Source organism: Paroedura picta, chromosome 2, assembly GCF_049243985.1.
Source record: "Paroedura picta isolate Pp20150507F chromosome 2, Ppicta_v3.0, whole genome shotgun sequence".
Taxonomy (NCBI): Eukaryota; Metazoa; Chordata; class Lepidosauria; order Squamata; family Gekkonidae; genus Paroedura; species Paroedura picta.
In genome coordinates, this window is record NC_135370.1 from 48935704 (window position 1) to 49079882 (window position 144179).

Below are 144179 nucleotides of genomic sequence, written 5' to 3' on the forward strand. Positions count from 1 at the left end.
ACTCAGAGGTTACTCCCATTAGGTGCACAAATAGGGCTTGGCCCTATTTTCCATCCCCTCGTTTTCTTAAAGCAAGGACGATGAATCCATAGAGAAATATTTCATTTTTTTTCAGTTTGGATAAATCGTGAAGACTAGATGGCCTGTATTTATTTTATCTATTTTTATTTATTTTTCTATTTTGAAGAATTTGCTACTGCCACTCCTGTAGGGGGGGTATGATATTGGGGGGGGGGTCCACATAATCATATATGGTCATACATAAAAATTAACTCTCACATAATTGGGAAATCCTTCCAGGGCCTTCAAGAAACCCCGGGGTTTCATAAAACCCCTGTTGAGCAAGCCTGGATGGGAAGAACAGAACCACCAAGCTTCAGAATGGCTATAATCTGTGGTCACTTAGCTGCATTCAGCTTGGTGATCCACAAACTGCACATGCCTGGTCAATAGCAACCATTGCTATGAAACATCCTAGATGAGACAAAGTGTCTACTGTAAATGAACCTGGCAGACAAGAAGAAGATCAGTGTGCTTCTGGGAGGCAGCCCAATCCTTTAGGAGAGTAGGTGGGCAAGTAGCTTGGTTTGGGGCAATCCCAAATAAATTGCTTATTATTTTTGTTCAGTTTGGATAAATCGTGAAGGTTAGATCCAATAAATAATATACTACTTATAACCTTAGCTTTAGTGCACTGATGTTACATATTGATACAATGTGCAAATAATGATTTACAAAAAACTCTTTGCTTTCATTTTACAAATGGATGGAATTCCCCGGTCCACAATTAGCTATTAGAATCATAGGGTTTTTCTGCTCGGTAAATGGGTTGCTGGGGTTTTGAGGGGGTTTTAGTGGGGTTTTTCACTAGGTAATATCCCCCTTTTAAGGGTTTTTTTCACTAGGTAATATCTGTAACCTACCACGAGCCATCTTTCAGGAATGCTGGGCTAAAAATTGAAATGTAAATAAAATAGAAAAATAAATAAAAATAGATAAAATAAATACAGGCCATCTAGTCCCAACCCCCTGCTCAATGCAGGATCAGCCTAAAGCAGGGGTAGTCAAACTGTGGCCCTCCAGATGTCCATGGACTATAATTCCCATGAGCCCCTGCCAGCGAATGGATAGTCCATGGAATTGTAGTCCATGCTAAAGCATCCAGGAAAAGTATCTGTCCAGCCACTGCTTAAAGACTGCCAGTGAGGGGGAGCTCACCCCCTCCTCAGGCAGCCGATTCCACTGCTGAGCTACTCTGGCTGTGAAATGTTTTACTTTGCAACTCTCAAGGACCCCTTAAACTGGATGCAGATGTTTACTATTTTTCTAACATTTTAGGTTCAGTATTTTAGGTTCATATCGCCCTGTGAGGCTGACCTACAGTGCCTGACCAAAGGCTATTCAAAGAGCTTTAATGGTTGGAGATAAGCAAGCCCTCAGTGAGATGGTAAACTCGCCCCACCATTCTCAAATAAAGACACCACACACAATAAAAGGATTAATCTGGGATTCATTTATTAAACTGATCTGGGCCTTATTAATAGCCAGCCCTCAGTGTGGGCACTTTACCAACTGGGCTGCCAGAGGCATGCCAGCTTTAATGGCCAACCCCTGCCTTGTTCCAAATGCAGTAAGACCTTAATCCTCCAGTTGCTTCTCATAGCCTGCATCCCAGGCTATGCCAAGAGGATTTGTAACTCTACCACCCTCCCACACGCTGGCAGACACTAATGTTCAAGCTGGTGAAGCCACAGCCCTTCCTGAGGCCCACTTATTGGTATGCCATGAGAGGATGGTTGGAGAAGCATGCTTCCCTATCTGAATTGTAATAGTGATGGCAAAGCTTGAATATGCTGAGAGAGCAGAACACCAGGCTGCTTAAAGAATCAAATACTTTTATATATGAAGAGAAACAGCTGTGGAGAGAGAGGGAGAGAAAGAGAGAGAGAGAGACCTAACCAGCTAGCTGTTGTCTGCATTCATTCTTTTTTTTAAAAAACTGCTGTTATGGAGGCAAGCAGGGAGGAAATGTGCCGGAAACAGGATTGGGGCAGGCACCCACTGCTCCATGGCCCCCTGCCACCCCCTCAGTTAAAATGAGAGTACTTACCTCTCTAGACTACCATGTGCAACAAGCCCCATCCAGCAAGGATTTTTATGACCGGGGTCCCTTCCCTTTCCACCCCTTCCAGGCCCATCATTGGCCAAAATCATCATCTGTTGTTGTTGTTGTTGTTGTTGTTGTTGTTGTTATTTCAATTTATTGCCCGCCTCCCCCCAAAGGCTCGAGGCGGGTTACAACATTCGGATAAAACCCTCAAATACAAACCCCTTAAAACTGACATAAAATCAACAATGCAGTACAATCAACCCCCTAAAACAAAGATGCTGTGGCAAAAAAACTCCTCCCAGTCCTAAAAATCTCCCAATACTATCTTCTAGAGGTGTGCACAGAGGGTGCATGAAGAATTCGCCACTCCTGTAGGGAGGGGCATGATATTGGAGGGGGGTCCACATAATAATATATGGTTATACATAAAAATTAACTCTCACACAATTGGGAAATCCTTTGAGGGCCTTCAAAAAACCCCGGGGTTTCATAAAACCCCTGTTGAGCAAGCCTGGACGAGAAGAACAGAACCACCAAGCTTCAGAATGGCTATAATCTGTGGTCAGTTAGCTGCATTCAGCTTGGTGATCCACAAAGTGCACATGCCTGGTCAATAGCAACCATTGCTATGAAACATCCTAGATGAGACAAAGTGTCTACTGTAAATGAACCTGGCAGACAAGAAGAAGATCAGTGTGCTTCTGGGAGGCAGCCCAATCCTTTAGGAGAGTAGGTGGGCAAGTAGCTTGGTTTGGGGCAATCCCAAATAAATTGCTTATTATGAATGCTTTTGTCAAACCTGACTGTTGAGCATTCAGAAAAGGTGACATTAGTAAGGAAGCTTAACCATTGGAAAGACCTGTCTTCTCAACTGAGTGTCAAAATGTAAACTTTGGTGCCACAATTATCCATTCTCTGCTCTCTCTTGGATTCAGAACTCATTAAAATGGGCATGCTAATAATATGACATCTGTGTAGCTCCAGATGGTGCAACAGAAAATCTGCAACAGCAGCTGCATGTGTAAACCCTACCAACCAGAATGTTCATCCACTTTGCTATGATTCCCTGGGCAGGATAGAATATTATAGCACTCACAGAATACGCCCCCCACCCGAACCCATGGACCTAAAAGTAGACCAAGACTGGAATTACTACCAACAGAAGTAAGAAGTTCAAGGTCTGTGAGAACACTGAAATATCAGCATAGGCACCGAGTGCATAAAGAATAGCTCCACAATGTCTTCTGTAAAAGAGACTCTTGTGTCTCTTGAATCTAACAACCCAGAAGGTTGTGATGATAAAATGGAGGAGGGGGAATACCATTGCAGAAGTAGAAGGAGAGCTGATTTTTATAGCCTGATTTTCTCTACCTTAAGTAGTCAAAGTGACTTACAATCTCCCTCAATGACCCATTATGCACGTACTGTGCGTAATTGCCAGCACTGGGCCTTTTAGCCCACCTAGCCCTGACCTACGGTGTCCCTGTAGGGACACCGCATGCCCCTGCGGGCTCTGCGGAGTCATGGAGCCAGCAGGAGCATCCCCCTGCCCCTGCCAAACCGTGTGGATGGGGCTCTGTCCCCCACTCCCTCCGGCCCCTCCCCACCTCCCCCCAGCTACTGCCACTTACCCTGCTGGTCCTGGTGCAAAGCAAGTGTGCGTGCGCTACGCCAGGGCAGCCCCACACGCCTTGCCCCCGTGTGTTCACGGGGAACGGCGGGGCATCCTGCCCCACTGCAATGGCACAGCGGCAGCATGGAATAACTGCTGCCGTGCATAAAGGGTCACTGTCTCATCCCACAATAGGAATATTGTGAGGCAGGTGAGGCTAGGAGAATTCTGAGAGAAATGAACTGGCCCAAGGTCACCCAAGCAGGTTTTGTGTGGAGGAGTGGGGAATCAAACCTGATTCTCCAGATTAGAGGCCTCCAATCTTAACCACTACACCGCACTGGTGTAGCATAGTGTATATAACTGTTGAGTAGTATCCTGAGAACCCAGGCTTCTATCATTCCCACATCTGCCATGTTAAGTTCAAGGGGTGTCTTTGGGCCTGCCATTAGTTTACGAGGTGACCTTGGGCAGTCTGACCAACTCCATAGGATGGTTGTTGCAAGGAAAAGGAAGAGGAGAGAATGACATTCTAAACCTCTTTGAGTCTCTACTGTGAGGATCCTGCATGGAGCAAGGGCTGTGTGGCCTGTGTGGCCCCTTGCAACTCTATGGTTTTATGAGTTTATAAAAAAGCAGGCTCTGAATAAAATAAATACAAAATACAAAAATGCAGTCTATAAATAAGCAGTGCTTAAAATGGTTAAACTTTTGCCTTAAGGAAATGCATGTTATAAATGATTTAAACCAGACTTTCTCAACCAGGGCCTTGTGAAAATCTGGGGTTTCTTAATGGCCCTGGAAGAGTTTCCCAAATGGGTGGAAGTTAATTTTTATATATTTTTAAAAACCGTTAAACATTTATCTGGTGATATGACCATATATGGCTATGTTGATCTGCCCACACCCTGGATGGGCCTGGAGGTTATGGGAAGGAGATGTACACATGTACACAGCCAGGCTTCCCAACCATATTCAGCACCATCACACTACTACTGGGGTTTTTTGAAGACTTTCAGGGGTTTCTCAACAACAAAAAAAAGCTTGGGAAAATCTGCCTTAAACAGATGTTATTTCCTGTGACCAAGTCCACTAGAATGTGTGGTTTCAGATAGTGCTCAGAAGACCCAATAACTTGAAGGAGGACTTGGATGAAGACCTACATTTACTGCAAAGTTCCATTGATGGAAGAAAGGCAAGATGTAAATGGCCTAGTTCACTAAAAAGTAAGAATGGAGGGCATGATCCCTAAATTGTCTGCCTGGTGACAGGCAATGCAGCCCTAACAAGAGTTATACCTTTCTAAGCCCATTGATTTCAACTCCGTTTAGGAGTGTACTGTAGCTCTTTCAACAGATTTAAGATTCTCTACATAGTTTGACTTTGTTTTCTTATTTTATAACCTTATGGTTATTGTTCCAGAATTTGAGAGCTTCAGGATTTAATAACAAGCAGAGGTCCCAGGGCTACTATGACATATTTGTCTCTAGTTATTGGTTTTGCATTTCCAATCTGTTCTGTTGAGTCATTTGTGATAATGAAAGATAATAGCTGCCCACATCATCCATCCTGGAACCAATTACCAGATGTCTTTTTTTCTGATAATGATGATAATAGTAGATAATAATCCAGGAACAGTTGTATATCCTCTAGGTGAAACTGTATCTGCTGTATTAACAGGCTTTCTGTCTTCCATGAGTAATTCCACCTGTTTTCATTGAAGTTTCTGAAAAATAGAAGCTACAGCCAAAACCAATATTGCTTCATTTCCCTAACATCACCTTTTTTATTTACTAAGAGTTCAGAAAGAGATGAATAATTTCTTAGGTAAATCCATGAATTGTGCAGAATTTTGCCTTGCATATTACATATATCTGGGAAAGCAGTGACATAACAAAATTTTCAAAGGACTGCACAGTCTAGATGCATTTCCCCCCAAGGTTACAAGGTTTATATATATATATATATATATATATATATATATATATATATATATATATATATATATATATATATATATATATATATATATATATATCTTTGAGAGTCAGTTTGATGTAGTGGTTAAGAGTGGAGGCTTCTAACTGGCTTTGATTCCTCACTTCTGCTTCACATGCAGCCAGCTGGGTGATCTTGGGCCAGTCACAGTTCTCTCAGAGCTTTCACGGCCTCATCTACCTCCACAGAAAGGTTAGGTGATTGTAAGCCACTTTGAGACTTCTTCTAGTGGGAGAAAGTGGGATACAAAAAAAAATCAGGTCTTCTTCATTAATGATTGAAAAAATCTTTGTTTTTTATTGGCGTTTAAGAGAAATAAACCAGGGCAGATTACATCAAACCATCACCAGCCACTCAATTACTAGTCAGAGGAGTGGGACTCCAGTTTTCCATGCATTCAGAGTCTTGTGCCAGAGAACCTGGAACACAGATTGTTATAACAGGCAAAAAAAAAAAAAAAAAAAGCCTAGTAGGGATTGGAAAAGGATGTGGGTAGAGTTGCCAACCTCAAGACAGGGCCTAGAGCTCTCCCCAAATTACAACTGATCTCCAGTCTACAGAGATCCACAGGGGAGAAATGGCTGATTTAGAGAGTGGACTCTACAACATTGTATCTCACTGAGATTCCTTCGCTCCCCAAGCTCCATCTTCCCCAGACTCTACCTCTACATCTCCAATCTAGAGTCGGCATCCTAACCATGGGGAGAAAGATGGGGAATAGGGTTGCCAGGCCTGCAGGAGACCAGAACAGTGCTATCATGGCTGTGACATGACCAAGGTCACCCAGCTGGCTGCATGTGGAGGAGTATGGAATCAAACCCAGCTCACCAGATTAGAAGCCGCTGCTCTTAACCACTACACTATGCTGACTGGGTGCATCTGTAAATCCTTGGTGTACCCTTTAAATGCCTTTTGCTCCTGCCTTCTCAGACAGTGCCTGAAAAGGCAGGGGGAGAAAGCACACCAAGGTGCTGATCTGTCATGATCAGCTGCTTGGTGGGCCCTTTAAATGCTTCCCCCCACCTTCTCAGGGAACAGAGACATTGAGCAGAGACACTTGCTGAGAAGATGGGGGAGGCATTTAAAACAACTGATCATGACAGATCAGCTGCTTGGTGTACACTCTCTTCACCCCTACCCTTCCTTTAAACTGGCTGAATTGTGGCCAAATTGCTGAATCTCAATTTGGATATCGCTGATTCGGCTGGTTTAAAGTACAAGGACAATTCCCTACCAGAAGGAATTGGGAGATTTCTAGACAGAACTGACACCACCTCCTGGTTTTCCTCCAGAAGTGGCACCACACCATCACTGAAAGTTTTTTTACAAAATTCTCCCACTACCCTCTGAGGTGCCTGCAGCCAACACCACTGGAAATGTGAGATTTCCAGACACCAGCAGGCATATATATGGCTGCCTTAGCTGGACTGTGAAAATCCAAACACTCCGACCCACACAGTAGCTATCGAGGCTTTGATGTTGGTTGTTCCTGGCCCTAGGGAAGCATGCCTGGCCTAGACCAGGGCCAGGGCCTTTTCGGTCCTGGCCCCTGCCTGGTGGAATGAGCTCCCGGGAGAGCTGCGGGCCCTGCGGGATCTTCCATCGTTCCGCAGGGCCTGTAAAACGGAGCTCTTCCGCCAGGTTTATGGTTGAGGCCAAGGCTGACACCTTTGCCCCCCCCCCCGGATTCGGGATTTGGGATTGGGATCTAGAACTAGGAACCATCAATATCCCCTCTCCACCTGCCAGTAGTGGGAGGGGGGAAGTTGATTAGCCGATCTTGCCATCTTAGTTAGTTAGTAAGTTAGTTAGCTAATAATGTCAAAACTGTAATTGTTGTTTTAATGGACTTTTAATGGGGTTTTAAGATGTTGTAACCCACCACGAGCCACAAGGGAGTAGCGGGGAATAAATCGAATAATAATAATAATAATAATAATAATAATAATAATAATAATAATAATAATAATAATAATAATAATGTGGTATTCCCCCCAACTATGCTGCAAAGCAGGTCTGGGTAAAATTATTAAAATAAAAAAGCTGGGGGAACCCTGGGAGGTTCACAAATACACCATGATGCTGTGGGGAAGCAGAAAAACTTTGTTTCCCAATGGTATCAAACCCAGGAGAAATAATCTATGGGGAAATGTCCAAAGAAAGGGAGAGAAGCTTTTGTGGGGGAGAGATAGAGAAGAGGGGATTGGTGGAAAATAGAAAGGGTAGCAGACTGGCAGCAGTAAAGCCCGCGTGAGGATTTAGAGTGCTGGGGTGTAAATAACCAATAGATTGAAGTCAAAATTCAAGATTGCAAAACAAAGTTTCTGTCTCTACAGTCTTAAAGGTACATTTCTGGTAATAAGCCCCAGTGAATTCATTTCTGTTTAGGATTGTTCCCCATCCTTATTGATTATTCCTAGTTCACAGAAATTATCACAGTTTAAATAGTAAGGGTATTTAAAATAAGATCTGTCATACTGATCACTTGTTTGAAGAAACCATTTGGGAAATATGGCCTCTTTTTTGTTTTTAAAAATAACCTATAAGCTAAATTTTAAAAAACCTTCTTAAGTTGAAGCAAAGCTGACACGCCTTGTTCTACATGATACTGTAGCCATGGGACAAAAAGGCCCAATCAGCTGTTGAACCTGCACTAGTCTGTGGCTAAACACATAACCACCTAAGCCTGGTTAAAACCAGCCATCAATGTCCAGTTATTATTTGCCATCCCAATTCCCCTACTTTACACACCCCATTAAATCCCTCACTGCTCTTTAGCCTCATGTCAAGGTGATGTCTGGAACCAGCCAGTGATAGTGTAAAGGTTGCTCACGCCAGGGTGCCTTCAGCACTTGTCTCCAGTGCTTGGTTGTACAGACACACTACCAAGCAATGCTCTCATTATGGTCCTTAAATGCACTATAATGATTTCGAATTGCTGCACTTAAGCTGCTATTCTGATCCTAGTTACTAATTCATGAGGCTAAAGGACTCCCTTGTGCATAGCTAATGGTAGGATTTATATCCTAAATGTTTATCTGCATATCATATCCAAAAAAAGTGCACAGCATATGGGTTATTTTATTAAAGGTTCACAGATCCACTCGTTGCCTCAGTCAAGGGGGGGGGGGGGCTCCAAAGGGATTGCTTCATTATGTCGACTAAGCAAGTGACTCTGTTCCATGACCTTATCCCTGCTCCCTTCCATCCTCTCGGCATTACATCCTTTGTATTTATCAATCAAGATCCCGAGTTTCTTCCCTCGCCCTTTTCCCAGTGGCCTTGTTGTTGAGTTGCCCCGACATGGAACTAGACACTGGCATGCTGTTTGCATATCTCTGTGGCAAAGGCGAAGCCAACCCTGGAGCATCCAGGCTTTGTATGAGCATGCACATTTCCTAATATCTCCCACACACATTTCAGTCAACAATGGGAGCTTTCTTGAGCCAACTTTATAGAGTTGAGTACAGAAATTTACAGAACAGATAGACTTTTTCTTCAATGAATGGAATGTCATCAATTCATTGTCATAAAAGCACGCCCGTCTAGGAACATCTCCATTGGAAAAAAAATGGAGAAACAAAACGTACAAAATTTCCACTGTGATGTGGAAATTTCCACAGGAGGCCTGGGTTTTAATTCCTACTCAGATATCATTGGCTAGTTGTTATCTTTTTGCTTTATCTATTTTTGAAATTCTTCTGAGAAAAAGGGAGGGGGAGAGTTAAACATCACAAACTGTTTTGTTCAGATTTTATCATTGCAAAACCTATCAAGGGTTGGACCAACCTGCTGGGGGAAAAGTCAGGAAGAGGTCCCTTTTGACCACCAACAAGGCTATAATGGAAATCATGGGACATCGACAAAAGCCATGTGGAAAAGCAGCGGCAGTGCTGTGATAAAAAGGGAAATTGTCAAGATGGAGTTTAAAAATTGCCTGGATACAACCCAGAGCTTATAGCTCAAGAAAGCTTTTTCCTAGGAACACTGTTCTGCATTGTAAAACTTTGATTTGTTTTCCCTTCCCGGAAGTGAACTAACTAGAAACAATGGCTCTACTAACATATTCCCAAGGACTAATAGATTCTCAAATTTTTTCTCAAAAATTATACTTATCCACACATTACCAAGGTGTTTGAAGAGGATTACAATGGTGTCTTCTTGGGTCAAAGCAGAGTTGAATTAAGACATGCTGAAGCCCTAGACTATTTAAGTTATTTAATTTAAAAAACATTTATTTAATGTCTCTAAATATAATTTAAAAAATTAATTTAGCTAGTACACAAATCCAGCTCTGTGAGTCAAAGTAATGGGGGGGGGGGTCCCCAATTCTTTAACTTCAGGATGCCAGAATGTGCAAAATAAAAACTTTGTAATCAGCCTGGCTTGCAAGTTAATCATTGTGCAATTATATTATTTAACTTCTAATATTACATCTTTGTTTCTGTTGCCCAAGCATCTATCATCTATTAACAGTACTGGGTTTTGACTCTGCTGGTGGCCATGGTCATGAGAGAGGGGAACCCATAGCCCCACAATGATTCTATTATTACAAAACTAACCTTTGTGTTTAACTAGGGTTAGTTCGCAAAACCAGCATTCAGTTCACAGAAGATCATTCAACTCCTGGTTTGCTTCAATATATGCAGGTTTCATTGCTATTACTCTTTCTCTTGCTTCCCATGGATACATTCAGCTGATATTTCAATCATTGGGCCTTAAAATGGTATAACTCTGTTTAGGATTTTGCTATAACTGTGGTTAATAAACCAACTTCAAACCATGGTTTTGGATCCTGGTCTTAAGTTTCCTAACCTACCACAATTAGTGGAGAAGCTCACATTCACACTAGCATGCTAAGAATAGTTTAATTTTTCTGTATGATGTCCAAAGTGAACCATGGTCATTGTCATCACATTGAGTCTAGCATACGGTCTTCCCTAGCCCGTCAGTTCGCATCTAGAGGTACATATTCTAATTTTAGTGTCCTGTCCAATCCTGCATGTAGGATGGAAGGATCCGGACCATAATGTACTCCGATGGGAATTTAATGTACAATGCTTTTTTCTTTCTTTTTCTTTTCGAAAGGATATACAAGTCTGCCCAAAGCAGGTTCACTGGGATGGTGGTACAGAAATTAAATAAATAAAGATTGTATATAATTTTATATAATGTCATATAATCTTATATAATTATCCTCCTTCTAATTAGAGATAAAATATGTACCTTGATAATGCTCCATTTAAATTATATTTTCAAATGTTTACTGATTGGCTATTATTATGGGAAAACATGAGCTACCAGGTACAAACCTTTTGACAGAAGCCGTCCATCAGAAATAATGATCCTTTTAAGTCTCATGAATAAATAATGATGCCAGTCTTCTTCTATTTTACATAAAATACACATTGGTTTGCATTACATCCACAACAATATGCTTATTAAACATAATGATTTGATAATGAGCCATGGTGCATTTGATATCCATACTGTTTTGCAGTGGTGTTTGACTCTTCAAATTAAAAGATTATATTCCTGTGTTGAGTACTCTTTTTTTCACTGGTTCCCATATGAATTTCATGTTGCGTGTAATTGTGCATAAATGTCCAGTAACATTAGCCTTATTATAACAGCAAACAGTGATAGTGTTAGAAATGGCAAATGATCTAGGTCATTTTGGGTTTTACAATGACAGAGCCTTGTTATGCTGTAAGAGACTTAAATCATCTACTAATGGTTGGGTAGTTTCCTTGTGTGAAAGTCCTTGCTCATTATTAAATTGGCTACTCAGTACAACACAGAGTGATCTTAAAGCAGGAAATCTGTCTGCAGTCCAATATCATCAATTGCAATGATCCAAGACTATTTCCATACAAGTGCAAACCTCCGCTTAGACTTTATTAAATAATCAAAGTCTGTAAAAGTTTCTGAACAATGTTTGCCTCCCTAGAAGTAGATCTGAATTTAGTGCCCTGTGACCCCATGTTTTCAAAACCCACTTTCCCCATAATTTCCCTCCCTCCCTCCCCATCAGATCTGAACTTGCCGTTTTTCAGTGAGGAATTCCCAGTTTCAGATTTTGATTCCTGCTGCCCTTTTGTGTCATTAGTGTCACATATTCACCCCACCTTCCACCCTCTTGCCCACCTCAAGTTGTCTCCTAAGTCCTCCAGATGTTCAGCAAACGCTGGCAGGGAGTCATGGGAATTGTAGTCCACAGGTTGACTACCCCTGCCCTAAGTGATCCACTAATTTTAAAAAGCATAACATTGATTGCACGATGACATGATTTTTAAAATTATAATGTAACAATGTTATAATGCTGGGACAAAACAGGCAGTGAGATTTCATTACTTCTCTGGGCAATGACCCATCCATGAACATTTTTTCTTTTGCTGACAAAGTATATGATGACATAGTCATGCAACCTCTTTTCAGAGGACATGAGGAACACATGGCAAGGGTCGGATCTTAATTCAGGGGAAAAAAATCCTCCCAAATAAATGATCTTCTGCAGAAGGGGTGCTGCAAAGGCAGAGTATCGGCAGGGGATTTGATGGGAAATGGTGGCAACACTGAGGAGCAGGAAAAGTCAAAGTCTTCTGCAAACTATGAAACTCCAGCATGAGGAGAGCCTTGTTGACTACATTCACAAATTCAGAAATATCATTCCATTAGAGTTAAAGGATAGGTGCATGTGCTTCATATAAGGCATGGTGTGTGGTATGCTCAGCAAAATTCCCATAAGAATTTCTTTCCAAATTCAGTTTAACTTTATTCAGGAAGAAAAAAAAAATCATCATCCAAAGCTGGCCCACCAAGAAATTTATAATCATTATCTTCAACATTATACTCTTTTATCCAGTTAGAGTGGCAATATTTTATCACACTGAAGCAATACTCTCCCAGGTCCTAGGCATTTCCTTATATTGAAGCTGGTTCTTTATTTTGTTGCATTCTTTCCACAGGTGTATTTAATCTTTTCAAGGTCTCTTGACTAAATCCTCTGAATTTTAATGAGATCTCGCACTTCAGAAGAATTTTCCTTCCTTGTTGTTTTGAATAAAAATTCAGATTATGTCACTGCTGAATGCACAAGCCCTCTTTCAAGGACACTATTGAATTCTTTTAATATTTCTAGTGTATACTGTGATCCAAAGGACAGGCACTGTGGAACCTGCCTCACAATAATAAAATAACTTTGTGCTAATGCTGCTAATTATAGAAAGGGATGGCAAATCTCAGCCAGATTGTGACAACTCATAGAACAGATTTTCCCAACCAGGGCTTCGTCAAACCCTGGGGTTTCTTGAGGGCCCTGGAAGGGTTTCCAAAATGGGAGTTAATTAATTTTATATTTCTTTAATGTGTTAAACATTTGTTGGGTTATTGACCATCTGTGATCATGTCAACCCACTCCGTTCCAAAATGGTCAATGATGGGACTGGAGGGCATGTACACAGCTATGCTTCCCAACCATATTCTGCACAATCGCACCACTTCTGGGTTTTCTCAAAGCCTGAAGAATGTTTCAGGGGTTTCTCAATGGTAAAAAGTTGAGGAAGGCTGCCATAGACGTTTCAGGGCAAGAGACAAAGAGGTTTGCAACTGCCTGCCTCTACATAGCAGCCCTGGATTTCCTTGGCAGTCTCTCATCTACGTATAATCTGGGCCAACCCTGCTTAACTTCCATGATCTGATAAGATTGGGCTAGCCTCAGCCATGCAGATCAGGGAAGTATCCTTTCGGTATATGTAAATTGTATTTCCTGAGGAAGCTCCCACAAGAAGGGTCAGTGAGAGTCCCAACTGTTTTCTTTCCCGGTGCAGACGTCTACACCAGGGGTAGTCAACCTGTGGTCCTCCAGATGTTCATGGACTACAATTCCCATGAGCCCCTGCCAGCAAATGCTGGCAGGGGCTCATGAGAATTGTAGTCCATGAACATCTGGAGGACCACAGGTTGACTACCCCTGGTCTACACTTCATCCTACTGTGCCTAAGAGTCTCCAAACATTCAAGGGCAGCTTTCTAGAAGGTGCAAATGCTTGCCCCATGAAGGAAGGAGAAAAATATCTAGAATGTGATTAGAGTTCACAGCTGATTGGATTCAGTAAAGCCATAATCGCCCACCCCCAAAGCCATGAATTCTTCTCCACAATAAAAACATAAAAAATAGACCCACTGAATCACTCTGAAGTAGGCTGACCATATGTACCCTTCTGAAGGAGACACTACTGTTTTTTTACATTTACCAAAGTTTGTGGGAGTTAATTAATTTTTATATGTATTCTTAAAATTTATTACAAATGGGTATGACATATATGATCATGTTGACCCACCCGCCTCCCAAAATGGCCAATGATGGGCCTGGAGGGGGTGGGAAGGGGAGAAGCCCTGGGTGGGTGTGTACACAGCCATCCTTCCCAACCATATTCTACACAATTGTGCCACTTTGGGGGTTTCTCAATGCTTAAAAAATGTTTCAGGGGCTTCTCAATGGTCAAAAAGTTGAGAAAACATGGCTTAGTTAGATAGTATTTGCCAAGCAATCTTATTTAACTTCCATGCCATGAAAACTTTCAGCTGCCCATTATTAAGCCTCTATTAAAGAGACAGGACATTTTTCTCCAGGCCTGTTGGCTACTTGGCCTGGCAGCAACCACAAACCCTTACATGCAATTAAATTATATTTAAAGGAATGACAGAGCAAAATGTTGTACTTGATCATCACTTGTTCGTATCTGGATACATCCTTTACTTCTCTGCATCTCTCTACTTTGATTCACCAATCTCATCTAGAAATAGGCTTCTAATCTGTTTATTCACCTTATTCATTCACTTCTCCCAAATGTTCCGTTTGATTTGGCTATAATTTGTGCAATGCTTTGCTTAGAAAACACTTGATAAAATGCAGTTCAGCTCCATTGCACTGATGTTGCCCGCTGTAATAGATTATGCATGTACTTATATATGTACATATTAAGAGAATGGATAGCAGAGTTTAAAGTGAATGTACTGAGGAGTACTGCTTTGTTTCCTGGTACTGCTTTGTTATCAGAAATGATACAGAACTAAACAGCATGTAATATCAGCTACTATTTGTAAAAGTCAATTGGTTTTTACGTTCGGGTTGTTGCTATTGAATCCACCATGGTTATGTTGCATCTGTTATATAGTCATTGATCACATGCATGCTTGTGTACACAGACATTACCAGAATGGCCACGGGATTCATAGGGCAGTGGGAGGGAGAAAGTGGCACTGCAATTGCAGTGGCTTTATTTACAGGTGAAATCCAGAAGTGATGTCACATTCATCCTGCAATGCTCTAGAAAATGTACAAATCTCTATGGCCTTTATGCAAAGCCACGGTGACATCATTTACGGGTGGGGCAGGCAGGAGGGAGGAGGGAGTCCAGGTGTGTGTCTGAGTGAGGAGGAAGGGACCAGGGAGGAGGTCAGGTAAGCAAGAAGCATGGGTGGTGAGAGCATGGGGGGGGGAGGAAAGGGGGAGGAGAGAGACTGATTGTGTGTGTGTGTGAGAGAGAGAGAGAGAGAGAGAGCAGGAGGGGAGATCAAGGAGCCCCTGAGCAGGTATGTGTTCCGCATACCTTGTGAGAGTCAGGCTGTCACTAATTTTTTTATACCCCCTTTTTCTCCTCAATGAGACCAAAAGCCACTTACAATATCATACCTCCCTTTTATCTTCACAACAACTCTGCGAGGTAGATTAGATTGAGAAAGAGTAATGGCCCAGTGTCACCCAGTTAGCTTCCCTAGCACATTCGTGATTCAAACATGCATTCTCTCAGATCCTGCTCTAATTACACTGCACAGTTATTTACAGCTTAAAGGACAGCATTGAATCAGAGAAATATGGCTTAGAGGGTATGTGAAAGTCTCTTCTGAACGATTTCCCCCCAAAATTCTTGGATCCCAAAGATGAACGGACCTCATATGGAACTAAATGAATTAGGAAAGTCCAGGGGAAATAATTCAGGAACATGAGGAAGACAAAGAGCAAAGGAACAGGAAGTGGTTCAACAGAAGCACAGAGATAGTCCAGGAGAACTCAGATGACACAAGCAGATGAGTTTAATAAACATTTTTGTGTCTGACTCCCACTAATTGCTACCTTACTTGAAACATAGCAAGTGGCAGACCTGAGCTGAGGGCTTTCCTTTTACGCATTGGTCAACACGATTGTTTCCAAATTCTAAGGAACGTGGCTTGTTGGCTCCTCCTTTTACTGCCCTGCACATCCATAAGCAAAACCAAAACAACAGCTACACTTGAAGGAATGAAAGGTTTTGTGCAGGCTCTGGAAAACAGATTTGCACTATTTGAGCTCCGGGACATACAAATTCCTTTCAGCTTTTACAATGTAGTTTTCTCAAAGTAAATATCTCTTGGTATAGAATCACTATTTCCCTCACAAAATCCCCTCTACATATTCCGAGCCAAAAGAGAACCACAGTTCTGTACAATGTGTTATAGAGGGAAAACATTCTGTTTCTCTAAGCATTAGGAAGATTCACTGGGGCTATTTACCTATTTACAGACTTATTCTTTCTGTAATGCAACATTCAGTGCCTAGCATAACGTCAGTACTAAATTATTATTAACCATAGATCTTTTTTCTTTAATGTACAAGAGAAGTCTAGGTTCTGATGCTTAAGAAAAGAGCTTCAGGCAGAGGCAGAGGGGATGATATGTAAATGCGGAAGTGTGCGGGAAATACACAGCAGTGTGACATATTTGAGGCCCACTCCAGGAGAAAAAGAGCCTCTTGTGGCGCAGAGTGGTAAGGCAGCCGTCTGAAAGCTTTGCCCATGAGGCTGGGAGTTCAATCCCAGCAGCCGGCTCAAGGTTGACTCAGCCTTCCATCCTCCCGAGGTCGGTAAAATGAGTACCCAGCTTGCTGGGGGGTAAACGGTCATGACTGGGGAAGGCACTGGCAAACCACCCCGTATTGAGTCTGCCATGAAAACGCTGGAGGGCGTCACCCCAAGGGTCAGACATGACTCGGTGCTTGCACAGGGGATACCTTTACCTTTTACCAGGAGAAAAAAATAACACAGTGTATGCCAATTAAAATATATATGAACCAATGTGGTATTGTGGCTACAGTGTTGGACTAGGAGGTCTGAATCTCCACTGTGCCATGGACATTTGCTGAGTGAACCTCCCCCTAACTTACTGTACACAGTAACAAGGGTGATTGTGGCATTATGTCTTGAGGTGAACTGAGCTAAATGCTACGGAGGGGAAGGGCAATAGAGATTTTTAGCAGAAGTTATATATTTACTATCAAGTCTAGTTTAGCTTTTTCTTGTCAACATCACTAAAATTTTGAAAAAGGCCTTGCCTTACGGGGTGCCAGTATGGTGTAGTAGTCCAGAGAAGTGGCCTCTCATCTGGAGAACCAAGTTTGACTTCCCACTCCTTCACATGCAGCCATCTGGGTCACCATGGGTCAGTGGCAGTTCTCTTGGAGCTGTCTTAGCCTCGCCTCACAGAGTGTCTATTGCAGGGGTAGTCAAATTGCGGCCCTCCAGATGTCCATGGACTACAATTCCCAGGATCCCTTGCCAGCATTCGCCAGCAAATGCTGGCAAGGGCTCCTGGGAATTGTAGTCCATGGACATCTGGAGGGCCGCAGTTTGACTACCCCTGGTCTATTGTGAGGAGGAGGAGAAGGGTAGGCGATTGTAAGCCACTTTGAGACTCCTTCAGGTAGTAATAATTGGGGAACGAAAAACCAGCTCTTCTTCTTGTGGTTGGTGTTTATGGAAGTGTGGATCCAAAGGCAAAGCCAATTTTGAAAGGTTAGAATTTGGAAAAAAACATAGAAAAGGTTTCTCCCAAAGAGGTCCTATTGGGTGCATAGAATTGATAATTCTGCCTATCAGTTCTGTTCGCAAGAATCAGTGTCACAAGCAGTCAGGGCCATTTTTCAAGGATGACAAATCCCTGCCTCCTCAAGGTTAAACAGTACAATTGGTTTAACCATTTTATAATAGTTTCCTCACTTCCCCCTTTGTGCACCCAGGAGTTTTCTTCATTTCTTGGGTTATTCACTAGGAACAAGCTGGGTGGCACATGAAAAATGACTATACCACTTTACACTACAGGGATTTCTAAAAGAATGAAAGCCCACTGCTGAGAAATATTTTCCCTTCCCTTTTGTATAAAAATTTGTTACTTAACAGCAACTTTGATTGACCAAAGCCAGCAGTCAATAAAATCAAACCTATTAGATACTGGAGGCTGGAAGAGACGGATAATAATTTCTCGGATCCGGTTTTCCAAAAGGACTCTCAAGGGTATGGCCATCTGATTTGCCGATATCCAGTGTGGCGCATCTTCCTCCTTAACAAAAGCTGAAAGGAGAAATTGTCTCCTATTAGCTGGGAACAAAATCCTGAAATGGTTTTCTGGCAGACTTTTCAAATACATGACTATGACAAGCTATTATTTTTTGTGGAGAAGGATATGACTACTTTTTATAGTTGGTATATATAATATATAGCCAGCTGCAAACCTATAAAACCTCTCCATTTTTCATGAGATGATAAATCAGAACATAGATATAGATGTGTTTCCCAGTCCTGAATAATTTTTTTCCTTTAATCCTTTTTGGTTGTTATAATCAACTGTATGTAAGAAGGAATAGCACATTGTACCATCTTGTGTGTACATGTAGGTTTGGTATATTGCAATCATGAAACCCAGGGTTTTGCAGGTACTCATTCATGTTCACTGAAGCTAGAAAATATGCATGTTCACACAAAATAGGGTCTGCATTTATCAAGAAAATTGCACTGTGCATGATCTTCCCATATAGGCAGTTGATTATACTGAGTGAAAGGGGATTTTGTCATGCTCAAAACAGAAAGAAAACAGGGAAGGGAAAGACAATATGACAAAGATGAATTGCCTACACGCTCCAAGACAGGACTGTAATTGAAAGGATGGGAAATTGTTGTTCATTTATTTACAGTATTTCTACTGCACCCATCTATGCACCCAGTGTAACCAAAGGTGCAGTGTATGTTGCTTGGCACTTCCTTTCCCTAAGCCTTAGGAAGGAAGTATTCTTGCTGATGAGGGGAAGCAAAGCATTTTTACCTATGTCTACAGGACGTATTTCTGCTTCCAGTTACTTTATGGCTAAATGGATCCTATCCTTGTTCCATCCAAACATATAGCCCCAAGGATGGATGAGAAGAGGAAGTCCCTTCAAGGTCGGAGCAAGATGACAGAGGGTACCACAAAGGCTCTGCACAGGGAGGCAAAGTATTTCATCAGTCAATCTCATGTCTTCTTTCAGTAACTTTGAATCCAGGCTGGGCCCACAGAAGGAGATATAATACCACTTTCTGCTCCACTTGCCCCAGAGGTACATCGAATGGCAATTAGATGGCATGTGAAAGGAATGGTGCAATTATTGTAAGTTAAATTATGCCCCCTATTCTTCAGTAGAGTTGTTTGTTCACTACAACTGTAAGTAGGTTGGTTATGATTAGGATTGGGCACTTCGGTGTCCAAAGCGGGCGTTCACACCCAAAGCAGCCAGCGCTGCACCGCAGGGAGGGGGGAGGAGAGGCGTGGGCATCGGCGCACCAGCAGATGCGCACACACAGGGACAGAACCCTAGTTATGAGGACTGTTTTAACTCTAATTTTGGATGGACTCAGTTTTGACCACAATATTTGGACAGGCTTTTCTTTATAAACAAACAAACAAACAAACAAATAACATATATGTTATAGCTTATAGTTAATACTTTAATACATAAATAAAAATGCTTTGTAGAGGTGAAAAAGCACACTGTGATTCTCCTTCATGATTTCACACTGTCAGGGATGAGCCAAAATAGATGTGCCAAAGCAATCCTTTATATATACCTATAGTGCTAAATCTGACATTATTTTATCTTGGATACAGTGACTCCTCCATTTCACTTAGAATTGCCAAGCTGAGCAAGAGGGCTGGGGGCAGAGACTTGAGTGGGGAGTCACCACCATCTGGTAGTGATGGCAAGTATCTCTAGACTGTTTCCACACTGGAGTCTTCGCGCTGGGATGCAGACTGGAGTTTGATCCAGGGCAGGTTTGCCCTGCCTCTTTCTACTCCCACACAGGGGAGCATTTGGCCTGGTGCACCTTGTCTGTCCCAGATTTGTGCTCCCACATGAGAGCCAGAGCCAGGGCAGCAAAGTTCCCAGTGCAGAAATGGTCTAATAGGTATCATTGGAGCCTGGGGCTTCCAGTTATTCCTGGAGCTACCTACTGTCAGAGTTTTCCCCAGAAATGACCTAGCAGTGGACACAACACTCACATGTTTAAAATATCCCCGCCACTCAAAGTGGCAGTAGACAACTGGAGCATGGGAGGGGATACCCGGGCAGATGATATGGTAGCCAGGTGCTTTGTCAGCTCCCCACCCTCCCCATCACACCATCCCATAGTTATGACTGAAGTGATTTTAGTTCTGCAGGACGTTGCCAGGCAATATTCACCAATCAGTGTGCTGGGTTATGCGCTGCTGATACAGAGGAAGCCTGTGGTGAAAGAATAGGAATTCCCCTCCCATCTCCTTTAGTGATTTTCACCAACATCTTCCTGGCACAATACAAAAAGACACGTATCTTCATACTTATTGCTCAGTGCTTAGTTGTCAGGGAGATAAGACAAGGAATGTAACAAATTATTTGTTACTACAGCAAGGGATATCAGAACTCTGCTTTAAAGCAATTTTTGTTATTTTGTTAGGTGCGAAGTCGTGTCTGACCCATCGCGACCCTATGGACAATGATCCTCCAGGCCTTCCTGTCCTCTACCATTCCCCGGAGTCCATTTAAGTTTGCAATTACAGTTGCTTTACTGAGCTGACCAAGTTTTTCTGTCAAAGAATGGTTATATTGAAAACTCTTCCTTAAACCCAAGAATCTCAGCCTATTGAAATAGGGTTAGCTTGTCTCTTGGGATATTTTCCTCAGCCGTCTCACAAGTCTCTAACCTACTATTTTTCATATATGACATAGGCTATCTACTCTATTCCTGGCTCTTTATCAGCCCTAGGTACCTACACCAGGGTTTCTCAACCAGGGTTTTGTTAAACCCTGAGGTTTCTTGATGGCCCTGGAAGGGCTTCCTGAATGGATGGGAGATAATTTTATATATATATATATATTTAAACATTTCTTAAATGTGTATCAGGTGATATGACCATATATGATCATGTTGGCACCACAAATGGCCAATGATGGGCCTAGAGGAAGTGGGAAGGAGAGGGGCCCAGGGAAGCACAGTTATGCTTCCCAACAATATTCTACACAATCGTGCCACTTCTGGGGTGTCTTGAAGCCTGACAAATGTTTCATGGGTATCTCAATGGTTAAAAAGTTGAAAAAAGCTGACCTGTACTATAGTTGTCTGAGTTCTTTTCCTTTACTGGGTGTAGCCTAACAACTGTTCTCCTGGTAGTTTTCCTTGTGTCTCTGTTGCTTCCCCCCTTCTGAAGCAATGACAAACTTTATTTCTCAGGACTCAGGGTAGACCTTTCCATGCTTGGATGGGGATGGATTGAGCATAGTTATAGGTTCTCTTTTAATTACTCCCATCTTCCGCAATTGGTAAGGTATCTATCCATTAATCTTTAATCTCGACATTTTTATTCCTTTGACAATGTTTCATCCAGAGTTGAACCCAAATTAAAGGTAACTTTATGAATGTAGTTTATTAATCCTATAAGGCCCTTATGGTAAACATCTTCATTATGCTGTGTACTAATCCATTATGCTGCGTACTCTGACTTTCTCCTTATATACGTGGCCAGGTAATTTTCGTTTCGTTGTCTGATGAAGAGTGCTGGGCGTGCAACTTGGATAATACTTTGTTGGTCTTAAAGATGCCTTTGGACTCAAAATTTGTTCTGAGACTTTTCCCCAAGCTAACTTCCCCCTCCCCCTGAGATTCTCTCATTGGCTGACGCCGCTGGTGTCTGCCTACTCTGCCACTGTAGGCTGGGATTTGCTGGGATGCCTGGAGGGCGGAACTAGAGGCCATCTGTCACAAATGGGAACCTTGATTTCACTTTGCACTCCTCGATAGGACTTGTTAAGTAGGAGAAAGGACAGGTCCTCTTTTTATTTCTTGGATATCTTTTTTCCCCCTTTCCAGACTGTTCCCCTTTCCTTTCTGCTTGACCACTGAATATTTTCCTTGAAATCTTACATCCTACGGTAGATAAGAAACTGGCTTTCCCTTTAAGCTGGCTCTGGCATTTCAAGCAAATCTAATCAAAGGCCTTGCTGTTCACTGCCAGTCACTGCACAGATCTGAACAGGAAAAACAAGGGACTTCAGAGCAGGGCTTCCCAATCAATCACATTCCCTGGGCTGTGCAAGGCAGAGTCAACAACAAAAGCCTATTACAAAACAAAATCATTTGTTTCATGTTCCTGTTCAGAATCTCCTGGTATGAGCTATCTCAAAGTCGTCTTTCTACTTTTCTTTTTTGACATGATTGGAAGGCTGGGCTTGACTGATAAAAGCACCAGAGATTTTGAGTCACTGGATTAGATACAAATGATTAAAAAGTGATCATTCAGTTTGCAGTCATTTTGCCCATGATATTTTGAGATTCTACACAGTGTGTACGTTCAACCATAAATATTTATAGCAATTGTCCACATTTCCAAATGTGTTTAGAGGAAAGCTGGAGACATTTAAGTTAAAAACGGACTGTCTTTCTATCATACACAAACACTAGGGCCTTTTTGCTCTTCTGAAGGATCCTTTTCTGCATTCAAGTGCAATTTGAAGTGAAACAATGGCTAATTTCCCTTCTATTTCACTATTTTCAGGCCAATTCATTATTTACTGTTTTATTAATTTCTTGCTGTTGTTTTTGAGCTGGCCAGTTCACTCCTGGCAATCATAAATAAATAGTGAATTTGAAGTTCCTTAAGAGGAAAGGGGAAGGAAGATCAAAGATCAAGTACTGCTTTTTCTTTTGTAGTCAGCCAAAATCACTAGCTAGAATTTTAAATCTATTATTACTCCAATTGTACAATTCTTTTTCTTCTGTTGCAGCTACTTTATTTAATTTTTTATTTATTTTATTTTATTTTATTTCTATACTGCCCTTCCATATGGCTCAGGGCAGTTTACATACAACATCATAGGGGGATACATGGAACAAGTCAACATACAACAATAACAACCCAACAGTGGTTCTAAACAACAACTCCAGTGATCCCACCAATAACAATATAACAAGCTAAACCCCTTAGAGAGGTCAGGCTGCTTCAGGCCATGGAGGGGATGTCAGAGATGGGGGGTCGATCTGTGGTCGGTCTCAGGTAAATGCCTGGTGGAAGAGCTCCCTTTTGCAGTCCCTGTGGGAGTTCGGGCAGGGCCCTGACCTCTTCAGGGAGCTCGTTCCACCAGGTGGGGACCCGGATGGAAAAAGCTCTGGACCTCGTTGAGGACCGACGTGCTTGTTTGGGGCCAGCTGGCAGTGGCGGAGCGTAATGCTCTTTTGGGGGTATAGGCGGAGAGACGGTCTCTCAGGTACACTGGGCCCAGACCACGTATGGCCTTAAAGGTAAGAACCAAAACCTTAAGCCTGATGTGGAATTCAATTTGGAGCCAGTTGAGTTGTTGAAGTATAGGCCGGATATGAGATCTCCACGGTGTGTTGGTGAGAATCCTGGCCGCTGCGTTCTGCACCAATTGCAGTCTTCCTACCCAAGAGTAAGGGTAGGCCTGCATAGAGCGAGTTGCAGAAGTCCAGTCTAGAGGTGACCGTCGCGTGGATCACTGTGGCTAGGTGTTCTGGTGCCAAGTAGGGCACTAGTAGTTTGGCTTGGCGTAGGTAATAGAAGGCCAGCCGCACTACTCTTGTGACCTGTGCCTCCATGTTACTTCTTGTTACTGTTATTAGATATATAGACCGCCCTTCTCTGCAAGCAGACTCATAACCAAAATTAAAAACATCCCACAATTAACACTCCTAACCCAAAACCCTCCCCACCCACACACCCACCCATTCAACCCCTCCTCATGGATTTAACGCTTATCTTCCTCTACTTTCATTAGCCTTTTATACCATAAACCTGACCATTTGAGCAATATTAAATGTATAGATGAGGAGCATTGATTCGGCATCTTTCTTACCAGAATGGCACAGGTTCCCATATTCAGGCTCTACCATATTTCCTCAGTGTTGTAAGATGAATGTATAATATTCATAGAAATACAAACCAAATTGCCATCCCCCCACCCCCTGTGAATTTAGTGAGAGGATAAGGTTACCTATATGAAACTTCCCCCATCCAGTTAAATTCTCAATTTCAGCCTTTAAAATCAAGTTTATTACCATCAGTTTTTAAAATATATTGTATCTCCATTGAGTTTTAATTGAATAAAAAGGAGTTGACCCTTGTTTGGCTTTTTCCAGTGCAGAATGTACTGGATCAGACAATTAAGAAGTTGCTAATCTTTAGAAATGTGTGAATCTCTGTAATTCCATATTCTGTTTCAGCAGGTTGGCAATGACACTCGAAAACAGATTTTGTCAGGCTGGTCAGTATAAGCAAGAGTGCAGTGAGCGGGAACTGGTGCCATAACAAGGTAACCTGTTACACGAAAAATGGACGATTCCAAATTAGTGACAAAGAGAAAAAGAATCTATCCAGTGGCTTAAGTCTCTTATATTATTTATTCACTTCGACTCTGCCAGACTCTGCCAGAACGGTCTCTAGATTGTTTTCCGTTTTCAGTCTTTCATCAGTGGCAGTGAGTCCTACATAGACAAATGTCCTTATTAGTATAACAAATAGTAATAATCATCAGAAATGTACAAAAATATATCCATACCCCCACAAAAATGAGTTAAACATATTCACAAAGAGTGCTATGTATAACATGAAAGTAACTGTTAAAGCAGGTCGTATAATGCCAAAAGCCTCCACATTCATATCTTACCGTCCTTGTTAATGTTTTTAGATAAACGCTTCTGTATCCTGGAGATTCAAGGCTGTGAGCTCTTGATCTCAAATTGTGTGCTTCAGCTGTGTTCATTTATAACAAGGTAACCTATCATTAGGCAGCTACAGGAAGATTAAGAGTTTATAGGACAGATCCTGTGCAAACTAAAAACAACAAACTCCACAGCATCTCTCTGGATGACTCTCTTCTACCTGCCCTCCAAGTTAGTGAAGACTGGATTTCCAGGATCCAAATTATGCCCCCCACCCACCCACCCAAGAGGGTGACCCAGTCTTCTATTGTTTCCAATGGACTAAAGTCAAACCAGAGAATCTCTCAGTTCCAATTGAATGTGGGGGCAATTTTGAAAGCCCAGCAGAACCAATGCCACCGTGGCACTGCAAACCCATCTGGAGTAAGGTAAAGGATAGTCCTTACTTCAAACACTTTAACTTCTAAATGTTGTAACCATATTTTACCATTATATTGTTAATTTCATCGTAGCTACATATTCTATTTTACACATTTAATCATTTTACATGTTAACTATAACCCTTAATATATCAGAATCTAAAAATAAATCTATTATATATCTCAAAATACAAAAGAAATGCAAATATACAAAAATCCAATTCTTTATACATTATATTCAAATTGTATTCTCAGTCTGCTTTTACATTGCAATATATTTGCTAAATATTTATATGCCGTTTTAAATTGCTTCTGATTATAATTTTCTCCTACTTTCATAATAAATACTCCATCTTTCTTCAGATTTTGAAATCAATCCATTTTTCAGATATGTTAATTTTGCCCCATTTTTCTAAAGTTGGACAGATGCCAAATTTCCATTTTTCTCTGCATATGATTCTAGCTGATGTCATCCTATATTCAAATCTTTCCCCCAAAATATCTGGTGACTTGTCAGGCCAAATTCCTAGTAACATATTCTTGACTTCCATAGGAAATTTGAATTTGAATTCATTTTGCATTTTCCATGTATTTCCTTCCAATATATTTTTACCTTTTTACAAGTCCACCACATGCAATAACAGGTTTTTCTTGCCATTTCAAAATGTTCCTTTGTAGATTTTATCTAATTTCTCAATGTCCTTTAGAGCAGGGGTAGTCAACCTGTGGTCCTCCAGATTTCCATGGGCTACAATTCCCATGTAGCTTCAGGGTCTCATGGGAATTGTAGTCCATGGACATCTGGAGGACCACAGGTTGACTACCCCTGCTTTAGAGTAATGTACTATCTGAAGTACATTTTATAACAATTTTCTCTTGACATCTGGCTGGCTGTGAACTTTTTTTCTCCATAACTGGTCCCATTGGTGCATAGGTATTGGCTCTCTAAAGTTCTGCTTCAGTTTAAACATAAATTTATTCACTTGTTCTTCATCTGCTTCAAACGGAAGCAATAACTTATGTATCCATTGTAATAAATGATCTTTTTGATTTATGATCAATCATTCAAACTCAGTCTTGTATCTTAGAATTCCTGTATTAATTATTTAATCTTAAAACTGATATTATTGCAACCACTGAATATTAATTCCTTAATCTCTAATATCTTGCTAAGATTTAGATTTCCCCAAGCTTTAAGCATATTACAATAGGTTAAAAAAATTATTTTTGTACCTTGTATTCTTATGACCAACTTCTGTTGGGGATATAAGCAGGGAGATTTGAGGACTCAATACATTTGAACATGAAAACCATGTTTTCAATGATCCCTCTCAAATTGTGTGACTTTTTTCTTGTGTTGGTTGATTTTTTAATTTATAATTATGTAGATCTTCATTTAGGTCTGCTGATTTGTCTTATAATTTTTCTATGCAGACAATTGTAAAAAATGACACTCTGGTAGATAATATCCAGAATCTTCCTGTTAAGGCTGTTTGTCACATCTACGATCTTTTTTTCTTTTCATTTTTTTGCTGTGTCCCACTGGAACCAAAGCCTTAATTGCTTCTGGCAAAACAGGAAAAACACTCCCACTGAACAGAAGAAAAGAGGATGAAGGACACGTAATTGCCAATCCACAAAGAATCCAATCCACAATATGTGCAGTAATGCAAAACTATCTGAGAGGTAAGAATACAGATATTCAGATGCTTCCCTACCTCCAAACTGGGGCTCTCCTAAGTCCAATTAATATATTGCTAATGGCTGATCTTTCTTGAATGCAATAACAACATTAGACACAGTTCGGAAGTTTATCTCTGCAGCATCACAAATCTCCAAATAGCCTATCAATCTTATGCATTCTGCAGTCCAGCCATAAACAAAATTATAAACTTCCAGAAATTGTCTTACTAGAGAAGTCAAATGTTGCTGGGAGTCTGCTAAGTTTCCAAAATAAATTATTATCCCAAGGCAAATATTTAGAAGTCATTCAAAAGATTGCAGATTTATATTAAAAAAGAAGAAAAAGGAGGAAGGAAAAAGAAAGAAAAATGTGGAATTGGCTTTACTGGAAAAAGCCCTCTTATTCTCAGGGGACTTCGGTGTTATCAGAATTCAAGTCAAGTGGATCCACCTATCAATTGGAACTCCCCTGTAGTGGAGATTTGGGGATGCAGAAGTGAATTTTCTCTATCCTAGTGTTAATACTCCTTAGCAAGTTAAGTCTGAAGCTATTAAAATGATCCCATTCAGGTCACCATTCCCCCAAATCCCCTGCTGAAGCAATCTTCATGGATAAAACCAATGCTGAACCCATCCCATATTTCAAGCTCAGTGTCAAAGTTTAGTGCTTGTTGGAACATAGATGTTCTTATGGAATGCTGAGAGCCTCTTGTGGTGCAGAGTGGTAAGCAGCAGACGTGCTGTCTGAAGCTGTGTCCATGAGGCTGGGAGTTAGAACCCAGCAGCCGACTCAAGGTTGACTCAGCCTTCCATCCTTCCAAGGTCGGTAAAATGAGGACCCTGCTAGCTGCTGGGGGGTAAAACGGTAATGATTGGGGAAGGCACTGGGAAGGCCACCTCATATTGAGTCTGCCATGAAAACGCTGCGGGCTGCGGCCCTTTACTTCATCCCCCCCCCCCCCGGCCCTTTACAACACACTTTGAGTGTCATTGTCTCCCATCACTTCCAGATGGGACTATCTCGTTGCAGAGAAACAAGCTCAGGGTTCCCATTGATTTGTCATTGTCATGAGTTAAAATTTCCATGAAAATAAAATGTTCCTTATGTTCATTGTTGTGGCGTGTCTGTATCTTATTTTGAAGGGATGTTTAAACATTACCATAGTGATCAGAAAGCGTTAGGGCAGTGGTTGAGAGTAGAGGAGTAAACTACCCCCCCCACACCGGGCCTCACTAAAAGGCGTTGAGTGGTCCCTGGTGAGTGGTCCCCGGCGTTGAGTGGTCCCCAGTGATAAAAAGGTTGGGGACCACTGCTGTAGAGCATTACCCCAAGGGTCAGACATGACCCAGTGCTTGCACAGGGGATACCTTTACCTTTACATGGAATGCTTGGGCTCCCTAGTAATATTTATTAATTCGTAGAGGACAAAGTGTATTATCTTGCAAGGTCATGCAGAAGAGAGCAAGATAGTGTAAAATATTGAAGTGACATCAAGGCTAAAGCTGCATTGACTCAAAGATGTGGCACAGCAAGCTGAACTGGGATTAACTGTATTGATTCTGACCCTGAAAGAATCAAAGGATTTTCCTTCCCAATCAGTCTGATGGTTAATACACCATTAAACATTTAAGGTCATGATACAAAGAGACCCATGTATAAAACTGCTCACTAATCCTTCCAACCTATTAGAATAAAAATCAATTTTGATAGGAAAAAATCAATTTTCCATTGCACAGGGCATGTTGGAAAGAGAAAGCAGTCTTGTGCTGTTTTATTTTGTTATGTCACAAAACAAGGCAACTGCCTCATGGCATTTTCCAAGATGCTTAAAATGAATTAAGATTGGGTTTTTTTTTGGGGGGGGGGAGTATTCTTGTGATACAGAGTCACTTTTGTTCATCTCACCATTGGTTTTCAGAGATACTCTAATATTTAGGTAATCGGTTGCTACCCAAACATTATACAATGCTAAGAATAAGCTGTTACTCAGAAACTGGTGCCCTATTGGTCTTTCATACTTTCATACGTTTTGAAGAATTTAAATTTAATAGAATAATTTAAATTTATCCCCCCCCCCCAAATACAAAACCAGCCAGAAAAATGACCAGTTAAAACAGAAAGCACCATGTACAGAACATTACATTATCTCACAAATGCTTAGTCTTGGCTATTAAACTCTTACAATTTCAAAATATTCTGAAGATCAAATGTTGACACATTTCTGTGCAAATTAATGTAATGATCATTCCATGTTTTGTTATAGTTTCAGACCACCAAAATCTAGAACTGCTCCAAACTAGATCTAGACAGGCTGTTACAGAATCTGGTGGACCTTACCATCTTTTCCTTGTTGTGAAGTCATATTCAATATACTTGATAAAATCCTCAGTATATTCCTAATCTGGATAGCCCAGTCTTTTCAGATATCAGAAGCTTTGTAGGGATGGCTCTGTCCAGTACTTGGATAGGAGACTACGAAGTATTACCGGGTCTCTAAACTGAGGTAAGCAATGGCAAACCACCTCCATACATCTCTTGCCTTGAAAATCTTACAGGGTTGCCATATATAGTACTAATTGACTGTATAATCATTTAGGGAAGGGATTCCCAACCATAGAAGAAGAAGAAGAAGAAGAGTTGGTTCTTATATGCCGCTTTTCCCTACCCGAAGGAAGCTCAAAGCGGCTTACAGTCGCCTTCCCATTCCTCTCCCCACAACAGACACCCTGTGGGGTGGGTGAGGCTGAGAGAGCTCTGATATCACTGCCTGGTCAGAACAGTTTTATCAGTGCTGTGGCGAGCCCAAGGTCACCCAGCTGGTTGCATGTGGGGGAGTGCAGAATCGAACCTGGCATGCCAGATTACAAGTCCGCACTCCTAACCACTACACCAACTGGCTCTTGTAGGACTACAAACCCCCAGGTATCCATAAGAACTCTGGGGGGGGGGGTTCTGCAGCCTTCTCCCCCCCACACACACACCTTAATGGACTCAGCCACAAGCTAGGGAACTGGATCAGGAAGGCAAAACAATTCCTTTCTGTTTTCTGAAGGTGGGGAATGAACTGGGAAAGGGGGGATGGGTGATTGAGCAGCCTTCTCCCAATCATTTCAGAGGTCTGAGCACTTTGTTTTTAAGTCAACCATTTATACAAAATGACTCCAGGGACCATGTCCAGCCTTCTCACAGCTTGGCAGGCAAAAAGAGCCCCATTCTGTTTTCTTGAGGTGGGGAATGAGCAGGGAAAGAGAGGGGGGCGGGTGATCGAGCAGCCTCCTCTTGATCATACAGGGGTCTGAACACTTTGTTTTTAAGCCAACCATTTACACAAGATGACTTTTTGGGCTTCAGGGACCATGTTCATCATCATAGAAATCCACCCAGACAGAAATAAAGTCCAAAAGAACACGAATCACCAAAGGGGGGGGGGAATGCTGTATCATTCTGGCATTTCTTCATAGTAACAAGCTACTGTTGATTTTTATTAAAAATACATCTGTGTTGTGGCATTACCACATACCAACGCAGAAGTACTTTTAAAAAAATTAATTTCAGGGCTGGGGGGGGGGGGGTGACAGTTTCAGTCCAAGAGACAAGCCAAGGAGCAGAGGGAGAAGTTTGTTTTGTTTTCCTGTGAGGAGGGCTGCAAACACAAGATTTATCATCCTGCATTTTGAATCAGGAAGCCACTTGCATTTTACTCCTCCATGTGGAAATGGTCAAGCTTTCCCAGAAGTGCAGACAGCACCAGCCTGCTAAAACTTTACAATTTCTTCCCAGGTATAACTTTCCCTTTATTTCCAGTAATTATTGTACAAGGTCCCTGTCTCATTCAGAAAGTCAAGAGTAATCTCAACATGCAATTTGCACACCAATTACTGCTTCTAATTTCATTATTGTTTCCGTTTTTCAGGATTCTTTTCTCAGTGTGCCTAAGGCTTCTACACATTAATGAATTCATCATCTTGCATGGATACAACTTGCTTCTGACCACACCCTTGAGTAGCTTCTGCTTTGACAATTTGCTCTGACTATATCATCATAGCCCAAGGGGCATTGTGAAAACTTATTGATTTTTTTTCAACCCTAAAACTAATTAGTCCATTTAAAAAATCATTGCAACCTATTTTATAGCTAAACAGTACAATCCAGGTGGAGGAGAAAGATCTCAGGGAATCAACCTGCCAATACTTTGGCTTACCTTGGAGATATGTTGCTGTAGCTCCATGCTGCTGTGGCACTGCAGCTAAACAGCAGCAGGAGAAGGTACCGCCAGGAGAATGGCAGGAGTTTGTTGACCTTCAAAGTCACCCCAAGATGGGAATTCCCCTGAGTAGGCATGTGAGGAAAAAAGAAATTGAAAGGAATGCATTTGGATGGCTGAATTGGGACCAAACTGCAACTCCACCCACCACCTAAAGGGTAGTCAAACTGCGGCTCGCAGGGGCTCATGGGAATTGTAGTCCATGGACATCAGGAGGGCTGCAGTTTGACTACCCCTGACCTAGGAAATGAGTTGTTTGTCTCAAATGAGCAGAAAAAGTACATGACTCAGAACTGATTTGGGTACCAGTTTGGTAGTGGTTAGGAGTGTGGACTTTTAATCTGGCAGTGATATCAGGCCTCTCTCAGCCTCACCCTCCCCACAGGGTGTCTGTTGTGGGGAGAGGAATGGGAAGGCGACTGTAAGCCGCTTTGAGCCTCCTTTGGGTAGGGAAAAGCGGCATATAAGAACCAACTCTTCTTCTTCTTCTTCTACCTTTTGGCTTATCCAGTCCGAACCATCCATGCCTGCCCCTGAGAACTAGCATAAAGTCATGGCATCATTGTAAGCCACAGCATAGCTCATAGGCATCCATGAAACAGAAAAGGCAAAACACCTCATCCCAGGCACAGCCACCCACGAGATCTGGAACAGAATGGGATACTGACTACAGCCCCATACAAGCACACCGCTCCCTATTGGCTGCCATACCCCCTCCCATGACCCAGTTCCAATAACATAACCTTGTGTGACCCTGAGACCACTAGAGGGAGTTAAAGAGTTGGGGTATTCCTTATAAGGAAGAAAAGGCGCAATTTCCCCAGGAGGACTGGAGGCCTGAAGCTGCAGGGAGAGGCCCTCTCCCCTCAGAAGCAGGCCTTTGTACACAAACCATATTGACATTTCAGGTAGGAAAAGTTATTAACATTTCAGGTAAGGAATCCTGCTGCCAATTGTATCTCGGTGCCTTCCCTCTGGAGAATGAAAAGATAGCAGGGACAGAGCACAGCTGCATGTTGGTGCTCCTTCAAGGGACCGCCTGGACAGAAGTCAGACTGAGGCCCTGGCCTGCCCAAATACAACAGGCCTGAATTGTTGACTCCTGGTTGCTGTTGGGTGTGTTTAATGATTGTCCCAAATATGATATTTGTTGAAGTCGGGTTATAGCTATTAACCTAAATGCAAGTGTCACAAGGGTGGAATCACACTGTCATAGATGGGAACTCTCTCCTTTTTTCAATACAAGGAAATTACTTTTGATATTATTGTTTAAACTGAATATTATTGTTGGAATATAGACACTTGCAGAGCCAGTTTGGTGTAGTGGTTAGACTTCTAATATGGCATTCCAGGTTCAATTCTGCGCTCCCCCACATGCAGCCAGCTGGGTGACCTTGGGCTCGCCATGGCACTGATAAAACTGTTCTGACCAAGCAGTGATATCAGGGCTCTCTCAGCCTTACCCACCTCACAGGGTGTCTGTTGTGGGGAGAGGAAAGGGAAGGCGACTGTAAGCCGCTTTGAGACTCCTTCAGGTAGAGAAAAGCGGCATATAAGAACCAACTCTTCTTCTATATAAACCATAGCAAGGGGGTAGAAGGAGAGCCAGCTTGGTGTAGTGGTTAAGAGTGGTGGCTTCTAATCTGGCAAGCCAGGTTAGATGCCCCATTCCTCCACATGCAGCCATCTGAGTGACTTTGGACCACAGTCCTTCTCTCACAGAGCAGTTTCTCTCAGAGCTCTCTTGGCCTCATCTTTCAGGGTATCTGTTTTGGGGAGAGGAAGGAAGGCGATTGTAAGTCGCTTTGAGGAAGTGAAAAGCGGGGCACAAAAACCAACTCTTCTTCTTCTACAGAATGCAAGGCTGTAGTGTGGATCATGAAGAGGCACCTCATCCAAAATGATGTATATCTGAGGCAGCGCATCAGCTGGACCATCCTGTCCTCATTTAAAGGTTTGTTAGCTATAACACTTGTTTGGGTTTCATAATGGCAGAAGTTGCATGACTCAGAGGACTATGTAAGAAAATGATGAGTACCTCTGGCCGGTCACTGTATAAGGATTGAGCTTCAACCATACTGAGCTTGTTGCCATTCGGAGTTCACGTCCTTCTTTGATTGCTAATGCTTCTGCTGATGAATTATTGAAACTCTTATAATACCAGAAGCCTATTCAGCCTTCAGCCCTGCTCAGTGAACTTTTTCCTCTGAATTGTTTTTTCTTGGCTTGCCAAGATCTGAATATAGAATAAAGAAAAATCTTTAATATATATAGTATTAGATTAAAAATGGTTTCTAAGGCTTGAGTGTACATTGTCGACAGCCCACACAAGCCTGTTTTTTGTTTGCTCACACCCTTTGTGCGACATTTGTGGCTTCTCAAAAACATTGGGTTGTTCACTATAGAAAATGGAATGCTGAACCAGATGACCCAAGTTATAGTTGACGTAAGGTGCCAAAAAACATTGGGCCACTGTTGCATTCACCAAGGGTGTGCCACATGCCAAACTCTGCATTTTCAGGGTGGACTTTGGATATGCAGCTTTGTCCGTATTATCCTTTCATGCCACTAAATCTTCCTTTCTCCTGGGTTGTTTCCTTGAAAGGCTTTAGCTTCAAGATATTGCTTCAAGATATTGTGCATATATTCAAAGGTGACGTCAACATTAATATGTTTGGTTTCAAAGCTGCCTCCCCCATTTAGACACACTTGTTGTCTTTAATACATAATCCCCAGCACTTGGATAAAGAATAACACATCTCAACCTTTGAGCCCTTCTTACCTTCATTGGTGAAAGCTTCCTCCCAATCCAAATTTCGGGAATTTGCCCCACATGTGGAGGCAAACTCTAATCTCCCAATCAGCCTAGGGCACACAGCCCGTACATCTCAATACCCAGGCCATAGTTTACAACAGTTATAGATCTTGTCCTTCCTGGCAGGCAGAACAAATTGTTCTCTCCTTGGAAATCATTTTTGCCATCTCATCCTGTGTTGCATTTAATGACTCTCCCCCTGGGAAAGCAAATGGCTGTCAGGACCCCAGAAACTCCTTCATGCACGTTTTAAAAAGCACTTTACATCTCCAGATCACAGTAGAAGGCACTTCATGCCCCATAGTCCAGCTGCCTGGATGCCTGAAGGCAAAAGAAGAAAGCTACAAGATCCCGTCAGATTTTCCCTGAGTTTTTAAAAGGCAGCTACCAAATGGTTGCAAGGCAAAAGAGGATTCAACTGCTACCCCATACTGGCTTTCACAGGGTGGCTGCTGTTGAAGAACATGAAACAGCAAGGCCTAAGTGAGTTATGCAGGTTCAGTGGTATCAAATCACCTAGTTACTGTCAGGCCAGGCTCAGACAACTCTTACCCCTTGCCTTTTTACTTACAGAGACCCAGCATGAAATACTGTGGTTCCCTAGCAACAGCCATTGAGGGAACTCATTGCTTAAAGCTACAGGTGCTCCTTTGATCATTTTTAGGTTTTTTAAAACCACTCAGATTTTTTTATATTTCACATTTTCTTGCAAATTTGGGGCCCTTTTCATGTTTTTATAAAGATCTATCTTGCCTATTCACAGATCCAGGCAGGAGATTTAAGTATCTTCAGATTTAGCCATATTCTCAAATTTGGCTATTAATATATAAATTATTCTACACATGCTTGAAATATACACATGGCACGCAGGAAATTACATGTAAACGTAGCTCTGCATCACTAGATCTCCATCTCAGTTACTTCAGGTTAAACTCGCCTAAATCAACAGTTTTAGATTAGGCATAGATTTTCACTGTAAATCAGGCAGTCGAGTTTACCCTAGCCAGCAAGTGTTAATTGGTAAAGATAAAAGAATGAAAGTACTAAAATACTGTGGCTGTGACTCTTTAGTTCTAACATTGTACTACTTGGCATCTTTCCTGGTCCCTTGATAATAAATACTGGGATTAAGATGTGGTTCAAAGTAGAAACGCAGGATGGGTTCTCCTGGGAATGTGGATATAGCTCTTTTTTCACCATCTCAGGCTTTCTAACTCACATTGATTTGTGTGCTTGTTCCCTTGTAGATGTGGTGTTCCCTTGTAGCTGTGATACAGAGGCTGTTGTCCTCAATTTCAGTGCTGCTTTTTTTGCTTTCTTAATCTTCATCAGAGAAATCATATGTTATTTTATATTTTCCTCTCCCTTTTGAAAAGAGGTGTTTATGACCATTTTGCTTTCTTCACGGGATTTCCCTTTCTCTTAGCTGAGCAGCCCCTTTTTCTTTCTTTCTTTTTCTCTGGCTGTCCCACCCAGTCATTTGAATGTCCAGCCTAGAGACATAGACTTTCTTTTTCTTTGTTTTATACTGACTCACAAGAGGCTGAGGGTACATTTAAAATAACAAAATTGTTTTATTTCACTTTGAGGTGAAATGGTCAGGTAGGAATTATATTTAGGACTTATATAAGGTGAACAGGCAACATGAGTGAGATAACTTTGTATAAAAATAAACGCCAGATAATTTGTCATGAACAAGTAACTGTGTCTGTTATTCAAGAAGCTTATGATTGTTTCTGTTATTCAGACAGGTCTTTAAAACTTGAACGATTTCTTGGAGGTCTTACTTACATAAACTAACATAAGCTTCTTGGTCTCACAGTCACCAAAGTTGGTGAGTGCTGGAACATTCATACAAGTTCCAGGGCATTTCCGCACATCGAATAGAATAGCATTACGACAGCGGAATGGTGTAGCGCTAAAAATTATTGAGCCTCCGGCCATTCCTCACCACCTTGCTGTGTCACTTTCATCTCCCACCTTTTCACGCTTCTTACACTCCACATAGGTTTCTGGAAATGGTGGAAGAGAGCAATGTACTTTACATGCAACTCTTTTTCACTTGTCAATCCTAGCAACCCATCCCCTTTCTCCTTTTTTAAAGGGCCCACGATTCCTGCTAATTTTTTTAATTCAATACTTCTCCGTTTAAATGCCTATGCATCTAATCACAGATGCATAGTGCTTTTTGAATGCCACCCTTGATGGAATCACGAGTCTTGATACTTTAAGAGAGTAATCTCATTCATGATTTGGGGGGGGGGGACTTTAGAGAGGCATGTGTCACAACTTTGGGGGGAAATTATTTCTGGCATCACCTGCATGCTTGTCTGCCTATTCGTTGCTCCAGGTGGTTCTTATTTTTTAAAAGTGCTTCCCGCCCCCTGGAAGAAGGGAGAGGGAGGCAGAGGTAACGCTTCTTTGCCTCCATGCATTTCTTTTGTTGGTGGCCTGCTGGTTGCTCTCCTATAGCTTGCACTTTTTATGTTGGGGAATTCACTTTATGTGATTCCCCAACTAGCGCTTTAAAATGGAGAATGTAGTGAGCAATTTGCTGCCTGGACGCTGGATGATGGCGGTCATGTGGAGCGGACGGAATATAACTCAAAACCTTCACTTGGCTGTTAAAGAAATTCCTTCAAAAGTTTTCTTAATCTTCAAGCAATGACAACACCCACATGTCATCTTAAAGGGTTATGCTTTATCTTTACATGAGGACAGATGGGCATTTCCAATGATTGCTCTACTATGCTACAAATCTAACTACTGTAAGAAATGTCATCTTCTCTTGAGCATTATCAAGGAATGTCTGGACTACTCCAGTCTGAATGTAATAAGAATGGGCATAAGTAGCAAAGGAAAACATTTAAAATATATTTAATCTGAGAAGAAAACGCAAAGAACAAGGAAAGTTCTTGTTTCCATGGCTTTACAAACCAAAATAATTACTTTGGCAAGGTGATTAGGGATATGCAAACAACAATGATATTGTAAACCTGGCAGTTGTGGGTGTCTGCACTTAATGAGTACAAGTGTGGTGGGAAGGTGCTTTAAAATTATGACAATGTGAATCATAATGTATTTTAAGACCATGAGCTGAGTCATTCTGCCTGTGGATACTAAATTGTATTTAGTGAAATTGTTTGGGTCATATGTATCATTGACACACTATAAGAAAGGTTGTTTGGGACAGGAATCAGGGAAGAAGGACAGATTTTCCAGGAGAAATCCTTTGCAAATCAAATATTGTGCAAGGTTTCTTTTTGTATATCAACTAAAGAAGGGAATTATGCGGTACTCTTGGGAACACTTATAGTTTCATGGTCTGAGAGCTTGAAAGGTAGAACATTTGTCTCAAGATGAGAATCAGGATTACAAGGTGGAGGCCCACAGGGACTTTCAGGAGGCATTTCAGTTTCCCATTTCCTCTTTCCTTTTCTTAAAAAAGCCCCAACAGAAATTCTTCTTTTCCCTCTTCCTTGTCTTCTTTATATCAGTCAACCTACCTTTATCTATTCCCCTGTCTCCAGCTTTTCCTCCTTCCCTCCTTCTTGAAGCCTCTACCTAAGAAAAGTGTGGCCCATTTGCATGGTTCCATCCACCAGGCTCAGCTGAGTTGTATGCTGTTGGCCATGTTGAGCCCATTGCATGGTGGGGAACTTGCAAGGACTTGCAGGGTATATCTCATTTCTCCTGTATATGCTCCTCAGGCTATTTTATCTTTTTCTTCTCCTGGCAGCCCCCATATCTTTTCTCCTTTCTGTGCTTCCATTTCTTCTTCCTGTATACCAGCCAACCTATATTTCATCTGTATCCATATATATATATGTATATGTGTATGTGTGTGTGTGTGTGTATACACATATACATACATACATACATACATACATACATACATACATACATACATACATACATACATACATACATACATAGAATCATAGAGTTGGAAGGGGCCATACAGGCCATCTAGTCCAACCCCCTGCTCAACGCAGGATTAGCCCTAAGCATCCTAAAGCATCCAAGAAAAGTGTGTATCCAACCTTTGCTTGAAGACTGCCAGTGAGGGGGAGCTCACCACCTCCTTAGGCAGCCTATTCCACTGCTGAACTACTCTGACTGTGAAAATTTTTTTCCTGGTATCTAGCCTATATCGTTGTACTTGAAGTTTAAACCCATTACTGCGTATCCTCTGCTCTGCAGCCAACAGAAACAGCATCCTGCCCTCCTCCAAGTGACAACCTTTCAAATACTTAAAGAGGGCTATCATGTCCCCTCTCAACCTCCTTTTCTCCAGGCTGAACATTCCCAAGTCCCTCAACCTATCTTCATAGGGCTTGGTCCCTTGGCCCCAGATCATCTTCGTCGCTCTCCTCTGTACCCTTTCAATTTTATCTATGTCCTTCTTCAAGTGAGGCCTCCAGAACTGCACACAGTACTCCAGGTGTGGTCTGACCAGTGCCGTATACAATGGGACTATGACATCTTTTGATTTTGATGTGATGCCTCTGTTGATACAGCCCAAAATGGCATTTGCCTTTTTTACCGCTGCATCACACTGCCTGCTCATGTTTAGTTTACAATCCACAAGTACCCCAAGGTCTCGTTCACACACAGTGCTACCTAGAAGCATATCCCTCATCCAGTAGGCATGCTTTTCATTTTTCTGACCCAGATGCAGAACTTTACACTTATCTTTATTAAACTGCATCTTGTTCTCATTTGCCCATTTTTCCATTGTGTTCAGATCTTGTTGAACTCTGTCTCTATCTTCCGGAGTATTTGCCAGTCCTCCCAATTTGGTGTCATCTGCAAACCTGATGAGTAGTCCCTCCACCCCCTCATCTAGATCATTAATAAATATGTTAAAAAGTACCGGGCCGAACACCGAGCCCTGAGGTACCCCGCTACTCACCAAATACATACATACATACATACATACATACATACATACACATATACACATATACACATACACACACACACACACATAAAGATTTTATATATATATCTTTTTGATGTGTAGATCAGTACTCTGAGGGAAATTTCCTTCCAGCTTGAGACCTTTTCACACTAGGATTGCCAGCTCTGGGTTGGGAAATTTGGGGGTGGAGCTGGGAGTTGGCAGGATTCGGTGTGGGGAGGGACCTCAGGATTGCATAATGCTATGGAGTCCGCCCTCCAAAGTAGCCATTTTCTCTAGGGGACTGATTTCTTTAGTCTGGAGATGACCTATGATTCCAAGGGATCCCCAGGTCCCACCTAGGGACTAACGTACCTACTGTTGAAATTGCAATCAGCAAGCAATTTGGTAAAGTCTGCCTTGAAGGGATGTTGTTGTTTTAGCAGCTGAGCTGTACGTGTACTCACAGGTACAATGCAATGGAATAACTCTGAGCACATGTCCTGGGGATTCCTTTGTTTATGGTGGGCTCCAACCCACCACTTCATTGAAATAAAGATTCTGTCTTTTACACCTCAAAGTAATGTGAGTCTGGATCGAAGTCACAAAGGTGACTAATAATTGCATACTTTCAGAATGCTGAACCAAGTCTAGTCTGAAACCAGTACTTACTCTATCGCATTTCTTCACCATGAGGGCAGGACATGCCTCCTACATCTCTATCTATTCTAGTTAGTTAGCCTAGATTAGAATGCTATCTCAACTCTATCCTGCCCAAAATGAAGGACTCACATTAGTTTGCAAAGATAAAGATACTCTATTATTTTGTTTCTTACCAGTCTAACAGATATACTTCTGATGCGTTATGTGCCTTGAGCGCTCTGCTGCCCAAATAATTCCAAGACAGGCCATGTGGTAGCAAGCAAGTTGACCAGAGAATCCTGGCCCTAATGAAGCCTTCTTCAAAGGCCAAAACAGCCCCCCAAAATTGTCCTGCCTCTTCACCTTTGTCTTTTCCTGACATAAACTAAGATTTGAAATCTGGCAGTACTGTTGTGGTTGTCTAGCAACGGCCACTGAGGACACTCATTTCTTAAAGCTATAAACACTGCTGTTATCATTTTGGATTTTTTGTTTGTTTTTTTAACTCTCAGTGTTTGTTAGTTGTTTAAGATTCCATATTTTTCTTGTCTGTTCATAGCTCCCATCTCTGGATTTCAGTATCTATACATATAGTCACCCCAGCCTCCTCATGCTCCAACCTCAAAATCTCCATGTATTCTCCTACCCAGAGCCGGCAATGCTGTGCTAATTTTTGACTGGAACCTGAGAGCCAATGACACAGAAAAATCATCCACTCGTATGAAAACAGGGATCTAATTTTTGTAGAGGAAATGGAATATGGGGATGCTAAACTCTGCTTCTACCCTTCCTAACTCACTACGTTTCATTTAACTGGTGTTTTCTTCTACTATGTACTATTTCTACTTTTTCGCCCCAAGCTTATAGAAAAATGCTTCAAACAATGAAGTATATTGTAGTAAAAATGGGAAAGGGTTTAGCTTCCCTCTTCGGTACATTCAGTTTTCTTAAAAACAATATACCGTTCCCCCTTCCCTCTGATGCATTAAAGGGAAGACACATGAATAAATACATGCTGATCTCTCTTGTCACAGCTAATTTGGCTCCAAGACATAGTCTTTCCCAATCTCCCTCAAACATTCAAGCTTTCTTTTCTACTGTTAGTAACATTGTAAGTCAGTGATCTACTCATAGGTGCTCTTAGCTCCACAGTGATGAGAATGGAATGATTCCTTCATGTAATAGAATCAACACCCAAGAGCTGCTTGGCATGGGCGACCTTTCATTATGTCTGTCGTTTTTTCCCCCCGACTATAGTTTTTTCCCCCCTACCAGAGCAGCTGACAAGATTCAAGTGCTGGAAATGGTAATCGGCACAAAAGTATTACGAAAGCTATGCTTTCCTAGTCAGACCATGTTTAAGCTGCTTAGAGTTTCCTTTGTCTATGATATTCCAGTAAATAGGCCACTTGGTACTTTAGCACACCGAAAGTCTTAAAGGTATTTAGAGCCAGGTGTACCATGATTTAGACAGAATTGTTTAAGTATATTGTCACTGGAGAGACAGATGAGAACTGTGCTCTCACCAACGGATAGATGCATATTTATTTGTGTTTTGTTTTTTCAAATTCTATACCCTATCCTTCCGCTTTAAAGAAAATAATACCCAAAGAGGCAAAACAAATAATAATTTAGATCCAAATAAAACTATGTGCACAAAAATATCAACAATAAAAACAACTGCAGTCACTGCAGAGCAAAACAGCAATAAATAATTTACGGGCGAAACTAGCTCTGTTTCTATTTTCCTGATTTCTTTCTCCTTTATAGATTGCAGCAGCATCCTCCCCCCACCCATAAACTGAAAATTGCCACCCGTTTTTACTCATGCTGGAGAATATTTACAGATGCTTGTCAGTTTTTCTCAGCAGAGATAAAAGCAGCTTAGAAATGACATTCTGGGACAGGAAAGTTAAAGAGTTAAAAAAGAACACCTCAGAACAACCCTTTTAAGCTACCAGCAGTTTGGAAAAACAATATAAGAGACACAGGTCTCAATATAAGAGATACAGGCTCAGAAACAAACTGGCAACTAATGAAACAGTCACATTAGTTGGGGGGGGGGGGTTGTATGTCATACTCTAGTTCTAGTGTTTTGAATCAATGAAAGTTTCCGAGTATTCTTCAATAGCAACCCCACAAATCTAAATAGAAAAAGATGATGGACATTTTAAAAATGTTAACAAATTTAATATACCAAAGGAAAAACCAAGTTCATGTGACACTACATGGGATTCCTCCTCCATGGGGCTCAAGATTCCCCAGTTTGACATACTTTATTCTGATTATGATCTCGGTATTACTGGTAGCAAATGTGAAAATGTCACTTCTAGATTAGACTTCTGTAACTCGCTCTACGTGGGCCTACCCTTGTGTCTGACCCAGAAATTGCAGCTGGTGCAAAATGCAGCTGCGAGGGTCCTCACTAAGACACCTTGGAGGAATTATATCCAGCTGGTGCTGCGGCAGCTGCATTGGTTACCTGTTTGCTTCTGGATCTACTTTAAGGTTTTGGTTTTGACTTTTAAGGCTATACGCGGCCTGGGTCCCACTTATCTGAGGGACCACTTAACTGTTCTTCACTTTGCAGGTATAAACTTGCTGGTCATCCTGGGCCCCCAGGACATTTGCCTGGCCCTTGACTGGTTCTTTCTGAGAGATCCTGGTGTTAGCCCTCTCACTAGCTAAATTCCCCAATCTAATACCTAATCTGGGTAACACTTAAGGAACCTCTGAGAGTGAGATAACACTACTGTGTCATCTGCATAGAGTAATAGGTAAACAGGATATGGGCCAAGCTTATGAAAGTGACCATCCACTGTTATTAACATGTGATTAGATCATTCATAAATAAGTTAAATAAAATGGAACCCAATACATCCCTGTTTAACCCCCTGATTTGATGGAATCGAGTGTATTAAATTACCAAGAAGGTTGTAATAAATTTGGCAGCTAGTTGAGGCATTTAAGTTACAGATAAAGAAAAGTATATTTTTATTTATTTTATTGTTTAAATGTACAGGCTGCCTCCTTGAGCTCATAAGGTCAGAGCAACGTACAACATTATGAAATAAAAACAGTAGAAATACAAAAATGCACAAAAATTGTTTAACAGCTAACATTAGATATCTGTGAAGTCTTTACTTGCTAGTTCCCTGTAGAGGAGACCCCAGGCCACTCAGGGAAGCCCATATGGTGTTCTGATCTTCCAGGTACACTGGCCTCAACCATATACCTGGTAGAACAGCTCCTGCAGAATTATGCTGGTTTATCCATTCTCAACAAATCCAGTTTATTCCATAAGCAGTTCCTAGAGACAGAACCAAGGGCACCTTTTCGTTTTAATTATTAGATTTATAAACTTTCCTTCCCTAACAGGCCCTAATGCAGATAATAACCTCTTTTTCACATGGACCACTGTACTTCTCAACCCAATAGGCTAGGATAGCACAGAAGTTCTATATCCTGGAGACTGCTCAGACATCCAGGCTGAGAGTTGGCCTAGCAAGTATCTTGCATAGAGCTTGCCTATGATGGACAGAAAATTTATTGGTTGGTAGTTTTCTGGAAGTCACCTTAAAAAAATTGGCACTGCAATGGCGTTAATCCACAATTCAAGTTTATTTCCAAATTTTATCTGTTAATGCAAAGATGGTCGCAAGGAGTTGACATCACTATGTTAAGATGCAACTGGACAGAAATGCAAAGGCCCATGCTTGGCTCTCACGTTTATTTTAATCTATACAGATGAATCCACAATATGTCATGAATTGAATCAGAACCAACCTTCTCACATTCTTTTTCAGATATACAGTATTTGCTGGCGTATAAGACTACTTTTCCCCCCTGAAAAACATGCCTCCAAGTGGTGGGGTCGTCCTATACGCCGGGTGCACTTCAGTTGGGATAGACATAGCTGCCCATAGTGGCCCATAGTACTGTAATGTAATGTAACAAACTCTATATTTTGAGTGGAAATGTTGGGGGGTCGTCTTATACACCCAGTCGTCTTATACACCAGCAAATACGGTAAATACTCCAGTGGTGCTGTTATTTGCTCCAGCATGGAAAATGTAGTTATACCCTATATTTTCCTTATCTAGGCCAAGTTGTCGTTTATAATCAGGAAAATGAAACCACAGTAAAGGTTTAAACCTTCTCAAGAGCTTTGCTCTCTCTTCAGTTTGAGGGATCTGACAGCTGCTATTCACAGAAATGTAAAGAGACAAGAAATCCAGTCACTGATTTACGATGTCTCGTCTTCTTGCACCATCAGTTATAGGACCTTAAAGCAGAAATATGGTACTTACCCAGTCAAGAATATCTCCTGATCCTGGCTGAGGAACCAAGTTGCAGTGTGATTATCAAACAATGATCAAACCAAGTGGAAGGCTCATTGAGGGCTATCCTTGGGTGTACTGACACACTGCCAGTTACGGCTATATTGCAGCTGCATGGCTGCCAATGTTCCAGAGATGGTTCAGTGACAATGCACATTTTGGCATCCGTTAGACACAGATGTTTTCCAGTGGGTGGCATTAGCATATTAATGATTATTGCACAGTGTGGTGTTTAAACCACAAGCACTTTAGGCAATGACATACTTTAGGCAACATCTTGGAGGATAATTTGCATGTACAAAGACTACAGTGAATGGTATGAATGTGTAACTACCGTAAAAAGAAGCCTAATAACATGAATAATGGTCAATATCCATAATACATGATCCACCTGAATCTGGCAATGTATTTTAAATATAGCCTAATGATTTTTTTAAAATCCTATTACATAGTTTATGATTCATTTAACTATCAAACCTATTGGCATTTCATGGTTTCAGTTTCTGTTTTTCTGCACTGATTTCAGATGGAGCTTAAAAACTGAGCAACCTTTTCAAGATGAGCTAATTTTCATTGGCATTCATCTTTGTTCTAGTGATCAAAATCAATAGAGATGTAGAGTTATTCTTATATAATATTAGTGTCTGCAAACCCCAGATTTTCTAATATTAGTGCCTGCAAATCCCAAATGCACATGTTTCTCACACTAAAAAATGTTGGCTTCCAAATTGCTCTGGTTCATCTAGGACATGAAGAAGATTGCTCTTCAGTGCTTCCCATTCTTCTTGATGCTTCATTGTTTATTTTTTACAATTTAATTCATGATACTGTAACTGCTCCTCTAGCTTGACCTTGTGGTCCTTAAGACATTCAATCATCAATACAATGATTGTCAAAAGTAAAGGGGGTCTGCTGGAGGCTGCTATGATTCAAGAGAGATGCCACCATTATACCTGAAGCTGTTACAAATATATGATTTTGTCTCCCAAGAAGAGAGGTCAAGAACAATGGCAGAGGAGTCAAAAACTATCAGAGCTACAAACCATGGAAAATGAAGAGAGAATCTCAAGTAAACACACTTGTAAAAGGTTCAAGCAGATAAACTGTGCCACGGGTCATCATACCAACTAAGCTGACTTTTACATCCTTATGCAGTTAACATTCCTGGGGTGAGAGGCCAAAGGAAAAAAAAAACAAAAAAACATGGTTAAAAGTTCCAAAAAGAAAAGAAAAAATTCCTACATGGACAGCTCAAGCTTTGTACACATCACCTTTCACAAAGCATTTGTCAGGTTTATCAAATGTCTGGTTTGATGGCCTGCCCTCACTGTGGCCTATCTATTTTCAGTCTAAGCCCCCCCCCCCCTTAGTTTTCAGCCCATCAGCAGTCCTACAATTGTATTATCCACTTTTTTCTGGAGAAAAATGAAAACATCTGTGAAAATAACTTGATAAAACAATAGACATGAATTTGGAAAGTGAAGTTTAAACCCATACCTCCAACTACATCAGTTGTCATTGGGGTACAACGTCAGACCCTCTGGAGCTCGAACAAGCTCCAGAGGGTCTGACGTTGTACCCCAATGAAATATAATTTGCTCTAGCTCTGGAATTGGTGGTCCCAGCAGACTTCCTCTTTCATGTAACCCAGGAGAGCAAAAGATACACTGTGGCAGAAGCTGAAATACTGATTATTGGGGTCTCCTGGGAATGGTGGGATATACGACTTGAAAAAGAGGAGTTGGTTTTTATACCCTGCTTTTCACTACCCAGAGACATCTCAAAGCGGTTTACAATAGCCTTCCTCTCCCTACAACAGACACCCTGAGAGATAGATGAGGCTGAGAGAGCCCTAAGAGATCTGTGACTGGCCCAAGGTTACACAGCTGGCTGCATGAGGAGGAGTGGAGAATCAAACCCAGTTCTCCAGATTAGAGGCCGCCGCTCTTAACTACTGCATTTCATTTCTATGCAGCAGTATCCTGAAGAATGCAAAATTAGAATACATTTTACAGATTTCCATCAGATTTTTCTGGAACAGGTCCACCCATTACTAACCAATCAGGAATATTTTCAAAAGTTTATATTATTCCCCAGTGCATGGTGAACATTATGCCTGCATATGCGTACTTCTACAAATAAATGGCCCAGTAATTATGCACTGCTGCCTCAGTGAGGAATCACCCCTGTAGGACAAAAAATAAATAAATTGGGGTTTCATGAGTAATAATTACCAGTCATGGGGGAGAACAATATAAATTGTTCTGAGCCTCCGGGGAGGGCGGTATAGAAGTATGATAAATAAATAAATAAATAAATGTTTATGTAGAAAGTTTTGGACTTTGCAGGAAATTAAGATTTCCAGTGTGATCCTTGACAGAGTTATATCCTTTTAAACCCATTAAGTCCAATGTTCTTAGAAAGGTGTAACTCTGCTTAGGATTGCACTGTTCATTTCTTAGCATGGGACATGATTGTGTTGTTTTTTTTCCCCATACAAAATATCTGTTGGAGATTATATAAAACAAACAATATCACTTTAACCATGCATAGATATTGTGGGCCCAGGGGCAAGGAAAAGGGCGGTCCATCCCAATGCCCAAACTGCCTAGCAAGCTGTGAGAAACAAGGGTAATAACAATAATAACTAAACTGAAACAAAACTTGTGACAACTGAGAAAGTATACATACATACATACATATATTTATTACGGTCATAGACCATAGCAAAACAATTTCACAGTTACACAAATAATATGGCTAAAACACGGTTTTATTCATAAAATAGCATTATATTAAATACTTAGACTATGAGTCTGCTAAAATACAAATTAAAACTAAATGGAAATATAGGTAATTGTTCTAATTGCTCTCAGGGTCAGCTAAGTTTTAACCAACTTCCGCCGCATTTTCATGGCTGCAGCACAAAACTTGGCAACACTATATGTGATGGAGCAGTTTGTCTGTGAGCAGCAGGGAGATATGATTGTCCTGAACGCCCTGGGATTCTATGTAACCATGGTGTGATAAATGTGGGATAAATGTCATTATAAAACTGACAATGCAAAAGGATATGTTCCAATGTTTCTATTTGGCCGGAGCCACGGGGGCACTTCCTTTCACCATAGGGAATTTTCTTGTATCGCCCTTCAAGTACAGCTGAGGGAAGGGCATTGCAGCGAGCTAAAGTGAAGGCCCTCCGGTGATTAGGCACTTCAAGATTCGTCAAATAAGCTAAGAGAGCTGTGACATACCTATTGCCTTCACCAACAGTGAAGGCAGAGCTATTTGCTAGATCATGTTGGCGTTCTATGTCTACTACTCACTGTTTGACAACCTCTTTAGCTTGGTCATAGTCCATAGAAAGCATAGAAAGCGGGAGGGGGAAAGCCATGATCCCAAAGGAGACATGATTGGCCACCCTACGGCTGCCACTGGGACCATGCCCTCCAAGGTCATGGAACTAGTGCAGAGCTGCCCAAAAGCCTTCCTCTACTTGCCCCTCCAGCTCTGGGCCACAAAGGTGTCTACTGGGTGAGTCCATGCCACAACTTCATTGCAAATGGTTGTGTATACAAATGATCTGTGCATAAGAAAGAAGTCTCTGGGGTTTCTTTAATCTGAATTTTCTTCAGTCTGCAGGTTCCTTGGATAGTGCCAAATGCTTTCTTCTGAAAGCCTTTGCCAGATCTGCTTTGAGGTTGCAGTTGTAATTCTGGCTCCTAGCAATAGCTGGAGTGCAAGCATTCGATTGGGATTCTGTACCGACCTGTGCTATCAATCCAAGAGAGCAGCCTTCCTGGTCTTTCTGCCCTAAACTTCAGAAACAGTGCTGTTCTGCTGTTCTAGAAACTGTCCTGTTTTTTAAGTGATATTCCAGCATGCCAAAAGGCATGTCCCTTTAGCCATAATACCAGGAACCAAGTATGAAAAGCTGTTTTGATATTCCTGGCTGGGAATCTTTGCTGAACAACTCATTTGACAATCAGACAAAGTCTCTTGGCTTCCTCCGCTCCTGCCCATCTGTCAAGATGGCACCGTGCCTGTTTTCCAGATGGCTTGCCAATTTCAAAAGGGCATAGGTGCTAGGAAAAGGTAGATTTATATAACGTTAATGCCATCTTCTTTGCATTCCCTCCACACTGACAGCTCAGACAAATTGAAAGTCACAGGAATCATTGAAGGAAAAGGCATTCAGTCATTTAACCTCTCTCTTTGCCACAGCAAGATTACCATTCTAATTTCCTCAAATGTGATTGTCAAAACACAAAAGAGAAAGATGGCCTGATCCTAGATGTAAATAGTTGCTAAGAACAAGTTCGGGTTTACTGCACACCTGAGAAAACCAAAGGGCTAGTCGGAAGTCTTATGGAAAAGCTTGACTAGCAAGCAGAATATGAAAACATTACCAAGAGGGAGTGCAAATAGAGTTATAAGTGAGGGCCACTTTCAGGGTATTGTATGGACTAAATCAGTGGTCCCCAACCTGCGGTCTGCGGCCCGGCACTGGTGCCGGGCCGCGGCTTCTTCCCTCCCCCGCCCGAAGTGAGAAGCTCGCCAGGCCGCGAGCAAATCGGCCGTCGAAGCGGCCAATTAGCTTACGGCCCGGCAAGCTTCTTGTTTCGGGTGGGGGAGGGAAGAGAAGCTTGCTGAGCCACAAGCTAATCAGCTGCTTTGGCAGCCGATTTGCTGACGGCCCGGAGGGGCCGGGAGGCGAAGCCGCGGCCGCTGGCATGGCGCCCAGCACAAACGCACATGCACGGACTGCCGTGCACGCGTGTTTGCACCCCTGCCGGGCGCAAACGCGCGTGCACAGCAGTCCGCGCACGCGCGTTTGCGCTGGGGCAGCCGTGCGTGCACGGGCCCCCAGGCCGCCCTCTCCCCACTCACCGGAGCAGCGGTCCGTGGCAACCGAAAGGTTGCGGACCGCTGGACTAAATGACACACTTCCTGAACATATGCAAATTTCCCCTTAAAGGATGACTTATTACATTTTCAGTTATAATTCAGGCTTTGGAAATAGTGCTATCCTGCTGTTCTCAAAATTATCCAGGTTTTTAATGGATATCATTCATTGTGCCAAAAGGCATGTCTCTTTAGCCATAATACCAGGAACCAAGTATTATACGCTGTTTTGATAATCCTGGCTGGAAATCTTTGCTGAACAACTCATTTGACAATCAGACAAGGACTCTCCGCTGCCTTCTAAGTCAAATTTCCTTCCAAGTCTTGTCAACGAAATCCTGTGCCTCCTGAGCAAGTTTTGTTGGTTAAAGGTACAGCCGTAACATATTAATAATACAGAGGCAATACCCCTGATCATACAGTCTGTACTGTCAAGTGCCATCTCGGTAAAGTTACTAGTTTCTCTTCTCCCAACATTTAAAAAAAATCACTTCTGATGACAACCTTCAAAGGTATGGTGGCTTTTAATCTTGCCTTTCAGTCAGTCAAGATACGTTTAGCACATTTCAGATCATGTACACTCTAAGCCAGCATTTCTCAACTTTTTTAACCATTGAGAAACCCCTGAAACATTTTTTCAGTCTTTGAGAAATCCTAGAAGTGGTGCAATTGTGCAGAATATGGTTGGGAAGCATAACTGCTCACCTGGGGTACTGCCTCTTCCCAACCCCTCCAGGCCCATCATTGGTCATATCATCCAATAAATGTTTAATTAATTTTTTAAAACTCCCATCCATTCAGAAAACCCTTCTAGAGCCATCAAGAAACCCTATGGCTTCACAGAACCTTGGTTGAGAAAGCCTACTCTAAGCACACAGATACAGAACAGGATTGCAACCACTGCTCCACATGTTTATCCATACATCTACACTGAGCTCTATGTGTGTCCATCAATTCCTTCCATGGCAATTCTAAGCACTTCTTCCAGTTATGAACCACTGTTTAATCAAGGTATGTGACAGCAAGGTCATAACAGGCAGGAAGGACCTGAGCATCTTGGTACCTTGGGAGTTTTACGGATTAGGGGGTTTTATGGGATTTTATGGGATTTATATGTAACCCACCTTGAGTCTTCAGGGGAAGACAGGCTATAAATAAATAAATAAATAATAATAATAATTACTAATAGGCATACATTGATGCCATTGTCAAGTCTTGGAATGTTTTGATAGGTCCGTGTTTAGAGGATCGTCTTACATGTGTGCCATCATCATATCTAGCAGTATGCTCACCCTATTGATGTTGCCTTTGTGTTTATCAATCAGGTACTTTTAGATCAGGAGGCATTTAAGGATCCGTGGGGCCCGTAGCACCATAGCCAGTTTAAGGATTCATGGAGCCCTTGCAGAATAGTATTGTGGTGGGAGAGCCAGACTGGGGACAGAGAGCGCCCCCCCCCCCCCACAGTGGAAAGGGGTGTCACTCCAAGTGTACTTAAAGAGGGGAAAAGGTGGGAGAAGAGAGAAGCTACAGCCCTGATCAATGGTGGAAGGGGGGGGGGCATTGTGTAGGATCCCTGGAGGCAGGAGCCCATAGCTACATGGATAAACCAGCCCTGTTTAAGATGTAATAGGAAAGCTAGGCAACTGCAATTTGTGTCCTGCCATCACCAGCTTGCACTGTTAAGCTCCCTGACTCCCATAGTGGGTCAGCAGCAGCACTCAGAAAAACTCCACAGTAGTGAAATTCATTTTGTTATATTCACAGAAGCCTCAGGCAATTCTAGCAAGTACTAATGCAACATCCAGTTTCATCAGGCTTCTTTCTTGGCTGCTTCCTTTCAGGCATGTCATGTACTGATAGCCTTGACAGCAATGGGAATTGTCATTGTTTGTGTGTACAGTATTTGATTGTTCAACTGTGAGTGCATGTACCATTTCCAAAGACTCTCATTCTCTGGTTCAGTGATTTGCTGTAGGTTTGTTAGGAGATGTGGATGATTCAAAGCTGCAAGATTTCCGACTGGGAAAAGTGCATCTTTATTTATTAAGATCTCATGACTGCCCTTTCTTTCTTTCATAACAATAACTAGCCCTAAGCTAGATAAACAGAAAAAAAGATTAACCTCTTTACCTCCTTGTTTAAAGAAAAGGACATCTAATGGGATAGACTGCCTGCAAAACAGAAGTGCAAGGCTCATACTGTCATATGCAGCTGTTCATTGCTTTCCCCTGCCTTTTTTTAAAGAAGAAAAGAAGCCACAGGAAGCTGTAATCATGAACGGAGCACTGACAGTAGAGAGGAGCTGCCTAAAGGTTTTTCCTAGGCCCATCTTCCTGAAGCTGCTTTTCTTCTCCATTAAGGATAGGTTGCCTGTCCCCATGTGGGACCTGGGGATCCCCTGGAATTATACTTCATCTCCAGGCTACAGACATCAGTTCCCCTGGAGAAAATGGCTGCTTTGGAGGGTGGACTCCATAGCATTATATTCCATTGAGGTCCCTCCCTGTCCCAACCCACACCCACTCTTGGCTTCACCCCCAAAGTCTCCAGGTATTTCCCAACCTAGAACTGGCAACCTTATTTAAGGAAATGAAACAGATTGCAGACTGGGGAAAACAGGGAAAACAGACTGGTTAAATGAACACATGGCTGGGATGGAAAAGATAAGCAGCCCTTCCTCTATTGGATGTGCCCTTTGAGACTGCAATGTTTTTGTGGTTGCTTTTCATTTAAAAATAATGTAAAGGGAAAGTTACAGCATCCCGCACTGTTTGAACCTAACTATTGAATTGGGTCCTACAAACACTTAGCACAAAGTGCTCATGAAAATATATTTCCCATAACCTCTCTGTCACCAGTCTCTATTTCTAAAACCCAGGACTTGAGATCAGGGGAGCTTGGTGAGCACATAGCATATGGAGCTGCAGGACGGAACCTGTCTACACTTCCTATTTCTACTAGCAGAGGATGCTCATTGGAGCAAACTTACTACTTGTGCTTTTCACAATTCCTCCTCATCACTGCACCAATCTGTGCTGCATAACTGTTGTCCCCATGGCCAGGCCACAAGAGAACTGCCAAATCTGGCTAGGGACATTTGTGGAGATTTGTGGACAATGCTTAGGGAGGACAGAGCTTGGGGAGGCAAGGAAGCTTAGTGAGGATATTCTAGCACTGTTATTACTAGACTCCATGGTATACCATAGAGTTAATTCCCTGATGCTTCCATTTCCTCCATGGGAATTCCAGAAAAAAATGCTGGAAGGACACAGGAAGCATCACTTTTCTAGGAAGTACAGGGGGCTGCTAGGGGGAGATGGGAGCAGCAAAAATTTCCTTCCTCTTGCGGTTTATCAAATTCCACTAAGTTAAGTGGTAAGTTAATGTCCACCTCTTTCCCCTTCCTGCTGCAGATCTCCAATTAGTTTATTATGCTGTTCTTGAAGGTCCTCTGTCCCCAGAAGCAGCATTTTGTGGGTTGCAGCAGGAGCAGGTGGCAAGAACATGGTGGTCAAAAGTGATTTGTATAAGTGGAAAATTTAATCTGAATCCAACTCATTGTTTTTAGTATTTGACTCTCACCAGGCTTTAGTAGTATTGAAAAATACATGCTAATGGAGTTCTTTAGTTGACTGGTTCTATTTCTTCATTGAGTGTATAGGGTGCTATTTTTTAATTTCATTAATTCATATGAACCATTTTTCATGGGATTTCACACAAAGGTCTTGAATGTGTAGGAGTCTATCACAGTATCATCGGCAAATGTTAAGGAAAACCATATAGGGAAAAAATCCTTGGTGAATTTCCAACTTGCCATTTGTTGACTGATAAATTATTCAGCTTGTGGAATTCAGAAAGAAAAGTTAAGTTTTGTAACAGAAGAGAATTTCTGTCCCTCCTTACATAAGAATTGGTGGAATCGCTTTGCACAAAGTTTCCCTATAATCCTTTTATGCTCTGGGACCAGGATTTCCACTACTGCCTAGCTGCTCTGGAAATAAATTGATGCTAAGTAAGCAAGGTTCACATTCTTTCAATACTTGTGTGTAAGTGAACCTACCAAGGAAATTTTTAATGCTGTCATGGAAGAGAGAAGGAGGGAGGGGAGGAGCTGGTTGTATTCAAATTCCATTTTCTTCTAAGAGCTTAGAGTAGCTTCACTTTGACTTAAATTGAATTGTCCAAGGCCACACAGTCACTTGTATGGCTGAGCTTGAATTCTCCAGTACCTATGTAAAGACTGAGAACACTGATCTAATGTACCATTGTGTATTGGGACTACTAGGCATGGAACATCTGCGGTTACAAAAGCCGTTACTGAGCTATCACTTGAAAGTGCCACAACGCTCAGAAATGAACGGAGTGGTGGAAGAATGGAGGTAGAACTTGGGATGAGTTATCTACACAAGTTTATTAGAAGCATTTCACTGAACACTGCTATTTCCCCTGCGCAGGAACTTTCAGCAGTTCTGTGCAGGAAATAACCAAGGTGCTACAAATGTTCTTCTTGCCACTGTCATTTGCAAAATGATGAAGATGATTTTATTTATTTGTTTGTTTGGTTGGTTTTTTGTTTATTTATTTATTTATTTATTTATTTATTTATTTATTTATTTATTTATTTATTTATTTATTTATTTATTTATTTACCGCCCTCCCCGGAGGCTCAGGGTGGTTTACATAAGAACAAAGAACAATACATAAAACAGTCTATGAACATGTGAATAACCTTACAATAATAATAACTAATAGTTATAACCATATAACAATATAACAGTATAAACAATACGACAGTGCAACAATGCAAACAGGTCCAGAGCATATTGGTGGCATTCTGATAGGGGGGCAGGGGGGTGGTGGTGATGATGATGATGATGATGATGATGAAGAAGAACTTGGTTCCAGCATCAAAGAACATGCTAAGACTTGACAGAATTAGAAAATCAATGAACCCAAAACTCACCATAACTGGTCCCTGTGTTACTGACATTACGCCATATGCTGCCTTCACAACATGACACAGGGTAGTCAGTGAGTATACCTTTAGGCTTACTTCCACAATGGATACATTTCTCAAAAAAATCACATCCACACACATCCACTATGGCTACAAGTTTGATCAATTTGAGGAACACCTGTCAAAAGGGACAAAAGGCAAGGAGAGGAGACATCACATAACATTTCATTTGACTATTGCCTAATAATCATGTAGGTGATGTACATATACTAAAGAGTCTGAAAAGTATTCAGGGTTTCTTGCCCTTATGCTGATTTTGCTTTACAATATAATTATATAACAAAGTATAACTGGCTATATAATGGCCTCCCACTGCCTATGGGATCCCCAACTGGCCCAGGTAGCAGAAGAAAGAGGAGCTTTTCTTTTAAAAAATGATTCCAAAGCTGTAGATTGAAAAAAGAAGCAGTGGCAAACAGCAAGTAGAAAGCATATTTCAAAAAGCATCCAAGGAAGATTTGTCAAGCTTCCTCAGCTGTTTGCAAAGCTTCCTTTCACCCCAAAATTACTGTTATGGGAATTTAGCAGCACTCTAATATTTTTAGGTTGAGTGGGGGTTAATATCATAGCTAGCTCATGTTTTATGTTCATATTAAGATTTAGAATATATATATAATTATGCTATGCTGAAATTAATGAAGTGATCAACACTGTGAGTTCCTCACTGCAAATTTAATTATTTGTGGAACCTACGAATTCTGAGGCAGGCTTTTTTGAGAAACGGGCTGCAGAGCTGCAGATCTTTTCCAATTTTTTACGCCATGTCACTCCTGGAATTGGATTGAGATGAGAAGTCAGGCAACAATCTTTTTTTAAAAGGGAATAAGATAGCTTCTCATTCTGGATGTTCTGAAAGGAGGCACAAAAAGATGAACAGTCTTGTTTTATACAAGGTGCTTTCATGAGCAATAAACGGGAATATCAAAACAGAATGCACTTTAAAGGGGGAGGGGAGAACTCCGCTAGTAATAAAAAGGTTTAGAAAACCATAACAACAAAAGCAAACATTTGGAGTTGGGATAGATATAAAATAAATATTTCTTTTCATTTTTGCTAAACTATGCCTTTGGGCCAATCAGCTTAATGAGTGATTAGAATATTATCAGGTAAGAAGAAGAGTTGTTTTTTTATGCTCTGTTTTTCATTGCCCAAAGGAGTCTCAAAGCAGCTTACAATCTCCTTCTCTTCCTCTCCCCACAGCAGAGATCCTGTGAGGGAGGTGGGGCTGAGAGAATTCTGACAGGACTGCTGTGCAAGAACAGCATTAACACGACTGTGATTGGCCCAAGGTCACCCACCTGGTTGCATGTGGAGGAATCAAACCCAGCTCGCCAGATTAAAAGTCTGCACTCCTACACTACACCAAGTTGGTAGTGAGGGAAAAGTAATATTACATTACAGCTTTCAAAAAACAATGAGAAACCAGCCACCATTTAATCTGTGAGGGATTCTGGCCAATCTACCAATTTAATAAAAATAAAGTAAAAGACAACTTGAAATCTGCAACAACAAAAATAATAACCTGTCCACTAGAACACTAAAAAACCTTCATTCTGTTTCCAAGAAGCTTTCAACGCACTAAAGACCTCAACCTGGGGCATGATGTACAGGCAGGTAATGGCAAACCACCTCTGTATGCCTGTTGGTTTGAAAACCCTATGGGGTCATCGTAAGTCAACAGTGACTTGATAGAACTTTCCACCATAACAACCTAAAGAAAGTGGAGCATGTAGTCCCACTACCAGACAAGCAGTGAGTTGGGGAAAATTCCGGGGCAGAAAAGGTCTTGGAGTTTACAATTTGCTTATTTAGCTATTTAAACTCGACTTTTCTCCCTAAGGGGCCCCCAAAGTTGCTTACAACGTTCCCCTTCCCTTTGTATCATCCACACAAACAACTTTGTGATGCAGGTTAGACCTCTCTATCCATGATTTTCTTGGCTGGATGTAGGTTAGGCTGAGAGTTTGTGTGTGGCCCAAAGTCACCCTATGAGTTTCCATGACAGATTGGGGATTCAAACTAGGGTCTTCCAGACCCTAGTCAGAAATTCTGATCATTGCATCACTCTCATACAATCACAGAATTCAGTAGAACCAGTGTGACAAATCTTCTGGTTCAAACCAGACTGGGAGGTATGACTGACCATTAGGGATGGGCACAAACTGGGGAAACCTGGGCCTATTCTGCACACATTGGATAATTCTCTTTCAATGTGCTTTTGCAGCTGGATTTTCCTGTGCAGACCAGGAAAATCAGCTTCCAAAGTGCATTGAAAGTGCATTATCTACCATGTGTGGAATGGGCCCAGGTTAATGTTGGGTTCAGGTCATTTCCTTAATCTGAACCCAGATGCTGTACCAAAATTAATAGGTTGGAGAAGTCTGGGGTACTGGGGAGCACCCCTGGGAAACTGGATACTCCAGAGATGTAGGGAAACCCCACCTGATTCTCCTCTACCAGCCCACCAAGTTTTGTGAAGATTGGACTTGGGGATGGAGGATCCAAGTTACAGAAACAAAAACAAGGGGCCTTTTCGCACAGGGATCTTTGTTGCAAATTGTTTGCGGAATGAAAAATCGCCATTTAAAATAGTGGAATTCGTCGTTATGCATACCTGCCTTTGTAGTGGAATCAGTTGCGTTTTTTAGCGTTTCCCACAGGCTTCCGGTCTCGGCAGAAATCGCTAGAAAGGAAGCGCTATTGCCAAGCTCGTCCCGCCCCTGGCCGTCAAGCAGCCAATGGGCAGCCGTTAGCATGCTCCCAAACAGCCCCTTTCCCTTTAAGAAAGGTTTTTAAAAAAAAAAAACGACCCATAGCAACGAATCTAGGTAGATTCGTTGCTACGGAGAGACCCATCCAGCTGCCTAATGTGAGCTGTCGTTTGATTGTATGATCGTTTGCACGCTGCCTCGAGTGATAAAAAAAAAATCCCCCCCCCTCTCACGGGCCCGATTTTCGGCTGAATTTATTTGTAAAAAAAAAAAGGACTTTATTTCAGCAATCAGGCTTTTCAGTGGTTTGTGCTTAGTGACTAAAGGTGAAGGACTGAAGCCAGGGAAGCCTCTAAACAGAAAGAGGCTCGCCGGTGCGTTTATCCCCGCTCGCTCGGAGAAAAAAAAATGGCGATCGCTTCGCCGGAAGTTTGGAGGAGAGAGCCATGGGGAGGGACTTTGAAGAACCAGCAACAATGGTAACGCACAGGTCTTTAGCGCTACTGTTGCAGATTGGTTGCAGGAGTGTATCGCTATCCGGAGGGTGAATCCACTTTTCTGGATTCCCCTGAAAGCGCCACAACGAAGCGCTTTTTGCTGATTGGTTTCAGGATTGTTGCAGATTGTCTACGACGTCGTGGGTTATGGCAAATTAGTAGCGTTTCCAAATAGCAACCATTGTGCTACTTTGAAGCCGTGCGAAATGGCCCAAGATGTCCCCAGGAAAGTGCTTTTAGGGGAGATGTCAGGTGTGGGTTTCAGAAGTGCATAGGAGTGCACATAATGGGCCCACTAGAATCATCAACTCCCAGGAGACTTTTCTAGCATTCTGGAAAAGACTCCTGGGATTTGATGAACAAGTCGGGGGGGGGGGGGAGATTTCAAATAGAGAGATGTGAGTAAAGGGAAGTTACCCCAGTAACTCTTGAACAAGTGCCTCAAGGCGGGGTGGGGGAGACTGACAAGCACAAATCACCCCCCAAGGAGAAGCAGGTCAATGTGTGCAACAACAGGTTTATGGGACCATCCAGGAGGACTCATTGATATTGGTGGCTCCCAGACTGCCAATCTGACTTACACATTCCAAGCAGACTGTGTAATAACATTGACAAAAAGTCAGGAGGTCAAATGTAAACATGAAAATCGAAGGCCAGAATCAATACAATGAGTGGACAGAACTTTTGTGTGAGGAAAAAATATTCATCCATTTCATTTTCAGAGAAATTTTCATTAGTGTGGCAACAGTATCAGACATTACTGTATCTTTGGTTCTTTGCTTTGAGGGGTTGAGAACAACATTACCACATAATCTATAAAAATTAATATTAAATTAAATACATCTTAAATACAGTTTCTGATTGGCTGATATGAATGAGATCAGGTCCCAGTCTACTTCATACAGTAACCCACTGGGAACCATGGCAAAACTGAAACAAAAATTTTCTTATAATACTGAATGTTAAATTAGATTGAATTTAGGTTAGAAGTGATTTACATCTTTGAGTGCCTGTTTTTAAATTCAATTAGCTATAGATAATTTTGTGTCTAATTTGGAATGCTCAGTCTTCAAAACAACGCACAGAATTGTGGGCCTCACCTAACTCTAAAGGCAATCGTGGATCCAGCGCTAAGTATGCAAATAATTGTAATAAGATTTGTCACATGCCTACAGCTTAGCATAAGCTTTTAGACTTAATTGGCTGGGACTGAGATCTACAACCCATGGAAAGGAGCAAATCCTTACCTTACTCTGCTTTAGGGAAGGACGACCACTTTGAAATTCTAAATATTTAGCTTTGGGGGATTATGTTTTACAGCTGTTCACCCCCCCCCCCCCCCTTTACAGAGAAATTCAATACTGTTATTATAAGCACTAGTTCCATTCATGGGTACGGCACTTTATAGAGTACCAGAAAGATTCTTGCCCTGAGGAATCTATAATGCAAGGGGCATGATGAAATGAGGGACAGGAAATGAAGACAGCTAAAAAGAGGAATAATGCTTCTTTAACATTTGAAGAAGAAGAAGAAGAAGAGTTGGTTCTTATATGCCGCTTTTCCCTACCCGAAGGAGGCTCAAAGCGGCTTACAGTCGCCTTCCCTTTCCTCTCCCCACAACAGACACCCTGTGGGGTGGGTGAGGCTGAGAGAGCCCTGATATCACTGCCCGGTCAGAACAGTTTTATCAGTGCTGTGGCGAGCCCAAGGTCACCCAGCTGGTTGCATGTGGGGGAGTGCAGAATCGAACCTGGCATGCCAGATTACAAGTCCGCACTCCTAACCACTACACCAAACTGGCTCTCTTGGTAGTCCATGGGTGTTAAGGGGTTATGCCAAAGAGTTCATAGAAAAGATGACCATTGAAGATTAATGTAAACAAAATGGAAGATCTGACATATGGATGTTGTGTGTGTAGTCATAAATCAACTCATGAAAGTGAAATGTAGATCTAACTGAGCCCTGTCAGCCTTCACAAGTGACTTCACGATTGGTGGGGGAGGATTACATTTGTAGATTGGCAAAATCTTCCTCCATCCAAACAAATCATGATAGGTAGACATTAGATAATGTGCATTTCAAGAGTGCGTACTCACATCAGCACACTGCACACTGAAAACACTTGTACAATTGAGTTAGTACTTAAGCCTTTGCACACAAGGAACAACCTATCCTGAGTACCTCAGGATTTCACAGTATGTTGACATATTGTCCTACTGGCCCTTTAATGAGTAGCTGTCAGGTAACTTTCTACATTCAGTGAGCTCATGACATTTGAAAAGATGGGTCATGGGTTTCAGCTGTATCATACCAATCTACTCAGTTAAGTTTGAAGCCCTTCTCCAGTCTAAGGAGCCTTTTTCCAACTTAAATGGGTCTTCTGCCAGTAAGAGTCAGCTGTTTTTGAGAAAGGCTCCTTAGGCTGGAGAAAGACTTCAGACTTTGCTGAGAGAATGGAGACTACTGGGTATCCTACCTTCTCAATGATGCATTTCCACTTACTTTTATGAGATTTGCCTCTACGTTTTTGATCATGAATGAGATGAGGCTGTACCTTAAATTGTTTTTAAAAACTATACATGCCAAGCCACAAAAGAATTTCTTGGCAAGTAATACTGCAGAGTTGGCTAACATACTTACTCTTTGGGAAACAAGTTGTTGTTTTTTCTCTTGGAAGCTAAATATATGTGTGGCAATAATCCTAAAAATTCCCACCTCTCCTCCAGGGCTCTGAGCCATTCCTTGTGATTATAGCCTCATGTAAATCCAAGTGATGGTTGCGGCCAGCCAATTAGACCCCATGGAACATCATTGGACGAGAAGGGATTAGCAAGCCTCAGTTTAAAATGACTGATGAGAGAAACAACTCTCTTCAGATAGGGGCATGATGCTCTCTGGAAAAGAGCTTCAAATTAGCCAGGATGTTTATTTGGGGGTTTGTTTTGAGACAGGTGGTTAGGCTTATTTTGAGATGATAAATAAGTACCCTGGTAAAAGCCAAAAACATCAACCCTATCTGAGCAGTTTCTGATAGTTTGAGACTGTGAGATGAAAAGGGAAACCAACACCTCTGAGGGAATCTGTGTTTTTTGTTACCTCTTCCAGCAAACATCCTAACCTGAGGGAAACTTTCTAGGGAAAGGAAGCAAGAATCAGTGTTTATTTATTGTAGTTGGGCCCAGTTACAAAGAACTCAGTGTTATGCGAGAGAGGTTATATCTGCTGGGTGGCAGGGAAGAATCACTTTGCCCTTATAAACTGAAGCATTCTGGAACTTAATACTTAATCTGCTGAATACCCTGTTTTTTTCTATTAAAGTATCTGTTTTCTCTGTCCAGTTGACTGTATAAAAAAGGTGGAACTATATTTATCTCAGACATATCCAATATTGTTATAACAGCATCTGAATAACAGATCTGTGAGGGCATACAGTTTAGATAGAGCCTCTTGTGGCGCAGAGTGGTAAGGCAGCAGACATGCAGTCTGAAAGCTCTGCCCATGAGGCTGGGAGTTCAATCCCAGCAGCCGGCTCAAGGTTGACTCAGCCTTCCATCCTTCTGAGGTCAGTAAAATGAGTACCCAGCTTGCTGGGGGGTAAACGGTAACGACTGGGGAAGGCACTGGCAAACCACCCCATATTGAGTCTGCCATGAAAACGCTAGAGGGCGTCACCCCAAGAGTCAGACATGACTCAGTACTTGCACAGGGGATACCTTTACCTTTACAGTTTAGATGCTACCCACACTTCAATATAAATTAATGTCACCCGTTCTTGTTATTTGGGGGAGTTGAGGATTCAAAGATAAATAGAGACTAGTATAAGGGAATTGCCATTTTAGAAAGTTTTCCAGACATCTACAGAGGCCCCTGAGGTGTTTCAATACAACAGAATCCTAAATGTAATAGGCAGGAAGGAGGCACAAACCAGCTTGGTGTAGTGGTTAGGAATGCAGACTTCTAATTTGGTTCGATTCTGCACTCCCCCACACGCAGCCAGCTGGGTGACCTTGGGCTTGCCACAGCACTGATAAAGCTGTTCTGACTGAGCAGTAATATCAGGGCTCTTTCAGCCCCACCCATCTCATGGGGTGTTTGTTGTGGGGAGAGATAAAGGAAGGCGATCGTAAGCCGCTTTGAGATTCCTTTGAGAAAAGTGGCATATAAGAACCAATTCTTCTTCTTCTTCTTTTGAGCCAACAGTTACCTCAGAGCTACATTCTATTCAGTCATAACTACCAAACATGTAAGTAACTGTTCAGAAAAGGGAAGTGAGACCTCAAATTATGAACTCCTCATTCACAAAATCATGCTTTGATCTGCTTCTATTATCCTGTTCAGACAAGAAAACATGGGTGTTTTATACATGTATCAATTTGAATTGGTGTGTTTTCCAAGTGATATGAACTTCTCACGAGTGTAGCTCGAGCACAATGGTGAAAATATTCCTTCCTCCACCTCTCATTCAAATCAGCTTAGATTCTATGGCCAGTTTAACAGAATATAGTCAATCTGGGGGAAGATCAGCAAAAATGGCAGACAAGGAGTGTTTATCAAAGCTCCTAGTGCTAGCTTGGAGGAAGTATTAAATGTGATGAGAGCTTTATGAAGAAAGCTTTATAGAGAGAAATAATATACTCAAGCAGTCATGATAATATGCATACAACAATAATCTCAGTACTAAAGTGCTCATGTTAGGATGTAAATACTCCAAATGCACAAACACAGTGAGCATTGTGCTCCACTCAATGAGATGCCAAGGAGATAGAAGAAGATAAAACAGAGCTGATTATAGTACCTAGCTGCATATGTTCCAGACAAAATATCACCACTTCTAAGCAGCCAATAATTTTTAAAAATTCAAGAGAAAGAACTCCAGAGATCAGTCACATGAATCTGGAATGGGGTCCTCTGCAGCTACACAAAACAAGGACATTTGGAGTCAGTCTGGAGACAGATTCTGGCCTCAGTTACAGAAGTTGGGACTTGAAAGGAGACAAAAGATACTTTTGTCCTAAGTTTTGAGAAGGGAGATGGGAATCCAAGTGAGATAACAGGCATGGGCCCTGATTGGTTGGAAGTTGGAAGGAATTCTAAGGCCCTAGAATCATTTCCAAATAAGAGATGGAAGTGAGTCCTCAAAATAGGAAGTGTTTTGGAGGGTCATCTCTAATGGTACCATGATTAGTTACTAGAAGATCCTAAGAAACAGTCTAGGGAAAGGAAGAAGCTGAATGATCTCCAGAACTGCTTTTGTTTCCTGATACTAAGGTAGAAATATGCTTGTGTCCCCTTTGCTTCTGATCTTCAGCCTTTGTCTTAGAATTCACCTACAATTTGTTTTTGGAGTTTCAAGTAGTGCTAGTGTCAGCATATATGGAGGGGCAGCTACCAAGACCCAGAGTTTCTGGCAGAGCTCCCTACAGGTGATATTGACACTACCTACCCACTCCCTGGCAAACACTCTACAACGTGTATCTTTCTTCAGATGTCAAAAGGCTCCATGTTCCAGTCTAAAAATGTCAGTTGAGTCCTCTAACATAGCGATCCCCAACCTGTGGGCCGCGGACCACATGTGGTCCTTCAACTAATTGGAGGTGGGCCCCGAAGGACGCCTTCTCCCCCCCCCGGCACTTTACTTCATCCCCCCCCCCAGCCCTTTACAACACACTTCATTGTTGTGGTGTGTCTGTATCTTATTTTGAAGGGATGTTTAAACATTACCATAGTGATCAGAGAGCGTTAGGGCAGTGGTTGAGAGTAGAAAACTACCCCCCCCCCACCGGGCCTCAGTAAAAGGCGTTGAGTGGTCCCTGGCGTTGAGTGGTCCCCGGTGATAAAAAGGTTGGGGACCACTGCTCTAACACAGTGGTCATCAACCCAAAGCCTCGCCACTGGGCCATGGCAGGGAGAGGGAGGCGCCTCCCTCCCTCTCCCCGCAGCACGGCACTTGCCGGGCCTTTGCTCAAGGCCCGGCAAGCGCCGTGCTGCGTGAAGCGAGGCGCAGCCATGGACTGGGGGTTGACGACCACTGTGTTAGAGAACTAAAATTTTTAGACTAGAACATGGATCTCTTTGATATCTGATGAAGGATACACGTACATGGTAGCTTATACCCAGAATAAAACTTTGTTGATCTTGAAGGTGTCATTTGACTCACACTATTTTGTCCATGGACAAAATGCAAGTTTGATATATTTCTGAACAACATGGAAGAGCATCAGTTTCTATCAGTCTTTTTCAACTTTTTTGCCATTGAGAAACCTGTTGTAATGTATACAAGTTGCCTCTAGGGGGGCAGGTTACTGCTTTGCAGGTCTTAGAGTTTCGGCCCTGCAAGGCTCCTGTAGAGCAGTTTGGAGCAGAGTAAGCTATTATGAAGACCCTCTTGTGGCACAGAGCGGTAAGGCAGCAGACTGCAGTCTGAAGCTCTGCCCATGAGGCTGGGAGTTCGATCCCAGCAGCCGGCTCAAGGTCGACTCAGCCTTCCATCCTTCCGAGGTCCGTAAAATGAGTACCCAGCTTGCTGGGGGTAAACGGTAATGACTGGGGAAGGCACTGGCAAACCATCCCGTATTGAGTCTGCCATGAAAACACTAGAGGGCGTCACCCCAAGGGTCAGACATGACCCGGTGCTTGCACTGGGGAGACCTTTACCTTTATAATGGAAGGTCCGTAATTGGCAGCCAGCAGTGCCTGTAAAGCTCTGAATCGTCCCCACCATTGCCTGAACATTTGCTCCATCAATGCCAGGTTTTCTGGGAAATTGTATTTATTTGATTTTTAGGTCATAGGGGATACCTTTACCTTTACCTTTAAGCTATTATGAAAGGCTGACTGCAAGATGGCCCAGCCAGAGAGCTGAATAAAACCATTTGTAAGAGTGCAGCAAAGCTGAGGTGTCCTATGTTCACGATACTACAAAACCTCTGAAACATTCTTCAGGCTTCAAGAAACCCCAGAAGTGGTTCAACTGTTCAGAATATGGTTGGGAAGCATAGCTGTATACATGCCCACCCAGGGCACTTCCCTTTTCTACCGCCTCCAGGTCCTCCGTTGGCCATTCATTTCAGGGCCATCAAGAAACCCTGTCTTGTTCACTGAAGCTAAGAGACCTCCTGGTATTATTCATTAGTAATCATTCAGAAGGATGATTCACAACTTGGCTTTCATGAGTGATGCACAAAACACTTACCTTTGCTATCTTGTTCTTAAAAGTGCCCACTGCTTTTCAAATCAGTAGGATTAAATCCGCTTAACTGTACATTTGCCAGATTAAGTACTTTGTTATTACAGCCTAAAAAGAAATGCAAGACTGCTTGAGCCTGTCTGTAAGGAACGACATTAGGAGGCATGTTCTATATATCACGAATACTGCATTGCAGAATTATTATTGTGGGCTTCCTTACAAGTTCCATAGAGTTTACGCAAAAGCTGTAACAGCTGATTATTGTAAAATTCACCAAGGCCATGTGGCTCAGGTTCAGTTAATTAAATGATGACAGATGGTTGAAAGCATAAAGCTGAGCAAACTCATATGTCAGAGGTCAGCCTCAGAGCTCTTTTAAAATGCAATGAATTGATAAACACCATCCAATGAGTTTATATATTACAGAAAACAATTTTCTTACGCATTTGCTATAATCATAATCTCCTGCAGTACGTGGGTGGCTTTTTACAAGAAAGATTTAGAGAGAAAGAGTGAGATTAAAAAGGAGTTTGTATATATTAAAATATTTTGAATTGCCACTAAACAGCTATGCTGTAACTACACATGTGGCAGACTTGATTCTTTTGCATTCCGGCCTTAGCAGTTGGTTGTTCTGTCTTATGCAGGAAAATGTCTTGGGCCATATTAAATAGCTGCTGTTATGGCATGTCTTGGGACAGCAGTTTGTGTCCATGTGCAGATCTTTGAGAGAGAAATGCATATATGCATCTAAAAGAGAGAAGGTGCACAAGAGATCAAATGGTTGCTTTATTTTTACAGTCACTAAAAAGGCTTGAGATGGCCCTGCCACAGCTTGTTTCCAAATGTAAGGCTGGATCCCACCAACTTTTCATCATCTAATTCCATGTGCCTTCTGTCTGTGAAGGCCCCCTTATCTCCAGTATAGGCTTTTTAGTGGTCAAAGGGAACCTTCTCTCCCTATTTCTTGGTTGGATACATCTGATAATGTGGCTCTGCATGCTTATCTCAGTCCCCTTGTGAACTGGCTGGATGTGCAATGCTATGAGAAGCTACAGCTGGAATAAGCCTCCCTAGGTGAAATTCTGCACAGCTGTAATGTTGTTGCTGTAAAGGGCAGTGATAATGACTCTTTTGCTGTATTTCTGTTGGTCAGAGGAAAAAATCCCTGCTAGTAAACACAAAAGAACGGATAATATGTAATGTCCTCAACCATGGTATCCTGAAGCAACCGTGGTATCCTGACTGGTTCTGCCATGCTACAATTGCTACGGAGGATGTTTCTGAAGTATTTGTGGGGCTTGAAACTTGCCTGACAGGCTTAGTTTATTGCACATATAATGCAGAGAGTCCATTAATTCTCTTCCTTGGAAATATCAAGGTTGTTATAGTCTGAGCAATTTCCTGCTTTATCCCCTGATAAACAGAAATTTGGCAAAGGTGTTTTGTGCTCTGTTGCTGAAAGCTGTGACATTTGTATCCACAGCCTACTGGAACCTAGAGTGATTTAATGTTTCTCCTTCCTAAAGCATCACGTGTGCTTTGAACAGATTGGGGAGGAGGGATGAAATGAAAGTGTTTAATTAGAAAAACATGCATGGATTTCTCTCTGTGACAGACCTGCTCTCATTGATGCCAAGGTAAATCAGAGTCATGCTTCCAAAGTTCAAAGATCTTGCGAGGATCTTCAGTTGCCCAGAAAAGCAAACTCTTGACTTTAAAGCAAGGATTTCATTTATTGAGCAGGAAAGTATACTCATTCAAACATTGGAGAAACTGGGTCCCAAGATACAGATATTGACTTATATTCCCCTCTGGCTCCCCCCCCCCACCTGGGAATCCAAAAAAGCAGGAGACCATCACATAGTCAAAACACTCCTATAAGGGTTTCGGGTCCAAGACATGGGGGCAGGGGAACAGAGGGGATGGTGAGAGGTGGAAGAGGGGGAGGGGTGGAATGCAGGGAGGGAACATGAGGAGCTATAAACAAGGCAAAAAAGACAATCTGCCCTAATTTCTACAAGTTAAATTCTGCATACCTAATCACATAAACATCACTAAATAATGGCAGACACAACTGGATTTTGACAGATCTATTCCTGAAGAAAGTCAACATTTGGATGTTCAAGCCAAGGGAGAAGAAGAACCTAACAGTGATTTTCAACCTTCCCCTTTGGGTCACCAAGGCTGCCGCTGCCGCCACCACCACCATGGTGATCGACCCTCCTGGGTGTCGCAGCCCCCAGGTTGAGAACCACTGTAGTAGATGGTGTGAAAGGCTTCCAACTGAGAGCCAGAAGACCTCCTCAAAGTAGAAAATATTGGCCTTGTTAGACCAATGGATTAGCAGTGCATGTGTTCATGAAAATGTCTAGTTATATGGCTGGCCCTGATTCTTCCACAGCTGGCAAACTAGCTTACTGAAACTGATTATGAATTGTTTAATATTACACACTTTTCCAATGAGCTCAAAGCATAGTTTACTACCCCATCCATTTTGTCTTCTCAGCAAACCATTGAGGTAAATTAAGCTGAGAGAGAATGACTAATCCAAAGTAATTAAATGAGCCTCATGACTAAGGATCTCATCAGCACACCTCAGTCTGAAAAAGTGGTTTGGTCTTCAGGAAGACATTGTTGGATATTGCAATATTGTTGTGCTAAAGCTATCAGTCACAGCTGGATTGTCTAGTACAATCCTCAGCGCACATAAGCTTTTAACCATTTCTGCACTGGAGGCTCTGTGCCAGGCTCCAGGCTGGAGTTTGATCTGGGGCAGGTTGCCCCGTCTCTTCCTACTTCCACATGGGGGAGAATTTGGCCCAGTGTACCTCATCTGCCCTGAATTTGTGCTCCCACAAAGGAGCTGGGGCAGTGAAATTCCCAGAGAGGAAACTGTCTTTGACTTTATTTGTGTAAGCCAAACCTGCTCAGTTTGTGGTATGTAAATGTATTTTGGGGTGGAGGTCTGAACTGAGTGAAACCTTCACCAGGAGTTTTTCAAAGTTTTTCTCTCTGGGCAGAGAGTAGACAGGAAAGGGAAAGTCAGTCCAATTGCTTTCCAGCCTCATCTCAGCCACCATTTAGAAATGCCAATAGATCTAGCAAGAGAAAACAGAGATTTGGAGGTATTGACTGCTGGAAGGACTTCAGGAAGACACTCTGGAGACTTCAGGTAAAGCTTCTTTGTCCAAATTTGACCAAGGCTGATTCTGCACTTATTTTTTTTCTGTTGTCAATCCTGAAGAATTCAGATCAATTTAACCTGAGTCTTTGTGCTCCCCCACTCAACTTGAAACAGAAACCCATCTGCCCTTGAGCACGAGGCTGCTCTTCCTAAAGGAGCGGGCAAGTGAGCGAGGCAGGCGGGCGGTGGGCGGCGGGAGCCGAGATGAGCCAGCAGCCGCCTCTCACAGAATGAGGCAAATCTCTGCTGTGAGAAGTGTGGATTCTGGAGCACAGTCACCTTAGACCTTTAAAAAAATAAATCTTGGGAGGAAAATCTTGCAACCCGGAACCAGGAAGTGTTAGAACTGGCACTCAGCCAATCAGGGACAGACTGCTTCTCTATATCATTGGGGAGGACATTATTCCAGGAAAACACAGATCTGCACTTTAATACTGGGAGCCCTCAAAGCACCTTGATCAATTATACCAAGTTTTCTTCGCTCCTGGATATCATGGGGGAAAGGTAGGGTCGTCGCAACTCAATCAGATTGGTTAAGATGCGAAATTTAAATCACCCAAATCAAATCAAATTACAAAGTACATAAAAATATCTGGCATTTACAAAGTACATAAAAATCATTGATAATTAAAATAGTATAAAATTTGAAAACATTCCAGCTATAAGATTTTTTTTAATCACCCCAAATCAAAATGGAAATCGCATTCAGTGTAGATGGCAGGGATTTAATTGACCTGGGATTGGAATAAAAGCTCCGTGCAGGTTTAGCCCTGGTCAATGGGTAGAAAAAGATATGATAAAACTCCTGGGAGCAAGAAGGAAGGTCTTTTTGTACTGATTCCATTGAGGCAGACCAAGCTCTTATGTGAGGTCTATAGGAAGTGGTCATTGATATATGCTGGCCTGGACAGCTGAAAGAAGCATGAACATGATGGAAATAGGGATGCAAGTCTCCATGTGGGACCTGGAGATCTCCAGGCTACAGAGATCATTTCCCCCCCAGAGGAAATGTCAGCTTTGGAGGGTGGACTCTATGGCATTGTAGTATCCCACTGAGTTCTTGTCCTCCCCAAACTCCATCCCGGAGTTTCCCAATCTGTATCTAGAAACCTGAGGCCCAATTCCCTGTTGGTGGCCAGAGGGTATCTGACAAACCTAAATGGAAACCATGTAGGACATCTGGTAACTTTCTCAGCTATTTAACATCTGATAGGGCTTGTATAAAGGGAAGGCCAGATAAATTGCATTTTACCCTTTTCTTTTGAATCCCTTGTTCAGTCTGGTGCAGTGCTAACAGTATGTTTGTGAACATTGTCTTTTAAATAGATACTTTGTATTTTTTTGTTCCTGGATGTGATTCTTTGTAACACATAGACCTCCACTATCTTGGACAAGCTGTTTTAAAAGGAATGCCAGGATGAAGGGGAGGGCAGTCAGCAGGCTACCCCCCCCCCCCTCCTGAGAGAGAAAGAAAATAAAGGGAGAGACAGAAGCAAGGCCTCAGAGCTTGGGAGAGAAGCTGGAAGTTCTGACCCTCCCAGTGGGCAATCTTTAAACCGCCCGTGGCGCCATGGGCGCCACAGACTAAATAAATGGGTAAGCGGTTCTAAGGCGGGATGTGTCCGTGATCTCAGGACAGACAATCGGAGGGACCAATCGGCAGGCGCAAAACGCCTGCTGATTGGTCCCTCCGATTCCCAGCCGCAGTAATTGCGAGCCGCGTGCAGCGCGGCTCGCAGTTGCTCCCGGCCTGACGTGGCGAGAGGCGCTTTGCGCCTCTCGCCGCGTCAGGCCACTACCCAAGGGAGCCCCTGGCAGCCGCACACAGCACGGCTGCCGGGGGCTCCCTGCCCGGTGGCCTGACACAGCGAGAGGCGCTTTGCGCCTCTCGCCGCGTCAGGCCGCTGCCCGACGAAGACCCCGGCAGTCGCGCGGAGCGCGGCTGTCGGGCCCTCCCTGCCTCCCCCGCTGCCGCCGCTTAGACACGACGCCACACGGAGGGAGCCGCCGCGGAGAGCCGTCGCCGCGGGACACAACAAACTGTGAGTGCCTAGCGCCCGCTGTATCCCTTATACAGCGGGCTATATTTCTAGTTACCTATAAAGGTCAGATAGTGGCAGCAGTTCAACAGATAGAAAAGCCTCTCCCAGCATTGGGAAATTCTTGGATGGTGGGGTAGAACCAGGCCTGCAGGTCAGAGTAGGACTGTTCTGACACATTGCCCATAAGCTGAACAGGCCACCAGTCTGAAAAACCAGGAGCTCTTCCAGTAGGCATGGCTAAAGAGCTGCATTTGGCTTGTGGGTCACAATCTGAATTGCGTAAACAAGCTCCTCCCATCCAGTGCTGATTCAATCCTCATGTACAAATGGATACCCAGCACAAAAACTATGCTCATAAACCTGGCTCAACTCCATCAGTGCCCTATGCCATCTGATATATTTGCTTTCAGAACTGTCCGTTTATAGCAGTATTTATTAAAAGTTACAGTTCTAAGGCTCAGAATAACCCCAAGAGAGGGGAAGAGCTGCCAAATGGGGATCACCAGAGCTAAATATGTACTGAAGGAGGGAGAGTGATGACAAGTGTTGAAAAGTCCTTAGTGTCACTGTTTAAGCCAAGATAGGCATCTGAAAGCAGCACTCTTGTATAAGAAATGGAGATTTACAGCTGAAATGTGACCTGCAAATGAATCCTCAGTTGTTCAAACCAACACAGATGTGGCAACCGTCTGAGTTCAGGAACGTGGGGATCTCTGAATGGAAAAAATGTGCTAGTTGCTTAGAGGCAACCCAGACAAGATGCTGCAGGAACTGGGGCTCGGTCTTTCCAATTGTTTTCCTAAATTCAGATGCAACCATAGGGATAGAGGGAGGGTATCATCTACCCACCCTGAGATGTGCTTTAGACCAGCCGCCCCAACCTTTCTAAGGCTGGGGACCGCCTGCAGGGGTGGAGGGAGAGGGTGGTCCAGGCGCCAGCGTGCTGACAGCTGCGCCTGCCTCTCCCCCCCCCCCCACAGCGAGAAGCTCGCCGGGCCACTACGAAACCCACTGACATATTGGGACATTGGCACAATGCCATCTCCCAAACACCAGAAAGTCTTCAAATTGCTAATTTATTTACTTAATTTGTCTGTTTTCTTCTGCTTACATAATTCTATTCTTGATCTTATTCCTACAACTACCACCCAATATGACTTGGCCAAGGTCCCCCAGCAAACTTTCATGGTAGAATGGGGATTTGAACCTGGTTTGTAAGATACTAGTCCAACAGCGAACATAACAACCACAAACTGAAAGCTAGATGCTGTCAAAACCATGATTGATGTTTGCCATTTCCCTTGATCTGCCTTGAACTCTGTTTTATTACATGTAGCCTAGCGCACTAGTTTGTATCACTTGCTTGTTAGATAGATCCCATGACCTCAGTGCTGAGCTTGGTCTTTGAAGCTACAGCCGGTTCTATCCTGTGTAAAACCCTAGGTGCAAAAAGCCTTGGGAACTATCTTGGTCCTTGAGACCAGAATGCCCAATTCGTTAACAAGTGTCTTTTGTGCTCAACCACTGGTATTGGGTGCTTTGTGTTGATAAGGGGGTGCTTGTCTTAAGTTCCCCAGCCTTAGCAAGGACCCCATGGTGAGCTAATCATCCTCCTTCAATAAACCACTTTTTTCCTAAGTCTGGTTATTGGAAACAATCAGAGATTCCCACAGATGCAAGTCACACGCTACATGTAGGATGACATCTCTCTCTCTCTCCTCCCCCCCCCCCCACTCACTCACCACTCATGCTACTCAGGAGTACAGTGAGATCCCTTTGCAAGAATTTAGCATCTGAATGCCACATAAGCATAACCTCTACTATTAATTGAAAGGTTTTGTTGAAACTAGAAATGGCGTTTGGTTTCACAGCTCATGGTGTTTCTTCCTCCATGACATTCTAAAAAAGAAAATAATTTGATCTAGTTTATTATCTGGATAGGTTATATATGTTGGAAGTTCAGCCCAAAGCTGATGAAAATCTTGGTAGGTTTGATCATAATTGGGCTAAACAGAATAAAATGAAGTTCAATAGGGACAAATGTAAAGTTCTGCATTTAGGTAGGAAAAACCAATCACACCAATATAAGATGGGGGAGACTTGCCTTGGCAGTAGCATGTGCGAAAAGGATCTAGGAGTCTTAGTAAACTATACATTGAACATGAGTCAGCAGTGTGACTCAGTGGCTAAAAAGGCAAATGGGATTTTGAGCTGTATCAAATGGAGTATTGTGTCCAGCTCACGGGAGGTGATGGTACCACTTTATTTTGCTCTGGTTCGGCCTCACTTGGAGTACTGTGTTCAGTTTTGGGCACTCCAGTTGAAGAGGGATGTTGACAAACTGGAACATGTCCAGAGGAGGGCAACAAAGATGGTGAGGGGTTTGGAGAGCAAGACGTATGAAGAAAGGTTGGGAGAGCTTGGTCTGTTTAGCCTAGAGAGGAGACGACTGAGAGGGGATCTGATAACCATCTTCAAGTATTTAAAAGGGTGCCATATAGAGGATGGAGCAGAATTGTTCTCTCTTGCCCTGAAGGGACAGACCAGAACGAATGGGATGAAATTAATTCAAAAGAAATTCCATCTAAACATCTGGAAGAAGTTCCTGACAGTTAGAGCGGTTTCTCAGTGGAACAGGCTTCCTCGGGAGGTGGTGGGTTCTCCATCTCTGGAAATTTTTAAACAGAGGCGAGATAATCTGACGGAGAGGCTGATTCTGTGAAGGCAAAGAGCTTGTTTTATTACAAACTTTTTAAATAACAAGACTCTTTTTGACAAATTCCCTTGAATACAAGAAAACCCAAAAGGGGCTTGTGTTACAAAACAAAAAGCAACAAACCTAATCAACAAGTAGGACACAAAAGGCTAGGTATCCACAAAATATAAACTATCAAATTATATTAACATTTATTGTGCACAGTTTATAAAATTAAAAAGTTAAAAACATAGACAAAGCACAGACTAAGCATTGAAATAATGTAATATGCACCATACAATGTTAGAGCAAACGTGGTTTAACCCCCAAAAGGGTCTTCCTCAGCTTTCATATATGCACAGAAGCTACTGACAGACACTAGAACTTTTTAGCAGCTTTGGAGAAGGACCTAATACTTGATAAATGGACATCTCCTATCAGCTACATTTGATCATGTTATTCACAGAGAATAAACTGCATTTTTTAAAAATCTTGCCGGCTGCAATCTGCATTCTCTATTGCATTATATGTGGGTTCAGGATTAGACCTCTGTTGTAGACCCATTTTGGGGTCGAAATACGTTAGATGTAGTATTGTGTGATGCATATTATGTTAGTTCAATGATTAGTCTGTGGGCTTTGTCTATATTTTTACCTTTTTAACTTTAAGTTCTGCACATTAAATGTTAATATAATTTGGTAATTTATATTTTTTGGCCACCTAACCTTTTGGGGTCTAAACAGACCCCTTGATACCAGGTGGAGAAGGAGTCCTACACTGACAAAATATAAATTATATAAGATTACAATAAAAATGAATACATGCTTTAAAAAATACAATCATATTGCCTTCAAAACACAGATCTACCAGTGAAATCACTGAATCACTCCTACTTTGGGGATTGTTATAGTTGAAGTTAGAACAGCACTTGGCAGCATTTATCTAGAGAAGTCAATGCATAGGAGTGGGTTTGGCAAATAAAGATGATCTCATATGCATACCACATGTTTAAAAAAATACCCCACACCCTCGTAACAGAATTCTAATATGTCTTATCAGATTCATTAAAACAAATTCTAATTTGAATAGCTTCCAAAGTCTATAAACAGGAATTCTGATATATATTTATAGCAGTATCTTTAATCTTTATTCATTTATAAAACTACATTCCAGGTGTTAAAAAGCATTTTTTCTTTAATCATGTAACTAGAAGTGTGTTACAGCCATTCTGTTGCTATAAAATGGCCATGAACTGTATGGTACACAGATGTCTACAGCTATGTATAAGAATAATGTATATATTGTGATATCCAAATTCCAATGAGACCTATTGCACACCGATTTAACCATTACCTGTAGCTGAAACGAAACACAGTTACTATGACAAAAAAGATTTGGCCATATCTTATGAAACATTTAAATGACAGCCATTCAGAGATGGGTCACCAAACCCATCTGCTCTATATGCATATAGGAGCATCAGCACAAATGAATCTCTGTTACCCTTTATGCACGGCAGCAGCCACGCCGGGTGGCTGCTGGGCATTGCAGGAATCCCCCGGTGTATGTGGCCTGCCCCAGCGTAGTGCACACGCACGTGTACAACACCGGGACTGGAAAGCCCGACACACTTCCTGGAGGCAGCAACAGTGAGGAGGTGAGTAGAGGGGGAATGGGGCTATCACCGCACAATCGCGGGTAGTGGCATGCCGCTCTCCCACCAAGGTGGGGGTGAGGGGACTCGCTGTTTGGCTCCACGGAGCTGACAAGCACGTGCAGTGTCCCTCCAGGGACACCATAGGTTGAGGGAAGGGTCTGGCCGAAAGGCCTGGATCTTCTGCTTATGCTCAGGGCTGGCCTGACCCAGCTCCTGCTGGCACCCGCGGCATCCCAGGGAATGCAGGGATTCTGCATTCTGCATTGTCACGGGTCTTCCAGGGCACTGTGCCAGGCCAGGGCAGGAATGGCAGCAGCAGGGTGCATAATCAGGGCTACCCTGCTGCCATCATCCCGGATTTCCAGCCCTGTGCATAATGGGTCTATGTGAAGGATTCCCTCATTCACTTTAATTTTACAGAGGCTAATTCTGAGCATTTTTACTCCATTGTGCACATAAAATAATTTAATATTCTACTGAATATTCTACTGAGAGCCAGTTTGGTGTAGTGGTTAGGAGTGCGGACTTCTAATCTGGCATGCCAGGTTCGATTCTGCGCTCCCCCGCAGCACGCCCCACCACCGTGCATACATGGGGAATGGCAGAGCATCCTGCTCTGCCGCTACGGCCCTCAGTAGCTGCCACCTTGCATAAAAGGCCAGGCAGGCACTTCATTGTCTCCTTCCAATGGACTTGAAAACTGCTCATTCTGGTTATGCACGTTGCAAATCTCATGCTTTCTCTGGAAACGGAAACCAAACCTCATGTCTTCGCAAAGCAAAAATCCAGTCTTAAATTTCCTCCTTGGCACAGAAGAGCTCAGAAGGCATCACCTTTCCCTCTACAATGAAATTCCCATTCAGAAACAAATGCCTCTTTTGTAGGAGGTTACTTCACTTGGGACCTTGCAATATTTTGTGGTTGGCCCTGCTCCCATGACAATATTTTGTGATGGCATTAACTTCCATTTCTCAAAATTCCAAAACTCCTTATAGATACAGTATGCAAATTTTAGAAGAACTCTGCTGGATCAGATCAGTGGTTCATCTAATCTAGCATCCATTTCACATAGTAGCCAAGCAGTTTCCTTGTTGGATGGCCAACAAACAACCAGGATATAAAGACAAACTGTTCCACTGTTGTTGACTCCTAGCCCTAGTATTCAAAAGTGTATTTTCTCTGACTGTGGGCATTTGTTTTAGTTACCGTAGCTGGTAGCCACTGAGAGACCCATCCTCCTGTTTCTATCTAATCCCTTTTAAAGTAATCTATTCTATACTTACAACCATCACTATGTCCAATGTAAATTCATTCTACCATGCAATTACTCAACAAGTAATTCACTATTTCCTCTTGTCAGTCCTGAATCTATTGCCCATTAGCTTTATGTTCTAGTATCATGGGAACAACGTTGACTGCCCTTAGATATGCTGAAAATTCTGAGATTAGGTGGATTGCTGCCTGTAAGAGTGTCTTCTCAGGCTAGAACCTCCCCTCCCAGAAAGACTCACCTGTCCTGTTGCCTCTTCTGTTGCTATATACCACTTTTTTTGTTGCATCTGGCACTCCCCCAGAGCTCACTCTTTTCTGTCCCATGTTTTGATTTTTGTTTGTTTGTTTTAATGTTTTTGTATGTGTATCTTAGCTTGGTTTTAGTTGTTTTGATTGCCATTTTGTTTTGTTTTCAAGACATGTTTTTATTATGTATATTTTTAACTTGTTGGCCACCATGGTACCCTTGTTGAAGGCAGAAAGGTTTATACATTCTGTAAATAAATTAAATAAATAGGTTGCAAAAATCAGGGCAAAGGATGAAAATAGTTCATTCCAGTTTACTTATAATCTCATCATATACCAAATGTATCTCTTAGAATTTCTTGAATTTCATACAAATAAAGACTAGCTCTCCATATGAGGGCAAATACCAGCTACATTAGCAGGACTAAAATTCCTCAGATGTTCCCCCCCCCCCCAACTTTAGAAACAACAGTAATGAACTACATTTCACAAAAGCCTATGAAGCTGAAAGTACAATTTGCTGCAATAAAATGAATGCAAGTGTTGAAGTCAATGGAGAAAAAACAGATGGTGAGCGTTAATGATGCTGCATGTGTTAGATCAAAGAAATGCTGAATGAAGATGTATCTGATTGCAAGACAATGGTTATGGTCACCCTTTAACAAGATTCTTGTAGAGTGCAATCATTGGGAGGGGTCCGACATATGTTCAATTCACAGAGCATCACAACTTGATTAAATCTGATTCTGAAATGTGGCTGAAATGAAAATATATATTGAGTACCAGCAATTCATGGTGGCCATGACAGTATTAACAGGAAGCAGTTGCTGTTGGCATGGAGACACTGCCTTGAGATCTAACATGGGAGAAAGGCGAGATGGCAGTGTAACAAGTATGTCAATTAAGGAATTAAGTACTTTCTACTGAAATCAATTCCAGAGGAATCTTAAAAAATCTTGTGGCATTTTAAAGAATAACAAATGTATTAAGACAAAGGGCTGTGCTGCCACAGCCAGCTTTATTAGATTATGAACTCCAAGTTCAACTTAAGCTATACCATAAAGCCCTGAAGATTTTTCTGCTATTTTCACTGAAATCATTAGCTTTTAAAAGTAACCAGTTGCTCTATGCCAGCCTTTCTCAGCTTTACCTTTTAGAAACCCCTGAAACATTCTTCCAATTGTCGAGAAACCCCAGAAGTGGTCCATTGGTACAGAATATGGTTGGGAAGCTGGGGCCCCTCCCCTTCCCACCCCCTCCTGGCTTATCATCAGCCATTTGGGGAGGGGCAGGACAACATTACCATATATGAGCATATCATCTGATAAATGTTTAACAGTTTTTTAAAAATATATAAAATTTATTAACTCCCACCCATTCAAGAAACCCTTTTTAGGGCCATCAAGAAACCCTGGTTGAGAAAGCCTGCTATATGCTCTAGAGCCAGCACAGTGATTAGAGGGTTGAACTATGAGTTGAGAAACCAAGGTTCAAATCCCTCAATCAGCCATGGGAGCTCACTGACCGTTCTCAGACCAATCACTCTCCCAGCCTAACCTACCTCATAGGGTTACTGTGGAAATACAGAAGAAGGAAAGAACAATGTTGTACGCACTTTTTTGTCCCACTGGGGAGAAAAGCATGGCATAAGCTTGGTGTGGTGGTTAGGAGTGCGGACTTCTAATCTGGCATGCCGGGTTCGATTCTGTGCTCCCCCACATGCAGCCAACTGGGTGACCTTGGGCTCGCCACGGCACTGATAAATCTGTTCTGACCGAGCAGCGATATCAGGGCTCTCAGCCTCACCCACCTCACAGGGGAGAGAAAAGGGAAGGCGACCTTAAGCCACTTTGAGCCTCCTTCGGGTAGAGAAAAGCGGCATACAAGAACTAATTCTTCTTCTTCTAAATAGGTTTAGGCCACCAAATGAAACAACCTCTGGGTCAAAGCCACTGGGGTTGCTCTAATCTAACAATCTAACAATAACAACAACAGTCGTTTGACAGCATAGTTTGACTACTAAAATGTTATTTACCCAGTAATATGCCATAGGCACAAATGATGCTGTACAAGCAAGATCACAATAATATCCTTATGGATAGAAGAATTAATTGATAATGACTGTGGCTGAAAAATAATCAAAAGTTTCTACTAGCTGAAATTTATCTTTCTCTGAGTTCCTTAAAATAGGTTAAAGTAGAAGAAACAATATAAAAAGATGGAGAGCCTTCAGATGCTATAAAATCTGGAACTTTTCTATCTGGTTCTCAATCAGGTTTTACCTCCGTATTCAAAAAGAATATCATTTCAGCAACTTCCAGGGAACACAATAATAGGTAATGCTATCGACTTAGTGCACAATTTTGTATCCATTTATAGGAGACGCTGCATTTCTGCAGCCATCATTCTCTCTCTTCATCCTTCAATCACAGAGGAAATTAGGGAAACTTCTTCTGTCAAAATGATTCAAATAAAATGATAGGCCATCTGAAAGTGGAATTTGCAGAAATGTGATCTGTTAGCTATGCTCTTTTGATGATTTTGCTATGTTTTCCGAAGAAGCTTTTTTATAAACGTATGCCTGGAAATTTAAGAACTCAGAAATTATAACACTCTTAATTAAAAGTGCAGTGACACTCTTCTTAGCCTATTGAAATAAATGGATTTTGGAGGGTTTAACTCTGTTTAGGATTGCACAGTTAATTCATTGTCTATTGCGCTTTCAAAATTGTGCAGTTTTCATGTACATTTAATGTCATATGGAATTCTGAAGACAGAAAAGCCTGATAGAAAGTGCTTACAAAAATGGACTGGAGTAAACAGAGTAAAGCCAAAAAGAACCAGACCGAATAATCAACTGTATACTTCAGGATTATCCTTAATTACATAGACACACCAACCATGCATACTCAGAAATGAAGACCATATTTGATCAAAGTCATATTTGTTCAATATTCATTTTGTAGGTCAATTTCCATCCCTCTCAAACAGTGTAATTAACCCCCCTCAAAACAAAAATCCTGTACTTTAAAGATCATTTTCCTGTCAGTTCCAAGGTAACACAAACAGTCCCAATGAAGATGGAGACAGAGAAATTAAAAAATGTTTCTACTAAACATAGGAAATTAGGGGGGATTATGAAGCAAAAGAATTTGTTTGAAATAGAGCTCAAGAGTTATGCAATGAGGTGGTCCCCAACCGCTGGGCAGCTGCCTGGTGCTGGGCCACGAAGGCCCCAGCCCCGCCCCCCGCAGTGAGAAACTTCCCAGGCCGCAAGTTTTCGGCCCAGCAAGTTTCTTTTTGTGAGGGGGGGGAGGGAAGCAGGGCCGCTGGCGCAAATTCACATGTGCGGAAGGTCCGTGTTTGCGTCATGCGCAGCCGCAAATGCACATGCGCGGAAGTGCCGTGCATGCACGTTTGCGGCCGTGCATGGTGCAAACGTGTATGCACGGCATGCGCGGCCGCCGGATGGCCCCTACACACACTGTTCCGCAGCCTTAGAAAGGTTGCGGACCACTGATGTAATGGACTTAAGTACATCTGTCTTTTCAAGAAGGGGACAACTTTTCCTGTTGCATGCATGCATATTTATGCACAAATAAATAAATAAATAAAATTTTGTTTTCCTGGTATGTTTTCTTGGGTCTACTAGACACCTCCCCCCGTTTAAGATTTTCAAAAATTCCCAGATCTGAATACCCTACTGGCATTGGAATCTTGAATTGTTTGGTAACATTGAAAATTTTACAGGTTCAATAGATCTGAACCAAAAAATACCGGCTAAAAAATATTTCACACCCCTATTTAGTTCCTTTCTTGGGGGTTTACATTTCTGCATGGTTATTTCAAGTGGCTGCATTTGGCTGCAGTGAGCATGGGCATAAATGCATGTGCATGAACACTCAGATACATAGACACTTCTCACACTGGAGATGGAGGGTTATATTATGATCCCCGAGACACCAATGTTTTTATATAATATCTTCAACACTGTATTTTTAAATCAGTAGAGGACTGGCTGTTACAGCATACATTAATATGACAAACAATTAACTGTACCCAGCATTTAGCATTGTGAACAGGGGCAGGGGAAACTGGGCAGTGATATATGTATGTGAATAGGCACATTACAAGTACATCTCCATTTCCATCTGTGAAATCCTGGTTCAGCAACTAACTATTGTACAATCAAAGATAAAACCATATGAACCTGTCATAGCTTTTATGGAGCATCAGTTGTACAAGATAACAAAAGCAGAACCACAGTGCAGAGGTTATCTAATTCTCAACTATGTTTATTCTTAGTTGGTTCTGCACTGGAGGCTCAGAGCCAGACTGCATGCTGGAGCCGGGACAGGTTGCCCTGCCTCTTCCTGCTCCTGCACAGTGGAGCATTTGGCCTCGTCTGCCCTGGATTTGTGCTCCCACATGGGAGCCGAGCCACTGAAGTTCCCAGTGCACAAATAGTCCAAGCAGTCAGAAGTTCTCTCAGCCCAACCTCCCTCAGAGAGTGTGTGCTATGGGGAGAGGTAGGGAAGGTGACTGTAAGCCGTTTTGAGACTCCTTTGTGCAGTGAAAAACAGGGTATAAAAACAAACTCTTCTTTTCCCCTCCCTGTTGTAATACATCACAGAGCAACATTATTTCTAACTCAGTTAATGTGATTTTCCAAAACAGAACTGTTTTTCACAACTGTGAATGAAATATGGGCATTCGTTGCACACTCCCATTGCTTGGCTCTGACCTGCTGACTATGCTTCTCTCTTTTTTTCTAGTAATTAAACAGAAAATAAGTGAATAAACACATATGAAAATACAAATAACCTCCCCAGTATCGCGGATGTCTGCAGTTCAAATACCAGCTTGGAACTGGGAGGTAAAAATACTGCAAGTTCTCAGGGCAAATTAGCAGCAATATCAACAAAAACCCTATGAAAAAGCTTCTGTTTGCCGATTGATTGACTATAATAGCAGCAATAAGCCATGCTAAGATGGAGGGAAAAGCCAAAGCCCATTCTGTTAGTGACAGAAAAGAAACAAGCAAACAATTCCAGACCATTTCTCAGAAGACAATATAACAGTGATTCCCATTTTAGGACTCGTACAAAGCCATTGGATGTTCAGTACAGAGTCTAATCCATCATTTTCTTTCCTTTAGCAAAAAAGTGTGGTCACACACACACACACACACATACACACACACCTAATTCAGAAATTAGAAATGATATCACAAAGCTCTCCATTCTTTCCTTTTTAGATAGAAAGAACTCATTTTCCAACAAGGAGGAAAAAGCAATCCAGAAAGGAACAGACACTCTTCTAGCATTCTGACCCAGAACAATCAGTTCAAGTGCAGGAACTGCACCTAGCTCTGTGATACAGTTCATGTTTTTCATGTACAAATCCTTACAGGCAGTCCCAACATCTCCAGTTCAAAGATCCCAGAGAGCAAAGACTTAGAAAGCCTCTCCCTGGGAGTTGTTGCCACTCAGAGCCATTGCTACTACATCTGATGGCCTAATGATTTATACTTTCGAATCACCTTAGACATGCCCATCAGTCCCTGTCATTTGTCCCCTGCTTTTGTGCAGTCTGAGGGGACTTAGTGAAGAATTAAGCCTTTTTTGTTTGAGACATATATTTCCAGAGGCAGAAAGTCAGTTAGCTACACCAAGAGCCAGTTTGGTGTAGTGGTTAGGAGTGCGGACTTCTAATCTGGCGAGCCGGGTTTGAATCTGCCCTCCTGCACATGCATCCAGCTGGGTGACCTTGGGTTTGCCACAGCACTGATAAAACTGCTCTGACCAAGCAGGAATATTTCAGCCTCACCTACCTCACAGGGTGTCTGTTGTCGGGAGAGGAAAGGGAAGGCGATTGTAAGCTGCTTTGAGACTCCTTCAGTAGAGAAAAGCAGCATATAAGAACCAACTCTTCTTCTGCTTCTGCTTCTTCTTCTTCTTCAAAAGACTTTTGGTTAAAAGATTGAAATTTAAATAGGATGACATCTTGACTGCAAGTGAAATTATGAAATTTCATAGTTGCTGGATGAGTTTGCTGCTTTGTATCACAATCTGGAAAAACAAGGGCAAGGCCAATGCTGAAAACCAAGAATTGCCCATGTGATTTGCACCATAAAAGTCTTCTTTAGAAGAATCTGCATGTATAATGCAACTAGAAATAAAGCCCGCTATGCTGTAAATACAGCAGGCGCTAGCTGCGGGAGCGTGGGGGTCCGGGCGGCTGTGTGCCCGGGTGTGGGTGCTGCCGTAGTGGCCGGTCCCGTTGGGGACCCCCTCCCCTTTCCCCCGGCTACACTCCCCGTGGGCAGGCTCTCTGGGTGTGGCGGTGGTTCTCAGTGCTTGTCACCAGTGCTGCAGGCAGTCCAGGGGGGCCAGGTGTGTGGCGGGGCGACAGCAGGTGGAAGGAGGTCAGGGCGGAAGCGCGGACACGTGTGGTGGGGCGAGGCCCCTGAGGCCTAGGTGTGGCGCTAGCAGCGGAGCGGCATTGGCGGGCGTGGCCTCCACTCGTGGACAGCAGGGCGACGAGGCCTGGGGGTGACGTGGGCGGCAGCGGGACGGCACGTGGAAGGCCGCAATGTGTGGTTGTGGCCGCCATTGTGGCGGCAGCCATGCGGGCCTCGTGGCCTGGCCACGGCGTTGGCGGCGACCGCAGGGGACAGGCGACAAAGCGGGCAAACTGGCAAACTGTAAGTTTGGGCTGAGAGAAGGCTTCGGGGGCCCCCCAAGGGATGGTCGGGGTGGGAAGGGTGCAGGCGGCAGCAGCCGGGGAGGCACAGCGGGGGTAGTGGCGAGGTCCCTGGGTGGTCAAGGGCTGTCGCTGGGCAGAGGGAAAGCAGCTTTCCCTGAGTCCAGGGACGTGGGGTGACCCTCCTCCCCGGCGGCCATCCTGGTCCTTGCCCGAAGTCCGCGGGTGACTCACCTTCTGGAGGGCGCAGCAGCGAGGATGGCGGCTCGGGAAGACTGGAGAGTCGGCGGCCCGCTGTTCGGGAGACGGGCCAAATAGCTAATGGGGAGGCGCGCTTTGCACGCCTCCCAATTGGCCACTTAGCCCTGGAGTGCCACTCTGAGGAGGCTTCGTGGCTCCTGATTCATTCCTCCGAGTTTTTATCCCGGACAGCACCCGCCCACTCTCCTCACACTGAGCCCTTACCCTTTTATTTAATACCACGGAGCGGTTTAAAGATAATAACATTAGAAGAAGAAGAAGAAGAGTTGGTTCTTATATGCCGCTTTTCCCTACCCGAAGGAGGCTCAAAGCGGCTTACAATCGCCTTCCCATTCCTCTCCCCACAACAGACACCCTGTGGGGTGGGTGAGGCTGAGAGAGCACTGATATCTCTGCTCGGTCAGAACAGCTTTATCAGTGCCGTGGCGAGCCCAAGGTCACCCAGCTGGTTGCATGTGGGGGAGCGCAGAATCGAACCTGGCATGCCAGATTAGAAGTCCGCACTCCTAACCACTACACCAAACTGGCTCTTACTGAGTTGATGTGATTACAATTAATGTCACACAATATATATTTTATATTTAAAATATTTTTTTAATTCCATCCTCTAATATACTGCAAAAGCATATAATTTTGATTTCAAGTAAGTAACTCTCTGCAACCCCCCCAAAAAGATAAGAACTTTCAACACTCAGCCAGCTGCAGCCTAGAAATAAAAAGTCTTTTTTTTATCTCAATAAACTTACCAACTTGTTTGTCTTCCAACAACTCAGCAAAAAAAGGTAAAAGGTTGGCAAGTATACTAGAGGAGCTTACTGTATCCTAAAATACAGCTGAAGTAATCTCTCCTCCTTTTTTATAAAAACTCATGCAATTCCAAGGACATATTTAACCCTTTAGGTGTCAGTGTGTGTAACCTGACAATCCATTCAGCTTCTTTCCGTAGCAATAACCTTTCGTTTCTACAGGGTAATTTCTGTACAGCCCAAAATATGAAATCAGATGGACAATGCTTATTTTCAAAAAAGTATTAAGCCAATGGAACACTGGTTCTTTTCAATTTAATATTAATTTTATGTTTTGAAATACATATTCTTAGATTTCTAGTTGTTTTTACAGGGATATTGGATGATATATATCACCTATGTATTACATGTTGTAAAATCCTTTAGAATATTTTTTTTCCTATCTAAAGGATTGATAAGGTAATTTATATTGTTTATTAACTTACAACTGTTGCAATTTCTACAGACAAGATATTCTTGAGGAGGATGAGTGCCAGGTAGAGCTGATTGTTTACTCACACAATCTTGTGTGCTACTCTGAACTAAATGTTCCCTGAAATACTTTGTTCTTCTAAACGCAATCACTAGCTAAATTGTACTTAAAGATGGATACATGTCTTTTAAAAGGAGGAGGGTGGAGAATAGGAACCCACGGCAGAAGCAAAGCCAAGCCCCAGATTCGCTGGCACACAGACGATGAGCCCAACAAGCACAACCCAGCCCCAGAGACTTGATCAAAAAAGGAGGGGGTGTATAAATGCAGGTTGTCTTCAAAGGAATCCAGTGCCAAGGCCCCACTGCTCAATATATGCAGAAAAGCTGGGTGCCAAAGGCAGCAGACATGCAGTCTGAAAGCTCTGCCCATGAGGCTGGGAGTTCAATCCCAGCAGCCGGCTCAAGGTTGCTTCCATCCTTCCGAGGTCGGTAAAATGAGTACCCAGCTTGCTGGGGGGTAAACGGTAGTGACTGGGGAAGGCACTGGCAAACCACCCCGTATTGAGTCTGCCATGAAAACGCCGGAGGGCGTCACCCCAAGGGTCAGACATGACCCGGTGCTTGCACTGGGGAGACCTTTACCTTTATAATGGAAGGTCTGTAATTGGCAGCCAGCAGTGCCTGTAAAGCTCTGAATGGTCCCCACCATTGCCTGAACGTTTGCTCCATCAATGCCAGGTTTTCTGGGAAATTGTATTTATTTGATTTTTAGGTCACCCCTCCTTGCACAGCAGGCCTGGGGTCGATTACATCAGAGTTTATACATAGTTAAACTATAAAAACACAGTTTAAAACAATTAAATAACTAATAAATTCTACATATAAGTGTAACACTCTTACAAATAAGTTAATAGGGTTGTTCATTGTTAAGATCGAATATTTCGCTTGATGGGGAAAGAGAGCGGAGGGCGGGGAGCAATCTGATGTTCTGCTTGCTTGTTTTGGCCTCAACCATACGCCTGGTGGAAGAGTGCCATTTTACAAGCCCTTTGGAACTTTGGTACTTCCAAAAGGGCTCAGATCTCTATTGGCAGTTCATTCCAACAGGCTATAATTCTTTGGGGCCAGGGATCACCAACAGATTGGAATTAGTGAAGTGCAGCACTCTTCTGGGGGGGATATACTTGGAGAGGCTGTCCCTTAGATATACAGTCCGCAGTCCACATAAGGCCTTGAAGGTCAAAACGAACACCTTGAGTTACCCAGAACTCAGTTGGCAGCCTATGCAGTTGCTGGAGGGCAGGTCAATTGTGGGCCCTCTGTAGGGTCCTAGTGTTCTGTACCAGCTGTATTTTCTGGATCATAGTCAAGTCCCGTATAGGCCGAGTTACAGAAGTCCAGTCTGGGGATGACTGCCTTATGGATCACTGTGGCCAGGTGTTCCAGAGCCAGATAGGGTGCTAGTAATTTCGCTTGGCGTAGGTGAAAAAATGCCTGCCACACTACTATAGTGATATGCATCTCTATTATAAGGAAAGATGTTGAGGATCACTCCCAGATTCCTGACAGGCTTAGTAGTCACACTTCTTCTGAGCCCTTCCTTCCCAGTTATAGGACCTCTTTCTTCATGGGATTCAGCTTTAGGCAACTCTGCTGGAGCCATTCCACCTGAATCCTAGCCAGGATTCTGGACCATGATGTAGTGGTTCCAACAAAGCCACCTGAAGCTCATCCCCTTGAAGACAAGAGGTCCTCTGACTTGATAGGAAATTATCAGAAGAGGAGGCATGTCTCCCCTGTCTGGACAGCGTACAGTTGGAAGCAGTACACACCATGATCTTTGACGCATCCCTTACTATGGAGGTGCAGATCAATAAGGTAGCTTGACAGGTATTTTTTCATCTTTGGCAGACGAAGCTACTAGAACCCTATCTGGCCCAAGAAACCTAAGCCACAGTGATTCACGTGACGGTCACCTACAGATTAGACTTTTGTAACTCACTCTATGTAGGTCTACCCTTGACCTGGAAACTGCAGCTGGTCCAGAATGCAGAAGCTTGGGTCCTTTCAAGGACCCTGTTAAGGGCACATATTCAATCAGTCATCCGGCAGCTGCACTGGTTACCAATTGAATTCTGGATCAAGGTTAAGGTATTGCTCCATTCCCAGGAAAGAATGTTTTCACTGAGATCAGGGCCTCACTGAGTATAAATCAAGGCACTCCTGTATCATAACACAGTGAACATAGACAATGCACATCTTTACCATGCAGTAGCTAGGTACAAAATTCTGCGGATGTAATCAGACATAGTTATGAAAATGACAATCCAATTCCAAATCCTTCTTTGCTGCAAAATAAATGGAAAATAATATGAGCTCTTCAGGAGCCGAGTTTCCAGCTGATTTGGCTGAAGTATGTATATGTCCATGACTACACTCATATACAGGATTTATATATGCATGTATGGTTTTCTCATTGAATGTGCATAGATCTGGCAGACCTTGGTGTAAACTGCACAGAGCTTTTATTCCAGCCCCAGATCGATTCAGTCCCTGCCCTCTACACAGAATGCGATTTCCGTTTGGATTCGGGGCAATTTAAATTTTCCTTCTGCAGCAAGAAGGATTGATCCGGAGTGACCCTACCTTTATTGTGCGATATCTTAGAGTGCTTTTAAGCCTGAATATATTATAAAATCGCATTGTTTTGAATCAGGGCTCTCCTCCGTGGTAGAGGACCCATGATTGGCTACAGGTGATCATGTGACAAGCCTGCCTTAAAGTAGAAGCCCCTAATTTCTCTCAACTTCTGTCGGCCTTGGATTTTCTTTTGTGTGTTCTTCGCCCCCCCCCCACACACACCTTCAAGAAAAGAAAGAATTTTTTCCTCCCTCCTCTAACTTCTTTGATCCTCTCCTCCCCTTCAAGAAAACAAATAAAGAGTCTCCATTTCCCTCCCCCCCTCTTCTGAGCCTTCCTAACCACGTGCAGAAGAATTTCCTGTTTCAATGGGGAGGGGGGGAGAGGAAGACCCGAGTTCAAAGCGATCTGAATTCAACAGGATTGACAATGGAATAAACAAAGTAAGTGCAGACTCTGCCCTTGTCACCACAAGACCACTGTCTTCCATGTATATCCATTCTCTCATTTCAGAACATCTGAAAGTAGGGTTGTGCACAATCTGGAAAAAACAATGCTCTGCCCTTTAACAGTCAATGGCATATAGTTTGCCAGGTGATATTTACCCCCATGCCTTGAAAAGCTCCAGGTGCCCGTTTCTGTACATGAAGCCCCTCTTAAAGGTGGCAAGACATTTCTTCTCTGGTTGTTGGCACCCTATCTGAAGGGAATTCGAGACGTGCATCTCAAGAACATGAATACTTGTCCATCCAAAAATGCACCACCGTTTTTACATATACAAGTGAGATAAATCACACAGCAGTGATCCTCAAACACATTTCACTGCAGGAGCTTATAGCTCTGAAAGCAAAGAAAGAGCTTTAGAAAAAGGTTAGAAATGGTTTATCAGTTGTAAACACTTGCTGTCCTTCCAGCAGCAGGGTCCGTTTTCTATATTAATGCACAGCAGGAGTTTTCAGATCTTTTTGAATGTAGGCAATATCTTATAAGGAACATACTTCCATTCATAATTATATGAAACCACTTCTCTTCATGTGGCATTTCTGAAACAGACTGTTGTTTGGGTGCAGGGAGAGCAGCAGCAGCAGCGTTTTCTTCTTCTGGATCAGGGGTATTCAATCTGTGGTCCTCCAGATGTTCATGGACTACAATTCCCATGAGCCCCTGCCAGCAAACGCTGGCAGGGTCTCATGGGAATTGTAGTCCATGAACATCTGGAGGACCACAGGTTGACTACCCCTGTTCTGGATCATTTTACATCACCAGTAAGCAGGGTTATCTGCACTCCACTACTATTCCCACTACTGCTTGAGACAACACCTAATTAAGCCTCAGGAGCCCCTGTTTCTTTGGCCATCACATTGTGCCAACTCATGGCCCCGTGTGGAAGGCAGAGTCCCAGTGTGATGGCTTCCAGGGAGGGTTTAATTAAAGTACAGTTGAACCTCCAGAGCATTTGTATGCCCCTTCTTTGTGGTTGCCACAGAACATTCTAGGCTCCCAGATGAGGTTCTGTCTTCCTTCCCTCACACCACCCGGAACAAAACACATGAAAACAAATTATATGGCTCGATGTCAGTGCGCATAGGCTGATACATGGCTCTTCCTACACCTACCAAATATTTTTATCCCATTTGTCATATTTTTATCCAACTCTTCCTCCACAGGAATCTAGGCCTTCTTCATGGTTCACCCACCCCTCTTTATCTTCATAACAACCCTGTGAGGTAGATAGAGAGTGAGAGAGAGAGAGATTGTCCAATTGTCACAATTTCCCCCTTCAGTCCCCTAAATAAGAAGGGTTGTAACATTTATAACTAATACCAGCAGGGCCGTGCTTATTCCCCCAGACCCACAAGACAATCTGGAGCATCTGGAATTGTGTCCCTCTAATCAGCTGTTCCGGGCAGATAAGGATTAGAATCATAGAATCATGAAGTTGGAAGGGACCTCCAGAGTCACCTCATCCATCCTGCCCTCCCCGGCACAATGCAGGAAACTCACAACTACCTGCCCACCCACAGTGGCTCCAATTCCATGGCCAGGTGGTGCCCCCCCCCCAAGAAAACCAGAATCCCTTGACAAATCCCAAAATCTACTAAAAGCAATAAAACAACACAATGCAAAATTAGAAGGAAATCCTTGCAACAAAAAAGTACCAGCTAAATCTTTAAAACCCTGGTTTGTGGGGAAGAAGCTAGTTTATCCAGGTACTTCCATCAGGCATCCAAGCTTAAGGCTTCTGGAACTCAGCAGCTATAGATTGTGTTCTTCTTCAGTGGGTTAGGAAGTGGGGGAAGGGCTGTGGACAAAAGGAGGCTCTTCTTCATGACATCCAAATGCAATCAGCATGGCCAATAATGGCAGAGTAGGGAAAGAGGTATCCCACTTGGTCATAAAGACTCTAGCTCTGTATCCACTCATATTTAACTTCTGTACAATATTGGCAAGTTTAACTTTTGAATCATGAGCTGAAGTTACCCTGGTGATTACTTAACAGTATTTGCAGATATCATTATTTCCAATCTCCTTTGGAATATATATTTTTTGAAATGAGTCGGAAAGCTGAATAACAACACTTGGGGGCCTAGTTTTGTTGCCAGTGCATGTCTGAAGCTGCCATTACAATTAACAGGAAAGAGCTGTCAGCATCAGGGGAAGGGGGGAAGGTAAAATTGCAAACTAATAGTGTTAAAGAGAAAATTGAGAGTTGCCTGATCATCCACCCACCCCATACACATACAAACACACACACACACACATACACACAAGTTCTGACATGCATGAAACGGGAAATTCCTAAAATTACCAATCAATTTAAATCCTACTTTGTTTATTTATTCGATTTATCAACTGCCCCTCTTCATCCAGGCTCAGAGCAGTGTCCACCATATATATTTCTGCAACAGTGGTAAAATCAGAATATAAAAACTATAATAATAAATCATATTAAAAACTCCATCCTATTGCTCCTTCTCAGTATATAAGGGTGGCAGGTGTTCAGGGGCAGGGAATGTGCAATTTGCCTGTGTATCCTAGCCGCAGTTGTATGCCTGGTGGAAAAGCACCATCTGATTGTTCCATGAGGGCCCGTATCTCCACCAGCAGCATATTCCAAAAAGGCCCTGGCCCTGGCCCTGATTGAGGCCAGCCACACTTCTTTAGGGTCAGAGGCCACCAGCATATTTACATTTTAAAATCTTTCATCTGGGGGTATATTCAAGTGGGTAGCCGTGTTGGACTGAAGCAGCACTAGTCTGAGGAAGAGTGCTTAAACTCGAAAGCTCACGCCTTCAATAAATCTTTGTTGGTCTTAAAGGTGCCACTGGACTCTGATTTTGTTTTGTTGGGGGTATATTGGGAGAGTGTTCCCTTAGATTTGCAGGGCCCAGACCACACAAGACCTTAAAGGTTAAAAACAGCACCTTGAATTTGACCTGGAATTCAACCAGCAAGCAATGCAGCTGCTGGAGGACTGGTCAAATATGTGTCCTCCACAATGTCCCCCGTGGTGTCTTTAGAGGTCATCTGAAGGTGAGGTCTTAATTAGAGGTCTCCCATGCTAGAGGAGGGTTTTGTTGCTGCTGCTGTTATTTCATACGTGGCACAGGTGAGAGACCAGCACATGACTGTTCAGTGCCATTTTAAAAAGGTCTGTTTCTCTCTGTTTACCTTTACTGGCATTGCAGCAAGCAGTATGTGCCCAACAGGGCTTGCAAAACTCACACTGCCCTGTCCAGTTGATAACTTCTGCTTATTGTAGACGTGGCAATCAGCCAACACTGTGAGCATTATAGCTACTGAGTTTGAACCTTCATTCTACATATATAAACATAGCCACTGGATGTGAGGGGTTATATTGACTTTCAAATGCTTAGAAATCTGTTCAGGCCAGTAGGCTCACCTGACTGTCAGCTCTTCATGTAGGTGGAAGGCACAGGGGGATATGGTCGAGGACAAATCCCCTACCTGATTGGTCCTCTAGAGGGTGAGTGACCTCCCCGTGGACCAATTAGGGAGTTGGATGAGTCCCCTGCCTGATTGGTTCCCTGGGGAGCAACTGATGTACTTGAGAGCCAATCAGGTAGCACATGCATTGGGCACACACAACCGGGCATTATTATGTGGAGAGATAATGCATCCCTATTTTATTCTTTATCAAGGCTACAGCCATAAACTTTCAAAAACAATTAAGTGATATATACTTTAAAAACCAGAAATTAAAAAGCATGGAGGGTGCAACGAGACAGATACTTTAAGGCTAACAAAATACTGGCAAAAGGAAAACTACAGAAAGTTGAGTCATCTGTCTTGAGCAAAGAGCATAGTACTTAGTTGGGCCTGAGTGGAACAAAAGATTTACTAGCTAACACCTTCACTAGAATTTTCACATCTAGAGATTACACAAGTCAGACACTAGACTGTATCTCTTTTTTGGGTAGCGGGGAGACAGGATGGACTCCCAAAAGAGACTATAAATTCTCAGGACATCTTGAGGAAGTCTTTTTTCAGTTACTCTGCTTGCCAAGCAATCTTTGACATTGGGATTCCATCTTGTCGACATGTCAAGAAACAATGTAGAGAAGCCCTGAAACTAGAGAATCCAGGCAATGAAAAACTTCTAAACTGGGGGGCTTTACACACCGGGATCTTTATAGCAAATTGGTCACTGAATGAAAAATCGCCATTTAAAATAGTGGAATTCGTCGTTATGCATACCTGCCTTTGTAGTGGAATCCAGTTGCGTTTTGTAGCGTTTCCCACAGGCTTCCGGTCTCGGCAGAAATCGCTAGAAAGGAAGCGCTATTGCCAAGCTCGTCCCGCCCCTGGCCGTCAAGCAGCCAATGGGCAGCCGTTAGCATGCTCCCAAACAGCCCCTTTCCCTTTAAGAAAGGTTTTTAAAAAAAAAAAAAAACAGACCCATAGCAACGAATCTGGGTAGATTCGTTGCAACGGAGAGACCCATCCAGCTGCCTAATGTGTTTGAGCTGTCGTTTGATCGTATGATCGTTGCCACGCTGCCTCGAGTGAAAAAAAAAATCCCCCCTCCCTCTCTCACGGGCCCGATTTTCGGCTGAATGAATGTGTAAAAATTAATGGGAAAATACATCAGCAAACGGGCTTTTCTGTGGTTTGTGCTTAGTGACTAAAGGGGAGGGACTGAAGCCAGGGAAGCCTCTAAACAGAAAGAGGCTCGCTGGTGCGTTTATCCCCGCTCGCTCGGAGAAAAAAAATGGCGAACGCTTCGCCGGAAGATCAGAGAAGAGAGCCAGGGGGAGGGAGTTTGTAGAAACCGCAACAATGTTAACGCACAGGTCTTTTTCGCTAGTGTTGCAGATTGGTTGCAGGAGTGTATCGCTTTCCGGAGGGTGAATCCACTTTTGGAGATTTCCCTGAAAGCGCTACAAGGAAGCGCATTTTGCAGATTGGTTTCAGGTGTGTGGCAGATTGTCGACGACGTTGTGCAAAACAGCAAATCAGTAGCGTTTTCAATTGGCAACCATTGTGCTATTTTGAAGGCGTGCAAAAAGCCCCTGGGTATCCTCCATTGTCTTCTTGACTGAAAGGACAAGCTTTATTAAATTGTTCCGGGGATTTCACACCCTCAAATGGGCTATTCTTTCCAGTATTCTAATGAAGAGGAACTCTACGTTCCATATTCAGACGTCACAAACCCTGCAGTGCCACTGTAAGCCAAGTTGCAGTCTTCCAAGTTCACTGGAATTGTTGGGCAAGTAACTCAGTTTAGAACGGCACTGTTAGGTTCACAACCAGGATCAATTGGGAGGACTGGCAAATACTCCGGAAGATAGAGACAGAGTTCAACGAGATCTGAACACAATGGAAAAATGGGCAAATTCTGCATATGGGTCAGAAAAATGAAAAGCATGCCTACTGGATGGGGGATACTCTTCTAGGTAACACTGTGTGTGAACGAGACCTTGGGGTACTTGTGGATTGTAAACTAAACATGAGCAGGCAGTGTGATGCAGCGGTAAAAAAGTCAAATGCCATTTTGGGCTGTATCAACAGGGGCATCACATCAAAATCACAAGATGTCATAGTCCCATTGTATACGGCACTGGTCAGACCACACTTGGAGTACTGTGTGCAGTTCTGGAGGCCTCACTTCAAGAAGGACGTAGATAAAATTGAAAGGGTACAGAGGAGAGCGACGAGGATAATCTGGGGCCAAGGGACCAAGCCCTATGAAGATAGGTTGAGGGACTTGGGAATGTTCAGCCTGGCGAAAAGGAGGTTGAGAGGGAACATGATAGCCCTCTTTAAGTATTTGAAAGGTTGTCACTTGGAGGAGGGCAGGATGCTGTTTCTGTTGGCTCCAGAGGAGGGGACACGCAGTAATGGGTTTAAACTTCAAGTACAACGATATAGGCTAGATATCAGGAAAAAAAATTTCACAGTCAGAGTAGTTCAGCAGTGGAATAGGCTGCCTAAGGAGGTGGTGAGCTCCCCCTCACTGGCAGTCTTCAAGCAAAGGTTGGATACACACTTTTCTTGGATGCTTTAGGATGCTTAGGGCTAATCCTGCGTTGAGCAGGGGGTTGGACTAGATGGCCTGTATGGCCCCTTCCAACTCTATGATTCTATGATTCTATCCTTCTGTGTCTCTGCCCTACTGACCCACAGGCACCTGTTTTGAGATCAGCTTCCCTCCAAGTCAAGGGCTAAATGGAGTATTGACAAAATATTGGTCTTTGTTTTGTGCCCGTTACATTCAAAGAGCTGCATGGTTAACATTCTTCTCACAACAATGATGTTTGAATAAGTTCCGTGGTACATCGAGAGCAGTAGCAGCACCAGCTAGAACTGAACATACAGATGCCGTGGGATGCTGCAAATCAATATAACTCTGTTGATTGATTAAATATGACTGACTTGTTTACACACCCTATTCCTACAGAAGCCATTGAGTTACCATGTTTATTCAACAGGAAACACCTCAAGTGGCTAATTCTGAACAGAATCAGTGACAGAATTAAGGAACATGTCCCTATAGAGCAAGCATGTCATATCAACGTTCATTGCGGCAGGGTATCAAAAGTGTCTTAAGACATCAGGCGTTTTCATTGATCTGACTGCCACCTACGACGTAGTCTGGAGGTATGGTCTGCTGTACAGGTTTTTACAACTATCCTCTATAGAACATTATTTAGACTCCTAAATAACATGCTGGGTGATAGGACTTTCCAAGTTATCACAGGTCAGTCAATTAGCAAGCAGAAGAAAGTGAATGACAACTTCAAGGGGTAAAATGATGCTGATATTAGTGAAGAGAAACATATAAAGGAGGGGGGATAATTGTAGGATTGGATCCAACAGTTATTTCTATGTATGGAAGACATTCCTGTCCATGCAGCATCACTTCCTTGCCTCCCCCTGATGCATTGCAGTCCAAAATGCCCCCAGAAATGCTGCTCCTGAAGGACAGGGGAATCCCAGACACTCAGGTCTGCAGCAGGAGGGGAAACTGATGAAAATCACCTTGCCTCCTTTTCTCTATGGAAATCCTCCAGTGGATACAACCCACTGTGCAGCTGAACAGGTTCCACTAATATTAGAGGGTTCACAATTCATTTAAAGTATTTGCTTGTTGTTGCTTTGTTGTATTATTGCAGTAAGAGTTTAATAACAGGTTTTTCCAAGGGATTGTCGGATTTGTTTTTTGGTCTCGGGGGTCCAAAATATCTGAGGCAAGAGATAGGCATTTGGAAGTGGTTTGCCATTGCCTGACTCCATGTTCTGGCCCTGGTATTGCTTGCTTGCTGGTCTCCCATCCACATACCGGCCAGAGCTGATCCTGTTTAGCAGCTGATCTGATGAGATCAGGTTAGCCTGGGGTATCCAAGTCTCTACACATGGATAAAACTGAAATACTTAAAGAAATGCAGAGACTGGCCGAGAAGTCTATCCAATCCAGAGACTGAACAAGAGGTCTACTCCTCAGTCTGAATGAGAGGTCCATCTAATGCAGCTTAAAAGAGGGCTATTCCGTTACTACAGTCCACCTATGCCCCTGCAACTTCCTCTTGCCTTATTTGATAACCCATCAATTTCTATGAAACCATACTACTATTGCAGCGCCATGGCAGGAGATACAAAGGCCATACAACAGAGCAAAAGCTACAAGCCTGCAGGAAAAGGCAACTCTCCTTCACTTTGTTTTTCTAAGAGCGTCTGGTTTGTTCACTTCCCTGACTTCTGATTTATCACAAGAATGCTAAGCAGAGATTGTGCTCCCTGGAAACTCCATTATTCAGGGAGAGGAAGAGGCAGGCAAGCATGAAGGAGCAAAGAACAAGAAAGGTATAGGGTGGTGAATGTTTATCAAGAAAAGTATTGCCTGACAATAGAAGAGTGCTACTAATGAGAACAACTTGGCTATTATCTGTTTCGATTACTCTCTGCCTGCCAAAAGTAAATTAATACACAAGGCTCTAGGCATGCTAAAACATGGATCAGAGTCCACAAATACTTCTTAGATAGTGGCCCAGCAGATTAAAGAAACAATCCAGTGTTATTTTACACTTGGTTCTATTTCTTATTCAGGTGATGAACTTGTGTCTGGACTGCATCATTTCAGACAGCATGCAGCAGGGCTCAGGTGTTTGAATGTTGTTTCATACAAAAACAAAATCCCTGCACATAAAACACTAAATAACAGGAAGAAGGTTTCTAGCCTACCATCCTCCCTGAAATGCTTATTTTCTGCTGGTAGGAATGTCCTTTGTTTAAAGAAGGAACATTCAAATGCATGAACTTACACTTGAAATCTAAAATGATTCAGCCCCTGCTTGGGTTTACAACAGTTTACGTCCTCAGTCAAACCCTCCGGACTGGTAATTACTTGGACAATGATCGACAGCCTTAAGCAATATGTGTCATTTCCTAAAGATGAGTAATTGCAATTTCTAACTTCGCAGGTATCCAAAGGGGCAGAGAGTCTTATCTATGTCTGACACTCCATGACAGGAATATGGTGCAAGCGAATGTCAAGGACGGTCAATGGCTGATTGATGGTTCTGCTAAAGGTTATATCCCGGAACCAGTTCAGAAATAAACTGCTGTATACATTTTGTGAAATATTCTAGAAGAATTATGTTCTTGAATTATATATCTATAGTACCCATTACTCAAAAAGCGGATGGAAAATGCTAGGGAAAATAATCTGTTAATGCCTTGCAAGAGGGGCTAGTTTCTCTTCATCACATGCCTGGATGCTTTCATTACTTTCACAATGAAGCCTGAACCTCGAAAAGCACAAGATCTCTCCTGGTGAGTAAGCCAGTAAGCAGTTCCAGTCACAAAAACATTCACAAGACTTGCAGCAGCCAATTTGGTGTAGTGGTTAGGAGTGCGGACTTCTAATCTGACATGCCAGGTTCGATTCTGCGCTCCCCCACATGCAACCAGCTGGGTGACCTTGGGCTCGTCACGGCGCTGATAAAACGGGCAGTGATATCAGCGCTCTCTCAGCCTCACCCACCCCATAGGGTGTCTGTTGTGGGGAGAGGAATGGGAAGGCGACTGTAAGCCGCTTTGAGCCTCTTTCGGGTAGGGAAAAGCGGCATATAAGAACCAACTCTTCTTCTCTTCTTCTAGTTTGGCTGAATGGAAATCTCTCCTCCCTAATTTTTTGGGGTTTGTTTATAATTCTTTCCCAGCAGGGAAGCTGTGTGATGTTCTATGGACAGCAGGCAGGGAAAGGAAGAGAGAAAGGTGAGAGGCCTAATAGGTTTGATAGGACAATCTGAAGATTTCAATATAAAAGATGAAGGATTGCATCATACACCAAGTTTTGATATTTATTATAAATATATAATCTGCCCTGCCATCTCATATCATCTTTCCTATTGGGACACACAGAGACCCTAGGCAAGTCCATATTTACGTTTTCCTACAGCCCATATAGTAGGCATCTAGCTAAAATAGACAGAGATGTGTGCAAAGTTGCAACAGTGATCCATGCAACAGTTACCTCCAGGTTAAAAGGTAAAGGTATCCCCTGTGCAAGCACCAGGTCATGTCTGACCCTTGGGGTGACGCCCTCCAGTGTTTTCATGGCAGACTCAATACGGGGTGGTTTGCCAGTGCCTTCCCCAGTCATTACCGTTTACCCCCCAGCAAGCTGGGTACTCATTGTATCAACCTCGGAAGGATGGAAGGCTGAGTCAACCTTGAGCCGGCTGCTGGGATTGAACTCCCAGCCTCATGGGCAGAGCTTTCAGACTGCATGACTGCTGCCTTACCACTCTGCGCCACAAGAGGCTCCTACCTCCAGGTTAGACTAATGTAAATTGCTCTGTGCAGGCCTACCCTTGACCCTGATCCAGAAATTGCAACTGGTCCAGATAACAGTGACGCAGGTCCTTACAAGAAAGGAAAAGAAAGCAGAAATCTGTCTATCCACACCTGCTTTTCAGCCCTAGATGCTTCAGGAAGACCCTTAATAGCTAACTAACAGCTTCTCTGTGTTGGGGGTTACAAATCCTTGGTCTCCAGAAGGTGTCTTCTGTTTATCTTCTGCTGAAAGCCTATTCCTTATGTTTGTACATGTATGCCTGCAACGCTAGCAAACTCCAAAAACATATTTGTAAAGGACATATGAGATGATCGTGACTAACTGAATATCATTACACAAAGGCATTCAGGTATTGCTGACATAGAATATGTCAGTTTATGTCAATTGTCGTATTGGCTTTTTAATTATTTCTTCAGTAAGTTTATATTCTGCCTCTCCAAAGAACCTGTCCAAGGTGATTTACCACAAGCTTCTTGCTCACCACCTCACTGAAGCTGGAATACGGGGGACAGCCCTTCAATGGTTGGTCTCCTTTCTCCAGGATTGTGGACAGAGAGTCTCAGTGGGAGGGAACCAGTAGTAATGCTGCCAGCTCCCTTGTAGAGTCCCACAGGGCACAGTCCTCTCTCCCACCCTATTTAACATCTTCATGCACCCTCTAGCTTAGTGGGTTTGGGGATTTGGACTTGGGAGTCATCTGTATGCTGATGACTCCCAGCTGTACCTCCTGATAAACAGCTGTCTGAATTTCACCCAAAGCATTCACCAGATGTTGGGAAGCAGTGACAACATTGCTAAAGCAGAGTCATCTGAAACTGATCCCTTCCAAGATGGAGTCCCTGTAACTGGGTAGGAAGGGCCCAGGCAAAGAAGCATGACAGCCCTGTCTGGACAGTGTATAGCAGATGACTGTACAATTGGCTAGAAATCTGGGTATGATCTTCAACACCTCACTTTCAGTGGAGGTGCAAGTCACAAAAATAGTTCAACTGGCATTTTTCTACCTCCACTGGGCAAAGCTACTTGCACTCTACCTGGCCCCAGAGTACCTAGCAACAGTGATGCATGCAACAGTTACTTCCAGGTCAGACTAATGTAACTCACCCTATGCAGGCCTATACTTGACCCTGATCCAGAAATTGCAGTGGGTCCAGATTACTGGCATGGATCCTCACAAGAACACCTTGGAGGGACTATATTCAGCCTTAAGGCAACTGCATTGGCTTCCAGATTAAAGGTTTTGGTGTTAACCTTTAAGGCTACATATAATGTGGGTCCAGTGTACCTGAAGGACCACTTGACTGACTATACCCCCGAAGGCATTGCACTCCGCCTATTCTAACAGATGAACCTTGGCCCCTACCTGGTATATTGAGCACTCAGAAGATCTCAGGGCCTTGTTGGAGCTCACCCAGTTCTTCAGGGCCTGCAAAATGGAGTTCTACCAGGCATTTGATTGTGGCCAGTGAACCCAAATGCCATTTGGGCCACCTGCTGTACAAAGACACCTCCAGAGAACCAACTGGAATAACTATTTGACAACACTGAAATAACACTAAATGACTGACAGATGGTTAGATGGATTTTAATAGATACTAATTGTGTTTACTGTTATAAGTGAATTTTATTTTATGAATCACTGAATTATTATGAGGAAATATATTGAAAACTGCCCTGAGCCAGCTTTGCTAGGAAGGGTGGTAAAGAAAGCCAATAGATAAATAAGAGCAAGAGCAGTGACTCAAGAAAGAACATATCCAACCACAAACTTTCTTAGCCTTTAAGGTGCTACTTTTGTCTGGAATCCACCAATGAGTAGGGTAGGTGCCAGGGGAGCCTCAAGATGAAAGTCATCCCACAGATGAGGTGCCACCACTGGAAAAAAACATGTTTCTATTCACCCCATTTCTCACATTTGCAGACAGCAACACAGGAGGATCTTCCCTGGTGGGTACTTCAGTTAACAGATTTTATTGTATTTTTATTCTGCCTTTCCTCTAAGGAGTACAATGTAAACGAAAATTCTCTGTTCCATCATTTTGCTCCCATAACAGCCCTGTGAAATAGACCAGGCTTAGAGAAAGTGACTGGTCCAAAGTTGTCTGGTGAAGTCCATGAATGAACGGGGTCTCTCGGGACCCTACTTGACACTCACCCCACTGCACCACTTTGACTGTCACTGTGTTTCTTTAGGTTCAGGACACCAGTCCCACTTGAGTACTTCATGCACATTTTCCATGTGTGATCTGGAATACCAGGAACGTACTGGATCTGGGATTTTTAAAAAATCACTCAAGACTACTACTTTGCTGAACAGAAACTTCTTAGCAAATGCTAATTTTAAATACTCATTTCCACTCATGATTACAAGGACCAGTTATGGATTTATTTGCAGTACAAATAAACCACCTCCACTCCCAATAAGAAAATATAACTAAAGTAACATCCCCCAAGTAAAAACATGAGGTTTCACACACACACACACACACACACGAAGCTGTTCCAGTGATCTAAAATTAGATGTGCTTTTTATCAGCCGTTTTAAAATATATTTTTTGCCAATAGCTCAAATAATTATGGCCGTTTTATCTTTCTTCAGGGGAACACCATGTCCAGAATCAAAGAAAGACACAAAAGCAGATAGAAACTGGGTGGTTCTTTCTAATTAGACAACTGATGTCTAATTAAATGCATACACACTGTAACAGGGTCTTGTGGCAGTTGTTTGAATGTGAAATGAGTTCTGAAACTTCAAAGTCACACTCAGATTCCATCCCACCCAAAGAGAACAGAATTGCTCTCATCAGTATTGTAGGGCTTAATGATTTCTGGAATTAAAAAAACAACATCTTAACAAACATATATACTGAAATATCTAAGCCTTTACTGAAATATTTAAGCCAGTGTGGTGTAGTGGTTAAAGAGCAGTGAGCTCTAAGCTGGAGGACCAGATTGGATTCCCCATTCCTCCACATGCAGCCAGCTGAATGACCTTGAGCTACTCTTAGCTGCTCTCTCAGTCCCACCTAACTTGGTTTACTCTTAGTGCTCTCTTGGTCCACCTACCTTGGGCTACTCTTAGCGCTCTCTTGGTCCCACCTACCTTGGGCTACTCTTAGTGCTCTCTCAGTCCCACCTGGGGTAAGGAAAGGAAAAGTGTTTGTAAGCTGCTTTGGTACTCCTCCTGCTAGTGAAAAGTGGGATATAAAAAAACAGCTCTTCTTTTTTAACAGGTCTGAATAGATAACCTGAGGCATGACAGGTAAGGATTCAAGTGTGCACCATTGCCCAAACAGAGCTGTAGCTCACTAGTGAGAATCTCATATATATCTAGGAAGTAAAGAGGCCACTTTGGCAGGAAATCTCCCACTCCACAGATACACACACACAAACCCTGGCTCTATCTGTTGCTGCTCAGCTGGGAGGGGAGGATATTCTGGGGGAGTTGTTGTTGTTGTTGTTGTTATTTAATTTTTAGATCGGCCTTCTCCAAATAGGTCTCAGGGCGGTTTACAACATAAACAGTCAAAACACAGGGCCATTTCGCACGGCTTCAAAGTAGCAGAATGGTTGCTATTTGGAAACGCTACTAATTTGCCATAACCCACGACGTCGTAGACAATCTGCAACAATCCTGAAACCAATCAGCAAAAAGCGCTTCGTTGTGGCGCTTTCAGGGGAATCCAGAAAAGTGGATTCACCCTCCGGATAGCGATACACTCCTGCAACCAATCTGCAACAGTAGCGCTAAAGACCTGTGCGTTAACATTGTTGCTGGTTCTTCAAAGTCCCTCCCCCTGGCTCTCTCCTCCAAACTTCCGGCGAAGCGATCGCCATTTTTTTTTTCTCCGAGCGAGCGGGGATAAACGCACCGGCGAGCCTCTTTCTGTTTAGAGGCTTCCCTGGCTTCAGTCCGTCACCTTTAGTCACTAAGCACAAACCACTGAAAAGCCCGTTTGCTGAAATAAAGTCCCTTTATTTTTTACAAATAAATTCAGCCGAAAACCGGGCCCGTGAGAAGGGGGGGGGGGATTTTTTTTTTATCACTCGAGGCAGCGTGCAAACGATCATACAATCAAATGACAGCTCACATTAGGCAGCTGGATGGGTCTCTCCGTAGCAACGAATCTACCTAGATTCGTTGCTATGGGTCGTTTTTTTTTTTTAAAAACCTTTCTTAAAGGGAAAGGGGCTGTTTGGGAGCATGCTAACGGCTGCCCATTGGCTGCTTGACGGCCAGGGGCGGGACGAGCTTGGCAATAGCGCTTCCTTTCTAGCGATTTCTGCCGAGACCGGAAGCCTGTGGGAAACGCTAAAAAACGCAACTGATTCCACTACAAAGGCAGGTATGCATAACGACGAATTCCACTATTTTAAATGGCGATTTTTCATTCCGCAAACAATTTGCAACAAAGATCCCTGTGCGAAAAGGCCCACAATAAAATCCCCATAAAAAAACCAATTTACATCAACAACAAGTCACATTCTAAATAAATAAATAAATAAACAAACATATAACATATAAGCGGCGGTGGTCACAATTCTGATCGTATGTACCTGACTTCCCTCCAAGTTCAGCCTGGTGGGGAGAATAATATTCAGAAGAGGGTGGCGCCAATGCAATAGATCTAACAATGATCTCATTGTTAGAGATCTCAATATTGGAGGGGATCCACTGATGGATTATTGGGAGAGCTGCCCTGGCCTCAACCATATGCCTGGCAGAAGAGCTCCATCTTGCAGGCCCTGTGGAAAGCTGGTAGATCCCGCAGGGCCTTTAGCTCTTCTGGGAGCTCATTCCACCAGGTTGGGGCCAGGACTGAAAAGGCCCTGGCCCAGGTCGAGGCCAGGAGAACATCCCGGGGCCCGGGACAACCAGTAAATTCATACCTGCAGAGCGGAGTGCTCTGCAGGGGGCATAAGCAATCAAGCAGTCCCGCAGGTAGATGGGACCCAAGCCGAGTATAGCCTTAAAGGTCAATACCAATACCTTGAATCTGATTCAGAAACAGACTGGTAACCAGTGCAGATGACAAAGCACCGGCTGAATGTGGGCCCTCAAAGGTGTTCTAGTGAGGACCCCGGCAGCCGCATTTTGGACCAGCTGTAACTTCCGAGTTAGAGACAAGGGAAGGCCCGCGTAGAGCGAGTTACAGAAGTCTAATCTGGAAGTAACCATTGCATGGATCACTGTGTCCAGGTGTTCCGAGGACAGATAGGGCGCTAATAGCTGGGCTTGGCGAAGATAGAAAAATGCCGTCCAAGCTACATTGGTGACCTGAGTTGGGCAGCAACTGGCATGACACTGACACCACACTGAGACATGCCACTTCTGACATGATCCAGAAGAGATGTCATTGTATCTGATGACATTCTAGCATTTGCCCAAATGCTACAGTTAAACCACAGAGGTTTTACAGCAAATTATAGAGTATTGCACCAGGAAAACAATATCACTTCCATGTCATGCCATAAGAGATGTCATTGGATTGATACAACACCGAAACAGTCACCTAGCCCTAGCAGAAGGTCCCAGGTTCAATCCGACATCTCTAGTTAAAAGGATTTGGTAGTAGTAGGTGAGGCACATGTTCTGAGATCCTGGAAAGCTGCTGTCAATCAGAATAGACATACTTTTTACTTTGATAGACAAAGCAGCTTCAGACATGTTCACATCAGCCAAAAAAACCCTCATGGCTTGAATGGATCAGACTATATTTCCTGAGCTTTACAGATATATTAAGAAAAAGAAGAGGAGTTGGTTCTTATATGCCGCTTTTCCCTACCCGAAGGAGGCTCAAAGTGGCTTACAGTCGCCTTCCCTTTCCCACAACAGACACCCTGTGAGGTGGGTGAGGCTGAGAGAGCTCTGATATCACTGCTTGGTCAGAAAAGTTTTATCATTGCCGTGGCGAGCCCAAGGTCACCCAGCCGGCTGCATGTGGGGGAGTGCAGAATCAAACCCGGCATGCCAGATTAGAAGTCCAGACTCCTAACCACTACATCACACTGATTCAAACATCTATATCTTTCATCTCCACACTGTCTTTGACTTTGCTTCATCCTGCCCTCATCTGTATGGGCTACATAAAATGGTTGATTGGTCAAATTTTTGTTGTAATTGTTCCAATTTATTGAAAGAAATGAATAACTTCAATAATTGATATTTATTTTATTTATTTATTTATTATTGATTTTATACCCAGCCCCTCCCAACATGTCGGCTTTGGATGGCTTACCAAAAAGCACAATAACTCAATACAGTAAAACCGTAAAATCAATACTCCCCCCAATTAAACATAAAACAGCATTAAAACCACCGAACAACAAGTTGGCGGACAAAAATAAGAAAATATTCCCCAAAATACCCATATCCCGCCAACAGAGCATGTGATGTAACATCAGGCAGTCAGATATACTGGCCAGCATCTAAACTTGGCAAATTAACGTAATATTCTATAGATATTATCTTCATATCTGTAATACGCAAGTTTAAACCAAAATGGGTTCCAGATAAACAATTGTTTTCAATAGCCTGATTTCAAAGTTGCTTTGTTCCTCACTGGTTTCATCATATAAACAGTCCTTCAGGCTCAGCATTTCATGGAGGTTTCTTAACTACTCTTTGGCTAAGGAAAAAAAACTCTTATCCATATGGGAGCTAAGTCTGACTCAGGACTGGCTTTCCATGTTCACCACAGTTAATAATGTTCCATGGAATTGGCTTTGCAGAAGCACTTTTTGTGCTCTTAGCGGGTCACTGGAGTACCAGATTGGGAGCATGAAAAATTACTCATTGAATGACCCCTATCATAATGAAAAACAGGCATTATTAACCTTTATGTACGTGGGGAGTAATTTGTGACACAGTCTGACACTATGCATATGCAGTCCGGTTCTGTAGTAAATTCAATGCCACTTAGCGGCAAGGTCTTCATAATTATTGAGCGGTGTAGATCACTGACCCGGCCTTAGGACATTTATCTACAAAATCCAAAGAGGGAGGTAACATGAAAGGATTTTGCTGTCTTTTATTTGCAAAATAACTTGGGGTTTTGGCTAAATTCTGAGCAAGTGTGGGGTGGGAACCAACACACCTCCTTTCCCCTGAAAAATATGTCTCGCACATGGCAATTTATACTGTATTTTCCTGTAAAATCACCCTGACTAGGAGCCACAAAGCCCTAGGACTTCCCAAAGGACTTCCCACCACTCCCATCCAGTTCTCCAGTCACCATTCCCATCCAATTCCTTTCCTAGAACCACTTTTGTACCCCACAGCAAACTCCTTTGGATATCAGCACCAAACCCAAAAGGACAGAATGAATTTTAAAATCTGTTTGGGAAGTGCTCAATCTGTGAAGTGGCCCAGAATCCTTTTTATTGCACCTTCAGTACATGGGACAGAGAGCAGGTGTAATTTTATCAGCATCTGCTTCATGGTTCCTCATATGCTGAGTGAGGAATGACATTTCATCCGAGCCCTCTGCTGTCTACCTGAGTGATGATTATTGGACTCCATTGCAGAGTCTTTCAAAATGGAATTTTTTTACAAAGAATGCTGCCAGTTCTAATTATTGATCCCCGGTCACTCGCGCTTGCAGCTTTTGGAGCTGTTTGCAGCATTGCTTGTTGTTTTTCCTCCTCGCTTAACTGCCAGGCATTCTCTGACGGTACTCGATGTCTGGCTGTGTTAGTATCTAGAGATGTGCTGTCTATCCTTGAGTTTTCATTGTGATCCTTGGGACTAGCAACTCAGTCTTGCACACTGAGATGGCACGTTCTGAGGCACTATGTCAGTGCATTTGTGTTTCCACTCCCCTCTGCTTCTAACTTCCCCTTTGCAGAAATTCCATTAGAATTTGTATGTGAAATTTTTTGGCATTCTTCTGTCCCCCAGAAACAGCATTCCAAGAGTTGTGGGACAGGCAGGAGTGAGGGCAGAAAATAGGGTAAAAGGGTTCCTCATTCCCCTTCCACAAGTACCAAGAATGAGGTCAGCTTTTTCCTCCTCACTCCAGCTTGCTAACTACCATGGCTGTTCCTCTTCATGGATCCAATGACTCAAGAATGGTTTTTCGGGATTTGAGAGCATCTACAGGAATGGAGGGGGATGTGAGCAAACTGTCTTCCTTGCCCCACAGTGTACCTTGAAATACTTTGTCCCACTTTACACACATGGTCATCTGCATTGACCCAGCCGAAGCATGCGAGAAAGGTGGCTGCATACTGCAGTCACTATCCATCGCCATGAAATAGCCACTGAGAAAAGGATGCCTTCCTCAAATGCAAAGCCCATAAACCTAGTAATCAGAAAGATAATATTGTCGGTTGGCACAGATGCAGAATTAACATGATGAAAAACAAACATTCTTTCCCATCTGGGGCCCCTAAACAGATTAGACTAGGGATGGATGAAACTCAGTCTGAAATGGGCAGGCTCTGAGCAAGCTCTAAACTCAGAAAGTTCTACTTTGAATAGCTAATCTCAGTTCCTGCCCCCAAGTTGCAAGGCTGAAAGGGCATGGAAGCCTAGATATGTGTCTAAAGAACTTGCGGTGTGTCTGGCTTTCTAAAATTGTGGCTTTTGAGACCCTACAGTTTCCAGGAACTGTGCTTTCCCTCCTAGGCAATGCTTCAGGATTAAGAGTCAAATTTAATCAAACCTGTCAATGTGCCTCTCAACAGCTCAAGAGCCTGGCTTTAACCCTGGTACTTTTACTTTCTTTTGTTGGAATATGCAAGATCAGAAGGAGACTTCCTACTCCTTTGACCACACTTCTGCCCTGTTTGCCTTCAGATGAAAAAGAACAATTAGTTAGTTAGACCAGTGGTCCCCAACCCCCGGTCCGGGGACTGGTCCCGGTCCGTAGATCCGTTGTTACCGGGCCGCGGCTCCTCCTAGTCCTCCTCCCTGGCTGCTGCCTTGGGGGCTGCCCTGCCACTCTGCCACCGGCTAACCTTTGGTGCTCTCCAGCAGCCGCCATGGCTGGGGATCCCCCTCGGCATGGCACTGCACAGCTGCTGCTGGCAGCGCCCCCCAGCCAGCGGTGGGAAGAAAGGGGCGCTGGCGGAAAAGCAAGTGGAGCAGGGGCTCAGGCAGCAGCGGCGACATCCCTTGGCAAAAGACTACCCACCTGGGCCTCAGTAAAATTGTCAAGCGTTGACTGGTCCCCGGTGATAAAAAGGTTGGGGACCACTGAGTTAGACTGCTAGAACTCTCTCCCCTGTCTCTTTTATAAAGTTGTTTCCAGTTTTTAATAAAACTATTTATCCTTAAGCAGCCAGTGTTCTATTCCCTTGCATATTTAAACTCTGCAAACATATTTTTCCCTTGGTAGTTTTAGAAAGAGTAGGGAGGAGGCAAACTGACCAATAGTTTGAAACAATTACAAGCCAGATGAAATTTGGAGCGTGGTTGGACTTACTGTAATTGCTTCAGAATGGTTTTGGTTCCCAAACTACCATCTTCACCCAAAATTCTTCTTTAGGCCTCAAGCACATTGACATATTGCTTATCAATGCCAGGAGGCAACTGTTGCCAACTTCTTTCATGGCTGCCACTGTTGGTCTCTCTCCATAAACAAATCAACTTTTAAACATACATTGGGTTCTCTCACTCACTTCCCATAGTAAAGTTTTGCATTATTACCTTGTTTGTGTGACCTTAGAAATAATGTACAAATAAGGTACAACTGAATGAGTCTTCCATACCTGAAGTAATGACACACCCACGTGGTTGTTATCTGTGAGCAGAGCTTTTCAGCAGCTGAGAGGGAGGGTGATGATTGGGAGGGAAAGAGCCACACTATTAGACTAAACCATATGATTCTAGCATGTATACATACCTGCAGTGGTGTGGGATCATATGCCACTGAAATTGCTCCTAGTTAAGTTTAACTACAGACCCCATTCCAACAAAAATATCCCCAAGATGGTTTGCAATACAAAAATTCAATAAAAATACAGGTAAAATACCATAAGAATCAATGCATCAGTAGAAATTTCCCACTAGTACTACTCCCACTGCATTTCTTCTTAATCTAATTAAAATGTCCTAACACCCATGTCTTCAGACCTGTCCCAAAGGCCTTTGGTGAACCACTCTCAGCTCCTGTGGAAGGTAGTTCATAAGTCCCCCATCTGCTGGATTTAAGAACTATGGGGCGGGGTGCCTTCAACCCACTTGTTTGAGCACTCAGAGCTTTTCTGGGGCTTTAATATAAATATTTACATTACTTTGTGCTCGCTAAAAAAAGCATTCAAGAGAACTGGCAGATGAGCTATAGTTATCAGTGTTTCAGTTAATTCCCACAAAATGTTTTTATTTATTTTTCTGCTTCACGCTGTGTTCCCACAAAACCAATCTGCTCGGAATGATTTTTGAAGGACCAGATCTTCTTTTTCACAATACAACTTGAATTAATTTCTCTGGGATCAAAATCAAAGATTCCAGTGACTCAAACCCAGAAGCTCTGTTGACCTCCATCCCACCACTCCATTCAGCCATGTTTGAAGCTTTCTTCCAGCCTATAAAGAACTATGTGCCCTAGATTTGCACTATCTGCCTCTAATGGAGATGGAAATTGTGAGAAGAAAGAAGACATTCAGAACAAAATTCATTTTATGGTGATTATCTTTAGGTGGTATGAAACAGGATTTTATATTATGCTACCCTTTCCTTCCAGATTAGGAAGGAATGATTATGACATCTTATTTTTAAGTCAGTGTACTGAGGAACCAAAAATGAAAATTAAAGCTAGTGTTGTTTACCAATAGTTTACTACTTTACCACTACTTTACTAACTTTACCACTACTTTACTACTTTATTATTACTTTACTATTGCATTACTACTTCAGATAGTGTTAACTTCCATGAAACTAGGATGTCATAAATGCATAAGTCGCTTTGTAATGCCAGGGGTATGCAACGGAATTAGAACACACAATATTACAAATGTCTATAAACAAAATCCAAATGTTGTGGGCTCTACTCAATTAAATCTTTTGCAGGAATGTGTGTCAAGATTTTAAGATTCCAATGTGAAGAAACAGATTTTGTGGTGGGACTTCTAAAACTGCTGGATCAGGACTGTAAAAGTTGTGCGGCAACACTGCCTTTGTGATTAACCTGATATGATTTCACATGGTGTGATTGTTAGAAAACTAAACTGATATGTACAATTAAGAAAATATGTTGAATTGTCTGAACAGGAAAGGTATTAATGGTAACTTTAAGTGACCTACAATAATTAGTTTTGACATTTATTTTCAGTGGGTTGTGAATGGAACAAGATTACGGCAACCTGTTTCAATAGCAAATCATGCATTCAATGGAAAAGCTACTGCTTAAGATTAGGGGGACCTCCCAACATGTAGTACAAGTGGGCTGCTACAAAAAGCTGATATTGTTCCAAATCAATCCCCTACTGCCTGCCCTGTGCAAGCTTTAGCTTCATTCATACAGCTTGCGCCATTAGTGCAAAATTGAAAGAGGTGGGCAGATGCCATGTTCCTGTTAAAGCCACACAGCTTCATTTTACTACTTCATTCTACTACTACTTCTACCAGCACTACTACTTCACTACAACTTTACCACTAATTTGTTTCTTCACATTGGAATCTTGTGTCACCTTAATAGCTTGACACACATTCCTGCAAAAGATTTAATTGAGTAGAGCCCACAACATTTGGATTTTGTTTATAGACATTTGTAATATTGTGTGTTCTAATTCCATTGCATACCTCTGGCATTACAAAGCGACTCATGCATTTATGACATCCTAGTTTCATGAAAGTTAACACTATCTGAAGTAGTAATGCAATAGTAAAGTAATAGTAAAGCTACCACAACCCTCATTCACTTACATAGCTGGTCCTGGTGGAGTGCCTTGAGAACAATGTTCAGAAAAGAGGATAGAACACTTCAGGGTTGCTATCCTCCAAGGGGGGCCTGGAGTTCTACTGAAGTTATAATGGATCTCCAGACTATACAGATCAGTTGCCCTAGAGGCAATGATAGAGGGCAAACTCATTGGTATGGCAGATTCTAGGTGAAATCCCTTCTCAAATTCCCCCCCCCCAAAAAAAAACCCAGGTTCTGCCCCCCAAATCTCCATGAATTTCCCAGGCCAAAGCCGGTAACCTAATTCAGCTCCTTGTACATAAACAAAAAAGAGGCTCTATTGATTAAAGAATTTGAATGTACACAATCTTGTCTGTTTTAGCATTCAGGGAATATTTTAGTCCATTTCTAGATTCATTTAAGAACTAACTTCAGAATTAATCTTGGATAATCACATTTGATCTCAGCTTGTCAAGCAAAGCAAGACACAGCACGATGCTAAATGCATTGGCTTCTGTGGACATATAGAGGTGTAACTCTGTTTAAGCTTGTGTTATTATTCTAAAATAACAATCTTTAATTTTGTTTTTTTTTAATGCTTCTGTTTTGATGAAAACCATGAGAAACTTGAAAAGGTTAGAGGGTTGCCAAGGAAATACACAAGCATATTTTAAAGGCCTGCCTGACCCTCTGAAACAGAGTTAGTCAGATCAATAAGCTTAGATGTTTCTCTGTACTTGCCTGTAAGAAATCTGTCAGTAGAATAGCAGTATAATGATAGCTGCAGGCTTCCTACCCCTGTCTTCTGGTCTGCTACTTTAGAAACCGGGAAGAAAGATTACATTCTTAAAACAACCAGCTTCTTCTTTCTTCAGAGGAAAATTGGGATCACGTCAAATCCTTTGACAGGATAATATAAACTCATGAGGCTCTATCCCTTTGAAACTGTTTTCTCTTTTTGAAGGGATTTGTGCCTTTCTCTTGCCTTTCTATGCTAAATGAGAGCCGCCTGCCCCAGAACAATACAGCTCCTTTGTGCTCAAGTCTGTCCTTGTGGATGACCACTAGAAGGAACTGAAGATGATCATATTAGCATATGTTTCATGACTGTTTATGCTAGTAGTATTATTATTACTCTTATCTGACAACTTTTCAAATGAAGACCTTTGTACTCCTCTTAAGTTTACACCAACAGAAGAAATTGTCAAAAGACGTTTTAAAAAAATCAGGACTGGCTCATCCTTTAGGCACAACTAGGCAATTGCCAACATTTTTACCACTGAGAAATCCCTGAAACATTCTTCAGGCTTCGAGAAGCTCCAGAAATGGTGTGCTCGTGCAAAATACGGTTGGGAAACATAGCTGTGAATATGCCTACCCGAGACTCCTCCCCTTCCAAGCCCATCTTTGGCAATTTTGGGAGGGGTGGGTCAACATGACCATATATGGTCATATCGTGTGAATGTTTAATATATTTTATATTAAATGTTTAATATATTTAAAATAATTAACTCACACCTATTCAGTAGAACCCTTCCAGGGCCATCAAGAAACCCCAAGGTTTTATGTAATCCTGGTTGAGAAAGCCTGGCTTAGGCTGCCCAAGTTAGCCTTGTTGCCACCCACCCACCCACAATGTCAGGGGCACACAGAAACTGGCAGCCCTGGGCAAAATCCCTAGCCCCAGAGAGTGGCCCATGGAGAGCCTCTTCCTGCTCACTCCTTCAGGAGGGTGGTTGAGGGTGGGCAAACCCTATTCTGCCTTCTACCCCTCCCCCATACACATAAGAGTCAGGGCTCTCTACCTGGGATATTTCCCCTCCCAATTCACCTCTGTTGGGAGGAATGGCACTATGGCAAGTCACAGCCTTGGCTACAGTAAGGCAGGGGTAGTCAACCTGTGGCCCTCCAGATGTCCATGGACTACAATTCCCATGAGCCCCTGCCAGCAAAAGCTTGCAGGGGTTCATGGGAATTGTAGTCCATGAACATCTGGAGGTCCACAGGTTGACTACCTCTGCAATAAGGGATGCATGAGTGTCAAGGGCGACCTTGTTGGGGGGCATGGGGGAGCATGGTAGTAGTAGCTTCCCTACATTGTGGGGTGTTGCAGTGAAGTCATTCACTCAGCATGCCAAAAGTTCTTAGGCCAGCCCTGTTTTTAATAGCTTCCTTCAAAGGAATGTCTTTAACTGAACTTGCTGGTGAAATATCTATCAGTGTGCAGGTATACAGAATCGTTTTCAGAATACCATCTCATCTTCCATTGGCTTTCCAGAAACTTTACTGCTCGTCAGACTTCCTCCAGGTTAGAATTTCATGTCCGAATATGCAAGATCTGCTGTGCATAAATACAAAGAAGTGACTGGAAAATCCTGCACAGTCAGTAAAGGGGATTGCTAACTATGATGGTCGTTCTTAAGTCTGAGGAAGAGTGCTTGCACTTGAAAGCTCATGCCTTGAATAAATCTTTGTTGGTCTTAAAGGTACCACTGGACTCTGATTGTATTATAACAGCAAGGTTAGGGACTTCCCCCTCTTTCAAATAGATCCTCTTCTTGCCTCTGATTGTCCTGAGTGAGACAATCACCCTGTTCTTCTGAGAACGGTTAGTTGTTCTCTTCCTCTCTCCAGCTAGAGCAGACAGACAGGTTTCTATCTCTCCTCTTTCCTATGTGCTATGTTTCCTTATCCAATAAATCTATTTTGTTCTTAATCAGCCCCACCACCCCAGGGAGTGTGCCAGAAGACACGGGAGGCCACCAGCAGAGGAGGCTGTGGCTGCATCCAAGGGGCCGGCTGCACAAGCGGCCGAGTCGGGCCCCTAAAGCCAACTGCACAACCTGCATGAAAATTTTGGGGCGAGGCACTGCCCCTGAAGTCAGCCAGGACTACCAGAGTGCTTGGCTTCCCGGGCCGGTCCTACCCTCCACAGAGCAGGCCAGGCCAGGGAAGTTCTGCTGCCACAACACCAGAGCTTCCCCAGCTTGCCCCACTCTGTGGAGGGCGAGGCTGGCCTGGAAAGCTCTGCCACTGCATGCCTGCCTTCCCAGGTCAGTCCTGCCCTCTGCAGAGTGGGGCAGGCTGGGGAAGCTCTGCCACCATGGTGCCTGGCTTCCAAGGCTGGTCCCTTACACAGAGCAGGGCCAGCCTGGGAAATGGGGAGATGCTGCAGTCACCAGCAGAAGGCTCTGGAACTCCTGCTATGACAGGAAAGGACGGGGAAGGGGAGGGGAGTGTATGTGTGTGTGTGTCTGGGAGGGAAAGGGAGGGAGAGGTAGGTCAGAGAGGCAAGGGAGGGATGGGGGGAAGGGTATGGAGGGAAGTATTGAGGGGGAGGGACCAGGAGGTAGAGGCAAGGGGCTGAGGAGAAAGGGGGGGAGGAGGGTTGTGGGGGGATGGACCAGGATCAAGTAGGTGGGGATCAGGTAGGGACCAGGAGAGGTAGGTGGAAGAGGCAAGAGTGGAGGGGGGAGCAGAGAGAGAGAGAGACAGAGAGGGAGGGGGCCAGGATCATGGAGTCCCACAGTATGTTCCACATACCCTGTGATAGTCAGACTCTCATCAAAAAATATTCTTAAAGTTTCTGTAAAATAATACCTAGGAAACCAATGTCTTAAATATGATCTGTATCTCAGATTACAGTTATGGCCATCATGTGAGGGTAATAAAGTTCAAGGAGAGAGACCTGTGACTAAAACAGGTAGTAACACTTCTACTGGTTGCTTTCCACACATGAAACATTGTGAGGAACACAGACAGAATTCCGACACAGAATAAATCTTTATGATAGGCATGAAAAAATTATTTGCTGTGCTTGAACTCTCCCTCCCTTTCTTCAGCATGATTGTAACCTCGTAAACACAGGCAGAGAGGCTGGGGAATGTTTATAATATTTTTCTCCATAATGTACTACATTTTCAAACCCTTTTTGAAAAAAACTGTAATGGTTCATTCGTTTCCTATTTATCTACTAGAGGCAAAGCCTGTTGTACTGCATTGTGGCCTTCCTGGGGGCTGGCTACATGGCAAAAGCTCCTGCCCACCCCTGGACTCTTGAGGCCCCACCTCCAAACCTCAAAGAACATTCCTGACCCAGGGGTCACCAACCTCCAGCTACGGCCTGGAAATCTCCTGGAGTTGAATTATAGAGACCAGGACCCCAGGGGGAAATGGCTGTTTTGGAGGGGGGACTCTACAACAACAACTCATCTCCAGGCTCCTAGAGATGAAAGGGTTTGCTTGGGAGGGGGGAACTCTGTGGCAGAGCGGTTGCAGGATCGGAGAGGTTGGCACCTGGGGATTTTCTGGAATTGCAGATCATTTCCTCTGGAGAAAAGCCCTGGCTTTGGATCCCATGGAGTTGTAGGGATGCCAGGCTCCAGGTGGGAAACCAAGATAAATGCTGGGTGTTATTCGCATTGTTTGCTAATAACTAACATGAAATAATTCATAAACTTGTCACAGTTACTTTATTCAATGAAAATATTGAATTGATAACAAAAATTTGAAAATCCCAGAAAGCCAGCAGGGGGCCATTTCTCAACCTTCTGCAGCCCCCCACCTCCAGAAGATTCACAGAGGCTGCTCCAGCTCCTCCCCACCCCTCGCCATGTCCTCCGAGTTGAAAGCGGCCAGGAGGCCAGGGCAACTTACTGGCAGCAGGAAATGCTCCAAGGCTGGCTCCTCTTTCAGCCAGCAAACCTTTGGAACTGACAGGAAGTTGGAGGTGGAGAGTTGATTCCTTATTAAGCCCGTCCTGGCTGTGGGATGTCTCCTGATTGGGTCTTAACTATCTGGGTGGGCCATTCCTGGATGAGGACCAATTAGCAGTGGGTGATTTATCAATTTGGGTTTTATAAGGTTTACTGATTAAAAGCTTTTGTAGGCCATTTTTGATTCCATAAAGACACTCTGTACTGAATCAGATCCAGTATAGTGTAGCGATTAAGAGTAGCCACTACACTCCTTCTCCACATTATGCCTGCCAAGTGATCTTGGACCAGTTGCAGTTCTCTCGAAACTCATTCAACCCCACCTACCTCACAAGGTGCCTGTTGTGAAGAGGGGAAGGGAAAGCAATTGTATGCCATGTTGAGGCTTGTTAAAGTACAGAAAAGTGGGATATAAAAACCAACTCTTCTCTGACAACAGAGTTGCCTTACGTGCTCCTTTAAAGGATAGTAAGGCAATACAGCTGCAAGTAATTTACCAGTCATTTACAAAAATGGAGCCACAATTGAATAAGCCATGGCATGCCCTGTAGCTGATCTAGCCTCTTTAAAAAAAAGGCACAGAGAGAAGCTATTAGGAAGAATAGGACTCCCATTACGGAGGGAAATCCCCCACTGGCAACCTGCTTTTCCCATTGTTGTTTAGCATGGTAGCAGGAGAAAAATAAACAATGATGTCTTTCGCTTTATGATGCAATATAGGAACTGAAATATTATGGGATGGTTTCACATATATAAACAGATCTGAGGAATTGAACCATTTCATTCAGGGAACTGAACCCGTGTGAGACTAAAATCAGGCTACATCGACATTATTCAGTATGACAACCTACCAGCAGAAAAGAACTGATGACTCATCTCCAAAACGTAAAACTACGGCATCATTTTTCCTCCCTGGTACTGTACCCAGCTTTGCAGCTAACTAGCTCCCAATGATGTTGGATTCAGAGGGAACAGTGCTGTCACTATGAATGAACTCAAGCCCATCAGTATGTTCATAGTTTTCCAAAGGACTTGAAAATCATTTTTAGAGTGATTGGAATGGTAAATTCATTTCATCAAATTAATTTTTGATTAGAAGATAAACACCATTTGCAAGGACAATGTACATCCATATTGCATTGAATTAATTTCTCTTCACTGTAATTATGATTTTGTGTTCATCATTTCAGTCAAGATTGTGTTTGGATTTCAGACCAGTCCCAGTTTCTGTTGCTATCTTTATAAGAAGAAACAAATGGTTTTGTGGGAAAAGAATATTTAATAACTGAACAAGCTTTGTCAGGGAGAATTTACTAAAATGAAATATAAAAGTATATTTAGTATGCAATTTTACAAGTTGATAAAATGCAGGACAATTTCACAGAGCCTTATACAGAGTGCAATTCATAATTAGTTTTTAATATTTGGAAAATTTAGCCAACATTAACATATACTGCAATTTCACAGAGCATAGACAAAGTATAATTCATAATTCGTTGTTTAGATTTAGATTGGAGAACCTGCATTAACCTATATTACATCTTATATTACAAAGGAATCTTTGTTTAGATTGTTTGTTAAATATGTGTAAGACGGTTGTATTGACCTTTCAAATTCTTTATTGCATTCCCATACATGCACTTAAACCCATTGAGCTGTCTGGGCTTGCCCTGGCTCTTATCTCCATGAGCATCTACCAGGAGATAATCTCATTTAACCCATTGCCTCTTTCCCAGATCACAGTCAGTGCTTAGCTGCCTCTTTTCCAAATATCAGCTCCCTACTGTCGTGTATTAACTCTCTCCACAGAATTCTGCTTGAACAGCCTGTCACTCAAAGGTTCTCAGACTCAGTGAGGCATTCACCCTCAATAGTCTGTCACAATCGCCTTCATGGTTGTCCTATGAATTGTGACCAAAAGATGTAGGATTGTCACCCATATTTATATAATTGAAACTGTTCAATTATATTACCCAGCAAAGCTGGGTACAGTACCAGGGAGGAAAATATAGTCTTCTTGCAATTATATAATCTTATATGCTATCTAGTTCATTCCCCCTGTCCATTGCAGACAAAGGGTCTAGACAAAGGGTCATCCAGCCCTTGCTTAGAGACATCCAGCAAGGGATAAAACCATCATCCCCAGCAGTAAAGGGTTCCATTGCCAGACCACTCTTGCCATTAGGAATTTTCTCCAACTGTTCAAATTTGTCCTTCCTGCAAATTAAGACAATTAGATCTTAGGTCTGCCATCCAGACCAGGAGAGAATTAATTCTCTAGATCCTTTGTGATAGCCTTCTGGTCAGTGGCATATCGACTCTGATGCCTGGCAGGTGGGTGGGTGGGGCTTGGGGATGTGGGAGATGTGGGTGGAGCCTCAACAGAGAAATACCCACTTGCAAACTGGGCTTCTCCTGGCACCCAGTCTCCCATCATCGTAGGAGGAGCTGGCTGCCTCAGGCCATAAGTCCCTTGGTTCATTCCCACCATTGGTACAGTGGGATATGGGGCTGCTGGCTGTCAGGGCTGGGCTACACCGATGTCTGCATGAGGTTGGTGGGGGTCAAGTGACAGGACAGGGGATCAGGGCACAGACACATGTCAATCCAGAGGGAAGGCTGTGGGCATTTGCACCAGGTGGCCATTAGATGTCACACTATTGCAAGCAACTATTGTACCCAACCATATGTCCATGGCATCCAGGGGCAGGGTTGCCCATGGCTTTCACCTCCTATGGGGGCTTCATAGGGCCCAGCAGCACCTCCGTTGGGTATGGTGTCCAGGGCACGTGCCTTCACCACCATACCCTAGTTATATCATCACATCAAGTATTCAAAAAAAAAAGTCAACATGTCCTTCTGAGTCCTCAGACTTCTCCAGCTAAACATATCCAGTTCCTTCAATCTCTGATAAAAGGGATTGTTGTTCAGACTTTTAACAGTCTTCAAACTTTTAAAATATAACATTACTCCAGCTGAAGCCTGACTAAAATAGTGTAGAACTACATGTGACTTGGATTTTCCTCCCTCCCTCCCTCCCTCCCTCTCTCTCTCTCTCTCTCTCTCTCTTGCCCCCACCCTCCATCAAGTCACACTCATGGCAATCCCATAGTGTTGTTATGGCAAGAGACATTCAGAGGTCGTTTGCAATGGCCTGCATCTATGTCATAACCCTGGTATCTGTAGGTCTCCAATCCAAATACTAGCCAGGGACAACTCCCCTTAGCTTCCAAGATCTGATGAGATCAAGCAAGCCTGAGCAGATCAGGTCAGGGCAAGACTTGGATACCGCTTCTATTAATGACATCTAAAATCACATTCGCCCTTCTTCTCCCCACCAATTAATGTTCATTGCATATAGTTTCAGTCCAGTTTTCCAACCTATCGAGCATTTCATATTTTATGTCTACTTTCAGAGGTCCTACTTTTGTGTCATCTGCAGATAGCATAAGGAGTCCCTTCCTTTCTTTCATCCAAATTATTGATAGACCACGTCAAAGCTGTAATGATATCTAGAAACTGGCCTGTGCCAACTAGATCTACATAGAAAGCTGAGCACAAGCCAGCCTGGTGTAGTGGTTAAGAGTTCGGACTGCTAATCTTGTGAGCCAGGTTTGAATCTGCGCTCCCCCACATGCATCCAGCTGGGTGACCTTGGGCTTGCCACAGCACTGATAAAGCTGTTTGGACCGGCAGTAATATCAGGACTCTCTCAGCCTCACTTCCCTCACAGGGTGTCTGTTGTGGGGAGAGGAAAGGGAAGGTGAATGTAAGCCACTCTGAGACTCCTTCGGGTAGAAAAAAGTGGCATATAAGAACCGACTCTTCTTCAATATAACTGGTGCAGTTCAAGAAAAAATGTAGTGCAACATACATTGGTACAAAAACCTGTTTCTTCAGGAACCTGGGCCATTAAACCAGCCATGGAGGAAACTGCCATCTGGACACAGACTTGCAAGAAGAATCAGCTTTCTGAGAACAAAACATAGTTTAAAGTAGAACTTCACTGTCCATGCTCTTAAAAAAAGAACAAGTAAGCTCACTTGAGAGGTTGTCTTAGATCAGCTCAAGAGGCTGTCATCCTAAATTAGTCGTGATGTATTTCTGAATATTACTTTCACGGGCCATGTGGCATGAGGCTAGAATTCTAACTTTATACTGGAATAATTTGGGCTGTGATATTTTTGTCCTTGGTTATGTCTGATCATAATCTTCCTTATGATACAAAAGAGCCAAGAAGAGCTGTACATGGGTCTATCAAAACAAATATTGTTTATTTTTTAAAGAAAATCTGTGTGCTGCTATGTCACAGAACTGTTCAGCATGGTTCACAAGGTAGAAACAATGCAATAGAGTAAAAATTAAATTACCAGCATTAAATAAACCATAAACATAACCATAAGCAGCCTAAAATGATATCTCTAAAGTAAGTTTTTTAAAAAATTATTCCCATCTAGGTTTTAAGCCAATAGACTGTTAGACCAGAAAAAGACAGCAATATAACAGAAAGTTATTGCTGTTCAATATTTATTTAAAACACAACATTTAATGCAGCAGCTATATATTTGTACATGTCTACTGTTGTGTTACAATCAAGATCCACTAAGAGTCATTAAATGATAGAGGAGCATCCAGGCTTGCTATTCAGATGAGGATCCAGAAATGTTCTTCTTAGATGCAAGTAAATTGTATACAAGAAGAGCTGTTTTTTGTACCCTGCTTTTTTTACCTGAAAGAGTCTCAAAGTGACTTACAACTGCCTACCCTTCCTCTCTCCACAACAGACACCCTGTGAGATAAGTGAGGTGGAGGGAGGTCTGAGAGAACTGTGACTGACCCAAGTCAACCAGCTGGCTGCATGTGGAGGAGTGGGGAATCAAACCTGGTTTTCAAGATTAGAGGCCACCACTCCTAACCACTACACTACACCAACTGCTACACCACAACAAAAAGAAATGCTCAATGGTTTCTACAGAAGACCTATCACAGATACAGACTCTAGATCCCCTTTCTTGGCTTGTCAATTGTCCAGGTAGGACAGCAAGTGGAAGTGAATTCATTCTTGCAAAGAAAAACATCTCCAATAGCATGGCACCATAAAACTACAGAAATAATATGGTAACTGGTATTGATCAGTACCAGTTACAATATTATTTCTTAAGCAAGTTAGAAGCAGACACAGCTTTAAAAGGAAGAGCCCTTCAATTAAAGTCCAGGGTAAATAGAAAAGTTTTGGCTTGGCATCTGTGAGGACAAGCTTACATGTTTTCTCACACAAACAGCATAGATCAAGAAAGGTGGCATACCCTCCCATCTATGCCCACTGCCATAAATTATCAAACTGTCCCTGGCCAGATTTGTGATAATATCAGGATTGCCTGGACTCTTCCTGGCCTCTTCACACCTGAGTGATATTGGGGCCAGCTGGTCAGAGCTGCCTCCATAGATCTTCTCTGGCACATCAGAATGATTTGCTAATTATAAATGGGGATGGTTTCTTGGGCAAGGAACCTCATTGCGGATCCTGACTTCCATCCTTGGATTCTGCTTTGGGTAAGGTACCTCCTAAGAGAAATCAAACCAGCCTGGACCTCGCTCATCTCCCAGCTATAGGGGGAGACGGGACCAGTTAGGGTCTGTTTTCCTTACACTCTGTCACACAGTGTATCTGTATTGCTACTCCAGCTCGCTGTAGCTTTAGAATATCTTTTGATACACCTTTTTATAATCATCTGGCCTCGGTGTGGTTATTGGCTCTCTGCATTTGGTGGGACCTACTGGGGGTGGAGGGAGACCCCAAATTACTCTTGCAGCATCTGAATAGGGTTACCAGCCCCTTGCATGATATGGGGGCTCCATGTCTTCATTGCCAGTCTGGTTGTCAGGGTGACTGACCAAGAACAGGAAAGAGGGCCAGGGTATATTGCTGGCAACATGGTTTATCACATTGCTTTATCACATTGACAAAGCTCTGGCATTGGGGCAAAAACTCTATGGTACAAGCCATTTTCACCATAGATTTTTTGCCCAAATACCAGAGCATTGCTGCAACTTCACAAAGTGATGATGTCACGTCTGGTACAGCCTGGGCCTCCCTTCTGCTCCTGGTAGGTTAGCCCCAACCCTCTGCCAGTTGCCACCCCAAGGACAAAACGTTGATGCTATGTGCAATTGTTTGAGCTGTACCCAATATGTTTCATTATGTATGTTTTGAAAAGTGGCAGGCACATGCAGTCCTGTACAATGTGAAGTAAATTCACTCCACAACTGATGATCCAGACCTGGGATCATAGAATCAAAGAGTTGGAAGGGGCCACACAGGCCATCCAGTCGAACCCCCCGCTCAACGCAGGACCAGCCCCAAACATCCCAAAGCATCCAAGAAAAGTGTGCATCCAACCCCCGCTTGAAGACTGCCAGTGAGGGGGAGCCCCCCCCAGGCAGCCCACTCCACTGCCGAACCACTCCGACTGCGAAAAATTTCCTCCCGATATCCAGCCTATACTGCCGTACCTGAAGTCTAAACCCACCACTGCGTGTCCTCCCCTCTGCAGCCAACAGAAACAGCATCCCGCCCTCCTCCAAGTGACAACCCCCCAAACACTCAAAGAGGGCCACCATGCCCCTCTCAACCCCCCCCTCCAGGCCGAACACTCCCAAGTCCCCCAACCTATCCCCACAGGGCCCGGCCCCCCGGCCCCAAACCATCCCTGTCGCCCTCCTCTGTACCCTCCCAACTCCATCTACGTCCCTCCTGAAGTGAGGCCTCCAGAACCGGACACAGCACTCCAGGCGCGGCCCGACCAGTGCCGCACACAATGGGACCACGACACCCCGTGACTCCGATGCGATGTCCCTGTCAATACAGCCCAAAATGGTATTCGCCCCCTCCACCGCTGCACCACACTGCCCGCTCACGTCTAGCCCACAATCCACAAGCACCCTAAGGTCTCGCCCACACACAGTGCCACCCAGAAGAGTATCTCCCATCCAGTAGGCATGCTCCCCACTTTTCTGACCCAGATGCAGAACTCCACACCCATCTCTATTAAATTGCATCTTGTTCTCATCTGTCCACCTTTCCATTGTGTTCAGATCTCGCTGAACTCTGTCTCTATCTTCCGGAGCATCCGCCAGTCCTCCCAATTTGGTGCCATCTGCAAACTTGATGAGTAGTCCCTCCACCCCCCCCCCCATACAGATCATTAATAAATATGTCAAAAAGTACCGGGCCGAGCCCCGAGGCACCCCGCCACCCCCCCTCCAGTCTGATGAAACACCATTGACAACAACTCTTCAAGTGCGGTTCTCTAACCAATTCCCCATCCACCTAACTATCTGAAAATCCAGAGTGCAGTCCTTCAACTTATCCATCAGAACATCATGGGGAACCTTGTCAAAAGCTTTACTAAAATCCAAGTAAATGACATCAACTGAATTTCCCCAATCCAGCAAACCTGTCACTTGGGATCTGTCACTCCATGTGATTATGACTTTTTGGGGCACAGTTTACACTCTCGGCTCCAGGACCATACATTTGGTAGTTTGATTTAAATATGCCGATCATATCTTCTAATACTTTTGCTGCTATCTCCCCTTATGAGAGGAGAGGCACAAAACTGGGTTATGCCCCCAAATGATAGGGGTTTTCCGGATGCTCAGGTATCTTCACTACTATGCAGAAACATGCGATTTTGTAAATCAATCAAAAGGAGAAAAACATTAAAAATGTTTTGATGAGGAATAAATACAATTTATGACTGAGCAGGAATATCAGGGCTCTCTCAGCCTCACGTACCTCACAGGGTGTCTGTTGTGGGGAGAGGAAAGGGAAGGCGATTGTAAGCCGCTTTGAGACTCCTTTGGGTAGAGAAAGGTGGCATATAAGAACCAACTTCTTCTTCTTCTTCTTCATGAGTTCTGAAAGCTAGTGAGAGTCAGTTAAAGGGGAGGAAATAGAAGAGCAGCAACTGTTTTCCTCAGCCTTCTGAGAGGGTCTAGACTCCCTGAAGAAAAGCTCTTGGATGGGGAGAGAAAGATGTTCAAATTGATCCCCCATCCCTGGATTCTTGACAGGCCCTTGGCTTAAGCAAGATTAAGGCTGATGAGATCACAGACATAAATTAGTTCTACAAATTAGACTACCTCCAACTTCCTCTAACAACCACCACGCAAAAGGAAATGGCCATTAAACAGAACCCTTATTTAAGTCACTTAGATAGGATAAGGATGCTTTTCTGCTGCCCGTCACAAAGATTCATTTGTATGGTTCCCTTCTTCCACCAAAGGCAGGCAAGTCATTTGGAAAAGTGGCAGCAACAACCAGTCACAACTGTCTCATACCCTCATTTCCCATTGTGGAGGAGAAAAAACATGAACTTGACAGAAGAACTGTGTCTAATTAATCCTGCCCCTCTCCCCTTCAAATGCTGTACCAAGTGGGAGGAAAACACAGTTCGCACATCCTTATCAAATTAGGGCAAAAGCCTTCCTAATGGCCTAAAATAAATTAGTGCACCAATAAAATGGATTTATTTGTGCTGCCGCTGCAAAGATATTTGCATGATAGTTTGTGGCCTGGGCAAAGGAAGCCGCTGCAGTGTGCAGTTTGACTAACCAGGAGCTTTTGCTTGAAGGTGTTGGGGGGGGGGGGGAGAGGAGGACAGAGATTTCTGCCAACAGCAACCTCTAGTCTAGCACCAGCTGACATTCAAGGCTGGACACATCAAAGGGGTATTGTTGGAGGCTGTGAATTTTAACTCCACTTAATAGCTGGAATCTAGGAGTAATTAAATAACAAAGGCCCATATGCTCCCTCTTATGTAAATGCATTGGGAGGGGGGCACATCTCACTGTGATAACTCATTGCAGCTGCACAGAGTGGAAACACTAAGCCCGTCTGCACCTTAGCTTCCCTGCTTATTTCCAGAGGCTGAGTCACTGGCAGACCTTGTGGATAGCTTTGGGATGACAGGTGCCTCTCCATCTCCTGGGAGCAGGAGCTTCTCAAACGTTGTGTTTCTTTACAAAAGTCATCTTGGGCCTAGTTCCTGCCGAAAATGAACCTGCTCCACAGCAGTGGGGAAATAATTTATCCAAAAACTGCTTTTCCCCTCCATCTAAAATCCTGTTAAAAGCAGAAATGCATGACTAATACGGAACGAGGAAAGAAGCTATCGCTGCTCAGAGGCACCCTGGATTTTTCAGTTCAAATAATATAAATAATGTAGATACTGACCGTTCACAGGGGATCCATTCCTGGGATTCCAGAATTCATTTCAATGAACGTTCCATGAATATTGGGAGGCAGCAGAACCTCGCCTCACACAGAGTTCAAGGTGATTTTTAGAGCTACCTGATGTCACCTCGCAGCTTCAGATTCCCAGAAGTAACATAATGGTGCATGGGACACCACATGCCCCCAGGTCCTGCCAATTGTCTGCACAGCATGGCACAATTAACAGAACCACTCGGTACCAAAAAAAATTGGCAGAGAACAGAAGTAATCTGTTTTACTCAATCTAAACTTTGAAGTGTCTTGCCATTTATTTCAACACCCTCCCCTTTCAGTTCAAGAAGGAACTAGAACAAAAACCTAACAGCCTGGAGCCTTCTCAGTCAGTCAGTCAGTCAGTAACCTTTTATTGGCATAAAATGTATAAGACATATAAAAATAGGGTTTAAAATTTCAACAAAATAATAAAATGGGGTTACATGACCAAACAGATCTTAAAATGATTAAATAAACTATAAGAGATAAAATACAAGGTAGGCAGCATATTATAAAAGCATCTTAGTTAAAACTCTGGCAACTAAAATGGTTATCTCTGGGTCTTTGTCAGATAGCAGAAATTGCAAGGTCATAGATTCACTTACAGAAGGCTTGTTTCCCAGCAAGGCAACAAAGCTGTCATCCCGACACTGCTCATATAAGGGGCAATCTAACAAAATGTGTGAGACAGAGTCAGGGCAACCAGAACCACACGGATAGAGTCTCGCATGGTATGGGATATGGTGGAATCTTCCCTCTAAGACCTTTGAGGGGAAAGCATTCATTCGTGCGAGGAGAAAAGCTCTTCTCAGGGGTGGGACATCAAGGAGATGCAAATATGAAGGCATAATATTTCTCTGCATAATGATGCCAAAGAATGCTGGTGAGCAGACTCGAGGCTGGGTAGGTATGAGTTCCTGCTGCTCATGGTCTAAAATTCTCTGTTTAATAATCCGGAAGATACATTTTTCTTCCAGAGGTAGTAGGGAGTTCAGATCGATGCCAATGGAGACTAATTTTTGTTCAATAGCCTGGAACCATTGAAATTTAAGAGGGTCACTTTTTAGACAAGTTAAAAGGCTGCCAGTTTCTATTCTAAAAAACAGTCTGACCCAAAATTTAAAAGTAGCTATCCAGGCCCTTGTCTCTACCCTAATTTGGCCAAATTCTGCGCAAATGGCATGGTAAGAGACACAGTTGGGAACCCCTGCAATTTGCCTATAGAAAGCAGATTGAACACCCTCAATAGATTTATTAAAGGCAGGAACCCATAAGGGGCATCCAAACAGGAGCTGGGACATTACTTTGGCATTAAAAATTTTAATTGCTGCAGGGATAAATTTCGCAGAGAAAAAGAACTGTTTTATCAAAGAAGATGAGGATTTGGCCAGATTGATAGCTCGTTGGCAGTGGGAGCTCCATTTCTGGTTATACTGGAAGGTAACACCTAGATACTTAAATGTTTTGACTTGTTCTATTGAAGTGCCTCCAATAGACCAAGTCATTGCATGCCAGCTCTTAGAGAAAACCAAAACTTTTGTTTTACCATAGTTAATTACTAACTTATTATCTTGGCAATATTGATAAAAGGTGGATAAGTATCGTTGTAAGCCAACCCTTGTATATGAGAGTATTGTAGTATCGTCGGCATACAACAACAAAGGAATATGCTGGGAACCAAGTTTTGGGGGATGACCATTAATTGGTTCCAGTTTTAACGCTAAATCATTAATGAATAAATTGAACAACAAGGGGGCCAGAATACAGCCTTGCTTAACTCCAATGGTCATTGAAATCTTAGAGGTTAAGTCTCCCTTTGAAGAATACCGGACTTGGCAGGAGGTGGACACATAAAGTTTTTGGATGAGAAACACAAGTCTTGGTTCCATACCCATTGATTGCAATTTATTTCAGAGCATATCCCTATCTATCTTATCAAAGGCACTTTTAAGATCTATAAAAGCTGTGTATAGCCTCTTACCATTTTGGGACGTATATTTCTCGGCCAGGCATGAGAGAGTTAAACAATGATCTATAGTAGAGTTATCCTGCAAGAAACCAATCTGTTCAGGACCTATAATTCTTTGAGAGCGAGCCCAATCAGTTAGGCGCCGTTTGAGATGTTTTGCATAAATCTTACCTATAATTGATAATAAACTAATAGGTCTAAAATTATTGGGGTCATTATGGTCACCCTTTTTAAACATGGGAATAATGATTGAATTCAATAGAGCCTTCTCTATAATGCTAGGCTTCATCGTGTTTCTCTGAGGCCTCCACCTGGCCAACAGAATTGTCCATTATGTCTACTGAAGTTCCTACCATACACTAGGCAAGGCCTACACAGCCCAGAGTAGGGTTGCCAAGCCGTGCCAGGAGTGGAGGATCCCCTGCCAGGGGTGGAGGATTCAACAGGCAAGTGGGGGGAAATACTGGCAGTGGGGAGGTGTGGCAGCAATGTCACCAATGATATGGTGATGCCACTTCCAGCATGCATTAGAACTGACATCATTACTGCCAATGGCAATCGCTGGCAAAATTCTATGGTAACAATGGCTTGTACCATAGAGGTTTCATCCAAATACCTGAGTACCCCATGTCACCAGAGACAGGAAGACATTGCTTCCAATGCACACTGGAAGTAGTATCGGCACATCACCGGTGACATTGCTGCCATGCCATGCTATGCTTCCCCTTGTTCTGGGTATGTCCTCCCTGCCCTGGTGGTTTCCAGGAAGACATGGTTAGACCTCAGATCAGTTTTAGACCTCTGAAATCATCATGATTAGGCTTTTAGTTCTGCATTGAAAATGCCTTGGAAGCTTCATAGCTTTTATCATACTTTATTGTGTATTATCACTGAACATAATAAAGCTCAAGTTGACCCCTCACTCCCTACATAATTGGCCCTCCCTGGAGAGAGCACTCTGCCAACGAGGGCCAGTCAGTTCAAATTACACTCTGCCAATGAGGGCCAATCAGTTCAAACTGCACTCTTGAGGGCCAAAGTTCAAAGTTCACTCTGCCAATGAGGACCAATCATATCAATACAGTTGGACCGCTGTCTACTGAGGCTGCTCCTTGACTCAATGACTCAAAAAAAGTTGCTTCAGCAGAAAAAAGCAACCAAAATTTGGATGATGGCAGGATAAAAACCACATACGACTGTTATGATGAAAACTATATACAACACAGATTCACAAATTTCATCAAGGATGATCATCATTCAGATATAAACATTGATATTCACCATATTGAACAAGCACACAGAATTTGAAAGAAAACCACAATTGTCTGCTAATACAAAAAGGAATGATAAAATAATATGCAGATTAATTCAAATCCCTTCACTTTAATGTAATATTCATGCTAAGAAGTTTTATAAAGCTATCAAAGCCAAAGAAGCAAACAATCTTTGAAAAGATATTAAACAAATCAAATTATCTCAGATAAGATATCAGAAAACTTAGATTGATCCTATAAAAGTTAATCCTCATACATGATGCTGTAAATCAGTTCCAAAATAGCTGTGAAAATTCAATAAATCCATTAGGAAACATCAAATGATGGCTGCAAAACAGATCATCTCAAATCTAGATATACTAAAGATTGTCAAATGCTTTTGTGATTTTCAACAGCTATTTCATAATGAAGGATGGTGTCTCAGTTAGTCCATTTGAAGCCCATAGAATGGATCCAGCTGAGCATTTCTGGGGATGGAACAATTTACATCCACAAAACACAACTTTCTTGTCCTGGCCTTCCCTCTGGAGGACAGGAACCCCTTGCTGAAGACATAGGGCTCACTTTCTGTGGGCATAAACTGTTCCACCTGAAGAAACACTCCACGGGATCCAAGATAGTATTGCTGAAGAATCAAGAATATCCCATACCCCCCAAAATAGAGACCAAATCCAGTGGTTTGAAAGAATGCTCCCAGTGAGGTGAGTAAAGCAACATGGTTCCTTTAATCTCATGTCATTAAATTAACCCTTGTTATAGTCAGAGTTTTCCAAATTTAAGACATTCATAACAAGCTGGTGACCAGCAAGAACTTGGAGGGAGAGGACATTTCACTTTAATCTCCCCCAACTGTTTCCTCTTTCACTTTCCTGAAAGCCCCAATAAACGTCCTATAAATTTTTTGTATTTATTTATAGAATTTATATCCTCCCTTTCTGCTGTCACAGCCACAATATTCATTTATTTCTTAAATTTCTTAAAGCTACAGGCACTCCTATTATTTAGGGAGAGTTAACTCCCCAGATTGTGTCACTTCCAATCAGCCCCCCAAGCCTCCCTCCTACAACCATCACTGCAGACTCGCCCTCCCCACTGGGCCATCAGTAAGTGTTTACTTATAGTTCTCCCCAATGTTCTATTGTTGATAATGTTGTTATTGATATTACTGTATTATTATAAACTGAGTTATTTGTACTGTTCCTATTTGAGCCTTTGGGGAGGGCAGTATATAAATATAACAAATAAATATTTAAATTTAAGATTTCTCTCCAAATCTGGGATTTTTAGAAAGATTAGTCTTGTCTGTTTATGGCTCCAATCTCCAGATTTAAGTATCCACGGAGATGACCATATTGAGAATTATATACACACTCACAGAGGGAGGGGAATCCAAATTGTCACTCATGTCTTTAGATCTGTGTTGCTCATGTCTGTAGAAATGTGTTCAGTTAATTTAGCAATGTGCCCTTCATAGATCATACATTACTACACACTCCACGTTCAACAATTAAAGATACCATCTGGGACTTACTACAAACAGAAGAAAAATCTTTATCCCATCAAGTAAACATATTTGTTAAAAAGGAATTGCATCTCAATTTTCTTTTCAGTAATTTTTATAATATATTTCATTTGGAAAAGCTGGGGCCCAAGCTCACCTGTGGGTCCTGTTTGCAGGCCTGCAAGGCTGGGGAGACAACAGCCATGGCCAGCTGCTTCCAGCCATAAAGGCCTGGCTGCACAGTCAGTCAGGAGACTGGGCAGCTGCAAGGGTGTGAAATTTGGGCCTCTGATGGGGCCAGCACTGGACCAGGGGAGAGGGCAGAGGGGGCTACTTGAAGGGATTTAAAATGTCTCACCACCCAGCTAGCTCCCCTGGCTGCATGATTTTTTTTTTCTCTTCACTGGCAGCCATTTTCTCCTTTGGCTGCATGGAATTTTTCCTTCTTGTCCTTGCCAGCAGCCGCTTTCTCATTTGTCAGGGAATTATGTTGTTGGCTGGCAGGATCACAGAGGAATTGCAACATCGGCATGCCTGCATTTCATGGATCTTCCCAAGCAAGATCAAGGTCTGGTAGCTACATTGGCTCATAATGTATAGCAAGGCAGCCTCTGGAGACCAAGAGCTGGGAGCTGCTGCATCCCATGTCCCAGAGCTATGTGGCCTTCAGCTGTCACCTTGGGCAGTGTGAAATAGGATGAGAAGAGGGCTGCCTCTGAAGTCCTGACCTAGCTGCAGTTTCAGCCCCCGTGAGATTGGTGGAGGGGAAAACCATGTGCCAGTGAGAGGAGCCACATGGGATCCTAAAATAAGCCTGTGGTGGTAGAAGTCAGACATGTTCAGAGGAGCCACTGGCAACTGGTTGCCAGCCCAGCAATGGAAGCCAGGCTTGACCAGAGAATCCAGCAGCGGATAAGTGCTTGGGGGCCTGGATACATAGGGGGATTCAGAAGGGTTTCATTTCAACAGTATTGATTAGTTGTGCATTGAGAACCCACCTCTCTTTTTATCTGGAAAATTGTGACTAGTCTTTTATTTAACTGCAACTAGCAAAAACACAGAATATCAAAACAGTAACCATTGGAATATCTAACGTTGCAAATCCACGCCTATGGATTTCCAGCTTCCTTACTAAGAATCTGCAATCTGGATCGTATTTTACAGCTCTGATGAACCAGCTACATTAAGCCTTAAATTGATGCACAGAGGTCAATAAGTAACAGAGATTCATCCTGAATTGCAATGCATTAAACAGCAACAATTCAGAAAACAAATGGGCCAGCTCAGTTACTGACCTCAATTAGCTTAAGTTACCCAAAAATGTGATCGAACATCAGGAAGGCAGGCAGGCATTACGATGTTAAAGCAGGAAGTTATTTGGACAGCAATGCTATGTTTTCTTATATTCATTTTCCATCACCCCAGGATTTTTCAATTTTAATTTTTTCTTGTATCTCAAAAGCATTTTTTAAAAGACTGTCTAGGACAAACTATTATTTTCCCCCAACATTTCTCCAGTTTTGGTCCCAACATTTAAAAAATACACCTGAAAATAATAACACAATGTTTATATAGAGCTGTTGTAATATAGTGGATAAGAGCGGCAGACTTTGATTTGGAGAACCAGGTTGGATTCTCCATTCTTCCATATGCGGAGTGTTCAGTGAACTTGAACTAGTCAAATTCTGGATCAGGTTTAAGGTTTTGGTTTTAACCTTCAAATCCATATGCCGTCTGGGCCCTGCATATTTAAGAGGCTGCCTCTTCCAGTATGCCTCCCAAAAGGACATTAAGATCACCAATATGTTGGTGGTCCCTGGCCCAAAAGTGTGTCTGGCGTCAACCAGGGATAGGGCCTCCTTGGCTGTGGCCCCAACCTGGTGGAACAAGCTGCCAATCAAATCCCAGGCCCTGAAAAATTACCTACATTCTGCAGGGCCTGCTAAGTGGCACTCTTCCACCTGGTGTTGGGAGGCCAGAACACGTCACAAGCTAGCACAGCCAACATAGCCTTGGGGCCTCCCTCCATTCACCTCCAGGTCATTCCCACTGTTGACATTATGGAAAGAAATGGATCGATCAAGAATGAGGACAAAAATTGAGCTTTTAAAGTTTTAATATGGTTTTAACTGCGATTTTATCATGTATATGACATACTTGCTGTGAACTGCCCCAAACTGACTTGCAGGTAAAACAACAAATAAATAAATAAATTTTCTATCAGAGCATTCTCAGCCCCACTTACCTCACAAGTTGAATGGGCTGGGGAGAGGAAGGGAAGGCAATTGTAAACCACCTTGAGATGGGATATAAAAATCAACTCTTCGTCTGCCTAACAGTTTTAGGGTTACAAAAGCTTCACACATATTTATCTGAGCTGTCCTTATGACAACAGTGTATTAAAGATCGGAGGAGGATTTAAGCCCAGTGCAGTTTAGTAGTTAGAATGTCAACTAGAGCTAGGGCCTTCTTGATTCTGGCCCCTACCTGGTGGAACGAGCTCCCAGAAGACCTGCAGTCCCTACAGGAGCTTCCACCATTCTGAAAGATAGAGCTGTTCCACTAGGCATTTGGTTGAGGTCATTGAGTAAGAACACATAGGAAAAGGGCCCTCCCCTGCAGAACTCCCCTTCCGAACTGAGAAGGGAATCAGAGTTGTTTCAAACAGCAATGACTGGCAGCTACAGTGTTTATGCGTTTGTAATGGTTTTAATGTTACTGTTTTTAAATGTTTTCTTCTGAATTGTTGTAAACTGCCCTGAAACAGCTATGCCGAGAGGAACAGTTATACAGATAGAATGAATGAATGAATGAATGAATGAATGAATGAATGAATGAATGAATGAATGAATGAATGAATGAATGAATGAATGAATGAATGAAGGTGGGTCTGGGAGAAGGGAGAACCAGTTACAACATTCTGAAGGAAGAGTTGGATAAAAATGCACTGGACACAGTGCTTCCTAAACTGTTTCAGGTTGCCATCCTCTTAATTCCCAATCCACATCCCTACTGCTCCCCCCTCACATCACACACACACATACACACACACACACACACATGAACACACACCTCTTTCCTGGTGTTAGGTCTACTACAAATTCAAAACACACCATATTGCAGTGACATCGGCAAGGGATGGTAGGGAGGCCACCCCTTGGATGAGCAGTTTCATTTACACAGGTTGAAATGGAAGGCATGTAAATGTATGCCTGTTACAACCTGCAGGCAGGGTATTGAAGTTGTTTACAAGGCTCTAGCATCTGGATAACACAAGATGGATGATTAGCAGCATACTTATCACTTCCATAATCCAATAAATGTAACATTAAAAATGAAAACTCATTCAAAGAGTGTCACATACGTGCTTATGCTCCGATCACAGGGATACAGTATCAGGGCTTGAGAAATGTTTGACAGATAAGGTTATTAAATACTGGATTGTTTCAATTTGCATAGGATTTATTGGATGCTTACTCAACTGGGTTGATATTCCTAAATATATGCACATTGGTATGTTCTCTCTTCAGAATAATGGAAATAATTTTAGGGAAGGACGGGTGTGAGATTCAGAGTAATTATAGGGTTGGGCACAAACCAGCAAAACCTGGTTCAAGACGTTTTTCAAACCCAGTCACTCTGCTGAACTTAGCTGGTTTGGGATGTTCAGGATAACAGGGGGCAGCCCCTTGGGGTCCCAGACACTCATAATCACCAAGCATCTCCAGATGACTCTCCTCAACTTCCTACTAAGTTTGGTGAAGATTGGGCCTAGGGGGTCTGAGACATCCAAACAAGGCGTCATCAGGAAAGTGTTTCTGAGGGAAATGTCAGGTTCAGGTTCTGGAGTGTTTAGAACAAACCCTGTATGAGCTAAAGGCCTCAAATTCTTGATGGGCTTCCCAGGAATACACAATCTGCCCTAATTGGGGGTGGAGTCTGAGGTAAAGCCTGCGTAAGAAGGCACCACCATGAAAGTGCTATCTGGGAAAATGTCCAGTGTGGATTCTGGGTTATAGAAAGGACAGGATAGACGCTGTATGACCCTCCCTCCCCCTTCAAAACATGCAGGAGAACTTGTTGTCTAGGAGCCACCCACATAGTAGATAGCTTCAGTGCACTGCAGCTCAAGGCAATGTAGGAACCCTCCTTCCCTGCTTGGGGTCCAGAAGTCACCCACACAGTTTTATGTGTCTCCCCAGGCCCACCCTCCCCTCTGTCTGTGGACAGACATAGGAAACAGTCTTTCTTTTTATCCTGAAAAATGTGACAAGTCTTTAATTTAAACACAACTAACTGCAGTGGGAGGGCAGCCCTGGAGAGATACAGCCACCCGCAACTGTTCAGGTGGCTCTTGGGCCCTGGGCAAGGCTGGAGGGTTGGCCCTGTTCTGCAAGACCATAGTGAAAGTGTGAGTCTGAGGAGGCACAGCCACCTGGAGAGTTGGACCATGCATTTACATGTTGCCTTGAAAACCCCAAGCCATCACAGGTGGGGAGGATGCCACAGCATCCCATACCTGTGGATGTGTCTCTGTGCCACTAAAAAGGTCTCTTCCATGCACCATTTGTTCTTACCAGCAGACCAATAGTGCAGACCTAGTAACTTGCCCCAACCACATACCCAAGGGGGGGGGGGGCTGGGAATCACTAGCAGAGGTGTCTCAGAGTCAGGGCCCAAACAAAGTAAAGAGACAAAAAGAGAAAGAAAGGGAGACAGAAAGGACACACAAACTTTACTGGCCAGAAGTATAATCCCTAAACAGAGTTACATCCTTATACATCCACTGAACTTCGTTTAGGATTGCATTGTGAACACCATTGATTCAGAAAACAATATTGAGTGTTAAATGCTTTTCCTGACATTTTACCTGAGCCATCACATAAAACAGGTGAACATCTGTTTTAATTCACACAACAAAATGACCAGTGAATAAAAACTTCTGAATTATGTAAACTGCAAGGTCAGGTGATTAAAATTAAGTAGACTGTTGAATAACATATTTCTTTCAATGAGTCTCACTCATTTTATAAAATGTAGATAACATTGACAACTTTCTAGGTAGAGTTTAAAAATAAGAGTGCCAAACTATACAGATAGTTCAAGCAAGTTAGCTATGAAAAGTGACCATGGAGTAAAAGCCAATATAAAGCAGGATCCGAGTGCTGGGGAAGGAGGGGATTAACTTTTCATACATGATCCATTTTACCAGTTAAAATGGTTCACTTTTAGCTCTGGAGCAGCAGCAAGTACCCATATTTGTCTATCTTTTCTTTCCTGGCTGGTCTAAAATAAGACTTGGATTTTACATTGGGGAAATGGCAGAGGGGATAGCGGCCCTTTCCCCAGTATCTCAGTCTAATGAAAATCTTACCTCTCGACAAGGGCACCCACAAGGGGGTTGGGGAAGGTCTACTAATTAAAAGCTCAACAAATTTAGTATTCCAGGGAGTTAAGTTATGCTTTTTGTGGCCAAACTGTACATCAGGAGATCTGATTATGGATCCTAAATATTATTTGTGGCTTGGCCTTTATAACTTTCCCCCCCCCTACAGTGAAACCAGGCCTTCATAGTAGGAGGCCACAAAGTCTAACCAAGGTTAAAGGTATCCCCTGTGCAAGCACCAAGTCATGTCTGACCCTTGGGGTGACGCCCTCTAGCGTTTTCATGGCAGACTCAATACAGGGTGGTTTGCCAGTGCCTTCCCCAGTCATTACCGTTTATCCCCCAGCAAGCTGGGTACTCATTTTACCGACCTTGGAAGGATGGAAGGCTGAGTCAACCTTGAGCCGGCTGCTGGGATTGAACTCCCAGCCTCATGGGCCGACAGCTACAGACAGCACGTCACTGCCTCACCACTCTGCGCCACAAGAGGCTCTTTAACCAAGGTTACTAACAACTAAACTCAACGGCCCTTCTGCTTTCCCTCACTCTGACAGCCACAGAAAGCATTGTTAGAAGAAGTAGGCACTGTCTCACTGAGATTATTTAGCTGATCATGCAGGCTATTTAACCCACACTGAATTTCTTCACACTGAGTGGCCACACACAGGTGCAAAGTTCTTGGGAATTAATTAGTATAGACCAGAAAACAATCCTCCTGCAAATACTTGAGTGTAATGGGACCATTGCTTATAATCCAGATAACGTCTCTTGTAATGGCAACTGACTTGGAAATTATGAAATAATTCAGACTAATTATCCGTATGGTAGTGCAGTAGACTAATTTTAATGAGAAATGATCACGTGGTGACAAAGACAAGCTGCAAGCCAATTGAGAAGAGCTTATTTTCATGAATTATCTGAGAACTGATCTGAAAATCCTCCTTTGTATCAACAGCATGTACATTTCACCTTCCCATTACTTTGTCATTTGATCATTTTATATAGCCCTTCCCTCCTCCTTTTTTGAGAGAATGTGGTGATTTTTTGCAGACTTTGACATGCTACTAACATTACTAAAGGAGTATTACCCACATACACACCAGAGCTTATATTCCTTATCATATATAGATGATCTCACCAAAAGAAAGCAAATTAGTAAAATATACCATAGGCCTGGGTAGTCTACCATAAAAATACAGAACTCTCATGGGTGCTTTTTGGAATTCAAGGGCAATTTTGGATGTTAATTAGGATTGCCAGACTTCTGCCCTCAGCCCCGAGGAACTTTTGGGGATGGGGCATGGAAGGAAGAAACATCAATTAACATGCAACTTCACTTCCAGATTTACTCATAAGTGGAGCCATGATACTATAGGAATTCCCCCAAATTCGGTTTTACCACAGAGTTTCAGGGATGTGCAAAATGTTTTGAACATTTGTGGATGTCATTTTTCCTCTTCATTTCTTCTGCACTGTTCTGAGAAAGTACAGGGGACCAGAGGGCATTGGTGAGAGGGTTCTGGCCACAAGTAAATAAGTAGCAACCCTAATCTGAAGTAATAATTTACACTTCTTCCTCATAAGTACTTTGACACCATATGTACTTGGAAACCACAGTCACGTTAACAGGAGCTTCTGCTACCTGCAAGCCTCCATATAAATTTGGTCACCATTATATGCGCAAAAAATGTTCATGTACATTCTGTAAACATATGGAAAAGACATGCATTTAACTCACTAACCTTTACATTTATATCTGAATGGAAACTCCAGCCTCTAGGGGGCAGAATTTGGCAGCATTTGGCTGAATTGGGTGACTTGACTGCATAAATAATAACAAATCACTAATAGAGCAAAAGTATAAATAAAGTATAAATAAAGTATAAATTAATATTTTAAACATTGGCTATCCAGGCTGTGTATCGTACCTAAATGTTTGATTTATTGAACAATTGGTTGAATATCTGAAATATTTTTCAGCATAATATTAATAAAACTTTGAGACCAGAAGACTCCAGGTAAGTTTAAGACTTAGGTGGACCAAAGAGCATCTTCAAACAGTAGGCAGAAATGTATAGAGCCATAATTAATGATTTGTGTGTACCTAAAGGGGTCTACCAGAGCCTCTTGTGGCGCAGAGTGGTAAGGCAGCAGACATGCAGTCTGAAAGCTCTGCCCATGAGGCTGGGAGTTCGATCCCAGCAGCCGGCTCAAGGTTGATTCAGCCTTCCATCCTTCCAAGGTCGATAAAATGAGTACCCAGCTTGCTGGGGGGTAAACGGTAATGACTGGGGAAGGCACTGGCAAACCACCCCATATTGAGTCTGCCATGAAAACGCTGGAGGGCGTCACCCCAAGGGTCAGACATGACTCAGTGCTTGCACAGGGGATACCTTTACCTTTAAAGGAGTCTACCAGCATGTCACATCTTAAAATGAGGTATTACAAAAATTCTCCCAAAGAAAAAAGAGCAGTTGTAGAGTTGATAGTCCAGCTGGAAAGAAAAGAGATATGGCAACATGAAAAGGGGGAAAAGAAGCTTACCAGGCCAGACAGTGATGAAGAGGTAGAAGACTTGATTCAAGCACAACTGAAGATAGTATTGGAAAGTCTAGGCCAGCTTATAGGAGAAATCTGAGAAACAAAAGTTGTATTACGAAAAGAGTTCTCAGTAATAAAAAATGTGCAGAACTGCCGCACGTGCACGTTTGCTTTCCTACCGGACACAAACGCGCATGCACGGCAAGTCTGCGCATGTGCGTTTGTGCTGCCGTTATGCCGGTGGCCACAGCTCCCTCTCTCTGCCCCTCCCCACAGGCCGCGAGCAAATCTGCTGCCAAAGTGGCCGATTTGCTCGCGGCCTGGCGAGCTTCTCGCTGCGGGGGGGCGGGGGGAGGGAGCCGTGGCCTTCGCAGCCCGGCACTGGGCCGGGGGTTGGGGACCACTGTTCTAAAGTACCGGCTCTTGATTAAAATCATGCCTGAAGCAATGGGTCTGGATAAAAAAATGGCAACTGGAACATCCTCTAGAAAATGTCAAGATCAGAATAAATACATGTAATGAGCATAAACCAACGGTTCTCAGAACCAAGCAGTCACAAATATATCTGGTACACATGACTTGAGGACCAAAAAAACAATAGCAGCTTCCACAATGATGGAAGCTACCATATCTTCTTTCATGGATTAGTTGTCTATTATTTAATCTTTTAGGAGTGGGGTACAATTTTGTACCACATCAAAATGTCAGGACTGACCCAAATGAAACTATATCTTGTTCTAATTCAAATAACAATAAACAAGTGTTTTCCCCCCTTCTGATTAATATACAGAAAGTTGGCAGTTACAGCAGGGGACTGATGATGCTAATCTGTCAATGTCCTAATAGTTCTCTGCTTGATTGCTTCTAACTAGTAGAGATGCATAATCACACACACACACAAAGACATGGATTGTATCAATACCAGAATGTTCAATCAGCCATACCCATATAATTGGGATGTTTGCATCTTGCCTATCTTTTTTTTTGTAGTATTATATTTGGATGATATCTAAAAAGGAACACTGCAGATGCAATGAAGAATATGGAAATATGTTCCTCTCTTCAAGATAAACTTGGCATTGGGGCTAATCATGCATGATCAAACAGAACACTCAGATTTTCTCAGATATGCTGCTCTTAAATTCATCAGTAGTAGAAGGTAAAAAACTGGGGAAGTACATATGCTTCTCAATAAAGTATAGGTGCTTTATTATAAAGAAAATTGTGTGTTTGTGAGCTATTACCTTAAATGTGAATGAGGCAAGAATTATAGGGAATTTTCATCCTATGAATGTGAGATTTGAACGGCACTATAGTTGTTATTTTTGAATAAAAACTGAATCTATCTCTGGTAAATTTCCCTGTTCCATAACATGGAACCCCATTGGCCTTCCTGGACCCAATGACCTTATGACTCCTCCCTTCTCAAACTTCTTCTGTGAGAACTTCCTTCCAGAATTTTCTTCTACAGTAAGCATTTCATCTGATTGTTATAGAACAGTTATATAGAGAAAAATTATATAGAATTTGTCTGAATTTGCTTGTTTCCCTTATCTGATTGTTCCCTGATGAAACCTGAACATTTCCGTAGGGCCTGCAAAAAGGAGCTCCTCCGCCAGGCATTTGGTTGAGGTCCACCTAAACCATCGCTTCCAATTAGCCCCCAAGCCCCTCCCCTTCTATTATGTCTGCTACGAATCTGCCCAACCCACAGGGTCTCAGTAAGAGTTGAGGTGAGGCTCCTTACAGTTTCCACCATTCTTTAATGTTATTGTTGTTGTTATTATGTTAATGTTATAGTTATCAACTTGTTGTTACTATAAATGATGTTACCCGTATCATTTTATTGTTTAATGTAAACTGCCCTGAGCCTTCAGGGAGGGCGGCATATAAATTGAATGAATGAATGAATGAAATATTTTCCTGTTCCTTTTTTTCTATTGTGTCAGTCAGAACTCAATAATAGTGAGGTCTCCTCAGAGGAGAAAGGGGCCAATATCAGCAGAAGCCAAGAAGCAAGAGAAGGAGGGGCAAGCATGTCAAAATTGGCAGCCTAGCCCTCACCTCTGATCCAGCAGATGAGAGCCAGCTGCCTGTTTTGAGCCCTCCAGGATCAGCATCTCTATTAGGGGAGTGAAGATGCAGATTTAGAGCAGAGCTGCAGGTTAAAAGGAGAAGTGCTTTTCTTATGGCTAGACATCAGTTGCCTGCTGAGGGTGGGGATGAGTTGTTACAGGATGAGGTCAGAACAACTAGCATTTAGCTATAAAAGGGGTAGGGATATATACTGCACTGTATGCTAGCACTCTCTAGCCTAACATCCTCAATACACGCACCCTGACCAGACCTGTCCATGACTGATATTTGGACTCCTGAACCTTGGACTGGACCACGCTTACATCTTGTAAACTCCTTCAGATCTGTTTGCTTAGGAAACTGCTGACACCAGCACCTGGCCAGCTATACCATATTATATGTTTTGTATCCCTATCTTCTGTATATGCTGTTAGATGCTGCTGGTGCAAGTGTATAAATCATGCTACTATACTAATTATTTTGGGTGAAAATAGAGATGTTGGTTTTTATGGTAGATTCAGATTTCTGAGAATACAGTTTTGCCAGCTTGGTGTAGTGATTAGGAGTGCAGACTTCGAATCTGGCAAGCCAGGTTTGATTCTGGACTCCTCCACATGCAACCAGCTGGGTGGCCTTGGACTCGCCACAGAACTGATAGAGCTGTTCTGACTGAGCAGTGATATCAGGGCTCTCTCAGCCTCACCTGCCTCACAGGGCGTCTGTTGTGGAGAGAAGAAAGGGAAGGCTAATATAAGCTGCTTTGAGCCTCCTTCGGCTAGAAAAAAGCAGCATATAAGAACCGACCTCCTCCTCCTCCTCCTCCTTCATTTGAGGAACGCTGGCAAAAATTCTCTGCAACAAGTTCAGGAACGTACTCCTTTAAGGAGTAGGAACAAACCTACTAAAACAGTTGATGGGGGAATTCCGTGAGATAGGAATTATATATGCAGTGAAGTGAACCTGTAGAGTGGGAGCCACAATTCATATAGCAGGATCCCTCATATAGCAGGATCCCTTGATGACATTGGTCTAGCATGCAGGATCCATCCTGCCACTGGATTGTTTAAATGGTCCAATTAGTTCAAACCTAGGGAGTCGCTAGCAGCCAATCACTGACTGTGGTGGGAACCTGAGACTGTATATAAGTTCAGGCGGTGGGCTGTTTTCCAGTTCAGTTGGTCTGATCTAATAAAGAGCTGGTGTTTCACTTTATGAGCGACTCTGCACCTTACTGAACCTACTATTTAATAATAGTCATGTTACTCTGAGTTAAAAATACGGACCAGTGTGCCAATTGCCTTTTCCCAATGCTTTCTGGTCCATGAAGCCAAGGCAGCCAAATTAATCACAATAGACATGATCCAGCAAAATGAAGCATGTTTAAAGCAGAACTCCTATGAACTTTCTTGAGTTTATATACAAAAAATCCTGACCATACACTCTGACAAAATGCTGAAGGTTCCAAAGACTCCTATTGGTGGAACATCCCCCACTCAGGGCCAATTGCTGCTCTTGCTCAGGATTCCACCTACCCCTGTTTCCCTTCAGGCCTGCTGTGAAGAGAGCTTCTAACAGCCCCTGACTGAGAAGGAGGTATTTCCGAGAGCAAGGGAGGGGAGTCTGTGGGCATGGGTGTAATTTCCTTTTGAGAGGGAAAGCTTTCCCCTTCTGCCTAACCGCTGGCTGACAGGGAGGCCACAGAAAAGACCTTCTCACTTATTATACTGCTGTGGCTGGCCTTGCTGCTAGAGACAAGCCATGCATGTCTCTTCTCCACTCTCTGAGCCTTTGAGGCTTGTCACGCAAGGATGTTGTGCAGATTAAATTGGATGCTGTTGTAGGGTTTCTTTTGCCTCCTGTTTAATCTGCACAACAAACCTGTGCAGTAAGCCTCATGTGTTTTATCTCCACAATAACTTGTGTGGGAGGCGCAAATGTTTTTCGTACAACAACCCTGTCCATCCTCCAAAGCAGCCATTTCTGCCTGGAGAGCTGATCTTTATAGTCTGCAGATGAGCAGTAATTCCAGGATATCTCCAGGCCCCACCAGGAGGTTGGATACCCCTAGATTGGTGCCTCAAAGGGTATAATGCCTCCACTGCCACCCAACTAGCCACAGAGTGCCCCTGGCCTATTTCAGGTCAAGAAAACACTGCAGAGAAGAGGTAAGGTTTCCAGATAGGTATAGGTTCATTTTCTGGAATTCCACACTTCCTAAGTGTGCTTGAACCTGACAGGTCAGGACTGCTGTGCACAGAGAGAGACCTCCTCTTAGGATTGCCAAGTTCCAACTGAGGCACAAAACCTACACTAAACCACGAGCTAGCGCCCATTGCATTACAGAACACAATGGGCTTTACTACTAGTTAAACATAATATATTTTTGAATATATATGTAAATAGGTTGCCAGTTCAGGGAATAATGCCATAGACGCCACCCTTTAAAACACCCATTTTCTCCAAGAAACTGCAATACCAGGAGTCATAGCTTCAGGTGCCAACTGGAGGGTGGTGACTCTACATACAGACAATTGGTCTACATGATCTACTGAGTTCAATAATCATGTTGCGCATACATTCCAATCTGTGTTACTGAAATAACTTTGTGTCCATTTTCATAAATTAACCATACCTGAATTTATCACCTTTCAAGAGCAGCATGCCAGACTGCATTTTGATCAACATAAGTTTATTTTCAATATTTCTAAAAATATGATGGTAAAGAAGGGGAGAAATTTCCAAAGCAGCTTGCATGTAATTCTGAATATAAAATTCTGTGGGAAATACAGCTTTGCCACTCAAAACTATTGGGCTTTCTAAAAGTAATATTTTGCTCAAACAAAATTGCTTAGACAAAATATAGCATATGTAATCATAGTGATCAACCAGGCCCTGTAATAAGATTGTGTTTTATTTCATTTTCATTTTATACAGCACATCGAGGCTATTCTAATTGTGATAAATGTTGTTAAAAATGTATAATTTTGTAAAAATTTATAAATCCTTCCATATGCTGTGCCCCAACTTCAGTCATTAGAAAGCCATCTACTGGATATCCCACCACTTGGGGGGGGGGGGGGAACTGTCTGACATTGACCAGAGCCAGGACCTTTTGCAACCTGGTTCAAGTTTTGTCGAATGGGCCCCCTGAAGAAGTGAGGGTGGGGGGCTTTTTGGAGATCATCATGAGGTGTTTCAAGAACTTTCAGTTTGCCAGGGCTTTTGAGGGAATCTGAATTGTCAGGCATCTTTTGAAGGGGGGGAGATTTGGGATTTATCTTATTATTGTTTGTAAAGTGAAAATGTTTTCCACTATTATTGTAAGTTGCCTTGAACCACAAGGAAAGATGGGATATAAATGTTCTAACATAAATCAGTATGATCTTAGAGACAAAGGCAAAGGTAGAAGTCTTCTAATAAACTGATGCACAACCCAGCACAGATCTTTGAAACTTTTAAAGAAAATGCCTTTGATGGTGTGTCAAAATGAGAGGGTTTCCTGCAATGCAGTCTCAGATACTGATGCAAAGAAATGAGAAATTTAATGCACTATTGAGCATCGCAAATAGTCACACCAGATAAGATTAAGACCCAGATTATTTATTTGATAATTGAGATGCATCAGGAAAGGAATAACAGAGCAAATAGTCCTTACACTTAAACCCCCTTCTCTAAGTCATTTAACAGTGAATATTGGATTCTACAACAGTGACAGCTCCACAGTAATACTAATAACACATAATGGAATGCTACAAAATAAAATGGAATATGAAGATCCTGGTAAAGGAATCAGGAAGTAAGCATAAATAGTTAATTACAACTCTCAGACAGCAGTAAACTTTTAAGTGTCCCCAGAGTCTCTGATATTGGGGGGGGGGGATGTTTGTTGGTAACAAAGATAAATTATCTTATTATCAAATGGAATATTAAATTCAGTATTGTGGTGATAGTAACTGGGTCCATGCTATGTCATCTTGCTACATGCTTTATTAGCTGATTAATGGTTTTCAAATACCTGCACAGTGTAGCAGAGGGTTGGCCCAGACATTCTAACTCTTTATATTAACTTTTCCAGACCTCAAAGCCTAAACATGCTGAACTGGTTTTGGGGATGACTCCAGGGACCAGATCACATTTGAGAGTCTTTACAGAAGTATACTGGCTGTATGTGGGTTGTCTTGCAATCTAAGCAATTGTTGAATCAGTCACAAGATTGATTTATTATGTTCTGTTCCCTCCAGGTTAGCTGGAAAGGTCACTAGAATTACAATACAATTACTGAAGTCTCTCCATTTAAGACATATTTGTCTAGTGCCATGAAGCTAGCCCCAAGCAACTTGGTCATTACTAAGGTGGGTCTTAATGGAATTACGTTGAGGTATCTGAAGGAAGCATAATAATCTTTGTGTGTGTGTGCTTGCGTAGTTCAGTACTATTCAGGAACAGTGACTTTCCTTTTATGGCAGGCAATAAGTGTAGAGTTTGTAGATTTGCTGAGGACTGGGCTTTAGATCCTGTCTGAGGCAGGATCGTAAGTGTGCACTGCAATTAGCCAATGTACAGCTAGATCCCATTTGCAGGATCCAGTCAATTTAAAGCGAAACTGAGCAATAGTATGCACTGGGAGGAAGATCCTGTTGTCTGTGCATGTATATTTATTTGTTTATTTTTATATTCATTTATTTTTATATTCATGTTTATTTTCATTGGCCACCACTCTCATCCTGGCTTGATCATGGTGGTTTACATAAAACATTAAAATCACATAAAACCGCAATGCATAAACCCATAATGGTGGCAAAAAATCTAGCACAACAATCCATAGCATCCCCCATGCCATCTCTTCAGCTCTATCACAACGGTCACTGTTGCCCCAGAGGATGTTCACTGGCGATGTCTGGCCTAGGGGCTATAGAGGTTTTTGGGATTTTCGAGGAGGTCTTTGGTTCAGTTCAGTTATTCTTGTAACATGCTGGGGTCCTAATAAAGGGAACCAGGATTGTAGGTTTATGAGCACAGGATCCCCAATACACAATGAAAAAGTAGGAAACTTGTACAGGTCCAGTGGCTATTCTGAGGTGTTATACCATTCAAAGTATGCAAAAATGAATTATTGTGGATGACTTCAATATTAAGAGCCACTGACAGTGGTTTAAAATGAGTTTTTTTCCTCTGGGGCATGTTTCTGCTATTGTACTGGCTGTATAAAATAAATCAGAGTTTCCTCATTCTGCCATCGTCAGCTTGATGTTCTCTGTGCAGCCTTCGGCTGATGGTTGTTCTTGTTTGGTGTCCTAATTAAGAGCTTTAATCACTACCGGTATCCATGTCCACCTCTGAACCCATGGATTTAACAATAAGTATCCCAATAAGTATAGAGCCTCTTGTGGCGCAGAGTGGTAAGGCAGCAGACATGCAGTCTGAAAGCTCTGCCCATGAGGCTGGGAGTTCAATCCCAGCAGCCGGCTCAGGGTTGACTCATCCTTCCATCCTTCCGAGGTCGGTAAAATGAGTACCCAGCTTGCTGGGGGGTAAACGGTAATGACTGGGGAAAGCACTGGCAAACCACCCCGTATTGAGTCTGCCCTGAAAACGCTAGAGGGCATCACCCTAAGGGTCAGACATGACCCGGTGCTTGCACAGGGGGATACCTTTACCTTTACCTTTATCCCAATAAGTATCACACGGTTGCGTTAAATAGAATTCGGAAAGCCAATTCACACTTTATGGCATCATAGTACACTTTTTTTAATCAGCTGGTAAACAGGTATGCACGAAGGGGGCAACCACAGCCACAAATGCTCAGGCTGCTGTTATATGATACTGTGGCTAACCCATTACACACGTGTCCACTTTGTCTCATCTCTCCCCTTCATAAGAAAGTGTGGCACACATAGATTTTCCATTACATATCATTGGAGCCAAAGCAGATTTTCAGACCCAAACTAGGAATAGGTATTTAAAATCAGTTTTATCGAGAATAGTAAAGTGCAGTCATGACAACTGAAATTACATTAGAGCAATAAATGAAAAGAAAATCCAAAGAAATATTCATGTTTTTACAATATGCTCAATCTTGTGTTACAAAGAATTGAGATTAGTGTATAATAAAGTAGTCAGATTTGAGTAAGATTCCACCTTAATTAAAATCAAAGAAACCTCTTTAATTAACTAGCCAAGTTGCTAAAGGAAAAGAACATCTTACACAAGGTAGAGTAACTGCCTCTAGAAGAAAAGCCATTCTAGTAAATATAGGAAATTCTTTGTCTCTTTATCAGATAATGGTGGATCCCCCACCGCCGCCACTTTTTCACTCAGTGTTGGGTTGCGAGGCCCTCTGGTGGAGGCAGAGGTCCCCTATTGTCATTCATCAGCTGGCCAGTAGGGGACTTACCCAGAGAAAGAGAAAGACCCAGACCTCGTTGCCAGTATAGCACAGATAGTGACATCATCACAGCAGTGATATTCAGGTGATGCTCTCTATATGGACAAAAACTCATTGCTAGAAGTCAATTCCAGGGGATACCTAGGTCCCACTAAGAGGCTGGCACTCCTACATGAAACTGATCTTTCCAGCTTCCTTTTACAACCCATGGTGCTACCTGAAATGGTGCTTCCAGAGGTTGGGTATGCCCAGGAACACCATGGGGTAAAACATGGGAGGAAGAGAGAATCAGCAAAAATGCCCCTCCCACTTCTGCTAGCATATTAGTGCATATACATATAAAGAACAAATACATTCATAAAAGATGGCAGAACATGTGCAAATGCAAGGATTTGGTTCTGATTTGGAAAGATCTGAGGCAGCAGAAGACCTGGATCTATGAATAACCACCAACCTTTATATTCACAGAACCTAAGACCTTGTATGTACAGTATTTCTCCAAGTTATGCTTAGCAATATGGTGGGCATTCACCATCTTGCAACTTCTTTATACTGGCACTCTTGAAGAATAAACTGAAGAAGTCCATTGGTCTGATAAAATGTCTTTTTGCTGTGACTTGGTGGGTCATCTGAATCACCATCCTATGCTGTGATCTGAGATTGATCACAGCACTCCATAAGACTAAGCTAAGTGGAAACACTGCAGGACAAAGGCAGTTATTTGCAGAATGACCAGGGAGCTACCAAGCCAACAATTCATAGCCTCTGTGGGATCTCCTCTGGGGTTCAATGTTCTGTTTTGGATTTTCCTCCCCAAAAAAGTTCCTTTGAAACTGCTGAGGCTACATATACTCATGAAACGTGTACAA

The 144179-nt window shown here is 42.8% G+C and overlaps 2 long non-coding RNA genes across 2 annotated transcripts; both read left to right on the forward strand.

The window, feature by feature from the left end:
- The first annotated feature begins 24279 nt into the window (after positions 1–24279).
- LOC143828656 (uncharacterized) lies at positions 24280–30923 on the forward strand. Its single transcript, XR_013227804.1, has 3 exons — positions 24280–24365; positions 26688–26819; positions 30731–30923. It is a non-coding gene; the product is annotated as an uncharacterized LOC143828656 (long non-coding RNA).
- A 962-nt stretch (positions 30924–31885) lies between these two features.
- Positions 31886–95105, forward strand: LOC143828657 (uncharacterized). Its single transcript, XR_013227805.1, has 4 exons — positions 31886–31989; positions 32937–33035; positions 92979–93147; positions 94968–95105. It is a non-coding gene; the product is annotated as an uncharacterized LOC143828657 (long non-coding RNA).
- The last annotated feature ends 49074 nt before the right edge of the window (positions 95106–144179 follow it).